Below are 119,376 nucleotides of genomic sequence, written 5' to 3' on the forward strand. Positions count from 1 at the left end.
AACTTACCCCAAACGTTAGAGATAAAAACAATACTTTACTTTTATTATTATTATTATTATTATTATTATTATTATTATTATTATTATTATTATATTTTTCTTTTCAAAATTTTTAAATAAAAATAAATAAATTAAATTTTCATAAATTATTTTATTTTATTACTAAACAAAATATAAAAATATTAAATTTTGTATCTCTATTTTTTATGTTTTATTATTAGTATCTTATTTTATCCTCAAAAACAATGTGGCCATATATAGGACTTTGTCTAAATGTCATCATAAATTTTTATTAAACAATATTTTATGTGCATAAAAAATTAATTACTAAATTAATCATTATATTTTTTGTATATTTATATATGAATTCATATATTTTACTAACAAAATAATGAACCATTATAATAACTACAATAGAATAATTAAATATATAATATAAAATAACTAAATTTAATTTATAACAATCTAATAAAACTTTTTAATAAGATGTCAAATATATATTTATTAGAAAAACAATTGATTATAGTTGATTTTTGATATACATATAATATGACTGAAAATTTTATTATATTTTCTTTATTTAAATTTCTTCATTTATAATATATTCTAAAATTGTATCCCATTAAAAATTAAGCAAATTCAAACCACTAATATATTGGATCAAATTGAATTCAAAATATAAGACAAGTAACTGCAGTTTAAAAATATATTATTTGGATAGATTGAATATTCATCAAAAAAAAAAAAAGAAAAAAAAAGAAAAAAAGAGAAGATAAGATATAGATTGAGCTGAATTGATTTTCTACTCAAAAGTTAAAACAACCAATTAAAAACACCCTTTACATTTCGTCTCCCTAAATCCTTTTTTATATATTTCGGGGGCCAAACAAGGCCTAAAGTCACGAAGACGACAGCGGCAACATATAGAAAATTTTGTCAACCCTGTTTACATACTTCCCAAATCTGATTAACGGCTCTGATTTCATTTCACCATTAATCTCTTCTTCTTCTTCCATCTTCTCCTCTTTCCCTATATTTCTGTGGGACCCTCTCTCTCCTACAGTACAGAGTCACCCTTTTCCATGTTCCTTCTCTCTCTACAATTCGATCTTCTCCTCAATCCCCTCTCTGGTCAATGCAGGTACTCTCTTTTTCCCTCCACATTCCCATTATCTCATCACTCAATTTTTCTTCCACTTTCGCTCAGTTTCGCAGGTAAGGGTGCTTAGTTGCCTTTCCTTGTTGAACCCTAGAATTGTTCTTTTTTTTTCTTGCTCTGGTTTTTATCCTTTCTGGTGACACTATTGAATTCGAAGATGAACCTCATTGTGTCTTTTGTTTGCTACTTCAAACTGTTATACCTTCATTCTTAATTGTGCCTTTAGTTTCTTTTTCTTTCCTTTCAGCAATGTGCGGTTTATCTAGTGATGCAATTCTGCTTCTACATTTATGCATTTACTTCTTTGTTTGAATGTGCTGAGAAATCACACTACTACACTAGCACTAGTTACTGATATTTTAATACAGTTCTGCACTGAATTAAGTAAATTCTGTTTCCGTTTCTCTTGGCTTATTCTTTTTATCACATGGTTGATGTTATATGTACTAACAATGTATTCGCGGAGCTCTTATCTTTTCACCCCAATTTGACTGCACCATTAAACCACTATGTTTTGTGGACTCCCAGCTTCTTGACAGTGATTTGGCGTATTCGCAATAGGATTAATTATATGGGTCATCCAAATTTCTGAATTTGCTGCTACCGCATATCTTTCAACTCTCATTTTCTGTCACTTTGTTGAGCTGCACATTTTTAACCTTCCATAATCTTGTATATTGATTATAGTTCGGTTATTGACTTACTGCAGGTAAATCCCAAGTATATTACTACTCATACTTGTTTATGGTTTGATGGGCTTGTCCTCGAGAGATCCCTTACTGAGAGCTAACATGGCGCAAGGGATAGTATATATGTCTTGGTTCAGTTAGCATTAACTTATTATGGCTGGAAATACTAGATTTGATTTAAGTGCTACTAGTCCAGAGGAACCAGTTTTCAAGGGGACCTTTCTGAATGGACAGAGAGGGATTCTGATGAATGGCAGTTTGGACAGGTCTGCAAGCTTTTGTGACGGTAATGAGGGGCAGGTATGTTCTACTGTGTCCCGGGGAAATTATACTTCTACAGGAGATCCAGCTCCAGTAGCTCAGTATTTAATGTTGGATCCGATAAACATGGGAGATCAAAAATATACTAGGTCTGGTGAGTTAAGGCGAGTCCTAGGGATAACTTTTGGTAGCACCCGTGAAGATTGTGCTTTTGGAACTGCTAATTTGAAGCATCCCCCTCCTGTGGCTACAGAGGAACTGAAGCGATTCAAAGCAAGTGTGCAAGAGGCTTCTGCGCGAGCTAGGTAGTTGAGGAACTTTGTGCAATACCATTGATATCATCTAATCCGTTAAATATATTTTTTAATTAACCAATTCGCAATAGAGAGGTTGCATTTGAAGCTTACATAATTGATGGTCTGTCATTTTTTATTGATTTTTCTGATTTGTTTGAATTTATTAATGACTGAATTGTCCAAAACAGTTTCAAAATTGATACATTTTATATATTAGTCTACTGTCAATTAGTAGTTCATTCTGAGGGTTGTGAAATTTGAGGTTCTTCTCAGATATAGATCAAAAAGGTTGGATGAATCCTTACATAAATTGAAGTGTTGGGAGGCTTTAAACATGAAGAAACAACTTAGGAATGAGATATTGACAAATGAAAGGCTAGGCGGTGGGCCACATTTCTTGAAGATGGGAAGTCAGACTCATAGGAATCCATCAGAGCATGTGAATCAAAGACTAGAGGACAGGCCTAAGAATGTCATTCTGAATAAGCGCATACGTACATCAGCTACTGAAATTCGGGTGTGTAGGCATCATTTTTGTTTGTGGTTGATTACATATAACAAATCTGTGTTTCTGCCAAACTACTGGCAGATGTACCACTACTTTATCCTACTACTTCTGTGAATATATTTTCTGTAAATATCTCGAGTAACTTGACTTGGAATATTTTGAATTGCTTCATTGAATTCCTTTACTTAATTGATGACACATGGATAACTAATTGGTTTTATCTCTTAGATACCAACTGTACTTTGTTCGCATACTGTCTTTATTATCAAAATTAGTTTCTCTAATAGGTTAATACCTATATAATTATATATCGTATCACAATTATTTTATTGTTTTGTACTCTATATTTTGTTCAAAAACACTAGGCTGAAGGACAAAGTACTAGCTGTATGAGGCAGCCTTTGGCTGTTGGAAAGGATAGAGACAATATGAAGGATAGTAGCAGAGGTTGTGACACTGTTGAAGAGAAGATGCGAAAATTACCTGCAGGTGGAGAAACATGGGACAAAAAAATGAAACGAAAACGTTCCATGGGCACTTTTTTCTCCAGATCCAATGATGGTGAGGGAGAACTTAAAAGGGTTATGCATCTAAAGCTAACTAATGAGTCTGGTATGCAGTCTTCTGATGCCCAAGGTTTGAGGTAAAACCAATTTATGAATTGTTTTGATCTACCATAATGTTGAGAAATGATGTTAATTTAAGAACTAAGAAAAGGCATTTTGCCAACAATTTATAACAAGGTCTTTGATTATACTGCTTTCTCCTAAAGTTTTCTTTGGTCCTATCTTATTTTCTTTCAATAACAAAACCTCCGTATTATTATGTTGAAGTTACAGGTGATCTTAAGCATGGGTATTATGAACCTATGATCTTAAAACTTGCATTTTTGTATGCCACAACACCATAGAATAATCTGCCTGCAACATTCTATTTCTCAGGTCAGGATATACTGTCGGTAATAGCAAGCTTGATGTAGCTTCCCTGTCTACTATTTCCATTGCATGTGCAACTGCCAAGAATGAGCAAGAAAAGGTCTCAAGGGATTCAATGGATGGATTAAATAATGAACGAGATGCACATAAAGGAAGCAAGTATGTTTTGATCATCAATGCTTTTTATGGAGTCTTCTTAACAAGCTTGTATTTCTCTGATATAAAATTCTATTGAGAGTTTATGACTAATATCTTTCTATTTCATCTTTTCTTATTAGGTTTAATGTTCGTGATAATAATTACACAGGTGGTACTTATGCATTGCCAAAAGGAAAGGCTTCAAGGGCTCCACGAACTGCTCCTTTGATGGCCGGAAACTCATCATCTGTATCTCATTCTTCTGAAATGCTTGAAACCTGGGAACAACCTTCAAGTACGAACAAGCCTCATTTAGTAACTATCAATCGTAAGCGTCCTTTGCCTGCTGGATCTTCTTCATCCCCTATGGCCCAATGGGTTGGGCAGAGACCTCAAAAGATTTCTCGCACTCGAAGAGCCAATGTGGTATCCCCTGTCTTGAATTGTGATGAAGTGCAGGTGTCATTGGAAGGCTGTTCCCCTGTGGATGTTGGTACTAGGATGACTTTTACTACAGTTTCCAAGGATGCTGTCAACATCATTAAAGAAGGTAGAGTGAAACACGAAAATGTTTCTTCCCCAACTAGATTATCTGAAAGTGAAGAATCAGTTGCTGGGGAAAATGGTGAATGTAAACTAAATGAGAAAGGTTTGGGAAGTAATGATGTTGATGAAAGAGCCATAAATAATTCATATAATTTAAGTTTCCCTGCGTTAGCAACGAAAAAGAAAAAAATGCCAGGCAAAGAGATTGGAGATGGTTTGCGTAGACAGGGCAGGAGTAACAGGGGTGCATCAGTGTCAAAGAATGGCATCTCACCAGTGAAAGAGAAGCTGGAGATCGCAACCTTGACAAAGCCAATTAGAAGTATGAAGCATTCTTCTGAAAAGAATGGAAGGTATTTTTCTTTCTCCTCTCTGTCTCCATCTTGCTTTTCCTGGTTATAAATTCTACCAAAATAAAACAATTGGTGGTTATACTCCCTCCTCCCACTCTTCTTGAAAACCTTTTTGTATTTGATTCAGTAAATCAGGGCGTCCTCCGTTGAAGAAATCATGTGATAGGAAAACTATTACTCGCAATGGGCTTCCATCAACTAGTGATTCCCCAGATATCGCAGGTATACAATCACCAATTGTTACATTCAACTCAGCGGCATTGTTTCCAACTGATGATAATATAAATTTTCTTATGGTTTTGGTAACAAGTGTCTGGGCACTTGTTAAGGATACTTCAATTGGAAATTTTTTAAGTTTTTTCTTTAATAAATGTACTATAGATGCGTTGATTTAGAGATTTTAACCTCCCAATAAAATTTTTCTATATTAAAAGCCTTAACAAGTGGCTTTAAAATTCAATTTCTTTTAGTTATCTTTTTATATCTATCTGTGCACACACTACAATTATGAAATACATAATATTGCTTTTTGTTTTCTGCCTTCATTTTCTTATAAACTGGCCCTGCTCCAACATATCCAATGTAAGCTTTCAATTCCCCTAATTTTTGCCGTTATTTCTTCCAGCAGAAATCCTAATCATATTAAATCATAACTTCCGCTATCCTGCATCACTCACGTTTTCTTTTATATTCATGATCTACTTGGGTTTAGGGTTTAATATTTCTGGAAATTTTTCTCAGTCTACAAAATTTAGGTGATTATTTGTGCCTCACATTTTTCTGTTTGAAATGTATGTTGTGTTTCGATACATGTCAAGTTAAACCAAGTATTGTAATACACATGAAGTTAATTTATGTACTGTATACATGCCAAGTCATGCAACGGAAGTACAAAACTGTCCCTTAATGAATGTGGACTAGAATTAAAAAAAATTGCAATTAAGCAATACATCATCCTTGCTAAATATTATAGTGCAGTAGAATACTAAACTGTCTGAAATTCCCAGGTGAGTCAGATGATGACCGAGAGGAACTTTTAGCTGCTGCAAATTTCGCAAGTAATGCCAGCTGTATGTAACTAGACTCGAATTGTATTGTGGTTTTTAGTAGTATACCTACCACATATATTGCTTTGGTGAGCCTTTCTATATATATATATATGTTGCTTTGGACCTTGGCAGATATTGGTTGTTCTAGTTCGTTTTGGAAGAAGCTTGAACCTTATTTTGGTCCTGTCAATTTGGAGGACATAGCTTACCTGAAGCACCTGGTGGGTACTCCAACTACATTTGTTTATATGAAATTTAAGTTCCCCTAATGGAAGTATTGCCTTTTCCTCCTTTTATGTTTCCTTTGCATTAGGTTAAGTCAACAGAGGAGGATCACAGATGTTTGTCTCAAATGCTCGGCCTTGGAACTGATGCCCTGGTAATATCTAAGTGGCTAAATCTTAGTTGTCAGCATTTTATATTTGATGCTTTGTATCTGATGTTGACATCTTACAAACAAACCTGATTTCCTTTATTTTTTTATGGTCTTTCAATGATTTCTGAGGTCTATTTCTATTTCAGTCAGGATATTTTTGCTTTTGGATGCTATCTGGCTTTAACTTTCTGTTATTAATAAGTTTGCCATTCTTCAGTATCACTAAGATGAACCAGTGGGTGCACTTAATTGCAATAATTTATCTTCATTTTTATGCGTAAGTGATAATTGAGATGTGCCATAACACATGGCTCATTGCATTTAAACCTTTTCCAGATCATGCTTATTGAAATCTCTCTCCCCTTCTCCCTTTTACATGCTGGCCAACTTATTGGTTCTAGTCTACATGTTTGTTAATGTGTAGCTTGACGAACTGTGGAGCCCAATTAAGTTTGTGCATAAAAAGGAATCAAGAATTAGAACTTTGATTATCAGTTTTCTGTTTTCATTGTTTTCTTTTCGTAGTAACATGTTCTTCATGTGAATTTCCAGGATGAACGTACACATACAGATAACATTCTCTCACAAGGTTCTCTCTCTGGAGAAAGAGAAAGAAGAGTCTTAAATCAAACTGATTCCATAAAGATGTCCTTGATGGCTGACATGCTTGATCAGCATGTTGATGCTAGTTTTTTAAGCAGACAAATGGTAACAGAAGGAAACAAAGTTCCCCCACTGTACCAGAGGGTACTGGCAGCTCTGATTATTGATGACCAAATTGAAGAAACTGTTGGAGATGGGAATATGTCTTTCTCTGAATATGAATTCAATTCTAACATGGTTTCTTGTAATGGGAATGCTAGCTTTACTAATGGCACAGCCCACGGTCATGAAGGTGACGTGTTTTTACAACAAATGCACCAGGGACCATTGCATCCAAGGACTGAAAAGCTCGACATGTTATCTGAAAATGGTATACCAGATATGCATAGGGTTTCTTGTTCATCATCTTTCAATTGTGATTATGAGCAATTGGGTGTGGAGGATAGAATCTTACTGGAGCTGCAGAGTGTTGGCCTTTATCCAGAACCAGTGGTAAGCTTCTCATTGGTAGAACTTATAAGGAAGCCAGTGGTCTTTGTAGTTTATTTATATGTGAGGTTCACTCTATGCTTTAGCTGCCATCTTCCATCTCTGTTTCTTATTTCTTCATTTCTCTTATATACATCATGTGACATGTAAATCATTCAATTTGTCATCTGAACAACTTAGGCTTTTAGCCTTGTAGAATGACTAGTCCATGACATTGTTTTATAGCATGTAGTCTGAAGTTCTACCTTTGCTTCACCCATTTTTCAAATTTTAAATAAATTCCAGCAGTGTGTAGGGTCTGCACCGCATGGTTCAAGCCCAAAATTCTGCACTTCATTTTATTTTTTAGCATGTTTGGCATATTTTTAATAGTAAAAAGAAAAGCACTAGAAAAAAAAATATTTTTTTTTTACTTTAAAAAAGATGTTTTTAACATAAGCAAAAAAGTACTTTTGTATTGTTGTACCCAAACATAATTGATAGATAAAAGATATTTTTACATGAGATATCCAAATATAAAATTACGTTTACTTTGTTAAAAAAGATATTTAAAAAAAAACACTTAAAGAAAGATATTTTCATAAAAGTTTATCCAAATAGGCCCTAAATAAATTAAAAGATAATTTTATATTGTTGTATCCAAACATAATTGATAGATAAAAAGATACTTTTTTAAATGAAATATCCAAACATCAAAATATCAAATTAATTTTATTTTTCTAAAAGGTCTTTTAATAAACAATCACTTCAGAAAAGTTTTTTTTAGAAGCTCACTCAAACAAGTCTATAATATGTAAATGTCTACACATGAGCAATATGCTTAGAGACACTACTGAGTATTGAATATGATTTCTGTAGCTTCACTTTTTTAAAACTTCTGTTGGTATCTGATCTTTCTGTTGTTGTCTGATAAAAGCCTGGTCTTGCTGATGGAGATTGCGAAGCTATTGATCAAGATATTCTTCAATTACAGAAGGAACTTCACCAACAGGTTTTAATACTTTTGTTTTATTTATTGATTATTTATTTTTGGATTTCTTTTCTTTTGTTTTACTTTTTATATGTATATATGCTGCATTATGTGAAAGTTATAACAGTTTTGACAGAAAATCTGGCTGAGGTATTTTTTTACACCTTGATTGTCCTTGCCCAATTATGCAGGTCACTGAAAAAGGAAAGGGCTTAATGAAACTCATTCCAGCAGTAGAAGAGGGCAGGGAAATGGAACAACGGTATGATTAGGTTTTAATACTTTTGAGTTTTGATTTGATAAACTCATGGAAATAATGTGTATGTTTAGTATCTACCTGGACCCTCACTAATCACTGAATGTTTTTTCCTCAACTGACAGAGCCCTTGAGGAAGTTGCTATGGAAAAACTTGTTGAGTTGGCTTATAAGAAGAAGCTGGTAATTTAACTTCCATTTATTTATTGATCTGTTCTACAGGTTATTTGAAACATGCTATTCATTTTCTTAACGTGTTTTTCTTTTTTTTTTAAATAATGCTATTTATTTTCTTATTTAAGTGATAAGTTTTAATGTGCTACTTACGTAGGATGATGATGTTAATTCCTCGCTGTTGGCTTGTTTTATTACAAAAATTTACTTGCAAGTTTTGTGCTTGACCTTGTCTTTCCCTTCCTTCTATGTCAGCTTAGAAAGAGATGAGTTAAAAGCATTGCCATTGCTCTAGATTCTTCTTTTAACTATTATGATGTGAATATGCAATAACAGTTTGTTTATGAAAGAGTTAACTGAATTGCACTATGAAATGACCCTCGGTATTGTTGATAGGCCACCCGTGGAAGTAGTGCCGCAAGAAATGGCCTTACTAAGGTTGCAAAGCCAGTTGCTTTGGCTTTCATGAAGAAGACACTTGCTAGATGCAGGAAATTTGTGGAAACTGGGAGGAGTTGCTTTCTGGAGCCTGTCTTTAAAGATGTGCTATTTGCTTCTCCTGCCCGTAATGGCAATGCTGGACCGGTCCTTGCTGTAAATCTACCACAAACTCTAAACTCTCAGCAAGATCATGCCTTTTCAGGTCTCCTCCATTTTAACCATGTTTTGTGTGTTTTGAGTCTTTGGCATTTGCCTTTAGTTTCATTTATATTATAAAAAGCACTTGTCTTTCTTGTTGCGTAACAAATTGGACCTTGGTGCTTGCAGGTTTGTTTCCTTGCAAGGAGCAGGATGTGTTGGGAAATCTAGACAATCCCTCTGACCAGGATTTTGCCAGAACTGGACCAATACTAAACAGAGGGAAGAAAAAGGAAGTGCTACTTGATGATGTTAGTGGCTGTGCTGCTTTGAGATCTGAGTCAACTCTTGGCAATTCTTTCATGGGTGGAGCAAAGGGAAAAAGGAGCGGAAGAGAGAGAGACAAAGGCACTTCTGCAAGAAACTCTGCCTCAAAAGGCGGCCGGGGTGAGCGTAAAACCAAAGCAAAGCCCAAACAGAAGTCAGCTCAACTATCTACTTCTGGAATTGGATCTCATAGCCAGTTGATGGAAAATAACAATACTGAGCATAAATTGGCTTCTGGCTCTAATGAACCAACTTCCAGTGGTAGCAACAAGAAAAGCAAAGTGGGTTCTGCATCTCATGTGTCCATTGACCCTGAGGAGCCTATGGATTTTGCAAACTTGCATGAATTAGACCCCATGGAACTAGGTGTAGATAGTGAACTTAATGAGCATCAAGACCTGGACTCGTGGTTGAACATTGATGAGGATGGTTTACAAGATGATGCAGTGGGCTTGGATATACCAATGGATGATTTGTCTGATTTGAATATGCTTCTATGACAAGATATTCTCTTGCACCAGTTGGCGCTTACAAAAGGGTGTTTTTTTGGGTGATAAGCTGCATATACAATTCACATGAATCAAGCATCTCATGATTCACTTTGCCCATTATTTTTGTATACTTATGATTATCAATACAATACCAAAGATAGAAACCCATAAAAAGGGTTAAAGGAAAAAGGAAATCGTAGTCCCCAATTGTTTATATGATTTAGAGCATTTCATAGGTTGTAATTAGTACTCATTCTTAACGAAATTTTGATCGTCTTCATTGGTCCGTATTTTTTCTCATGGTCTTGAAAATGTCCTCATTAAGACCTTAATTTCTGTAGCTTGAGTTCCTTGAAATTTAGTTCTTGTAAGTTTCTTTTTCCTTTTTTCCCCAACTAAGTCATTTAATCTTAAATATAACTCTTAGTACTAAACAATTTTTATATATATTTTTTCTTACACTTCTAAATAAAATATAATTCTTGTATTTTGCCCTTTTCTTTTTTTGGAACAAAAAAAACTCAACACACTAAAGTGGTTTAACAAAGTTAAACATGACACAAACAAAGAAATAAAAAAGCAAAACACAAGTGATATCAATCTATTGTCATTTTTGGTATTGCCATCAATAACCATTTCACTCTTTGTATCTATTGCTATTTCTGGTATTGCCATCAATAACCACTTCACTCTTTGTAGTTTAAAAATATCTTTTTTTTTAATGACCTCAATACTTGCCTCTTTATTGTTGAAAACTCTTTCGTTTTGTTTCCGCCAAATATTCTAAATCACTGTAAAGAGCATGATCAGCCACTTCTTTTGCTCATTTTTTCTACCAAACACTCCTGTCTAATTCTCAAACAACTCTTTGACGGTTTTCGGAACAGCTGCCAAGTAAACTCACAGGAAAATAAATGGTGAACAAATTTCATATCCTTCTTACGTAGAATACAGTTATTGTCACTTTGATGAAGTACTCGTAATCTACACAACCTCTCTTTAGTATTTACCCTTCTCACTAAAACAAATCATCCAAAAAGCTCAAGTCTCAAGGAACCAACCCTCTTCAAATTGTGAAGCTGTAGCTCGTAATATCTTCTGATAGAATTTCTGACGGTAATACCTACACAAACGAATTAATAGAAAAAATATTTTTTTTAATCAAAATTTTAAACAACACTATCCTCTTTATCCGTTGATATTTTAACGGGTCTTAACCTATCATAAAGTTGATAGACAAGTTCCAACTCTCATTGGTACAACTCTCTTCTCCAATAAAAATTTCATATCCACTCTAACTCATATCAGAATTTATAGTCCTTTATAATAGATCCTTATTGGTTTGAAACAGAAAAGAGTCTCAAAAAACTCACTTTTAAAGGACCACCTTATAATCAATTATTTTCTCAAAATTATGTTCTTCTTCTACCCCCTACTTTCATAGCTAATCTACTAATATTTTTTGCTTTTACTTGTTGTTCATTAAGATTCAGCTGACAAATGTCTTTCTATAGGCTACTCTTTAAAGATAGTATCTAATTTGATAATATTACATTATGATTTAAATTATTATAAGAGCATATTATCTTTTTTTCACAATGAAAAGTCCTCCTTTTTTAAAAACCGTTACCACCACCTAAATAGAAATACTATATTTTTAATTATGACATTCCTTACTCCTAATTCACCTAATTTTTTTAGTGCTTGTACCACTTTTCATTTTACTAAGAACATATCATATTGCCATCTTTTTTACTCCACAAAAATCTTTTTTGTAATGCAATCAACCTTTCTACAACTGTTTTTTGACATTTTACATTTTGTTCTTTTCTAATTTATCTCAACAATGAAACAAGTTATGGTTTTTTTTTTTTTAAGTTATATCTGAACAGGTTGAAAAGAAGAAAAATAATTGATTTTTGGTATTGTTATTATTTAAAGGAGATTTGATTTTAATTTTTATGCACCGAAAAGGTAATTTTACAGGATTATCTAATCAAATTTACGAATTTAGATGATTTCATAAATAATAAATTTAAAAAATTAATTATTTTTAGGTAGTTAGTTCCCCTTTCCAATAGTGCATGAAAATTGGGGAAATATGAATATATATTGTATTTTAAGAGGGACGGAGAGACCAACTTCAACAATGGAATGCTTTGTTTTCTCCGCTTTCCGCAACTCTAACCGCTACTCCCTTCCTCGCCTTTGATTCTCGAATTCGCATTTTCATCACACTATGATTCAGCACTCGGTTTTCAACCGTTCTTCAATCTCCTTCTCCGCCCCACTTCCCACCACATCCCGAAAACGCTGCGGTTTCCTCAACCCGATTCGATGCGACGCCACGGATTCATCGCTTTCTCCGTCGCCGGCGTCGATTCCCGCCCCGCCAAAGCTGATGGAATCGGAGCGCAAGAGCGGGTCCTACCCTGGTGGGTTGGGCCCTTACACTGGCAGAGACCCCAATGTTAAGAAGCCACTGTGGCTGCGGCAGAGAGCTCCCCAAGGCGAAAGGTTCCAAGAGATTAAGGAATCTTTGTCCCATTTGAAGCTCAACACTGTTTGCGAGGAAGCTCAGTGCCCCAACATTGGAGAGGTTCCATTTCCGACTTCATTTTTGTTTTAGGAAACATGAAAAGATGGTTTTTTTTTTTTTTTCTTGTCTTGATTTGACGTGATGATTTAAAGTATTGATTTTTTTTATTCTTATGGACAGTGTTGGAATGGAGGTGGGGATGGTATTGCAACTGCAACAATCATGGTTCTTGGGGACACTTGCACCCGTGGATGTAGATTCTGTGCTGTCAAGACTAGCAGAAACCCTGCACCTCCTGATCCTATGGAACCAGAAAATACTGCAAAGGCTGTTGCTAGTTGGGGGTGAGTATTTGATGTGTGCTATTTTTGTTGACAAGTGCAGTTTCTTATAGTGGTTTGTGCTTTAGATATTCTTTGGTAGTAATTTATTATAGCTTATTCCATGTTAATTTATTCCGAGTTACCCTTTTTTGCAGTGTTGATTATATTGTTCTAACAAGTGTCGACCGTGATGACCTACCTGATGGAGGAAGTGGGCATTTTGCTCAGACTGTTAAAGCTATGAAGGTACGAGGATATGTTGGATTGTTGTCTCATGATGCATTTTACAAAGCATACAATGCAAATTGCAAATACATGCAAGTTTGAGAGTTAACTTTGCGATTGCTTTTGCAGAATCTCAAACCTGAGATCATGGTTGAGTGTTTAACCTCTGATTTTCGGGGTGATCTGAAAGCTGTTGACACTCTGGTTCACTCTGGATTAGATGTCTTTGCTCACAACATTGAGACAGTCAAACGGCTTCAAAGAATTGTTAGAGATCCTAGGGCTGGGTATGTTGCATTTCTGGTCCAGCTGCCTTCTCACAATTTCAACTATTTGTTTCTTTTAAACTAAAATAAAAGGGTCAAAAAGAATATAAGATAACAGTATATGATGTCAAAATTTGGTTATGATGACCTATATTACATGGATTTGATTTCATTAAATAATTTGCTGCTTGTTTGTTTGCTACCCTTTGTTTCCACATAAAACCTACATTTGTGTACAACTATTATCCACTGTCTGTGTATATATTATATTACCATATACAGAATATGTAGCTGTTATAATGAGTAAGATTAGGCTAGATTTAACCCTTAAATCCTTGTAAATTAGTATAAGAACCTCTGAAAATCAGTTCAAATTCTGTTCTTGATACTTGTACATTTATCTATATGTTTGGTATTTAATTTCTTCCATTCTCTGGCATATCTGCTCACAATATAATTTGACTGAATAATTTATCGTCACTTGGTTATACATGAATAAACAATTACAGTCTGTTTCCGTTGGCGGATCTTTTCTCTGTTCTGAATCACCATCTGCTCAGTTTCTGTTTCATATATGTAGTGTGGTTGTAGGTATGAGCAAAGCTTGTCAGTTCTAAAGCATGCAAAACATAGCAAAGAGGGAATGATAACAAAAACCTCTATAATGCTGGGCCTTGGAGAAACTGATCATGAGGTGAAAGAAGTGATGGCTGATTTAAGGGCCATAGATGTTGATATTCTGACATTTGGTCAGTATTTGCAGGTTAGTCAATGTAAATGTTTTGGTGCTGCCCACATTTCCTTCTCATAGATTTAAATTGAATCTAAAAATTCCGCCCATGCTTACTGGTGGTGATGCTAATCCTTCACGCAATCCAATAAATTTTTGGGTTGCAAGGAGCATGCTTTCCGAAATCTATTAGAGTATTTTATGATTGGCTTGGCTGACAATGCACCTTAATGTTTAATTATTGCGATCTATTGTTGATTCAAAAGATGTCATTGTTGCAGCCGACTCCCTTGCACTTGACTGTCAAAGAGTATGTTACACCAGAGAAGTTCGCTTTCTGGAAAGAGTATGGGGAGTCTATCGGTTTTCGTTATGTAGCCAGTGGGCCACTGGTAAGCTCTTAGATGCATCAGAATTTCCTTGTACCCTTCTTTTGGTATGATTAACATGCATGTGCTAGGTCTCTCACAGCAATGAGAATCTTCCACTTTGAATGTAGCAGCATGTGTTGTGCTTCTAATGGTTTGTTATCGTCTTCATTAAACTGATCAGTGACATGTTTTGCAGGTTCGATCGTCGTACAGGGCTGGAGAGCTATTTGTCCAGACAATGGTACGCGAAAAAGCCAAGACTGCTGGTGACTCGTCGTCCTGAATTTTTTATCTTTGATTATGCATAGCATACAACACAAGATTATGAGTTTTTCACAAGTGCTGCTGCAAGAAAAATTGGTTACATGAGGAGACAAAATTTGATATGTTTGATGTCAGATACATTGTTATGTTGGCATTACATTATCTGTGTCAGTACTGTTTCTTGATTCAAATTCTTTATCAATCAATTTACGGCAGTTATGACTTATAAGACAGAATCTACACCAGAAGAAGAAAGAGGACAACAAACTCAGAAGCATCAGAACTCTAGAACTGTAATTGAGTTATTATAGGAAAGGCTGTATTTAGTTGACTTTTTCTTCATTATTTTCTTGATCTAATATACTTTTATAATTTTATAGGCTGCTTTTAAAAATTAAAATGCAGGCATTATCTTTCGACAATTCTGTGATGAAGAGGCTTTTATGTGGAGAGAACGAAGAGTGTATAATCGATTTTAAAAAATTAATAAAAATAAAATGACACATTTAACTATTTATTAAAGAGAATCTTTATCTCTTTATCATTTTTCTTTTTTGCCATAGAATGCACCTAAATAACTTTTTAATTTTTATTATAAATTGATGAAAGAAACGATGTGAATGATACTAAATTTAGGGGAAAGGATAATGTCACTTCTATTTTAAGAGAATGAATCTTTTCAATTTTTTTAAAATGAAGATGTAAAGTGTGATTTTTAACTTTTTAATATTTTTGTCTCACTTATAAAGAGATCATATTTTATTTTTTAAAATAAGAAAAAAAATTAACATCATCATGTGAGATGTGACATCAAAAATTAAGAGTGACATTATCATTTTTTTAAATTTAGATGCATATTTTAGTAATAATTTTATTGAGTCCTATTAGTTTTTGTCTGAAAGTTATATTAGTTACTATATTTTTGTGTAAAAATTACATGTATTGTTTATTTTATTTTTAATATATATTTTATATTTTAATATATCATCTATGTTGTTAGCTGATTTAGTAACTGGTTTTTGGTATACAGCTCAGACCTAGAGTGATTGATTTTCAATTACATGAAAAAAATGTAAAAATGAAAAAAAAATTAAGAGTGTGAAAAAATATTTTCTTTTTAATTATATAAAGAAAAATGTATTCCTTACAAACTTACTATTGCTCTGCACATGCAAGTCTATGAACGACAGAGTATGAGCCTCTGAGACAAACTTTAAGGAATGAGCTCTATGATATTTGGCCATGTGTGCTAGACACCAAAGTTGACCAACTACTTTATACCAAATAATCCTAAAAGCTATCTTTCTTTTTAAGTAAAAAATAAGTCACTTTATGCATCCAATTTGTATGGGTCTGCACGCAAGCTTTGGTGGACAACCCCTACAAAATTTTAAAGCTTTACTTTAACTGATGCATTTTAAACAAAATTTCGTTCAGTTTGGACCACTATTCCACCAAGGAGTTTTCTGTTGTTTGATCTAATAAATGGGGAGTGTTCACTTCTTTTAGATGGGTGTACTATTATAGTATTATTCTTTAAGCAATAATCTGGCCAGTTGAAACAACTCAGCTGGCTTAGTACGACCAAACACTTATGTTATGTGTAGACAAAAAAATCAGTTACCAAATCAGTCATTCGCAGAATACATGTTGAAATGAAATAACATACGTATTTATTCATAAATACATAGTAAATACATAGTTGTTGATTTGGTAGGTGATTTTTGACGTGCATGTATAATTTTTTATGACCAATTCGCTTACAAAACAAAGGAAAAAGCAATGAATGTAGCAAACAATGAGTTGTTGGATGCTGTCATTTTCTGTCCACTAAGCAATCCTCACTTTATGGTAAAGCAAAGGTTCTTAAAGTAGAAATTGACAACCAAACTATGAATTCCTATAAATATTGGAGTTGAATGATTGATGAAGCAAGTTGTGAAGCTAAGTTTAGCCATCAGTGAGTAGAAAATTTCAGACATAACATTCAATGTTTTCTTGATACCATCATCTAAACTTTGATACTAGTACTACAAGAGATAGTTAGATACTTAGATTCCAAGAAAATGTTGAAAGAAGTTTCAGTGCTGTTACTTCTTTTGGTATTCATTATTGCTGCTATGGCTTCTGATCCAGATCCAGTGATGGACTTCTGCATAGCCAAATCACCAGAAAACGTCTTCGAATGCAAGAACTCGTCCGCGGCAACCATAGAAGATTTCACCTTCTCTGGGATAAAGTTTCCAGGGAACTTCAAAAAAACTGGTTTTTCTTCTGTGGCTGTGAATTCAAATGTGTTTCCGGGTTTGAACACACTGGGGGTATCATTTGTGAGAGCAGATTTTGATGTTGGTGGTATCAATGTTCCTCACTACCATCCAAGAGCAACAGAGGTTGCTTTTGTGCTGGAGGGGAAGATTTATTCAGGATTTGTTGACACGAAGAACAAGGTTTTTGCCAAAGTTCTGGAGAAAGGGGAGGTAATGGTTTTTCCAAGAGGAATGCTGCATTTTCAGTTGAATGTTGGAGATGGCCCTGCTACTATTTTGGGAAGCTTTGATAGCCAGAATCCTGGTTTGATGAGAATTCCAAATGCAGTTTTTGGTTCTGATATAAAGGTGGAGCTTTTGGAGAAGGCTTTTGGATTGAATTCTAAGGAGCTTGCTAAGTTGAAGAAGAAGTTTTCTTCTTAGATATGTTCTTTCTGTTAATAAATAAATTTTTTTGAGGCCTGATAAATTGAATGATCAAGGTGTAATCACATCATTCACAGTGGAATTTTTTATGTATTGCAGAACATTACTGACCATTAGCTGAAATTTTTAATTTCCCATCAGTGAGAAGTTATTTGATTAATTTGTACTTTATTAATTTTGATAATTGATCCCAATATTTGAAGGGCCTACTTCATCTTTAAGATCCATCTTCATTTAGCATGATTTTATAGCTACCTTAATTTAGTATAATTGCTTTTGCTTTTTCATATTTTAAAGTCAACACATTAGTTAATGACTGGTGAGTTTGCAATCAAAGGAGTAGTTGGTTGAGTTATATTTTGTATGTCTGTTCCTTTACTTTTGCCGTTTACTGCGCTTTGCCTTTATGATTCAACAGCATCATTTCAAGGAGGCTGTCACTTCTCCAAAAGCTTCTTTGTTAAAATGCTCCTCTTGCCCCCCATTTGGTTGTTGCACTCATTTTGCTCTCCCATGAGCAACTAGCTGTCATGCTTTTGTTGGAGAACCAAACAAGCCATGATTATGTGTTTAACACATTCCAAGGGGAAGAGAAAGAGTGGATTACTCTTTGTGGTGCAAAATAAAATTAAACATTATTCTTTAAACACCAATCTTTTCTTAAGGTTGCTTGTTTAGTAAGAAAGAAATTAGATTATACATTAATGCCTTTTAATAATATAAAGGCGCGGCCGATGCTACGTTAACGCAGGATGCGGGGAAGAGTCGCACCCCAAAGGGTCCAGTGTAGGCAGACTAACATGATAATTTAATCAGTGATTGATTACACAACTTGAACCTGTGACCTTTTCGCGCTTCTAATAATATATGACATGACTTTCTTTCCCCATATTCATAAACTTTGGTTTATATCACAAAGGAAAAGTGATTTGGCAGCTTGAAGAAATCAAAATGACAGATCCAAGCACAGTGTTATAAATCAAATAACATTAAACTTAAACAAACACCTGAGCAACCATGTTCTTGTCAAATGATAACACCACACCTTGACTTTACATTTTCCACAGCTATACTGTTATAGTTAATAGCTAAAGCAATGCACTCAGCATTTCATTCCAAATGTCAGGCACCCCAGGGAGGCACCAATGGCTGCAATCAGAGGAAAGGCCGGTACCTGGTTTCTGCTTCATTTCTTCGCTAATTGCCTTTCTATACACCGAGGGATGTCCATCTCTTCGGAATGCAGTCATTGTTGTAATATCTTGCAGGTACACTGGAAATCTCATTCTTTTCAGCACTGCTTGTAGCACTACCACTGGTTCAGGAACATGTATGTGGCTAAAAGATTGTATAGGCTGCCTCTGATTGTAGCATTTCCATCCATTTTGCCTTCATATAAGGAAAGATCAAAGAATGAATTCCATTCTGAATTAGGAAGACATAATCAAGGTAAGTTGCAGCAGATAAAGATAGAAGGTACCTGTTATGTCTAGGTGACATGCTTCGAAAAAAGACTTGGGTTCTTTGGGGGTCCAAATTCAGATCCACCCACCTTGCCCATGTGCTAAGTCCTTTATGATAGGCAACCATAGGATTCATGTTTGTGATGATCCTATTTCCCTCCATGTAATAATCCCATCTGGTATTTAATTAATCAAGACTCAGAAAGTTAATTTACTGAGAAATTGAAACTTGGAGGAAAAGAAAATGATGCTGAATTTAAGTAGAAGACTAGAAGATGAGAAAAGGTTTCTTACGAGCTTGATTCGCCGGAGTGAGTCCACCAATGAGCTGAATCGAATACCAGAACATCGACTCCTTTCCAATACCTTGCATTGTCTTCAATCATATCCAAATGTAAAACTCTTTTATTTTGATTTCCCTTCTTTAGTTCTACCAGGAGTGGTGCCCAGAAGAACTCAATTGATGTCTCAAAATCCTGTAAGCAAAAAACAAAACTGAGGTCATTCAATTTTAGATGGAAAAAAGAGAATATTATTGACTATCATCTTACCATGGCATGGAAAGCCATTGAAGGACCATTATAGGTCACTTTTTTCCTACCAGTTGGGATAACTCCTTGAACTAAACAAACAAGAGATTCCCATTGGTTTCTCATTATGGAATCACCAACCAGCATTATTCTCTTTCTCCTCATTTTTCCAAGAAATCTCAGTGCATCAAACCTGTTAGGATTTACGATATGTCACATTAACAAGCAAAAGAATATAAGCAGGATTCATTTACAAACTAATATATGCTAAGTTTTCTACTTTGTAACTGAAATTTGAGCTTTAATAACCTATCTTTTGTACTAGCTACCAAACATGCATCACAATCTTGATCATGCAAGCATTTAACAGATCATTTGACAACATATAAAAACCTTGGGATGGAACAGCCAAATGGCTTCCACTTCCACTTCTCATAGTCAGAATCTGGCCTCCCATTCTTTTGACAAGTTACTGCTGTGCTGAGATAGGGACAGTTGGGATCATAGAGAGGGTAAGACTCATCAAAGACCCATTTTCCAACTGAAAAGTCACATTTCTTCCAAGAACTTTTTCGGGTTTGCACCAAGTTAACATCTTCAGATTCCATGGCAAGCCAGCTGAACTCATCCTCTGGGTTGATTAGTGACTGTGAGCAGTGCAAGATGCTGCAGAAGAAGAGAAAGGACCACAAGTGAGGCTTTGGTTTTGCCATGGAAGCACAAGGTGTGAGAGTATAGTATAGTGTGAAGGGTCCTCAAAGGAGGGAAGGACTTTGTAGTTTTAGAAGAGCCTCATTGTGTCGATGGAAAAGTGCTTTGTCAAGGCATGACTTGCGGTGGTGTGGACCATGGAAATTGTGTTACTTTTACTGTTTACTTATTGCCATAGCCATTGCCCTGCAACAATCAAGGATCACTACTTCTGTACTAGGTGGTTGTCATCATAATTTTTAGTCATTACTCATTGGATAAAAGAAATAAAAAGTTATGTTTTAAAATATTTCTTCAATAAATACTTAATCAACACCGATCAGTATTAGACCTGTAATTCTCTAATTGATCCTTAATATAGCATTTGCCTTATCCCTTTTTTAAAATTATAATAAAGAAAAAGAGATAATTCCGGGTAAACTTAACAAATATTGTGCTGCAGAAATGTTAAATTGAAATTTGAAAGTAAGCATCCGATGGATATAACAGAGAGAAGGCATATAAAATATTTACTTTTCTCAAAAATACACGTGCACTTATGACGTTTTAAATAAACTCAGAGATCATAATCAGTACTTCTAAATTCTAAGGTACTTGGGTATCATTTTCATCAAGGGTGCGTTTAAAAAAAGAAATAAAGGAAGAAAAGAGAGGGGGGGAGGAAGAAACTCTTAACCAAAATAACAAAAAAGCAGGGAAATTGTTCAACCAAAAAAGCTGATGGATTTAGTTTGCAAGCTAAATGAATTTATGGTGCCAATAGAGGAGAGAGACGAGCCTTATTTTTCTCTAAGAAAATAGCCTATCTATAATTTAAACAAGAATTACAGGTACATAAATAAACTGTAACTGCCAACTAGGAAAGAACAAATCATGCTGGAACGGCTACTGTCTGTCGTCAAAATATTTGAGGCTATTAAAGCCACAAAATGAAGCCTGATGAATAGTAGATCCACCTTGTGAAGAATACTTGCCATGAACTCACTTGGGAAGCCCATTCTCACTGTTGAGAAGAGCTTGACTTTCATCAGAAAGCAAAACGGGTCCCCTCCCAGGTCTGGTGCATATGAAGTAATTAACATCCCCCTTGAACTTTTGTGATGGAATATTATCTTTAATTTCTGGAGGTGGTGGCAAAGCTTCCACATCTTGTATTCCATTTATCCCAGCATCTTTTGTAATGGACTTGTCGCCAATAATGTAACTGGAATGAAGAGTTTTGTTGGGATCTCGAACTCAGGATCAACAAAAATGATAAAACTGTATCAACTTGTAAAACTAAGAAAGCACCTGTCGAGGTCACCCGAAGTTGGAGGGAAGTAGTATAACAGCCTCTGAAGTAAAAGGGCAGCAGTTTGTCTATTACGTGCAATTAGGACTGCATTTGGCCCAGCATCAAATGTATAAGCTACCTGCAAGTCAAAGCGGTCACCATAAATACAGACCTCCAGATTTGTAATGTATGTTTATTTCTGTAGGGCATGGTGCCATGTATATACAAATAAACCATAAAAGCCATGTATTTTTGCACATATTATGCATGCATGGTTTGTGCGTGACTTTGGTGCAGAGGCATAATGTCACTGCAAAAAGTTATCAGCCCATACAATTCTCTCTTTTCCTCCTTTTTATTAATGCAGTAGCGCTCTCTCATCAAATAAAAAATAACTATTCAAAGATCACTATTTTTTATCTGATAAATTCTGTCCAAAATGATTGGTATGGTTGGATCCAATTGAAAAGTGAAACAAAGTGCACAAAACTTGTCCTATGGAGGAGAAAATTCAACTATAACAAATTTGGATATGAACAATAAAGTAGTTCAAACCTGGGGAGATTCTTCTGAACGGTTCCACTTTTCAATGATGCTGATTATCCTGAAATGTAATAGCATAATCAATACTTAAGTGCGCCACACTAGTTTTCTGATAAAATAGACCTGGGTATCCAACAGTCAAAATTATCAGACCTATGTGAAGTATCATTCATGTAAAATATAGGGGGCCACGTATCCAGGCAAACAGCATGAAACTGGTTGCTATCAGTACAGGTCAGCCGTGAAAAGGAAGCAAAATCACGATTCCTAATGGCTTCCTCCATTTGCAGTATCCGCTTTGGCACTATTTCCTATTGAATATCAATTTGGGGCCCACAAAAATGTTATTTGTGCTTTCATAATCAATAACTAGTGTTTACATTTAAGCTTCAAAATTGGTAGAAAAACAGCAGAAACTAAATTCCGTTGTTAGCAAATAACGACGTGCTAGAAATTAATGTCTTAGTGTGGACAAAATATGTTTGGATAGTAGGTTTTTATCATTATTTTTTGAAGCAATAATATTACAATTGAAGCGGTGAAAAGAAGTACCTTTGCTCTATGTTGTAAAAGCAAACTTGTTTCAACACTCTCCCGCATTCCAGAGGTGCTACTAGTTTCCTTCTGACGTGAACTAACCTATAAATGAATAAGATGGAAAGTTGAGAAAAATATGACATGTGACAAACACATAGTATTAACTATTAAGATAAATAAAATGGCTCTGAGATGAGGAAATTCCTTCACAGATGTTACTTAATCACCAGCACATTCCACAACCTAAAGGATTAAAACCCCTCTGTATCCGAGTCTTAAAACCTTTGTTATAATAGACATAGGTGTCATGCCATGTTTGGCAGAACTGATGAACAGCAATCATGGGAAAGGTGGCTTTGGTGGTATTCTAGTGTTAAGCCATCTCTTCAAATTTCAACACATTGGGAAGCAAATCTCGGAAATTGTATCACAATATTACTAAATTTAGTGTTGTTATTATTATTACATCCTAGATTCATGTAGGTTAGTAAAATATCAAATATAAAATCTACAAACAATCAATATGATAACAATTGCAGCCAAATAATAGTATTGAGAATATTATGACTGTAGAAAGTAGAAGAAACTAGTAAATATATGGGGAACTAGTAAGTACAAATTTTGGGCAATATCAATAACAGAGAGTGGAAGTAGACACATACAACAGCAATAATAATAACAAGATCATCCCAGTGTTTTTCATCAGCAAGTTGAACTGCAAGACTATCACTTCCATCTTCCTCCTACATGTTTGAAAGGAGCAGAAATGACACATCAATTCTCAAGTAACAAGGCTGTGTGTAACATAAACGATAAAATGGACTCAAAACTTACTTTTCCCATTATCCACTTCACGAACCCCCCAAATAAGCTGCGACAAGCACTACCTGATCCTTGCCTGTATACAATAACAGTTTCCATGATTGCCAGGACAAATCAAAGTGCATGGTGTCCAAACCAAAACACAACACCTTGCATATTCAAAGTCATAAATAATAAAAGAATACCTTGCAATAGCTGATAGCTGACTTTCATCTTCTTTGACATTCATTAGCTTCCCAATGGAATAAACTAATAACAGAAAATGGAAGTTATGGAAAACCACTCACTTATATTAAAATGAAGGTTCATTAGGGTTTGTTAGAACTTAAAAACATGTGTATTACCAAGACATGCAAGACCCGCAGCTGACGAAGCCAGTCCAGCTGCAGTTGGGAAGTTGTTGTATGAAGCAATGTGTAAGTGCAATTTGCTCCAATCCTCTTTCGAGATCTTAATACCCTTTTTCTTATCCTCAACATCACAAGCACGCTTTCGGAGCTCCCTTAAACAGCTCTGGAACCTTCCACCAGAAAGAGCAATCTCCTACACTAACCAGCAAAATCAAATTCCACGAATCAAAATTTGAAAGAAAGAATGGCAACTATCAACACTCGCATCTTGGCACATCCAAAACACTCCTTTGTTGCCACTTCTTAATTTATAACCGTGTGTTTTTGTCCTCTCTTTTTCTTTCCAATTATTCTTTTTAAAGAAAACGATTAAATAAGACAGATGACACAATTCTTTGTAAACAAGGTTATCGCCAATTCTCTAAAGCCTATAGGACTCTGAAAGTGACAAGCAAAGCAGTGGAACTTGACCTCAAGGATCAAATAATTATACCAGTTCTTGGATATATAATAATTCATATGCCTCTACCTACATAACGACTTAAATTTTTAGAAGAAATGATTCATGACACGGTATCCGAGATCCTACATGACCAAAAGGTCTAGAGTCCATAATGTTAACTGTAAATCGCAGTATTACTTCTTCATCTACTACATTACAAATACATATTTATTCCTCCCATTTTAACCAAAAAAGCCATTTTTATTACATGAACATGCATGTGTTAATTCCCTATACCGCCATTACACATTTAAACAGAAAACAAAGGTGGAGTACAAACACGATGATAAAAACCAATCAAACATTAGAAACAAATTTTACCTTGCCATTGAGCCACATACGATCTTTCTGGAAGCTGGGGCTCACAGCAACAGTGGTGGTGGTGCAGAGGTGACTGGGATCAAGAGTGACGCTGATGCTATCATTGACCGGCAAGATTAGGGTTTCATCCCTCTTCCCCCAATACTTGATCACAGCAATGTTGGTTGGTGTCTGAGCAGTCACCATCAGCACCCAATTCTGCGATTCACCCGCCATTTCCAGCAGCTCCAATTCAACAATCACACGCACTCGCCCGCAGAAACAAATCTGAGTAAAATAAACAAATTGCCGGGAATTTCAAACGCCACAGAAAAAAACAGCGGGAAAATAGGGGGGAGATGGAGAGAAATAGACAGAGAAGAATGTGAGGGAAATGGGGCGTACCAGAAATTAGGTTGTAACGTGAAGTTGAAGAAAGAGATCTGATCTGAATGAACGTGATGCGATTGGAACGCCACCGAATTGAAAGGAAAGAGGAGGAGTTGGAGTTGTTTGTTGAAAGGAGTAGGAAGAAGACGCCTCTTATATAGTACAGTCACACACACCACAGAACAGAACGGGAAAGGGATCTAATTTCAGTGAAATAAGATTCAACAGTTATTATCGATTGTAAATTTGTAATAATCTTCTTTTCGGGTTCCAAATTAAGGTGGGTCCACTCTATTAATCAGTAATCACTGCCAAACCAAGAGTTGGTTGGTTACTTAAATTAGGCGTCCATTTCAGAGTTTAGAATCTTCGTTATTTTGTTCTTGAATACTACTCGCTACAACATACAACGACATTGTTTGTTTCATAATATTAAACTAACTATATTAATATTTGCATTTATATTTTCATGTGAATATCATTTTAGATATGTTGTAAAGAGTTTCATTTTGATATTGTCGGTGCAAAATATTTTATATAATCGTGTAATCACATTCGTTTTTTGAATGAAATTTATGTGGTCAATATGAAATGTAGTTATTATTTTTCTTAATGTAACATGACACAATTGAATATATATATATATATATATATATATAACTATTTTTTGCTGATAATATATATATAATGCATCAAAATTAAATACATGTTATAAATTCTATTCATTTTAATAAAAATTATGACGTGCATAAAAAAATTAATTATTAAATAAGTTATTATATATCTATGTATTAAATATATGTAATTAAATTTTTAATATATATTTTTTTTAATATATATTATATACTGATAATTAATTTTAATTATTAATTTTAAAATATATCTAATACAATTATTTTTAATATTTTTGAAGTTGTAATAACTAATAAGTACAAAGAAAAATCATTATGTATGGATAAGCTAATGAATTTATGCTTAGGAAGATAAGATGATAAGGTAGAAGTCAACATTAAATTTTATTATCTTGATTTTAAAATTAATTAAATACTTATATTTTTTATTTTTTATTTTTTGTTTTATAAACTTCAGAAGAACTTTAACTGCTTTCTAAAGTTCTTAGAGTTTATATTATGATGAAAATTTAGATACAATCAATTTTTATGTGAAGTTAATAGTTAAAAATTATTAAATATTTTGACTGATTTAATTAAATTATTATTGAAGGATTCTTATTTATCAACTTCGTATGAAGTTGAGTTTTCACCTTATATTAAACATTAAAACTAGAGTTTTAAATGTTTTTAAATCAAGTTTTCAATCAAGTCGTCGCACATTTCTTCTTCTTTGTACATATATGTTGTTGCTGCTTCTTTTTCCGCGTGCTTTTTTTTTCAATGTCATCGTTCTACTTTCAAAAGTCTTCTTCTTCTTTTTCTCTTTCTATTTTTCACCCTTTTTTTTTTCTTTCTCATCCTACTTTATTATTATTATTGTCATTATCGTCATCGTCTTCTTCCTTTTTTTCTCATATGTGTTTAACAAAGATATATATTAAACACAAAAATTTTAATATACAACATAAAAATTTATGTACACAACATAAAAAATTTGTGCTATATCAAATAAATTTTGTACTATGTGCAAAATTTTTTGTACGAGATAATGACCAAATCAGTACTCGAAATATTCAAACAATGATATTTTGGTACCTTACTATTGTTATTGACAAAATGGTTTTTAAAAGATTTTAAAATTTGACAAACGTATTCACGAGTTCACCGAAACACATCTCCGACAAGTACAGTGCTGACATGGCCACTACATTTTGATGACATGTCAAACTCCCCTCCCCCTCCCAACCCTACTTCTTCCTTTCTTCCTTTCCAACACACTTCTCCTTCTCCTTCCCCCTCCCCTTCTTGAATGCACTTTCCCCCCTCCCCAACCTTAATCCTTCCCTCTCCCTCCCTAACCCTAATCCCCCATCCCCAACACACTTCCCCCCTCCTCAATCCAAAATTTCTCTTTCTAAACCTTAATTTCCTTCCCTTGTCCTTTTGAATTCTAATTCCCTTTCTAACACACTGTCTCACACTTTCAACTCACTCTCTCCCAAAACAATAGTGGAGTTCAATCTTTTCAGTTTTACAGAGCTAGTGTCATCGACACCGCACTGTCGCCATCTCGTTGTCGGGTCTTCTGTGTCCGCCAGTGTCGTTTATCTCCTTCGTGGCATTGCGTTGTCTGTGCGCCTTCACCGCTGTTGCCTTCACTGCTTGTATCTGCTTGCTGCTAGCCCCCAATCACTGTCATGCCTCCTCTGTCTGGGTTCCATCTTGGCTCCATCGTGTTGTGCCCCCTCTGTGTCTGGTGTTCTTCTTCTATTCTTTCTTTGGTGGTGCTGTATTAAGTTTTATTTTATTTTGATTATTGTATATGAATTTGTTTGTTTTCTCTGAGTTTTATTGTTATTAATTTTTTTGAATGATAATTTAACCTAAAAACTTGGGACAATTCATGATTTGTGGGCAACTCTGTTGATGTTGAGGTTGTTGTTGCTGTGAATGATGGTGTTAAGGGAGGGAGAGGGGAGTGTGCGTTGGAAAAGGGGGAATGGTGGAGATTATTGCTGTTGTTGATATTAAGGCTATTGTTATTGCGAGTAGTGGGGTTGAGGGAGAGAGAGATAGTGTGCGTTGGAAAGGGAGAGTAGTGGAGGTTGTTGTTGCTGTTGATGTTAAAGTTGTTGTTGCTGTGAATGGTGGTGTTGAGGGAGAAAGGGGAAAGTGTGCGTTGGGGAGGGAGTTGGGATACGGCGGAAACTACGATGGGGGAGAAGTGTGCGTTGAGGATGAGAGCTTTGACAGGGGAGAGAGGGAAGGGGAGGGAGTGTGCGTTGGGAAGAGAACTTTGGAGGTGGTTTACCAAGTCACCAAAACACGGTGGTCACATCAGTATTGTGCTTATTGGAAATTTGCTCCGGCGAGATCGGGGGCATGCTTGTCAAATTTTAAAATTTTTTAAGGACCATTTTGTCAATAACAATAGTGAGATACCAAAACGTCAACGTTTGAATCTTTCGAGTACTGATTTAGTCATTACCTCTTTTTTGTACTGTATATACAAATTTATATCCTCTGTAACAAAATTTCTATAATAAAATTTAGGAAGTGTTAGGTAAATAATGACCATCTTGAACAACATGAACAACCACCAATCAAATAAAAACACACTATACTTTCAAATTAACCATCTAAATTTTAATATTAAAATAATCATTCATACACCTAGTAAAATAAACATCTAATATATCTATTATTCACATTATTTAATATTTTTATTATCTACTTATATTTTTTCTTAAAATTTTTGTGTTAAAAAATACAAAAATAAAAAATCAGGTGATAAAATATGCGTATTTTTTTAATATATATCAATTTAGTGGACTTAATTACTAAAAATATTTATATAATAACATCATCTTATATTAAATTATTAACTATTTTCATAAGGATCAAAATTGATATGTTTACATGTCAAATCGCACTGCTCTATTATTAGTTTATTATTCCATAAATAACATGACGTGAGTTTACGAGTTTTATTAGTGTTTACTCCATTATTGGCCGCTAATCACTTCTTTATTTACCTGCACATATAAATAATATTTTTCATTTATAAATTATATGGGTACACGAATAATGTAAATAACAGACTGTATTTTAGATTTATTAATCATTTAAAACAAAGATCATATATAATTAATTTATAATTTAATTTTTAAAATTATTTTTTTTAATTTATTGTTTAGGTTATAAACAAAAAAAAAACGTTATTCTCCTATATTTTTTCTATGTGTATTATGTTACAGTAAGTCAGTTATGAAGACGTTGCTCTAGCTTACAGATAACAAAAAAAAAATTCATTAGATTTTAGGCTACTAAATGTTGATCTTATTCTTACTAACTGATCCAACCTCTATTGTCGTTAAAGATGTCTAGTTACTAGGACTGAAAGTGAGTCGAGCTAGACCAAACTTAAGCTCGACTCATAATAATTGAGTTTGGCTCATGGCTCGACTCATTAGCAATCGAGTCTATTTCTTAAGCTCAAGTTTGGCTCACCGAAAGTTCACGAGCTGGTTCGAGCTCACGAGTTGGCTCAAATAATAGAAACATAAATACATAATCTATAATTCTATATCAATAAATTATAATTTATATATTTTAAAAAATATTTAAAAAGATCAATTTTACATATTGTTGTTTATCAATAAATTATAAATTTTTTATTTATGTCATACATTAAAATTATATGTAAAAAATAAATATAAAATTTTAAATAATTAAAATCATTAATATATATAATTATATAGTACTATTTCATATGTATATATATAATATTAAAAATATAGATTAAATGTATGTAGGTTATATATATATATATATATATATATATATATATAATCGAGTCAGCTCACGAGCTAATGAGCTGAGCTTATCCAAACTCAAGCTCGACTCATTTAATTTATGAGCTCAATTTCAAGCTCAAATTCGATTCACTAGCTTATGAGCTTAGCTTATTGAGCTATTAATAAGTTGATCTCGAACTAACTCATGAATTGACTTGACTCACTTCCAACTCTACTAGTTACTAATTATTTCAAAGAATTTTGTGGCAAGGTTAGGTAACATAGGACAAATTAAATTTTTCCCAAGCTGTTTATTCTTGCTCGTGCTGCACGAGGGTATAGTTGCACAAGTAGAGTTAATTAAATAATGAATGAAAGAAGATGGTGTTGCTCGTGCTAGGATGGGTTTGCGTATGTTAAACAATATTTGATTCAACCACAAAGAATTATTGTTTAATTGGGTAAATCACAAAAAAATCTTGGTGCTCATAAAAATATTTTTAAATTTATTATTAATAAAAATATCTTTAAATAATTTAAAACATGCTAAAAATATTTATTCATGATCAGATACCTGCTTTATTAACAAAAAAAAAAAAAACGTGACATGACTTACTTGTCAATGTTTAAATTCTATAGTCTCACTTATTAATTGTCACATAAAAAATTACGTATGTTAGGTTACTGTTTTCCGTTAATATAGAAGATCTCAATTCACAAATATAAATTTTATTATGTTTTTAAATATTAAAAAATTTTTTGTCGATAATAAAATTTAGAGGCATTTTTTAGTGGTTTAGCTCGTTTAATTATTAGTTTTCTCACTTTTTTGCAATGTATTCGGATATAAAATATAAATATCAACTAATAACTTATTTTTCTAATAAAAATGTTAAGTTACAGTAAAAATCAATTGCCAAATAAACCATTACGGACTTTTTTTTTACCAAAAATAGAAAAATCTAAACCCGGAACATCTTAAATAACTCATTGGCTTATATTTGTACACATTAATTTACAAAAGAAAAACAATCTTATTTAAACATTAAATATCTCGTGTGTGTGTGTATATATAGGGACACTTCACACTTGCGAGATCGCATGAAATTGAGCGAGCGAGCAAGCAAGCATGAGGAACAATAGAACATAGCGCACGCAAAATTGATCGATAATGTTAAAGAAACAATAATTAAAATTATTTTATTTAATTTATTACTTATAATTATATAATTATTACATTTAATATTATGTAATTAATCTAACAATAATCAGAACTGGACACGGATCGGATCGGATATAGCCTATAATTCTATCCAATCCACACTACATTCATCAGTTGGAATACAATATCCGCAGTTTTTCAGGTCAGATCCGATCCGCAAGCGGATATCAGATATATCTGCATAATTAAAAAAAAAAACTGTTTTAAGACCCTGTTTCATTGCTTTTACAAAAAAATGTCCAAAAAAATAATTTTTTACCTGTTTAACCCTATTTACTCCTAAATTATTATCATAAAAGTTCTATTGAATAACAAAAAAAAAATAATAACACAATATTTAAGTTTAATTATTCTAAGTTAAAGTACAACATAAAAAATTTAAAACAAGATATCATAAATTATGTTATTTATATGAGACGTGTGGATCTGGGGATCGGATCAGCGAATATCACTGACAAATTCGCAATCTGATCCTAGTATAGTGCAGATCGGATCTGATCTGATCCGATAGCTTTGCGGATTGGACAATATCCACAAAATTCGGATCGGATGCGGATAATTAGCGTCCGATCCATGTGCTGCCCTAACAGTAATTAATAAATACTAAATAAAATAATTTTAAACGGTTTAGACTGATTTTTTATGGTCTCTTAAGCGTTATTGAAACTAAATTATATAATATATTCAAACAATTTAGACTGGCAAAACAGTAGTGTTAATATCCTTATGCATTGTTCTAATCACAGTAGTAACTTGTTCAATTTGCTCTTCATTGGAGCATGCTGCAAGAAGCACCTTAGCTGTTCCTCCATCAGGGAAACAACCAGCATCAATCATCTCTTCAAATATCTCCAAACACTTCACATACAGCTTTTTCTTAGAGTAGGCTCCAATGCGTGATGTCCAAGTCACCACATCAGGTTTCAAACCTTTGCTATGCAGCTGCTGAAATATTCCCTCCATTCTCTCAATGAATCCAGCTTGTCCATACCTGTTTATCAAGATATTATATGTGCTGATATCAGCTACATATGATCCTTGTTCCATAACTGCCATAACTTCCTCCATCTTCGTGAATTGGCCTAACCGGCCGTACAAGTTCAACATGCTGTTGAGAACATAAGTGTCTAGTTTTAGGCCTGATTTACACATTTGGTTAAGAATGTCTTCACATTTGCTCACACTTCCTGTTCTTGAATAGGCAGATAAAAGTACCATGTGGGACTTCATTGTTGGTGTGATTCCCACTCTTTTCATATCTTCAAAAACAGCTTCAGCATCTGAATTGATGATAAGACAGAAAAAGAATAACGGAATCAACTTGAATCCGTAAAACAAAGCATTATGTTCCTTTTGCTTCCCTTAAACTAATGGAGAATGGGTTGAAGCAATGTTATTTTCAAACATATGATGCACATTTTTTGGTTAAATCCATTAGATTGTCCCAAAGATTATTTGAATAAGCAAAACAAAATGACAACTTAACATGGTAGGTATTTACCATTTTCAAAACCTGCTTTGCCATATGCATCTACCAAGATATTATAGGAGGCTCTATCTGGTTCACATCCCAAGTGCTGCATTAGTGAAAAAATCTCTGCAGCTCCATAAGGAAAACCTGCACGACTGCCGGCGACACAAAAATATCATGTTCTGTTCCCCTAGATCTAAAATTACAAATTCCACATGCGAAATTAATATATACCTTGAAAAACATATATAGTTCAGTTTTTTTCTTTATGAATCGAAACAAACGGTTTAAGGGTATAAAAAGTCATCAATAACAACCTGTAAGCTTCCATGAGGGCATTATAAGCATATACATCAGGTTCATGCCCAGCTTCTTGCATCTGTTCAAATACTTCTTCTGCTTTCTCACATAGCCCCTCTCTAGCAAATGCATTCACCAAGGCAGTGTATGTGCAAATGTTAGGTTTACACTTGTGGCTTTGCATCTCGTTGAACACTTCTAAGGCCATGCTGGATCTACCAGCCTTCATTAAATTAAAAGTTCAAACCAGTTAACAGAATTAAGTATTATTTGCAAATGACCAAAACTGTGAAGAATGCTCCATCAAGCAAAACAACATTCTTTAAGGCATTATCATCTGACAGAGCAGCTTTTGCCAAATAAAAAATCACTATGATGTCAAATTGAAGGAGATATAGTTTTAATTTAAAAAAAATTGAAATGATGTTTAATAAAGCTCACCTTTCCATATAAATTTATCAGCAAGGTATAGGTTTCAGTTGATGGATTGCATCCATCCCTCTTCATCCTTTGGAAAATCTCTTCTGCTTTATTAGGGTTTCCTCCTTTCATCAATCCATTTATATAAGCATTATATACAACAGCACCTGAGTATTCATTTCTGATAAAGGGTTAGCTACTTTAGAATATCAAATTTCCTGTGATATAAGTGGATCTATATGTAAGTTGTCCTAAAAAATGTGAATAAGCATGATGCATAAATGTACATATCACTTCTTATATCTCTCATCTCTTTCTAATGCTTGAACTCTGTAAGTAGATGCTCACCACATATTGCAGAGAAGATGGCATGAAAACCTTTTTCTCTGATCAGAATTGAAAATTGAAAAGTATCACTTTGAAAGTTTATAATAGGGAGTTCCAACCATGAGAGACATTTGTGTGGATGACATATTTTGGGCATTAAACTACTTCTATGTTTATCATTATCTCTAGTCCAAAATTTTTTTTATCATGTTTCTATTTCGGTATGGATGAACAAGTTAGGTCAGGAACATACTTGAAGGAAGGCTGTAATTTCGCATTTCGGCAAAGACAGCTTCAGCTTTTTCTAGCAGGCCAGACATGCAGTAGGCTTTAATAAGAAGGGCATAAGTGTCTTCTGTAGGAATGCATCTAGCCTCAAGAAGCTCTAGATATATGGATTCTGCTTCCTTGTGTTTAAACTTTTGTCCATAAGCATCAATGAGTAAATTATAGCATATAACATCTGGCTTGAAGGAGCTTCTAACCAATATCCATCTACATATCTGTAAAGATATTCTTTTTTTGTTATGACCAATAACATTAAGGAGAATGCTAGAGGGCCAACACATTCAGTGTAAAAAACAGGAGAGTTGGCTAGTGTTGATTCAAATGTAAGACAAAAACAAGGAAAAAGTGTCTCGTTGCTATATGATAAGAGTGGAATTCTCCATTATTTCCTCACCGAAATTATTGCATCCCATTGTTTCCTCATCCGAAGCTGAACAGATACACTAACAATATCATCCCATGTGTCAAGAGATGCAGGGAAAACATCAAGTGAACGCCAAATGCTATCAGAATCAACACCCTTTTGAACAAACTCCACAATCATCTGAGCAGTGGGGCTTAACACTGGGAATATCCCATCAACAAAACCAGAACCGTATTTCCAACCTTTTCCTCTCAAAGAACCACCTGCAGGTACACAGAAAAGTATTACTCACATTTCATCAAACACCTTTCATTCAATGCCAAAAAAAAAAGTAACATTTTCTACTTACATCTTTTCCTGGACACTTTCTTGTGATTGAAGTTCCTTAACTTGCCACTTTTGTCAATGTAAACGCTGTCCCTTTTGAACTTCTCAAGAGCCACACCACTTGCATCATTTGCTTTCCATTCAGATAATTCAGCTCTTGGTTCTATCAATGTGTGGTTCACTGAGCATAAAGAATTTAGCCTGCAAAGTACAGAACCAGATAATAAGTTTCAGTGCCACTTCAAAACAAAATTTTAAAATGAACATTCCCTACCTATAGCATAAGTGTTGAATGCAAGGGGCCATGTCATAACTACTTAGTAACATAGATGAGAAATAATGGAATATAAAACTGAAATGATGGATAATTTGATTTGAACTTGCATTAAGGCATGTAGTAGGAGAAGGTCCAAGTTTTTGGATAATGAAATTGGATTTTGTTTTTCTTGGAAAGGAACTTGTTTGGTTTTAGTTAAGGTGAGATAAATGAGTTTTGTAATTGCTTTTAATATATGGACAAATGAAATAAGGAGTAAATATCCATGAGAAAATAAATATCTTAGCATAGCAACATGTTAAGCAAAAATATTTCATAACTTGAAAAGAACCATTTCTTTGGGACCATATAATTTTAGGATGTCATATATTTTTATATTTGGAGTAAACCCCAAATGAATAAATGACTTTTGAAGTTAAATATAATAATTTATTTTTTTTCTAAAAAATAGTTAATATTTTTTTAGTATTAGTTAAATTTTTTACTAATGTGACGGTGAGACATAATTAATCATGAGTTTTCATACTATCATTAACCTTTTTAAAATATTCTTTGATATATATTAGTGAAAGCAGTGATTAATCCATTATTAAAAAAATTATATAAATAACAAAATAAATAGTTAATCATTGTCGTAAATATATTATTGGGTTAACTATAGATGTACCCTAGTTGAGTTAGTTAAGAACTAGATTTTAAGTTATAAATATTTCTTAAATTTTTTGTGTATAATGCAATAATTTTTAAAATTATCTCTTATTCTCTCTTATCTTTCTTCCTATTTTTTAAATTCTAATCTTTATTTTTATAACAGGGTCAATGGGTTGTTGACCAATTCGGGTTGGTTAGTCAACACTACCATTATTTGTGCTGGATTTACGTTACCCAACAATCAACATAGGTTTTGTTATAAAAGAAGGCATTAATAAAAGATGCAGGCTTTTTCGGCCCAATCTATTGAAACACTAAAATCATGGGCCTGGATTAGGACATATTGACCGGGCCTAATCTGTCACACATCTTCGTTTTTCCTTTATCGTCTCCTTCTTTCATAAAAGATGCAGGCCTTTTCGGCCCAATCTTTTGACTGGGCCTAATCTGTCTCACATCTTCGGTTTTCCTTTCTCATCTCCTTCATTATATTTCTTTTAATTATTTTTTAAAATTTTCACTTTTTAGTTTTTACAAGATGGGACACACAACACAGACCCCTTGAGCAAGCAAAGCAAAGCCAAGACAATAAGCAAAAGCCCACATCGCCGCTCTTCACTCCTCAGAGGCGCAAAGATCAAGACACAGTATAAGCTGAGGAAGTTGAAGCCATTTTTGGGTAAGTGGTAAGTAATTCCCTCTCTGATTCTCACAGTTTCCCAAACCCTAATTACTTCTTCTTCTCACTCTCGTTTCCCCTCTGTTATCATTCTAATCCTTTCGTTCCATCTTTCTCTGCAGTATTTTCATCGAATCAAATCGAAGATGTTCCTCACAAGGTAAACCTCTTTTCTTTTCCATAATGCATTTCAGGGATTTTCTTTTTTGCCTTACTTCTTGCTCGATTTTATGCTCGAATTTTGAATCTGCTGGGATTTTGTTTGGTTTAATTGTGTTGGGTGAATAGGACCGAGTATGACCGAGGAGTCAACACCTTTTCTCCTGAAGGCCGTTTGTTTCAGGTTGAATATGCAATTGAGGCCATCAAGGTATGCCCTTTTCCCTTGATCTCTTACTTCCCTCTCCCTTTTATCAACTAAGTCCCATATATTAGGGGGAAAATAGGGTTTAGTGCTCCAAAAGGTGTTGTTCTAAACTTTCATTTCTTCTGCTGAGGACTTATGTGCGTGTTTGTGAATGATGTTTCTTTTATTGGACTGCAGCTGGGTTCAACTGCTATTGGGTTGAAGACAAAACACGGTGTTGTCCTTGCAGTTGAAAAGCGTATCACTTCACCGCTACTGGTCTGGCCTTTCTCCATTTGTTTTGCTATTGAATTACATTTGTGGCAGAAATGTGCTGTTACTGACTAGTTCTCATTACACAATTTGATGATGTTAGGAAAGATACATGCACAATATTAAGTTTTGATACTTTGCATAAAGTGAATTTTGTTTTGGATGTACTGCTGCATTTTGTTAATGGTTGATTTGTTGTGTTCTTTTTAGTAATGTTATACAACTGATACCGTGAATGCACAGTCACGTATTGTATGTCATAAAAAAAATGCTGTAAAATTGATACTTTTTTTTACTCCTTTTTGTTTTGGTGAGAGAGATTATATTTCTTTTGTGGTGAAGGATTAGATCATTTGTTGTTAGGTTTTACATACAACAATAAACCACTAATTCTTTCACCTTGGTATTATGTAGCTTTAAGAAATTTGATTGTATTGCTGTAATCACTTCCCTTTTGCACTGTGATATATTTGGTTAATTGAAGTTTATCTTATGCTTCTTAAAATCTGTCTCAGGAACTAGCATCCTATGATTGATATATATTTTTTTTGTTGTTTACAGAATCATAGGTTCTCCTATGGTGAACCGATGACTGTAGAGTCTACCACCCAAGCACTTTGTGATTTGGCCTTGCGTTTTGGTGAAGGCGATGAAGAGTCCATGGTAAAGAACTTCGCTTTGATGTCTACCTTGTTATGGCTCATAGTTTTATATTTATGCACAACGTTTCATGAACTTGTCCTGCTAACTGAATTCATGTGTTTCTTACCAATTCCATTGCCTCTTATGTTGCATTTGATGAATGTTTATTGGAGATACCGAGATATATGGAGGGCTATTATTACTTCCAAGTGTGGGGGTGCACATGTATCGGAATCTTCCATCAATTGTTGAAATAGATACTGCTCCTGGGGTGGTCCTATAGTAAGAGACTATAGTAGTTTGAAAGATTTGGAACCCATGAAAATCTCACCATAAGTTGAATTGTTGAATTTTATAGAATATATATCATTTGCGTTCCTTAAGATTCATTTATGTTAGCAGTAAAATCATTAGTTACATTCATTTGCTCCCATCGTGCTGTTTACGCCTCATGACTTGTATTAGATTGCAACATGTCGTCACTGTTTCTGCACGTTGATTTATGACACATGCTATTTATTTTTCCGTTTGACAGTCTCGACCATTTGGAGTTTCTCTTCTTATTGCTGGACGTGATGAGAATGGACCTAGTTTGTAAGTATTTGTTCTTTCCTTCACTTGAGCAATGGACCTAGTTTATGTGTATGAATCTGAGACGTGTGATCTTTTCTGAATTGATGTTATTCCTTGTATGTTATGTTTTTCTTTTGTATGAGTGATTGAGGGAAAAAAGTCTGAACAATTAATGACCTGGTTAACCATGTTGAGTGTTGCCTTTACTACTTCTCCTGTCTTACCTTCAATTCGGCCATATCCTTGCTCCAAAAAAACTAACTTTGGGCAGTTATTATTTGAAAGTCATTTGGTGCCGGTGTACCTTTAATTACTATAAAAATCTGTATTCAAACAGATTATTGTTCAAGTCAGTTGTAAACAGATGTTGTGTACTTGTGTTCATGTTAAAGTAATGCAGCTAATTGTTAAAAACAGAAAATAATGCACAATATAGGTTTTATATTCTTCTAGGCTCAGGTCTCCGTATGATAATTGTTTTGTTCATTGCCGCTGATCCTGTTGGCTGTTGACACTACTCTTAGTAATAGTGAGATTTTCATTTTGCAGATATTACACTGACCCATCTGGCACATTTTGGCAATGCAATGCAAAAGCTATTGGATCAGGGTCAGAAGGAGCAGATAGTTCTCTGCAAGAACAATACAACAAGGTATCCATGTCCTTACAGTGAATTGTTCTGAACTTTTTATTCTGCTCCTAACAGTTCATAAAAATTGAAAAAGGAGCCGAAACATGGATAAATGGGATGTTGATAGAATGAAAATTGTACAAAGAATAAGTTATTGCCGTACATCATTCCTGCCCAAATTAGCATCTTCTTTAACAATTAAGTTTTTATCGCCCCTGACATCTGTTTGCCTTTGAAGGATTATCCTTTCGTCCTATCAAGATAGCATGAAAATTAGAAAAAATGATGTTAATATAAATATATTATGTTATACAGGACCTTACTCTTGAAGAAGCAGAGACTATTGCTTTATCCATTCTGAAGCAAGTTAATCTTTATACTCCGGCTGAGGTGGAAGCTGTGATAAGTCGCCTATGAATTCCTTTTGTGTGATTTGCTATCATTGCCATTTGTTCCCATACCTTGAACCCATCCATGCCTTACCTACAGTCTGTTTTAATAGCTTTGCGCTCAAACTTTTTCGATACTACACTTGTGGCCAAATTGTACTCTCTATCTGATTCTCAAGTGTCCAATTTGCTAAATTCAGTTTAGTTACTATATATTTATTGGACAATTTGGAAACGCCACATGAATATGCTCTCATGAGATTGTTTGCCGTGATATTGATGACTTTACTGAGCATTTCGGAATTATTTAAATTAACATCGGAACTTGTAAATTTTTGTTGGTTCGACTGTCACGGCTAATGAACGTTGATCACTCTTTTAAAAAAAATATTCATTGCAAATATAATGTAGATTTTCATTTTGTTGACGGTTCCGTGAATGTTCTTTTTTCCTATGTTAACTATTCTTCTCTTTTAAAAAAAAATACGGTAAACATATCTTAATTCCGGTTAATGCTTACCAGACACATGATAAAACTAGAACTAACTAGTAATTAAAATATTTCACCAAAAATTCAATAAATTAATGTTCTATTGTTTTGTTATTGTTTATTTTTAAATTGTAACATTAATAAAAAATTAAAATTTAGTCATAATTACATTGGTGTTTATTAATCTACTAGTGTTACTAATTTAATTGGACGTTAATTTGTTTTGTATAGCGGGGTTTTTCTTGGTTATAAAATATTAATAAGCATGTATAGGCCAGGGCTCACCATTGAAATGATAGTGTTAAAAAAAAGGGGAAAAACGAAAGGATACGAAATATATTTTTTTTAAAAACAAACGTTATGCCATATGATCGAATTGGTTAAGTTATTGGGTTACTAGTTCAATTGTGTTGAACCGATTGACCAAGTCTTATATAAATAAAAAAACATAATAATAAAAAATTTTAAATTAAAATTTAATATATATATTTTCACTACCATTTAAGAATATCTAGCTATTCCAAAATAATATGAAGCATGAACAATAAGTATTTTGTTAATTTTACTCTATTATAAATATTTTTATTTTGTTTTTATATTAAAATAACTATTATTTTTAAATTTCAATAATTTATTAATTAGTTTATATCTATTATATTATTATATACTACAAGTATTTATTAAAAAATAATATTAATAGATATTACATAATTATAAAAAGAAAAAATATATGAATTTATAATTATTGTTAAATAAAAATATAATTAATTTAAGAATGAATGAGTTTATAACTAAAATTAAAATCTATTAAATAGAACTATAGAAGTAAACTATTTGATGAAGGACATTTCTCTTATTGAGGACAGGAGTTCGAATTCTATCTCAAGCATTTTCAAAAAATTTTAAATTTTAAGCGGTTTTATCAGACTGATTTTTACCAAATTTGACTAATTTTTATCGGTTTATTCTGATTTTTTTTGTCTTGTATGGTCCATATATCAGATCAGACCGATATAAAGTCTGGTCCATTAGTTTTTTTATCGAACCAATTAATTCAGTTCGATTTTAATAAATATGTATGTAGTAACTTATAAGCCAATAAAAAATATTAAAAAGAATTTAGATTCATAAGAAATTAGACTCTAATACGTAGGGTTGGAGAATACTATAAAAACCAAAAAAAAAAAAGAAAATAATAGAGTTAAATTGCCTCATGCTCTGAAGAAAGACGCTTCTACTTAGTTTTCTTTTTTTCCTTTTTTTTACTTTGTCCCTGTTTGTTTTCGTTCTTTTGCCTTCTAAGTTTTTTTTTTGTTAAAGTTACCTAATCAAACAAATGAGTATGTATGGAATGTATACATAATTTTATTAGTAAATTACAATTGCTAGGAAAGTGCATATTAAAAGATCATAGATAGTACTCTACACAGTACATATATATATAAATATGATAATTTATTTATTTATTTATTAAATATCTAAATTTTACTAACGATGTTTTTGAGAACGTTTTAAAATTGACCTTATTTCAATCATTTCTACTTGAATACCTATATTTTAAAATAATCGATTATATGAGAATCAATTTATTTTGTTTAGAATTACCAAAAAATTATTTTTGAGTAATATAATTCCAAAAATAAGTATATAATAATTTGTTACATGATTTAATATTTGACAGTTATTAAAGTTAATTTAGTAAAATCATTACAATTCAAAAGTAATAAGTTTTTACTTATCAGAAATCTCAAAAAGTTATTTCCATTTCTAATTTTTTTTATCTCAAAATTATTAGTTTCTGTTTTCAAATTATCTTCTAGTAAAAGTTAAGAAGTCCTGTTTTTCATGTTTCCATGCATTAGTTTTCCACGTAGTACAGATATTGATCGATCCTTGCTTCCTTGCTGTATATATGTATCTCTCCTACATAACATTTTGACCAGAAATAACGAAAAAGGTATTTGACCAATTTCAATATACCTGACTGGGTACGTGATGAACAAGTTTGGATCGTAGTTAGTAAGAAGAGGACAGAGTAGAAACCATGAGAAAAGACAACTGTTATAAGAAAACGCCGCCGCTATACTGGGGAGTGCGTGTCCCTCTTTTGGAGGAGACCCTCTTCTATCTTCGTGTAGCAGGCTCGCACCTTCAACTCTATGACTTGTCACTACTACAATTCTAATGCACTACTCTCATCTCACCTGAGTCTTTGTCTATTTCTTTTTTATTATTAATAAATTTCAATTCATACACATAATTATTACATTTAATTATATATTTATATTTTTTTCCTTTATTATTATTGCTTTGGATAAAATACTATTTTGGTTTTCAATATTTTGGTCAAATTTTAATTTAATCCTTAACGTTTTAAATGTTTTATTTTTGTTATAAAAAAGTTTTAAACAGATTTAATGTGGTTCTATTAGTAAATTTGACACTAATAATTAATGAAATGGGTGACATAAACATTAATAATGTTGCGAGTTAATTATATCTTCTTTGATGTGTTAGAAAAATATAATTAATGCTTTTTTGTAATATTTTTTTTTGCAATTTTCTTTTTTTACAAAACTCTAAATTCTAACAATCAACCATTAACATTTCAAAATTAGAGAAAAAACTTTTATATCAGTGATAGTCAGTGAATCGATTTTATTTATATATTGAATCGAATGTTACTTGCTCATCAATATGCTAATTTTTTGTGTCAAATTTAATGGTGAGACAATATTAAATTCATTTAACACTTTTTTGAAATTGAAATATGATGTTTTGAAAATTTTTAGAACTGAAATAAAACGTTTAAAACATTAAAGATCAAATTAAGATTCACCTCAAACGTTGAAAACCAAAATAATACTTTACCCTAATTTTTTGTGTATATGATACAATAAATTAAAACCTTTACTGTTTGAGTTTAAATATATGTTTTTATATGATATAGAGCAGGTTATATGATTAAGAAACTAAGATTAGTTAATCCTATTTGACTGTTTTGGTATTCCATGGCTTGAATATTTTAGAGTTTTTGAGAGTAAACAATGTAGCAGTACAGTTACGGATGCAGGCTCTTATCTTTTTATATTACACACCCATAATTCTTTAAAGTATTTTCACTTGGTTTCTTGCACTTTGGAATTTTGTCTAGAAGAATGGCAACAGGATAGAAACCAACAAAGGGAAACGGTGATGGGGACTTCATAAATAGAAAAATCATTAATGGTTTGTTTGGGATTCTTTCTCATTCAACTTCAAAATGATTTTTAAAATGCATCTTGTTTTGATTTGAGATTGATAGCCAGCAGCACACTGCTATAACTTCACCAAATTCATATGGGTTTTGCAGTAAAAGTCTAGAAAAGGTGGCTAACTAGAACTTTTGTTGGCCTGTTTATATGGCTTTTCATAGGTTGACTGTTTTGGAAATCATTTTTTTCCCTTCAAAATAAAACAAAATGATATATGTGGTTTAATTCTTTTTCTCTTTCTTTTCTTTTCTTTTTATATTTTTTTTTGTTTTTAGATAAAAATAGAAATTAAGATAAACTTACATAGTTACATTAATAATTTCTAATTTAATTCTGTATGGGTTGAAAATTAGAGATCAGAAGAATTAGAATTCCATAATTAAAGTCAACTTAGTAATAGATATTATAAGATAAATTTACATTAATTCTTAATTTAATTTTGTATGGGTTGAAAATTAGAGAATAAAATTGATAATTAAAGTCAACTTAGTAATAAATATTTTTTTTTTAATTTTTCACTATATTTTTTAGTCTGATAAACCAAAAATTAATCTATTGAGATACTAAAATCTATTTAAGGATTCGTAATTACTTGTTAATTTGTTTGATAATAAGATTTCTTATTAATTCGTATATAAGGCTATGTTGTTGCTCCGTCATATCTTTCTATATATATTTTTTTTTCTTTTGGATCAATAATTTTTACAAGAGATTTATCCAGTACAAGTATTTAGTATTTACTATTACATCTGTATGGTTATAAGTTAATAAGTTTTTTAAAGTATGCTAAGTTCATTATTATTTTAAATCTGGTTCAAATTTTCTATTAAGTTAAATTCATTAAATAAAATAAGAGAATATGCCGCCACTGCATTAAATTAAATTCATTAAATCCATTAAAAATAAAGATAACAAAAATTAAATTCGTCAACTCATCATTTAATACTTGAAGTTCAATTTAGGAAATAAATATGGACTATACTTACTATTATTATTATTATTATAAAAACAAACATTTTACTCAAATTTATTTAAAAAATACATTTTAATTTTTAATATATTAAATATAAAAAAATAAAAAATTTATATTATCATACTATTAAAATGTGTCCTTACATATTAACGAAATTTCTTCAAATAAATTCAAATATTACTTTACAGTGGTTAACTTGAAGACGGAGAGCTACGTACTCTACTACTCTATGGTAGTTAAGAAGAGTTGCTTAAAGCTAAAGTCATAGTAATGAGACTGATCAATGCTTTATAATCCTTTGTGTACATGAGAAAGAATGTATGTTTTAGAAATAATTATATATTATATATAACCACGCATTGTTATTTCAAAAACTAAAAAATATATAAGTGTGCTCTGAATCTGAATTGACTCACAAAATTAGACTTTTATTAATTATAATTATCTCATCATATTAATTAACAAGGGACTCAAAAATCTTATTTGCGGTTAAGGTGTCATTATTTTCAAAGAATGACAGCTTCCCCTTGCAAGCATTGGTTCCCTCAATAAAATAAGGATTTAAAATTAGAGAAAGGACAACAAGGTGAAGTAGAAATGGAATAAAAACTGTCTTCACAAAACCAATTATATAAGAAAAAAACTGGGCTGAGAATAATATTAATAACTATCCCTGTCAGTAGACGACCTCATAATTCCCGAAAAGCACAAATTTCACTTTATTCTATTCCATGGTAATATCTTAGGCAAAGATCCAATTGACAGTGATTCCCAATTTTTAGTTTCTTAATTAATTTTTTTAATCTTACTCCACAGGATCGACGGCTTAGAATTCAGCTGTCTCTCTGCTTCAAGTGACAGTGAGTGAGGTTAGCAAGCACACCCTGATTCTCAAAAAATTCTGTGTGATTTGTTTATCTATAGTGGTTGGATTAGGTCTTTTCTTGGGTCTTCTGATTGTGATTTTGCCATAGTAAATTACCAAATTGCCCTCTCATGATTGTGACTCTCACCATAGCAAGAATTGCAAGGACCAACCATATCTAACCATCCATAGCCATAGCCATAGCCATAGATGCCATTGCATGCAACAACAACAACAACATAAGAGAAGAGAGAAGAAAGAAGCATCATAACCTTTTTATTTATTTTTTTTCCCTTTCCATGTCAGTGACCCAAAACGGTAACACACACAGTAGTACACTCTGCCTCTGCTGAATTTCAGACAAAAACAGTGTCATTCAGCCCCCCTTCCTCCAATCAACCATCAGGTGTTTTGTTTTCCCACCAAAAAAAATATACACAAACATATCCTTTCTTAATTTAATTTAATTTAATTTGCTTAGTTCAATTTACTTAATTAACCAACGCTTATTATTTTACGGTTATAGTAGTTTTATTACATAATTTAGTTTTGGATTTGAATTGTATGTGAGGTCCAGTGGGGCTGGATGATGAGTGAAACTTTGTCTGGGAGTGAGTAAGAAGATACGAAATAAGAGATAGAAAGAGAGAGAGAGAGGGGAAGAGAGAGGGGTGTAGCTGTTTCATGCTGCTTTCACATATCCCATGTCGTTATGCGGCTAAGGATTGGGTCCACCGACCCCTAGGCCTTACCTTCTCTCTCTACAATTAATTCCATTTTTTCATATTCGTAAGAAAAATTAATTTATGACAAGAGAGATGTGAGCAAAATCTGGAAAAGCTTTTCAAGAGCGAAAAAAGGCAGAGAATAATAAGGAGAGAGGGGAAAAAGAGAAGGCCAAAAAAAAAAAATTGCCGTGTGTGTATATGTGTTGGTGTATCTGCATGACACCAAATCAGTGAAGAAACTCTCACTAATAATATCAGTTTTCATCACTTCTCATTTAAAACATACACAAGCCCAACCTTGTGAGGAGAAAGAACACATATATATATATATCATCATCAAGTAATAGTGTTCATGGAGCAGCTGATTTGCTTTTTCTCCTCCTTCTTTTGCTGCTTCTGCCTCAGCTCAGATATTATTTCTCTGCTTTAGCTTCTTTTTTCTTTTCTCTAATTGCTGCGATTTACGTGAATTGAAGAGAGGAACCGAATTGCATGCGGGTTATCCAGAATTCTGATTCAGTTTTGGAAGTTTGAAGAAGTTGAAGAAGCAGAAGAGAGAAAGAGAAAGAGAGAGAGATATTCATATACATATAGATATAGTTGGAGAAGGTTAATTATTATAGCTAGGGAGGAGTTGCTTTCTTAAGAGATGGCGCAATCATCTTCATCAGCATCGCTGTTTGGATTTAGAGGAGAAGATCAGAACCAGATGAAGGAACAGCATTCCTTGCCTCCATCATCTTCAACCACCTCATCTGCACCACCACAGCAGAAGAAAAAACGAAATCAACCTGGAACCCCAAGCAAGTATCTTCAAAATTTTATCGCCAAAAAAAAAAAAGATCCAATCTCTAAAATCAAGCCTTCATGGCTTCATCATTTCATTTCCCAGCAACAACAACACAATTGTCTAGCTATATATATATAGATATGAATTATATTATTTAGTGATTTATTTTAGTGAACCCTAATTGTTAGAAAAAAATAGAATAATTGTAATGATTTGTTGTTTGGCATTTTTGGGGGGTAACGTACAGATCCAGATGCGGAGGTGATAGCACTATCTCCCAAGACCCTAATGGCAACAAACAGGTTTATATGTGAGGTATGCAACAAAGGGTTCCAAAGAGAGCAAAACCTACAGCTCCACAGAAGAGGACACAACCTGCCTTGGAAGCTTAAGCAGAAGACTACAAAAGAGCCTAAGAGGAAGGTTTATCTCTGCCCTGAGCCCACATGCGTCCACCATGACCCTTCTCGTGCTCTTGGTGACCTCACTGGCATCAAGAAGCACTACTCTCGCAAACATGGCGAGAAGAAGTGGAAGTGCGACAAGTGTTCCAAGAAGTACGCTGTTCAATCCGATTGGAAAGCTCATTCCAAGACCTGTGGCACTAGAGAATACAGATGTGATTGTGGAACTCTCTTCTCCAGGTAACAATTTTTTCAATTAGTAAACTAATTTGGATTTGGGGTTAGGGTTTGTTAGATTCTTTTAATTTTATTTTTTTTAGGAAAGGGGTTGAGATGCTTTCGTTGTGTATTGAGTTTGGTTTCCTTTGAATTTGATTGATTAAGATTCTGTCCTCTCTCTTGCTGCCTTTCTCTCTCGTATGCTTTCCTTTGTCATCTTCTTTCCTTTGAAATATTGGTACGATTATGGAGGAAACATCCCACCCCACGTGAATGGTCTATGGAAACTGCCATGGTCATACGGGTTTCAGTAAAAAATAAAAACACACACACATTTATATACACATACACACGGAGGAACAGCACCCCCTCCTTCCTCTCTCTCTCTCTCTCTCTCCACCTTTTTCATTCTACCTCGAAAACACCGCTTATTTTTTCTTTTTTTTTTCCTCCTTTTTTTTCTCTATTCACGTGTTGCTATGCCATGAAGAGATGATAGAGAGAGAGAGAGAGAGTAATGTAATGTAAGTGTGGGGTGTTGTGTTGTGTTGTTATACAAGCTTTGTTCTCTTCTGGGTTGGCTAGATGTGTTCAGAATTGCAGGTGCTCCTTTTCATGATAATGTTAGGACCTAATCAACTAATTTCACTCCCTTCCTCTCTGTTTTATTTCGATATAAATTCATATCCAGTTAAATTATTATTTAACCATTCTAAATTATTAATTTTATCCAAACGTAACTGTAATTAATTTTTTCATTGTTTTGTGTTACTGCTTTTTTTAATATAATAATATTCCAAGTTTAACTGCACCCGCCTAATAATAACGAGTTGAGACAATTTTGATCTCATCTTGTTGACAATTTTGATGGCTTTAGGAGGAGTCAAACCTCATTCCAGATTCAACACAAACTAGCTAATATAATAACCTCCGTTATCGATCGTTGTTTCTTTTGATTATTGATCCATTTTTTCCTAAACATTCAATATATTCTCCTGTTCCATTTATTGCACACACAGTTCTTAATATGGCAAAACCAATTGATTGATTAAGCTTCTAAGTAAGCTTTTGGAATAATTGCTTCACCTACCGGTCTCTATCTTAGTCATGTCTTTTTGGGAGTTTTAAGTTAGTTACCATCTTAATCACTTGTTGAGTTTTTCACACTATTACTTTGTCCAACTATATATATACTCCTTTCAACCCCGTTTCTTCATTTTTTTTTCTTTTTGGTTGAGATATACTTATATGTATAACTAAACCCGTTTCATAAAGACACGCAAATATTTGTCCTCGGGTTAATTAAGATATTTATTGTTTTATTCCCCAATGCTAATGTTTTTTACGGGATTTTGGAGTTAAGGTTATCACTGTCTTCTACATGGAAAAGCCAAAGTCCTATTTCTAGTAATTCATGAATACTTCACGGATCCGTGACAGCTTAAATTCCATTGTTTTTTTTCCCCCTTAGCGTTTCTGTAGTTAACTGTATCATTATTATGCATTTTCTTTTAAAGAAAAAAGAGGTTATTAAAAGTCTCCTGAGGAATAATTTTCATCTTGAATTATTTTATACTTCAGGAAAATAAACCAACGGAACCTGAAAGCTCTAAGAATGTTGCAACTGATCATTTTTATTAACTAGCTGATAAATGAAATAATTCTTAATATATAATATAGTTTGTTAATCAATTTTCATGATGATGAACTTCCAAAATTCTATATATCCCATAGCTGATATATATAATAATAATTATTTTATTTAAAAAATTGCATTTTGTCTTATTATTAAATATTCTGTCTAGCAAATTTACGCCTTAATGATTTTTAACTCAAATCAAATTTATACTCATTACCTAATCCAATTACAGCTCCTAATTATACTATCTCAAAACATTATTGTTTTGCCTTCAAATTTGTTTTTTGGGTCGCTATAAAGGTTTTGATTTCAATGTACATTATTTTACCTCTGAAACATGTACGGCTATATTTATATCATCATTATAATTAGGGTACAGTGTATGTAGTGTAGTGAAAACAAAAGCTAAAAATATTCTGCAATGATAGGTACATGATGTTGATGATAATGAATAGTAGTAAGTACAAATGAAAATTACTACTACTACCACTACATCATCATAGCTACCACTTATTACAACATTATCATTAAAAAATCTATGTGATATATGATGCAGGAGAGACAGTTTCATCACCCACAGAGCTTTCTGCGATGCATTGGCTCAAGAAAGTGCAAGGCAGCCACCGAACCTGAACAACGCCATTGGAACCCACCTTTATGGAAGCACCAACAACAACATGGCCCTAGGCTTATCTCAGGTGGGTATGGGTATGGGTGTTGGTGTTGGTGTTGGTGTTGGTGTTGGTGTAGGTGTGGGTGTGGGTCCACAACAGATACCAACCGCCATGCAAGAATCTAGCACTGATCTCTTGCGTCTTAGTGGTCGAACCGGTCAATTAGACCATCACATGCTTCCACCACCACCATCATCCTTTAGAACTTCACACCATCAACCATTCTTCATGAATGATCATCAAAACTTCCATGGCCACCAGGGACTCATGCAACTATCTGATCTTAACAACAATAACAACAACAGCATGGATAATAATTCTCCATCAGGAGGAGGAGGAGGAGCTAATAATAATAATAGTAGTAACAACAACAACAATAATAATAATAATAATAATAACAGTAACCTCTTCAACCTTCCATTCCTTTCAAGCAACAGCACTAACAGCAGCAACAACTCTTTCTCTGATCAGCATGGTAACAACAACAACAACAATGAAGGGAACAACAGTTTCTTCACCGGTGCAGGTGGAAGTGCTATAATGCACCAAACAACCTCATCAACTGCACCATCACTCTTCAGCAATTCCCTCGAAACAAACAACAACAACAACAGCGGTTCCATTTCTCACATGTCCGCAACTGCACTCCTTCAGAAAGCAGCACAGATGGGTGCAACTACAAGCAACAGCACCGCCTCACTCCTCAAGAGCTTCGGCGTCACTTCCACAACCAGCGCAGCTGCAAAACCACCTCATGATCATCATCATCACCTGAGGGCGGCAACAATGGTGAGCAATGCTGCTGCTGCAGCAAACTATGGAAGCATATTCGGGTCAGGGAGCGAGCAGGGTAACCTCCAGGATCTGATGAACTCGTTTGCCACTGTAGCTTCCGCTGGACACTCTTCTTCCATGTTCGAAAGCGGTGGAGTTTCTTCTGTAGGGCTTATGGCTGGGTTTGATCATGCATACGATCATAGCTCAAACAGTAGGGAGCATAAGCTGCATGGAGTGAGCATTGGTGGTGGCTCCGATGGGCTCACTAGGGACTTTCTCGGTGTTGGTCAAATGGTTAGAACCATGAGCAGTGGCGGCGGCGGCGGTGGAGGAGGAGTTTCTCGAAGAGAACAACAGCAACAACATTGCTTCACGTTGAGCTCGATGGAAGCTGAAAGGAATAGTAATGCTGCGCCGTCAGGGCAATCTTTCGGTAGTAGTGGCGGTGGAGGAGGGAATTTTCAGTGAGCAAAAAAGAAAAAACATGATCAGCTTCAGCGTAAAAGAAAGTACAAAGGTACGTCAACGTTAAGATTAAACTGTAATAATTATTAATTAATATTTACTATTATGACATGATTAAAAGGGGATTTCGTTGGTAATTGTGTGTAAAGTAAGTAGGGAAGGGGGTGGGGTAGGGCTTACTGTTTCATTGGTCCATGTTATTTACAAAGATGCTCTGCTTTTTGGGTTAAGTTAGTGAAAAAGAGAGAAAATAGTAAAATAAAAATGATGTTCAGAAAAGGGTGTGCTCTGACAAGTTGTCTTGCATGGGGTGGACAGCGACGTTGAGCAGTACTTTGTTTCTTCTCTTGTCTTCTGGTTTTTATTTTCTTTCATTTTTGGATATATTTTGGGTTGGCAGAGTCACGAGTAGTGCCTAACTGGTGGGGTGTGACTGTGACCCAACGACTATCTGCTCTTATCATCAACATGCTATTGCCACATCATACAACCTATATTATACATATCTATTATTATCTATATCTATTATTCTAATATTAATTATACCCTGCACCCTCCATATATCTTAAAACATAAAACAAATATATTTTGACAATTTTGTTAAGTACTTACAGGGAATGTTTGATGTTGGACCAATTCCATAAATTCAGTCGTCATTTTTAGTGTCATAGTAATTCTCATTTCTCAATGTGCGTGACAATAAATGCTAGCTTAATTATAATAATAATAATTATTATTATCAAATTACGAGCTTTATAGTCACCCAAAAAAAAAAAAAAATTACGAGCTTTATCCTACGTATGTATCTATACTGGTATCTGTTTTGTTTAACTTTATTTAGTTGATGCAATTTTTTGTTATGAGTGTTACACGTGTTTTAAAAATATTATAAAAAAATTATTAAAAGTTATAAAAAGATACGATTTTTTATATTTTAATATATTAAATATATCAAAGGTTTTAAACAAATTATTATCATATTTATTAAAATGTATTTCAAGACAAAAGATAGCTAAATTTGTTAATTACTTGTAAGAAATTATATTTTTACTAATGTTTCTTTTCTTTTAAGCTGAGCCAAAATTAGCTTTCGTTCCACAATAGTAATTTTCAATTTTTTCATTCATTGCAAGAGATATCCATGTCAATTAAATTAGATTAATCCCAACTAATAATGATATATTATAATAGGAAGAATTTGTTTAATAAGATGTTACAAATTGTCATAATATGGGATTCTATTTAATTGTTATGAAGTATGATCCCCCCCCCCCCCCCCTTTTCCCTCCTCCTCCTCTTCTCTTATGAAGTTATTCCTTTTAGTGTTTCACCTATCAAGATCAGTTTAATCCAATTATTCATGGTTCCGCTGTTTGCAGGGGGTTTCAACTTTCAACTTGATCCATTAAAATATGACTGCCTAGCTTCACCTAGTTCTCGCCTTTTGAGAGCAGTAACTTGGAATCATATGGGAGTTCCTGGACTTTACTAATGGCGCAAGCGAATTAGGCTTGCTCGACTTTGTTACATCTTTATTTTTATTTTTATTTTTATTTTTTCCCTTTTTCCCCCCCTCCAATTAGGATTATAAGCAAAACTAGTTTCAAGATTTTCGTGGTTTAATTTTATAGATTCTGTTATTGGACGACACATTAGTTATATTTACATATTTAAATTAGAGCACCAGTTATGACCTTGATCATATGCTTTTTAAGCATCAATGTGATTGGACAACTTAGATATTAATGGGTCCCTCACTCCCTTGATATCATATGCTTCCTTATTTCTTTGGTCGGAAATATACTGATTGCTGAATGATGTTATGGTAAAAGACATCATAAAGCTTTGCTCTTTTGAATGCCTTGGGCATGTTCTGGGCCATCTGTTGGGTCCGTTAAATTTAGACCTAACTAGCATTTTGAAAAGGATGGCTTCATCAGGTCCAAAAACAAATGAGAAAAGGATGGCTTCATTGTATAATATAGCATATTTTTTAATATCAACTTATCATGTTCGGTAGGATAGTTTGTGATAATCTTCTTTTGGGCTTTGTCCCAAAAAGTGTTCACCCAAAAAATGATGTGTTTTGATAAAATCACCAAAATCTTATTTAGATTAACTATAAAAGCTTTAAGTAATCTCTTAGTCTAATAAAATCTTAAATAGGTATGCAAGTAAATGGCGTGTTTATTTTGCATGTTTACTTACTAAGATTTGAATTTTTTGCTTAGATTCCATGTGACTAAAATTTATTAGACCTCTTAAAAGATTGATTGGTTCCTCAATATTATCATGAAAACGAGATTTTTGTGGCTCTAGAAGTAATATTTAAACTTCTCTTAATTACATGGAATTTAGGTGAGAAGTCTAAATTACAAATAGTTAATGTATTAAATCTGTTATGATATGGATGTCCATATCCATTCTATGTCTACTCAGCAAGCACTCTTGAAAAGTACATGCATTTAAGAATGTGCAGTGCATGCTTTCTAACCTTTGAAAATGTGAACCTTGAATTTGTATAAATAGAGGAATGATCTTAGCCTTTACATAGCAACATAAGCAAGTAATAAGAAACATATTCTCTCTTTATGTTACAATCAAATACTCTTCTCCTTATATTTCTACTACAATTCTTTCTCTTCTTTTATTTTATAAGTATTTTAAATTCTATTTTCTATTACTCTTTACATATAATATTAATAGCAATATTAATCATCTTTATTATATTGAGATAGTAAAAGTAAACAAATGCAATTCTATCTCTTTTTATTTTTAATACTTCTTTCTATCTTTGTATATATATACACAATACAACATATAATATTATTATATATATATAAATATTATTGAGCTAATTATTTTAATACTAGAGTCTTCTATTTATACATCTTTATTTTATATCTTTTATTTATTTTACAACACGTTATCAGCACGAGACTCTGATCAAACTTTTAGGAAGACTCAGGTAACAATTTTTCATTATGTCGAAACTCTCTCATCTTGAATTCAATGCTCTTGATATATCTGGAAACAATTATTTATCATGGATATTAGATGCTGAAATCCATCTTGATTCAATGGATCTTGGAGATACCATTAAGGCTGGAAATAATGCATCCCAGAAGGATAAAGCTAAAGCCATGATTTTTCTTCGTCGTCATCTTGACGAAGGATTGAAAAATGAATATCTCACATTAAAAGATCCTGCAGATCTTTGGAAAGACCTCGAAGAAAGGTATAATCATCAGAAAACGGCGATACTTCCTCAAGCTCGATATGAATGGACGCACTTGCGTCTACAAGATTTTAAATCTATAAATGAATATAATTCTGCAATGTTTCGAATCACCTCACGAATGAAATTATGTGGGAAAAAAATAACTGATCATGATATGTTAGAGAAAACTTTCTCAACCTTCCATGCCTCGAATGTGCTCCTGCAGCAGCAGTATCGAGAGAAAGGGTTTAAAAAAATATTATGAGTTAATTTCTTGCCTCCTTGTTGCTGAACGCAACAATGAGTTGTTATTGAAAAATCATGAAGCGCGTCCAACTGGCGCCGCCCCATTTCCTGAAGTAAATGCAGCAAATCATTACCCCAGAAGAGGTAAATGGCAATTGGCAAGCTTTTAATAACAAGAAAAATTATGGAAGGAAAAAGAATTATGTTCAAAAGAGAGGATCTCACCAGAAGTGGGATAAAGAAAGGAATATCGGGAAGAATAAATCAACAGAGGAGAAGTGTTTCTGTTGTGGTGGAAAGGGCCATTGGTCACGTACCTGTCATACCCCAAGGCACCTAGTCGATCTTTACCAGGCATCTTTGAAAAAGGACGACAAAGGAAAGGAAACAAATTTTGTTTCAAATGATGCTGAGAACTCCACCACTCATTATGATGTATCTGATTTCTTTGAGGATCCTGAAGGAAATATTGGTCATTTGATCAATGATGGAATAGTTTAATATGTGAGATTGTGAAATATCTATGTAAATAAATAATGTAAAGAACTTATTGTTAAGTTTTATTTTCTATGTATTTAAGTTTCAAATGTAATGTACATAAATAATGAAATATTAATGTTTATGAATTTTGAAATTATTAAATGTGTCAAATTTTAAAATAAAATTTTAGTATATGACGTTATTTTATGTACAGTGTTTCTTAGAAAAATAATTCTGATCAAGTATTCAATTTAACTGTGCATACTACTCATTTTATTATTATTTGTTTTTGAAGAGAATGGCAAGGATATGTAATGAAGATGTATGCCTTGCGGATAGTGCAAGTTCGCACACTATTCTCAAAAGTGATATATATTTTACCCATCTTGTGCCAAAAGAGGAATATGTTAATACTATTATTGGCTCAGGCAATGTGATAGAAGGCTCCGGAAGAGCTATAATTTTGTTTCCTGGAGGAACAAAATTTATAATAAATAATGCACTATTATCTACCAAGTCTCTGAGGAACTTGTTGAGTTTCAAAGATATTCGCCGAAATGGATATCATGTTGAGACGATGAATGAGGGAAATCATGAGTATTTATGTATCACAACTCATGATTCAAATAAGAAAGTTATATTAGAAAAATTACCCTCACTTTCATCTGGGTTGTATTATACCAAGATTAGTGCAATTTAATCACATGCTATTGTAAACCAGAAGTTTACTAACTCAAATGAGTTCATAACTTGGCACGACCGATTGGGTCATCCGGGAACAACCATGATGAGGAGAATTATTGAAAAATCTCATGGAAATTCACTAAAGAACCAGAAGATTCTTAAAACTAGTGAATTTTGTTGTGCTGCATGTTCTCAGGGAAAGTTAATTTTAAGGCCATCACCAGTAAAGATTGGATTTGAGTCTCCTGAATTCCTAGAAAGGATTCAAGGTGATATATGTGGACCTATTCATCCACCATGTGGATCTTTTAGATATTTTATGGTCCTAATAGATGCATCTTCGAGATGGTCACATGTGTGCTTATTATCTTCTCGCAATCTGGCGTTTGCGAGATTATTGGCTCAAATTATTTGATTAAAAGCACAATTTCCAGAAAATCCAATCAAAGCAATTCGTCTTGATAATGCTGGTGAATTTACTTCCCAAGCTTTTGATGCTTATTGTATGGCTAATGGAATAAGTGTTGAACATCCAGTAGCTTATGTTCACACACAAAATGGGTTAGCAGAATCACTTATTAAACGCCTCCAATTAATTGCTAGACCCTTGCTTATGAGAACAAATCTCCCGACTTCAGTTTGGGGGCATGCTATTTTACATGCCGCAGCACTTATTCGTTTGAGGCCAACAAGTTACCATCAGTTCTCTCCTATGCAGTTAGCTTTTGGCCAGCAGCCAAATATTTCTCATTTAAGAATATTTGGGTGTGCAATATATGTTCCCATTGCACCACCTAATCGCACTAAAATGGGACCCCAAAGAAAATTGGGGATATATGTTGGATATGATTCTCCCTCTATAGTGAGGTATCTTGAGATACAAACCGGAGATGTATTTAAAGTCCGGTTTGCGGATTGTCATTTTGATGAATCAAAATTTTCAACATTAGGGGGAGAGAATAACCTTCTTGAAAAGGAGCTTAACTGGAATGCATCATCATTGATGCATTTAGATCCTCGATCAGGGCAATGTGAACTGGAAGTTCAAAAGATTATACATTTGCAAAGAATAGCAAATGATTTGCCTGATGCATTTTCCGATACAAAGAGGATAACTAAATCTTATATACCAGCGAAAAATGCCCCAATTCGAATTGATGTCCCAGTAGGACAAGTAGCCACTGAAGCAAATTCACGCCAGAAGCGTGGCATGCCTGTCGGTTCTAAAGACAAAAATCCTCGAAAGAGAAAAGAGGTAAATACTATTCCTGTTGAAAAAGACATAGTAGAGACACCTGCAGTTGTCCAAAATTCTGATTTAACGCCAAAAGACGTTCAGGTACCTGAAAATTGTGAAAATGACGAGATCTCGATAAATTATGTCTTTACAAGAAAGAAATGGAACCAAAATAAGACAATTGTCAATGAAATATTTGCATATAATGTGGCATTAAATATCATGCATGAAAGTAAGGATCTCGAGCCAAGATCAGTTGAAGAATGTCGACAAAGAAATGATTGGCCAAAATGGGAAGCTGCCATGAAGGCTGAATTAGACTCACTTGCAAAACGTGAAGTCTTTGGACCTGTAGTCCGTACACCTGCAGATGTAAAACCTGTTGGATACAAATGGGTATTTGTAAGAAAACGAAATGAGAAAAATGAAGTTGTGCGCTATAAAGCCCGACTTGTGGCACAAGGTTTTTCACAAAGGCCCGGTATAGATTATGAAGAAACGTATTTCCCTGTAGTGGATGTGATAACATTGTGTTATTTGATCAGTTTATCTGCATATCATAAACTGCATATGCATTTAATGGATGTGGTAACAACCTATTTATACGGCTCATTAGATCGGGATATCTATATGAAAGTCCCTGAAGGACTAAAGATATCTAAACCATCTAAGGAATATTCGCAAGGGTTATACTCAGTCAAATTGCAAAGATCTTTATATGGTCTAAAGCAATCTGGACGAATGTGGTATAATCGTCTTACTGAGTATCTGGCCAAAAACGGTTTCAAGAATGATGACATCTGCCCATGTGTTTTCATAAAGAAAACTACATCTGGGTTCATTATAATTGCTGTGTACGTTGATGATTTAAATATCATTGGGACTCCTGAAGAGATTCCAACAATTATAAAAACTCTAAAAGAAGAGTTTGAGATGAAAGATCTTGGAAAGACTAAATTTTGTCTCGACCTGCAGATCGAGCATATAAAAGATGGGATCTTTGTTCATCAAACAACATACGCAGAAAAGATCTTGAAGAGATTTTATATGGATAAGTCACATCCATTAAGTACCCCAATGATCGTAAGATCTTTGGATGTGAAAAAGGATCAATTCCGTTCTAAAGAAGAAAATGAGGATATCCTTGGTCCTGAAGTACCATATCTTAGTGCCATTGGAGCACTAATGTATCTTGCTAATAATACGCGACCTGACATATCATTCGCGGTGAATTTACTAGCAAGGTATAGTTCCTCTCCAACCAGAAGACATTGGAGTGGAATCAAACAAATTTTTCGATATCTTCATGGAACGGTTGATATGGGATTGTTTTATCCATACGGATCCAAGTCACAACTAGTTGGCTATGCAGATGCCGGATACTTGTCTGATCCACATAAAGGGAGATCTCAAATATGGTGGTACAGCTATATCTTGGAGGTCCACGAAACAGACAATTGCTGCAACATCCTCTAATCATGCTGAAATACTGGCGATTCATGAAGCTAGTCGCGAGTGTTTTTGGCTGAGGAGTTTGATTCAATATATTATGTCATCATGTGGACTGATTGATCATAAGATAGCTCCAACTGTCCTGTTTGAAGATAATACAGCATGCATTGCTCAACTTAAAGGCGGATATATTAAAGGCGATAGAACAAAGCACATTTCTCCCAAATTCTTCTTCACTCATGATCTTCAAAATCAAGGGACAATTGATGTCCAACAGATCCGCTCAAGTGACAATCTGGCAGATTTATTTACAAAGTCACTCCCAAAATCCTCCTTTGAAAGATTGGTACATGAGATTGGGATGCGCCGATTTCGAGACATTAAATGATGTCGGCAAGAGGGGGAGACTGTACTCTTTTTTCCTTGGTCAGATTTTTTCCCATTGGGTTTTTCTTGACAAGGTTTTTAATGAGGCAGTCCCCATTACAAAAGATATTGTACTCTTTTTCCTTCACTAAGGTTTTTCCCATAGGGTTTTCCTTTAGTAAGGTTTTAACGAGGCAATAATCCTAAATGGACATCCAAGGGGGAGTGTTACGATATGGATGTCCATATCCATTCTATGTCTACTCAGCAAGCACTCTTGGAAAGTACATGCATTTAAGAATGTGCGGTGCATGCTTTCCAACCTTTGAAAATGTGAACCTTGAATTTGTATAAATAGAGGAATGATCTTAGGCTTTACATAGCAACATAAGCAAGTAATAAGAAACCTATTCCCTCTTTATGTTACAATCAAATACTCTTCTCCTTATATTTCTACTACAATTCTTTCTCTTCTTTTATTTTATAAGTATTTTAAATTCTATTTTCTATTACTCTTTACATATAATATTAATAGCAATATTAATCATCTTTATTATATTGAGATAGTAACAATAAACAAATGCAATTCTCTCTTTTTATTTTTAATATTTCTTTCTATCTTTGTATATATACACAATACAACATATAATATTATTATATATATATATATATATATATATATATATATATATATATTATTGAGCTAATTATTTTAATACTAGAGTCTTCTATTTATACATCTTTATTTTATATCTTTTATTTATTTTACAATAAAATCAATACGTTATTGACGAAAATTAGCTCAAAGGTTAATGTAAATTACGATTATAAATTTCAGAGTCTAATTTGAGTTCATTAAAATTGTAAGGATCAAATTAAATTCAACTTCAAATTTTGAAGGCCCAAATTGAATATTAAGTCGCAGTTATATTCATGGAGAAAATAGCAGAGATTTAAAAATCAAACCCGATATTAAATTGAGTTGGAGTGTAAGTCATTAGTTCAAAGTTTAATTTTGTTTTTGTTCGTGTAGTTCAAAGTTCGATCACTCGGTTTTTTTTTTTAGCTTACAGGAGCTAATCAAAGTTTATATAGCATATAAGGGCCTAAAAGGCTAAAGCAGTAAAACACTAAAACTAATGCCGGTGAGACATAACCTTTTCAACAGGAAATGATCTGAATCCTATATGTTCCATTTGCTTGTAGGAAGAAGAGACTACGAAAAATGCAATTCTCCGATGTGAATAGACAAGGCCGACTTGGTTTGGCTCACAACTACATAGTGATCTCTGGAGTAAAATAGGACAATTGATTTGGGCCTTATGAAAAAACGAGAGTAAGGAGGTAGCTCACACAGTGGCCCAGCTCAACGACTAAGGGTGTGTTTGGAAAAACCGTTGGAAGAAAAGAAGCCGTTTAAGTTTTTTGAAAGTTTCAACTTTTGGTTTGTCAAATTTTTTTTCTCATAAAAGTAAAAGTAATTTTGCTACCAAAACCACGTATACAAGAAGCAACTATTTGTAGCTTCTGCGTTTTCTTGACGGAACTTTTAGTTCGTAGATACTAACTATTTATTTACCTTTTATCAACTGTATCCTTTAGGTATGTTATTGAATTATTTATAAAATTCTTGTTATTTCTTTATATAAGCTCTATTTTTCTATTATTTATTTTTTTTATTTTTTTCAACTGTTTGTTTGATATTATACACTCTTATAATTGTGATTTTTGTGTATTATGTTTGTTATCTTTTTATAATATGATTTATTGATTTTATTAGGTAAAGTAAATTAAACAAAAAATTAACTGTAAATAATAATAATAGTAAAAAATTATAGCATATTAAAAAAAATACTAAAAATATACTATATAAAAAGATCATCAAGAACTTTCAGATTTGTTTCAATCAATACAAGGTAAATATTTAATTTTTTTATTATTTTTAGTACTCTCTTTTATAATTGTAATTCTCGTATACTATATTTTAGTGTAATTTTTTATAATATAAATTATGATTCCATTAAAAAAGATAAATTAAATAAAAAATTAATCATAGATAATAATAAAATTATAAACGTTGGATTCCAAATTAATATTAAGAATAAGATTATTGAAAAAATATATTTTGTCTATTTTTATATGTTGTTTTTATTTTAGTAAGTAAATATTAATTTTATTACAAAATTAAATAAGATCTATTTAAATATCTAAATTAAAATGATAGGATAATATAAAAATATTATTTAAGTTGATGTCCATTTTAGTAACTTTTTATCTAAAAGTGATTTTGAATGGTATAAGCCAAACAACATGTATTTTACTATAATTCATTTTGATACAAAAGTTACCAAACATAAATCACTTTAACACAAACTTACTTTTTATCAAAATCAAGTTTGCAAAATCAATTTTATGCAAACTCCCTTTTATAAACTATAATCCAAATACACACTAAGACACTCTTCTTTCAAATTGTGGCGGCGATACTAAGCAAAGAAGAATTGAGGAGAAAGGTGCGCCAAAGAAGCAACAACTACAACACCTCGGTAGGAACGGTTGGATTTTTTCTCTCCTTTGTGAGACCCAAGCCCAATATTTTGGGGATGTATTCTTGCACCCTAGTGTCATAACCCTAATTTAGATTTTGGGGGATCATTTGAGAGAAAGAGAGTAGCCACCAAAGAGAGAAAGAAGGGGAAAAATAGAATTTTCGTTTTGTCCAAAGCAATAAATTTCAAAGGGTAATTTTTCAGTTATTCACCGTTGAATCGACTTGAAATTTAAACTGCGTGTTCCTATAATCTTGTTCTTCATTCTGGTCGGTGAAGATGTTGATTGAAGATTTGTAGTGAGAGAAATTAGGTTTCCCGTTTTTACACAGAGCAGCAATCTTGGAACGGCAATTTCTCATTCTTTCACCATTGGATCAACGTGAAATTTGGACTATAGATTCTTCACATTTTGTTCTTCATTATGAACGGTGAAGATTTTAATTAAAGGTCTATAGAGGGAGAAATTGGCTTCGACAATAACTCTGTTTTTTGGGTATATTTCATCTTCTTGCTTCTTATTTGTGAGCTTTCATGCTTTCATGTTTTGGCTGGTTATATGCACGTTTTTGTACTTTGTTTGAGACTCTATTGTACCTCATTGATTATAGTAGAACTATTTCATTGGTTTGGACGACCTGTGGTTTTTACCTCTCACATTGAGGGGATTTTCCACGTTAAAATTTCGGTGTGTTTTTGTTATTACTTTACTTGCTATATTTGCTTGGTATAGTTGCTGCCATATTGTGTTGTGAGTGCTTCGATATTGTTCTTGTGTTAGATATTTGTGTCATTTCCGCTGCTAGGCTCTTTTATACTGGCATCAGAGCTTGTTCGTATTTTTTCGGGCTTGTGATTCTATGAACAATGGAAGCTAATAGTAATACTAGTAGGATGATCACTCTTAATGGTCCTAATTATGATTTGTGGAAGTAAAAAATGGAAGATTTACTTTATGTCAAGAATTTTCATCAACCAGTTTTTGGTACAGAGAAGTCTAATGATAATTCTGATGATGATTGGATTTGTTGCATAGACAAGTCTATGGATATATTAGGCGGTGGGTTGACGATAATGTGTTGAACTATATTATTGGAGAGACACATGCTCGGACCCTTTGGATTAAGCTTGAACAGTTGTATGCTCGGAAAACTGGGAATAACAAGATGTTTTTGATCAAGCAGTTGTTGGCTTTGAAATATACAGATGGGACATCAATGACAGATCACTTGAATAATTTTTAAGGAATTATGAATCAGTTATCTTCCATGGGTATCAAGTTTGATGAAGAGGTTCAAAGATTGTTACTTCTTGGCTCCTTACCAGACTCGGGGAAATTCTCAAAATGTCATTATCTAATTCTGCTCCTGATGGTGTAATCTCTATAGATCTTGCCAAGAGCAGTATTTTGAATGAAGAGATGAGAAGAAAGTCACAAGTTACATCGACTACACATTCAGATGTTCTTGTTTCTGAGTCTAGGGGGAGAAACAAAAGTCGAGGTTCTAAAAGCAGAGATCAAAGAAGAAGCAAGTCTCGAGGAAAGTATAAGAATATTGAGTGCCATCATTGTGGTCAAAAGGGACATGTGAAGAAATTTTGTTGGCAGCTAAAGAAGGAGAAAGCCAATGCAAGTAAAGACAAGAGCACAAATAAAGATGATGGTAGCAAGGAAGACAAGGTTAATGTAACTCATGATGATTTTCTTGTTATTGGGGAGTTTGAATCTGTTAACCTTGTTGATAATAGCATTAGTTGGGTGATTGATAGTGGTGCTTCTATTCATGTTACATCTAGGAGGAATTTGTTTACATCCTATACTCCTAGTGATTTTGGTGATGTGAAAATGGCTCATCAAGGTATTTCCAAATGTGCTGGTGTTGGACAAGTTTGCTTAGAAACCTCCAACGGTACCAAGTTGACTTTAAAGCGTGTGAAGCATGTTCCAGATATTCGGTTGAACTTACTTTCTGTTGGTAAGTTGTGTGATGAAGACTTGGATAGCTCATTTTCTCGTGATAGTTGGAAGCTCACCAAGGGTCCCATGGTTGTTGCTAGAGGTACTCGACACTCTACTCTTTATTTAACTCAAGCAAAGATTGTGAAAGATGTTGTTAATACTGCTGAGTTTGTTGATGAAACTGATTTATGGCATAAGAGATTCTGTCATATGAGTGAGAAGGGCATGAATATGTTATCCAAGATGAATCTTTTATTTGGTTTTAAGGTTGTTTTGCAAAAGTGCAACCATTGCTTTGCTGGAAAATAAAACAGGGTTTCTTTTAAGAGCCATCCACCTTCAAGGAAGTCGAAGATACTTGACTTGGTGCATTCTGATGTATGTGGGCCGATGAAGACAAGGACACTTGGAGGGTCTATCTATTTTGTAACCTTTATTGATGATCATTCTAGAAAATTATGGGTTTACACTTTGAAGACCAAAGATCAAGTTTTGAATGTGTTCAAGCAATTTCAAGCTTCTGTTGAAAGAGAAACTGGGAAGAAGTTGAAATGCATTCGTACTGACAATGGTGGTGAGTACTCAGGTCCATTTGATACTTATTGTAAAGAGCATGGTATAAGACATCAGAAGACTCCTCCGAAGACTCCTCAGTTGAATGGCTTGGTTAAAAGGATGAACAGAACATTGATTGAAAGAGTTAGGTGCTTATTGTCACAATCTGGATTGGCAAATTCCTTTTGGGGTGAAGCTTTGAGCACTACTGTTCATGTCTTGAACCAGACACCATGTGTTCCCTTACAATTTAAAGTGCTAGAGAAAATATGGTCAGGTAAAGATGTTTCTTAAGCTCATTTAAGAGTCTTTGGATGTAAAGCTTTTGTTCATATTCCCAAAGATGAGGGATCTAAGTTTGATGTAAAGATTAGGCAATGTATTTTTATTTGCTATGGCATGGATGAGTTTGGTTACAGGTTTTATGATCCTGTTAGCAAGAAGGTGATTCGGAGTAGAGACGTTGTCTTTGTTGAAGACCAAACATTGAAGGATGTTGATAATGCAAAGAAGCCAATGGTTCAGCCTAGTGATGATTTTTCTGATTTGGATATTACTCCCTCTTTGCATATGGTAGAAGATGGTAGAGTTGAAGCTCAAAATAATGAGCATGATACAAGTGCAGGTGAAGATGAAACAATTGATCCGATACTTGATGAAGTTGGTGATGATGATCAAGATGAAGAACCAACTTTAGAAATTCCTGTAAATGCACTTAGAAGGTCTACAAGAGAGAGAAAGCCTTCGTCAAGGTATTCTCTACATGAGTTTGTTTTGTTGACTGATGGGGGAGAACTTGAATGCTTTGGATAGGCTATTGAAGATGAAAGCAAAGCTCAATGGCTTGAAGCTATGCAAGAAGAAATGAAGTCCTTGCTTGAGAATGATACATTTGAGTTGGTGAAGCTACTGAAAGGTATGCGAGTTTTGAAGAACAAATGGGTATTCAGAATCAAGAATGAAGAACATAATTCTAAGCCTCGGTATAAGGCTAGATTGGTTGTTAGAGACTTTAACCAGAGAAAAGGTGTTAATTATGAGGAGATATTTTCTCCTGTTGTGAGGATGTCATCCATTCGTGCTGTACTTGGATTAGCAGCATCTCTTGAGTTGGAGATTGAGCAAATGGATGTGAAGACAACTTTTCTTCATGGTGATTTAGACAAGGAGATCTACATGAAGCAACCAGAGAGTTTTGTTGTTAAAGGAAAGGAAGATTTTGTGTGCAAGCTTAAAAAGAGTCTTTATGGGTTGAAGCAAGCTCTAAGACAGTTGTGCAAGAAGTTTGAATCTGTTATGGAGAAGCATGGTTACCATAAGACAAATTCAGATCATTGTGTATTTGTGCAAAAATTTTCTAATGATGATTTTATCATTCTTTTGTTTTATGTCGATGATATTTTGATTGTGGGCAAGAATGCTTTGAGAATTAAGGAGTTGAAGAAATAGTTGAGCAAGTTCTTTGCTATGAAGAACTTGGGACTTGCCAAATAGATTTTGGGCATGACTATTACTCGTTATAGAGATTGCAAGAAGTTTTATTTGTCACAGGAGAAGTACATAAAGAATGTGCTTCAAAGGTTTGGCATGAATGATGCCAAATGTGTTGCTAGTTCTTTTGCTCCTCATTTTAAGTTGAGCACCAAGCAGTGTCCAACCACTGATGAGGAGAAACAAGCAATGGATGAAATTTCTTATGCCTCAGCTGTTGGAAGCTTGATGTATGCTATGGTGTATACTAAACCAGACATTGCTCATGCGGTTGGTACTATGAGTCGTTTTCTCTCTAATCCAAGTAAAGAACATTGGAATGCTGTTAAATGGATTATGAGATATCTCAAAGGTACAACTAACTTGAGTTTGAGTTTTGGTGGTGAGAAACCTTTGCTAGTTGACTTTACTGATGCAAACATGGTAGGAGATATTGATTCTTGAAAATCTACTTCAGGTTATTTTGTCAAATTTGCAGGGGGACTATTTCATGGCAGTCAAGACTACAAAATTGTGTTGCACTTTCTACCACAGAGGCAGAGTTTACTGCAGCAAATAAAGCATGTAAAGAGTTGTTGTGGATAAAGAAGTTTCTTGCAGCACTTGGTTTCAAGCAAGACCGTTATGTGTTATTGTATGATAGCCAAAGTGTTATTCATCTTGCCAAGAATTCTATTTTTGATCCAAGATCTAAACATATTGATGTTAGGTATTACTGGATACGGAATATGTTAGATTCCAAGTTGTTGGAACTTGAGAAAATTCACACTGATGACAACGGTGCTGATATGTTGACAAAAACATTGTCAAGAGAAAAGTTTGAAACATGTTGTTTGATCGCCGGAATGGCGAGGGCCTCCACCTAGTCGAGATGGGGAAGATTTGTTGGATTTTTTATCTCCTTCGTGAGGCCCAAGCCCAACATTTTGGGGGTGTATTCGTGCACCCTAGTGTCACAACCCTAATTTAGATTTTGGGGGTCATTTGAGAGAAAGAGAGTAGCCACCAAAGAGAGAAAGAAGGGGAAAAACAAAATTCCCGTTTTTGCCCAAAGCAGTAAATTTCAAATGAAATTTTCTCAGTTGTTTACCATTGGATCAGCTTGAAATTTAAACTGCGTGTTCCTATCATCTTGTTCTTCATTCTGGTCGGTGAAAATGTTGATTGGGGATTTGCAATGAGAGAAATTGGCTTTGCAAGAGAGAAATTAAGTTTTCCGTTTTTACACAAAGCAATAATCTTGGAACGGCAGTTTCTCATTCTTTCACCGTTGGATCAACATAAAATTTGGACTGTAGATTCTTCACATTTTGTTCTTTATTCTGAATAGTGAAGATTTTAATTGAGATTTGCAGAGGGAGAAATTGGCTTCGATAGCAACTTTGTTTTTTGGATATATTTCATCTTCTTGCTTCTTATTTGTGAGCTTTTGTGCTTTGATGTTTTGGCTGGTTATATGCACGTTTTTGTGCTTTGTTTGAGACTCTCTTGTATTTCATTTGATTATAGTAGAGCTATTTCATTGGTATGAACGACTCGTGGTTTTTACCTCTCACATTGAAGAGGTTTTCCACGTTAAAATCTCGGTGTGTTCTTGTTATTGCTTTAGTTGCTATATTTGCTTGTTATAGTTGTTGCCATATTGTGTTATGAGTGCTTCTATATTGTTCTTGTGTTGGATATTTGTGTCGTTTCCACTGCTAGGCTCTTTCAAGAACTAGCCCGGCGGTATCTAAGCCACCGCTCCGGCTTGGAGATGGAGGCCTCTGAAGTCAGGGATGAGTATCACAACCTCAAGGACTTCCTTCCACTCATCTGAACTATATTGCCAACCTGCAGCGATGAGAAGAAGAATCAGCGCCGTCTCTTCCCTGTTCTGGCGAGCCGGAGTCCCACAACCACAGCACCGTGCAACCGTTGGAGAAGTGAGAACACAACCAATTTCAGCAACATCTTATATCGTGAAACCATTTCGACAAGATTAATTAAAACAGAATTTGACATTGACACCTTGGAACCCCAATGATGGTTCCTCCTCAACTAGACTAGACGCCCTGCATTGCACCAATGAAATGTATGCAAAATGTGATCCAGGTTTAATAAAAGTATACATGAGATGCTGAAACACGGCTGTAATCTGCCAAATTATTTATCAAACTTCCCAACACTGATTATATGTGGCTCATACTACTTCAACTCTGCGACATTTTGACTATGTACTTAGAATCTACTCTACAAGGTAAATGCTATCTTGTTCTTTTATACTTACAGAAGAGCTCCAATAATTGCTGCGAGACATCTGCAACAAGGTGAGATTAATCATCAGAAAATATAAAATACAAAACTATTTTTCGCAGCTGAAAAGTAGGCTGACAGCGATTCAAGAAGATACCTTCCAAAATAATAAAGATCGCTCAATTTTTAACTGCATAAGATTTATCCCAATCTTGATATTAAAAAAGGATGTGGGATGAGGTTACCTTGAAGAATGGATGGTGTTGTCTGGAACTCTTGCCAGATGTTCCGATCAGCAGCAAGATCCATGTTGAGAAACTTGGCAGCAAGATATGCAGCTCCAGCAGCAATATGTTCAGGTTTAAATTGAAGCCAAAGAGAACTCCGAAGCCTGCAATACATGTTTCGGCTTCAGAAGGTCATTTGAGACAAATAACTACCGCCAGCATTGGTCAACACAAATAATTTTTTTTCTTTTTTTTAAGGTGCTACACAGTTCTCAACACAATACCATATAAATTGCGAAAAACTTTCTAAAGCAATGGAGATCCAGAATTCAGAGTGCTAACAGACTCAACATTGATGAGTAATAACAAAGATTAATAAATTATTTTCTTTTTGTCAAATATATAAACATATGCTTAAAAGAAGCAGAGCCACCAGTGAACCACTCAGGCTGCCCCACTCATTAAAAATGTGTGGGGTGGCCTTTATCTTGCTTATTATTACAGAGTTTGAATTAAGTTCCTCTGAAAAAGAATTTGGATGTTTAGTTTGTTAAGCTCACAAACTGGTTCATAATAGATCAATTTCTTTGATACATTATTTATTTATTCGAATTTGATTTACATATATTGCTAAATAATAAGCATGTAAAAATGGAATCAAACCTTTAAAAAATACATCTCTTCTGCAAATAAATACATTTTTCCATAACAATCAAATCCAGAAAAATGGCAGCATGCATTTGATGTCCTAGAACCTAAAGATGATGACCTTGATATGGCTGAATTCTTTTCGACTACAGAACCAGCACTCTATTCAATAAGCAAATTTAGGAACTTCTAAAATTAAGAGATCAACCATTACCAGATGACCAGAAACATAAAGGGCACAAGCTTGTCTTACAAACACAGGAAAACCACTAAAGTAAAAGGAGTTAGGCATCTAGAACTGCAAGCTACACATGCTACCCAAGCATCTAGGCTTTGCCTTTGAGTCATCTACCCCTAAATATACGACACACATCCATAATTGATTTCAATTTGGGAGGTTCAACATCTACATTTCGAAATAACCTAGGTTTACACAAAGGATGAACAGACCAATTCCAAATCATGAACAATGCTCGTATATCACAATTGGATGCCTGGGAATGCTACACTAAAGAAACTTTTTCGAAAATGGAATTAAGAGTCTGACAATTTTAAATAGCCATATATTACTTTCTTCTTCCTGTAACGAAAAATACATTCCCATTACAAACTTAACCAGACCTAACCTTGGACAAAGAAACTACAAACGAATTACTTGAACAGATGAAAAATCAGTACAAATTTTGAAAAATAATATTCATGATTTAGAAGGTATTAAAGAATAAAACATGCACGCATGCACACACACACTCACATCTTACACTAAAGTCTAAACTGGGATAAAAGAAATAATTTCAAAATTTAAAACACTCGTGGAAGAGAAAGCTGTCGAAACTATTCCATTTGATTGACCAACAAATTCAATGTGGTTAGAGAATGGGGGAATTTAGGACAGCTTTCAGAAACCAAAGAAATTTCAATTATAAGATAGCATTAACAGCTTTCACTAACCAATTACTAGAACAAATGAACCAAAAAAAAGGGATAATAAACAAAAATTCAGTATCAGCATAGGAACTGAGCAGGAAAGACATCAACATCTTGTCAAATGAGGAATGACTAGCATTTTTTTTTCAGGATAAGAAATGACCCAGACCACATCTGAATTTTGAACTATTTGAAAATTTTTGTTGGTTTTTTCAAATAATTTCTAATTTGTATGACCATCCAACCCATTTTACTAAAAAAGCAATGTATGATCTCCCAATCCATTTGACCGGCTATGATCTTTCTTTTTCCCTTTCAACAAACAACTTAGTCCATGCTTCAATTTTGGACTGTTTGAAATTTTTTGTTGGTTTGTTCAGATCATTTCTATGATCTCCAACCATTAATTAACAAAGCAAAACCATTTCTAAGATCCTTCAACCCTTTTTAGCTGAGACTTCTTTTTTTCCAGGACAACAAATGACTCGGTCCATTTATGAATTTTGGACCGTGTGAATTTCGGAATGCCAGGCCAACTGCAGAAGCAATGCAGGTCCCTGACACTTATGAAGTTGGCCTGGAATTCGTTTGCAATTGCTTTTGTAAACAGGGTTTTGCCGCAGCCCGGAGGGCCAAAGAAAAGAACACCTTTGGAAGGCGACATGCCAAATTTCTCAAACTTCTCAGCATGTTCCACCGGGTATTGAACCATCTATAAACAGTAAAATAAATCTCTTATATTAATAAATTGTTGAAAACATACCTAATATACAACACATTTAAGATTCGGAATATGAAATCAAATTTTCGAATTTTTGCACCTCTTGAAGCTCCCTTTTAACATTTCTCTAGACCTCCAATATCATCATAGGAAACATTTGGAACTTCCATCATGGTTCATGTAAACAATTTCCAAATTAAAGGTCAACATAATAATAAAAGAACATTTTCATTCAATTTTGTAACTGAAATAATAACAGAACTCAATAAATACAAAGGATAAGACATTAATATGCTAAATGCATTGTATATATTTGCAAGAGTAGTGTCTTTCTTTTCCAAAGTTTATGCAATCAAAAAAGATTAATCATGCTTAGAATCATTCAGGTTGAGAATTCAGCAAGGGAACTCACTATTGCACACAACACAGATGGGTTTGAAGAAGTCAAAGCAGTTTGGAAGTGCTCATTGGTGACAACCATAGAATTCAAAATCTCAATATCACTCGATTCATCCTCCAAGTCAATCACATCCATCTTCTCTCTTATACAATGCAGAACAAAATCTCTTATTCAAGGTCTGCTCCTAGATAACGATGAGTGTCCCTTGCAACTCTTTCAAGATCAACCTGAAAAAACACAGAAAACAATTTAGAATTGTTAAGCATAACATTTACAATTTAGATTTAAAGTGAGGAACTTGAACTTGTAATCTTTCTTTTCACTTTTCCGGCACCAATCAACTACATATCAGAACAATAGATTACAAGTTCAAGTTCCTCACTTCAAATCATAACTGTAACATATATTATGCATGTCAATTTTTCTCTTTATTATCTTGATTTCTAAACTCCTATTATAAACACCACAACATTTCACAGCTAGATCAAAGAATTATTGCTATCAGAAGTCCATTTCCTATTTTAATGAATAAAGCTAGCACTAGAAACACATAACTAGACTTTATTATCACATTGAATTAATAATAACAGTAGTATTGAGAGAGATAAACTCACTGATCAGAAGAAGAGGATTGACCCTTTTGAGGAGCAAGTGAGGTTGGATCAGCCATGACCTTTATCAGAACTTATTCTTGGTCTTTCAATATCATACTCCAAGCTTACACGATGTTTAGCAGCTTAGCTCTATATGCAAAAGTTTGTGCTTTGTGTTAATTCATAATACACGTTAACTATCACGCGAAAGTGTGTGTGAAAAAATAGTCGAAAATAATTAAATAAATTAATATATTTGACTAAATTATTTAATGTAATACATGTTGAGATCTTAATTATCATTTTACATGAATAATCATCTCTTTTTATTAAATATTTTCATAAATAATTATTCATGTAAAATATCTTTATACAGATGATAACTTCAATTCTGTCAATGCTATTTCAATTTAACAACAATGGAGCAACCACTAAGCTCCCAGATCAACTGAAAAAATTGCATCACCTCTTACCTTATGCAACCAAAATTTTCTTATTGACAGCTTCATATATGCAATTTTGGAAGCTTAAAAGGCCAAAGAGCCCAAGTCTGGATTAAACTGACTGCAACCAGGTACCTTCCGCACCCTACTGTTCCTCATCTTCGTTCTTACAAGGGAAACATCTATCCATCGATTTGCTGCTGCATAGATGTTAGACAACAGCACATAGTTAGCAGCATTTTGAGGCTCAATCTCAAAAAGTTGATTAGCAGCAATCTCTCCTAACTCTGAATCACCATATGCTTTACATGCCGCAAGAAGTGCACCCCAGGCAGCAGCATGAGGCTCCACTGGCATTACTTTTATAAGCTCATAAGCATCCCGTAAATGCCCTGATCGACTTAGAAGGTCAACCATACATGCATAGTGATCAGGTGAAGGACTAATGCAGTACTTTTCCTTCATGGAGCGGAAGTAGTTCCAGCCCTCATCAACAAGTCCAGCATGACTACAAGCTGTTAGAATGATTTTGAAGGCCACCTCATCCGGAGTTAGCCCATCCTTCACCATCCTGTTAAAGAAATTCAGTGCATCTTCCTCGAATCCATGAATTGACAACCCTTGTATCATCGAACAATATGAGACTAGATCACGGTTAGGCGTTTCTTCAAATAATTTTAATGCCCTTTCCATGTTTCCACATTTAGCATTCATATCCAGAAGCGCTGCAATCACATGGTCCTGTTTCATATCAATAGAGCTCTTGTTTACATAAGAATCAACCCATCGAGCCAGTTCTAAATTACCCAACTGAGAAGAAGCTGACATCAAGCTAACCAATATGAATTCATCAGGTTTCACATTCATTGATTCCATCTCAAGAAATACTCTCAAGGCCCTGTTAGGTTGACCATTCTGTACATACCCTGATATCAAAGTAGACCATGCAACAATATCCTTTTCCGGAGCTTGGTCAAACAAGAACCTTGAGGTAGCCATGTCACCAGCCTTTGCATAGCCATCAATCATGATCGTGAAAGAAACAACACTCTTTTCCGGCATAGCATCAAGTACTACCCTAGCATTGCCCAAATCCCCCACCTTCACAAAACCCCATATCATCGCATTCCATGATGCCACATTCCTCTGCGGCATTTCATCAAACAGCCTCTTTGCCTCCACCATATCCCCAACCTTCACATAGCCAACCACCATAGCCGTCCATGAAACTGCATTCTTCTCAGACATTCCATCAAACACCTTGCGAGCGTCACCAATCTTTCCACATTTTCCATACATATCGACCAAACAGGTTCCAACAAACATATCACCTTCAACCCCACACCTCAACGCCGAGCCATGGAGCAATTTTCCTTCCCAGGATCTGCACATGCTTGAACAAGCCTTAATCACAGAAGAGTAAGTGTACCTATCCGGAAGGGACCCATGTGCCTTCATGCGAATAAAAGCAGAGAGGGTGTCGAAAAAGTAACTTCCTTTGGTGTGGGCTCCAATGAGGGAGTTCCAGAGGAAAGGGGAAGGGCCAAGGACGCAGTCGAAGACGGCGGTGTAATATGAAGCAGTGGCGGCAAAGGAGGCGGAAAGGGAAATGAAGCGGGAGATGATGAGGTGATCTTGCTCTAGGCCTCGTTGGATGATGGAGGCGTGGACTTGGTAGAGGTGATGAATGGTCTTGCAGGCCTTAAGAAGGGTGGTAATGGCGGCAGTTGAACGCGGCGGAGAAGAAGAGTGTTGAAATATTGAATTCATTGGAAGGAGCTGCTTTTTGCTCTCCCTGATTTCTCTCCTTAAGTCATCCGCTTTGGTACATTCTTGATAAATTTACACGCCAAAAAAGATTGAAAGGAGAATAAGAAAGTGGCAATGCACTTCAATACGTTCTGCGAGGAAGAACAAATAGAATGAGACTCCCTGCTGCAAAGATACATCAAAACTGGTCCGATTGCCGCTCCAACCAAATTCAGTTTGCGTCTAAACATCTTCATAAACCCAAAGAGTCTTGTTATTACTTATTAATTATATTAATATGATAGTGGGTTAGGAAATTATAGTGGTGTGTTTGTAACCGGTTCTCTTCTAGGTGCGGGTCGGGTTTTCAGCCCATGACACTACCAAAAAATAAAAGCATTAGTATCACCAAAAAGTATTAATTGTAAGCTTCGTAACGTATATCTATTATTTATTTTCTATTTACATATATAGGAAAAGTTAGGAGAAATTTAGGGACAAATTGCATATTTAAATAAAATAAAGCTCAAAATTATTCATTTGTAATATTTGTAAAATGGTTAATTTTGAAATCCATTTTATTTAAGTATATAATTTGTCACGATTCAAATTATATAATTTTTTATTTCTTTCTTTTTTAAGAGGTAGATAATTTTGTAATTTTAATTTACCTTAATCAAAATAAAACTCAACTATAGGAAGAAAAGGCCAAAATTTAATTTGAGAAAAAAATTAAGGAAAACATACAGACTTCAGTGGCCCTCCTTTCGCCACCAATACTCCTCGCGTGATTTTCGCTTTGGTATGATTTGAAGCGCTCAGCTCAACAAAGAAATGAGGCGCATTTCTACATGTCCACAAAGTACAGTACAGCACAGAAGAAACATAGAATAGCTTAGCTTATTAGCTCAGCTCAGCTTTACGGACTAAATGGACGGAAGCCCTATCTTCTCTACAATACTGTACTCGACCCTTCGCCTAATCCCTTAGTATAAATAAATGGAGCTTTCTGCATTCCCGACGTTCAGAGCAGTTACCAATCCTTCGATTTTCCCTTTCTCTTCGAAACAAGTTTGTTGCCGGTGCTCTTTTCTTCTTCGTCGCCGCGACTATGGCCTTCGCTGGAATCGAAATTCGAAACCGTTTGTTCGCATCAGGTTGTGCTTGGAGAATGCTTCGTCGTCGAACGGTTATGGCGGAACCGAGAGCGGAGAAGCTAAACCTGAGTTCATCGAAGTCATCGGCATTGGCAGTCGGAAGGACGCGGTTATCGATTTCTGCTTGAGATCGCAGTTTCAGTTGTCGTCGCTGCGGTTTTGGTAATCTTCTAGTCTCCGCTCAGAGATTTTATTCTTTCGTAATTTTCTCTTGTGACGATTACGGTGAATTCGAAATTTGAATACTGTTTTGGTTTACGAGAATACGTGTTGTTTTAATAGATTCTCATAACTGGAAAAATTAGCAAAATCATTGTGTTTTTTTTAGTTATTACTTTCGTCTAAGGTCGTAATGACTTTCTAGCATACAACGACAGCAATTCACAGTTAAAAGTTATCTGATAGTTTCGCTCGTATGCTTTTGCCAGAATTGAAAGAGATAACTGTTCTTCGTATGGTTATTTTCTCTTCATTAGCATAAACACGAGCAATCCTTTATTCTTAAGAGTAATACTCTCAGCAGTTAAGATCTGATCTAAAAGAAAAGTATGGACAAACGCTGTTAATGGTTTCCTACTTTCCCTGTGCTAGATTTTAACTAGAACATCACTTCAGAGTGTGCTAGAGATTATAGCTAGTTTTACATTATTAAATTATCTCCTACATTTGGAATAATAAAATAATTTCTTCTGGAATTGATTTTTAATTCCATTTTGAATTGCCTTAAGTTCTAAATGTTTTGCAGGAATATCATAATGAAAGAATCACACGAGGCTCAATTACAGCGTAGATCAAGGGAAGAAGGTTGTTCTGTTGACTTAATTTTACTGTGATACTTTTTGGATCAACTAGTTCTTATTTGTCTAGTTTAATAAAGAAAGTAGATGAATGGAAGAAGGTTTTCTTTTGACTTAATTTTACTGCGGTACTTTTTTTATCCAATACTTCTTAGTTTTTTAGTTTAATATAGAAAAATTATATTGGGAATTCTTTCATTTTTGGTGTTTCTGGAAATAAAATGTCCATTACAGTAACATCCTTCTTGATTTTTTCCTTCTCATATTATTCATTTACTATCAAAGTTGAAGCCTAAACTTCAAATTAGAAGACAGACCATACAATTAAATAATGTTTAGTTAAAAGAAAAAAAAATTGAAGGGGAGGGATGACATGAATGAATTACAGTTCAGATATTCATACATACCTCAGTGTTTTCTCCACTGTTAAAAGCCACTGAACTACATTTGTTTTGGTTACTTTTGCAGAATTTTCTCCAACAGTTGTCAAAGCTCCAGTATTTATGAAGACATGCTCAAAGACTGTTGTCCTTGTTTGTACATTCCTTTCCTTAAAACTCTTGTACCTTGCTTCAACAAAGTTACCAAAATATTTGAGTGAACTAGTTTGTCCCATTCAGATTATGTGAAGTGCACATAAGTCAACTGAGACGCTTGAATTCGTTATATGTCACTTTATAATAAATATGTTTATCTTAGTAAAAGGAAATTTTATGTAACTGTTTACTGCAATTTACACGATAAAGCTGATTTACATTGCTTGTGGTTGCACTCCTAGCACAGTTGCATAATTTATGGGATCATAAGACATTATTCCATCATGAATTTTGTGTAATCTAATGTTAAACCGCCCCCCCCCCCCCCTCTCTTCTCATTGTGCTTTCTTAGGTGGCTAGTGCAGGATATGGATTGGACCTTTCTGTTGCAGTTGATATTTTTGAAACTGTGAGGTCCAGAAATGGGTTAGCAGTTGCTATAGTTTTGAGGCCTTTTAGCTTTGAAGGGTTAAGACGACAGGATGAGGTACCTTATGTGCTTTGACTGCCTTTGAATAAATATATAGGTCCCCAATCATATTGTCCCTTTCAAACATTTTTTCATTTTCACCTACAATGTGATAAAATTTCCATTGGCTCTATAACTGATAAATTATGATAATGCCAGTGAATGTTATTAGACGTCATATAGTTTTTGTTCTATGATTGCAATAGAATTCTTGATGTGATTTATTTGAGTCAAACTCTCAGGTGAAGGATTTGATGGGGAAGCTTAAGGGGAGCGCGAATTTAATTATAGGTGAGGCTCCATTGATCAAATTGGAAGAATAAAACTATGACAAAAGAAAGACTAATGCATAAAGATTTTATTATAAAAATTTCTGGAAATACTTTTACCATTAAAAGAAATATGCAGCAACTGTTCATGCTACTGGTGTATGATATTTTCACATGATAATCCTGAGCAGGTGCTCATTTTTGTTGATTTTTCCCACAGAAATTGATATTGATGCACTGCTTCAAAAAGACTTGTTGACTCTAGATGAGGCCATGAAGACTGCAAATAATGCAGTTTTGTTGGCTATTAAGGCCATATATGTATTAAAATCTGTAAGTTTTTTTTTTTAGTATATTTTGGGTTGTTTGGTTATACAAAATAACTATAAGATAACACGTGAATAGCTTTGCAGGAGACGCATAGAAAACTTGTAGATAGATTGCAGGATGGTGTGACTGAAGCCAGCACTTCAGAAGTTAATAAAGTAAGTTTCTAACATTTTTCTCTGGTAATGTTTGACCTTTTGTCCCCATCAAAGTTACTTGACACCCTTGTTTTTATCTATATTTTGTGTTTCCAAATATTTTCTCCCCATTCCTTTGTATAACAAATGCTACTATTTACAGATATTGGCAAACTATAAAGAAGCAGGGATCGGATTTGGAGCTGCATATAACATCAAAACCTCAATATTGCAGTCTACATTAGAGTGTCCTTTCCTTGGTGTTCGTTTAAAGGTATCTCCAATTTTTTCATAGTCATCCATAATAGGTACAATGTTTTCATAGTTAATAACAATTTAAAAGTATTTAACTTGCATTGGTTCTTTCATTAAACACTGCTGTTTCTTTTCCAGAATGATTTTCCTGTCATCTGTTCAGCATAGCACGGTTTCCTTTAAATATTTATTTTAAACTTAGGAGTTCACAGTTCTAGTATTATTCTGATTTGTTCTTGTCTACCATCTTAACTTAATACAATCACTATTTTGTTCAGGATCCAACTAGTATTGTTATCTGCATTCTTGCTAGTTCAGTACCCATTAATCATAGCGATATAGCAGCCTTTCTGCGTACATTCCGTCAAACTACAGCATATACGGGGGACATATTAGTATCCACAATCTATGAGCCAAATGTTGAGCCCAACTTATGGATAACAACTGTCCTTGCACTTGGGTGAGTAACTTGACATGGATGCTTGATGGTGAAATCCTTTTTTCAGTGTTTTTATTGTTTCTCATTTCATCAACATGTTGAGTTTCCTGTTTTGTAATTGTAAATAGCAGTTCAAACGTGAAACAATCTGTCCAGAGTGTTGGTATACTATCCAGACTGGCCCTGCATTTTCCTCGTCTTTTTAGCTTTTGGGGGACGCATAATCAGCAACAAGTTCACACAGGAAAAGAGTGTGCAGTAACTCCTCAGAAAGTGATGGAGTCTTATGAAAGGGATGAGGAGCCAAATAAGAATGCTGCACATTTTGTAGATGGCAGTTTTAATAATCACAATGAACAGTTGGAGCCAAGAGTGAGCAGCAGCAGCTCCAAGTTGGCTACTTCAAGGTTTTCTCTCTATCTTAGGCTCCCCCAAATGAAAAGGAAAATTGTTTCTAATTTTTTAAACAAATTAATTTTGCTTTTCACCTTCTCGATGTTGGCTTCTGAACGGTATTAGGTTTTCTGAAAAAGAAGATATGTTCGACTCTATAGCCCAGAATTCTGTCCCTTATGACTCTATTATTGAAGGTGGTAATTTTGAGACACTGAAATTTTGACTACCTTGTGTCATTGCTGTTGAACCATTGTTGAATAATTTCTTTTTCTGTTGTTCTTTTGTTTAATTTCAAATTGAGTTGTATTAGATGACTATGCTTTTCAAAGGGAGCAACTTGAAAACTGGAATCTGGGTCCTGGATATGAAGTGGCAAGGGAGTGGGCCCAAGAACGGGTAGCTGATGCAACACATATGATAGATAATCTAAGCATATTCCACCTTCCTGTAGGTGTGAGGCCTTCAGAAGATTTGAAAGATTGTTTAAAAGTCTCATTCATGACAGAACAGAAGGAACCGGAATCTGTCAATGAAGTAAATGTATCAACAATAAATGAGGGCATCCCTTCTTGGAATGTAGTGACTGATGCAAGTTTGGAAGCAGTAAAGGGATTGGCATCTTCACTTTTGAAGGGAAAAGATGCTAATAAACCAAAGAAGCATGGAGTACTATCTGATCGAGCTGCTTCTATGCTGGTAATGATGATTAATGGCTGTGAAATTTGTTGATGACTCATTCATTTATGTATTCCTGAAAATAAATTTGATGAATGTTCTGTCATTAGTCAATATTTCATGAGTCAAGGTATAAATTCTGTAGTTGACAATTTAACAAGAGATATTTCTCTATAAAATTTGACATTCATCATGCAATTGTCATTCTCTACCCTCTGATGGCATTGTGTACTTTCTTGGAGGGTTCCTTTATATGATTATCATTGTTCAGGTTTATTTTGATTTGCCGATTTGTTTGAGGAGCCTATTTTATCCTTCTTCATTACAGTGGTCCTTCTAGTAAATTTTTGTTGCAAAAAATGTTGTTTGGGAATTAGCTCAAAATTTAACATGCCTTATTCTCCTTCTACTATTTAAAATTAGGCTTGAGTGGAGATTTGCTCACTACTTGCAGAAATATTAAAGCTTCATTTGACAGTATTTCTAATTTTACTTGAATATTAATTTCACATGGGTATCACCTGAATTTGGCTTTAGATTAAAAAGGAAGTTCAAATTTTCCTTGTATTATCTATAATGTGTAGGATCTAGATCCTTCAGTTCAAGCTCCTAGTTATTGTTTGACATAGAAGAGCATTCCGTACTTTGCACTTCAATATAACTTTGGAAAAGAAGTAAACCCCAAGACCTTGCTACCTATGGAATTGATTTAGTGCAAGGCAACTTCAAACCCCATAGAATACCAAATTCCAGAACAAAGGCTAAATTCTCCTTTTGAAAGTATAATTCTATTGGGTTTTAACTTTTAGCCATCTAATTATTTAAGATTTTCATTATTCTCTTACATGCTTTCTCAATTTATTCTAATCTCAAATAATAAGGAATTTAGGGTGACTATATTTTATACACAGGAGGCAGAACGGGACTTGTCAAAAAAGTGGAATCCTGTTGTGGAAATGCAATACAGGGGAGGAAGATACAAGGGACGATGCCAAGGAGGTCTTCCTGAAGGAAAGGTGATTTCTGAGTTTCTTCCAAATCATTTGTCTAGCTAGACTCTGGAATTTTAAGTTTTCTGTTTTTTTTTTTTTTCCCCTCACTGCATGCTGGGAGAACAACTATATTAAAATTTACATTCAGGGGCGTCTTATTCTTGGAGATGGAAGTATATATGATGGTTCATGGCGCCATGGTAAGAGATCAGGGCCAGGTACCTTCTATTTCAAAAACGGAGACATGTTTCAAGGAACATGGAGGGATGATGTCATGCACGGCAAGGTTCGTTAGATTTTGATGTATACTTTCCAATGATGATTTGTTGAAGCTAAAGATGACGAAAGTGATTAGCATGTTAGATAAGAGATTGTGTGAGTTTTAGCAATAGTTACAGCGTAATATAGAAAATGATTTGATCCAACTTATCATTGCTAGAACCAGTAGCAATCTATCATGTCGATCTTGTATGGCAATTTATCTTGATTTCAACTGCTATAAAGTGTATGGGGGAATCATAGTACTTGATTACAGACCAATCTTTGATGGTGTTTCGATGAAGTTGTGCTGGATGGTAATTGTTGTTTATTTATTATCCAGGGTTGGTTTTATTTTCACACTGGTGATCGGTGGTTTGCAAACTTTTGGAAGGGAAAGGCCAATGGTGAGGGGAGGTTCTACAGCAAGTCTGGTGATGCCTTCTTTGGGAATTTCAAAGATGGCTGGCGTCATGGCCAGTTTCTTTGCATCAATGCTAACGGAACTAGGTATAAGTATTTAGTCTTACTGGTTTTGTTGCTTGTATTTGTATATTCCTTCTTGATTATCACTTATCGGCATGTTGATCATCTTTCCTCAAAAAAAAAAAATGTCAAGGTTTAACAATTTATACTCAATACAACACCCCTTGGCGTGAAAAACAAGAATCTGAGTCTTGTGTTTTTAATTGAAACATATGTTGTGTTCAACTGTATTTTGGACAGGTATGCTGAGATTTGGGAACAAGGTGTTCTTTTAGACATCAAACAGTTATACAGATGACCAAGCGGCATAAATATGGTACCCTAAATTCTGTTTACTGTGACTCTCGTAATCTTGTCTCTCGGTCTTGCTTTTAGGTTTTGTTCTTGTTTTATTTTACTTAACCTATGTTGTATAGTAGGTGTTAGTTGTTGGCAATGTTATATGTTTTCTTTTCTCTTTATGCTACTATATGTAAAGGGGAAGGGGATGATCAGGAGAAATTTGGTGCACTGTTTTATTTTTTGTTTTAACAATTTTTTCATATATCCATAAAAAAAAATTTTTATTCTTAATATTTGAATTCCAAATTTTTGGTTAAAAAATAAAATATTTATCAGCTTAATTTATTTATTATTATTTTACATTAAATTTTAAAAGGACTGGAGCACTGGTTATTATTATTGCTAAAGGCAGTTTGCTTTTTAGAATTTATTTTTCTTATTCTTTATTTTAAATGTGTTATGTGTGTGTGTATGTGTGTGATTTCCTGCAATTCGTGCATGGAGGTGTACATCTGGCTTTTTATGCTTTGACAGATGCCGGGCTTCGGAATCCATGTTCGAGTAATGAATTAGATTGCGTTAGGTTTTCGACAACTACATAAAATTTAGAAAAATCTTGGTGACATGGACCAAAGTTAATCTAGCATTTATAAAAGTTAATTATGACTTTATTTCATTTGATATCTATGAACATTTACATATAGTTATTTTTATGCGAAGATATTTGAACATTGTTAGTTGATTTAATATATTTGACGAAATTGTTTAACTATTTTTAATTATCAACTTCACAAAAAATCATCTCTTTATAAATTTCCACCATCAACTAATTATCTATTTTAATGATGTTACATCAAAAAATTAATGTATTTAAACAGTACATTGGTTTTGCATTGTGTCAAATTATTAAAGTGAACAATTAATTAATACTAGGAGTATATATTTCTAAATAATACGTGATTTCTTATAATTTGAAAGAATTTAAATATTTTCCAAATGAGTCTCCAAAAGTTTGAAAAAAACATTTTATTCATCTTTAAGTGGATTGCTAAAGTATTAAAAATAGAAGATTTTTCAAGAATTTTGCTGAAGTAAAATGGTTAAGTTTTAATAATATTCGATCCACGAAAAACTTTAAAACCTATATTTCCATTATCTTTAGTGAATTTAGCACTAATTAGTTAATTTAATAGTATCTTGCACGAAGGTGAATAATTTCTTAGGAGAAACATTAGGAGTTAACACTTTTAGAGAAAAAAAATAGAGAATTTATCCGTATTAGTATATAAAAAATGTTAGTCGTGTAATACTTTTAATCTCGTAATTATATTCATTATAATATAGCCAGATATGTCTGATTTCATACTCGTATTGGCCATCAGTTCCTTGATTGATTTTCTTATGCGGCCCTTATCCACAGCTGCTCTGCGAGAAAGATTTATGTTATAGTGTTGTCAATGTTTATCGTGTAGTTCAAGAGTAATTATAACCATTCTTTTTAATTTTTGATGAATTACTTTTAATCCTTATAATAAAATGAAGAGTAATGTTACATGTATACCAAAATTAATTACCAATATAAAATGTACGTTGGAATACAAATATATATTGAAAATAAATTAAATTATACATGTATTTATATACAAATATATTGGCGGTTGATTTTAGTGTACAAGTAGCATTTTCGTATAATGAAATGGTTGTAATTGTTTTACAATATACGCGTTAAAAATGTTTTTGGAGTATGCAAGATATATGGTTATTTTGCATCATGTTGAATTGAAAACTCATAATGGCGAGTTTCGAAATTTATGATGGAAGTTTTATGAACGAAGTATATGAAATAATAAAATCATGTGCGTTAATCAATAGTATAAAATTAAAGGTTAGAAGATTATATATGTTTTAGTTCATCTTTAAATATATTTTACTAAATAGTGTGATATTTTTTGTTAATTAAACAAATTTTAGTTATTTATTTATTATATTTTAGATTCATAGTTTAGATAATCAGCTTTAGAATTTAGAGTGTTTTATTTTTTTATTTTTAATAATTTGTATAAATTTTTGAAATATTGCACGTTTGATTTTTAATAATAAATTGTTTTTTTCAATAGTTAATTTTTTGAAATATTGCACTCCTTATTGAAGTACATTAGAACTACCTATACGCATTAACTTTTTGACTTTTTAAGAATTTATAAGAATTGTTCTTTCTATTTTGGTTTTTATGAAAGTGAAAACAGTAAATTGAATTGTGGAGAATTGGAGATCTAAACAACAAACTTTGAACATTTTAGTGACAACAAATTTAAAATTTTCAGAAGTAAAACGAAAAGAAATCAAATATAGACCCAAAAATACTATTTAACGTAAAATTAAATAAATCTAATTAAATGTAGTTGAATTCTCATATTTCTTGCATATGCATAAGTTTACTATTATTTTATTATATTCCTAGAAGTCTAGAACTCAATTGGTGATAGAGTAGTAAGAGATGTAATGTATTGTTGCGTATAAAACGAAAAGAGTAAAGTGTCGTTATTGTCTCCAACATTTGGAGTAAGTTTTAAAGTTATCTCTAATATTTGAATCGTCCTATTTAAATTTCTAAAGTTTTAAAATTTACTCAATGTTGTCCTACCATTAGGAATCTGTTAACGGAATTGACGGTGAGATAAAATTGAGATGATTTTGAAACGTTAGGGACTTAAATAGGACGAATACGTTGGGGACAAAAACGATACATAGAAATAAATTTAAATTTTATTCTTCAATAATATCATTTTTTTACTGCACATAGTTATTCAATTATTTTTTAATCACATATAAGTAAATTACACTTAATCACATTAATTTTATTTTAAATAAATTTATTTTTTTATAATTTTATTCTTAAAAATTTTTACTCATCATAAAATATTTGTAAAATGACTAGTACATAAACTTGTAAGAAAAAAATGATAAATATACAATAAAGTAATATGATTCTAGTCATTTTACAAACATTTCATGATGAGTAAAAATATTTAAGAGTAAAATTATAAAAAAATAAATTTATTTAGAATCAAAATAATGTGATTAAGTGTAACTTACTAAAATGTGATTAAAAATAATTGAATAACTATGTACCATAAAAGATTGATATCAGTGAAGGATAAAATTAAAATTTATTTTTATGTATCATTTTCGTCTCAATGTTTTCGTCTTATTTAAGTCCCTAACGTTTTAAAATCGTCTCAATTTTGTCTTACCGTCAATTCTGTTAACAGATTTTTAATGGTAGAACAATATTAAGTCAATTTTAAACTTTAAGAACTTAAATAAGATGATTCAAACATTAGAGATAACTTTAAAACTTATCTCAAATGTTAGAGACAAAAACAATACTTTTCTCGAACGAAAATTAAGATGAATCTAGTTTACCTTTAATGCAATAATAAAGTTGTCTGACATTTGAATCATAAATGCCAAAACCTAATTGAAAGTCCCGCATATTAACTACTACTACGGGATTTATTGTACCAAAAGACCATGACGAATTGACAATGCAAACCTTAATAGGATTCTCACTTCTAATTATGGGAAAATACAATTCGAAAGGCATTTCAAAGAATATACTATCATTTTTATCTATAAATATTTAGAATATTGATAAAATGATCTCAAAAAATAAAAAAATAAAAATAACTTTGTATCCATCATTTATCCAAAAAAATAAAAATAATTTTGTAGCTGTAAAAGAAGAATTTCAATTGAAAATTTTATCCAAACCTTTAAAAATTATACAAATTTTCAAAATTATCCCTCTTATTCTTTTTTCAAAATTTAACAAAAAAGAAAACCCCACACCCCCCCCTACTAAATTCTTTTTATGTAATTTTAACATGGATAAAACAATTAAATCATTCAGGACTAAAAACATATTAATAAACCTTAAAAACTCCAAATCTTGAGGTTTTAGTGGATTTAATTTTAGGGTTTAACTAACACATGTTATTAATTAAGAAAAATTATATATAAAAACTACAAAATTTACATTTTTAATGTATATGTTATGTATTTATTAAAAAAATAAAAAAATTACTAATAATAATTTTGATATCTGAGTCTAGTTTTGAACTTTGTTGCTTCAATGAAGAAAACATATATAGTTATACATAAGGAATTCAATTAACTTTTATACATAATTCTTAGAAGAGTGTGATTAAATTTAATTTTATACTTATTGGTTTATTTCGAACAAAAGAACTTAAATCAAATATACTAATATACCACAATTGAATTTAATTAAGGATCGAAATTAAATTCAAATTTATCTCTTTTTTTTTTGGTCATTCCAAATAACCTGAATAAGGTTATTAAAGTAGCAAATAGTTTAACAAAAGCACTGGAATCATAGTATTTAACATTTTTTAAAATAGCTACAAAACAAAAGTTTACTAACGAATGCAGATAATATAATGAACATCTTTTTATGTCTATGTTAACATTTTTTTTTATTGACAAAACAAAAGTATTAAGCTCTTTATGATAGCTAATGCACTAACTCCTATCTTTTTCTAATGAAAAGTTTTATCGTTAAAACACCTTTGTGAAAACCTGCATGTTGCTCTTGGTGCAATTGTTAAGAAGATTAATATATAAAATTTTTGTAGAAAAAATAAAAGTTTGAAGTTTCAAATTAGATATATAAAAACAGAACCTTTATATTTTTTTCTAAAGACACTTATCACCAAAATTCTAACAAAAATTAGAACCTTTATCAAAATAAATAAATAGATCCTAAATAATGTAAACGAGAGCTAAAAGAAAGTTTAATTTCTAAACAGCCTTAAAGATGTACATGTTTCCTTGAGACTAAAATTAAGATTAAAGAATTGAGACTGAATATTATATTTGGTGATCAAAATTAAAATTAAAATTTTATTTTTAAATAATTTTTTTAAAAATATTTTTATTTAATTTTTTAAATTCTAAATCTACATTTTAATTTTTATATTTATCTTAAAATAAATATGATAATAAAACATAACTCAAATCTGTACATTTTACCACAAACAATAAAAAAAACTGTCTCTCAATATCTGTATCCCAATATGTCTCGATCTCAACCTCCTTTCCAACCCTGTCTAACAAAAACCTAGTCAGTCAGTCCCGATATCTTTTCTTCGAAACACATTTTTAGTTGGTTTCCTGATAAATATTATCCCTCCAGGAGCGCCAGGGTTTAAAGGCCAATTCAATTTGGCCTAAACGATTGACTGGATCATTAACAGCAAGATTAGTAAGTAGTAACTAGAGTTACAAAGCAAAGGAACGGAAGCAGGGGAAAAGGTTCAAGGCAGATGGGAGAAGAAAACGGAGGGAAGGGGGAAAACACGGGAATCTGTAACCGACATCATCTTCTCCAACTCTAATATGGCCCCCTAGACTAGACTTTCTCATTTCCAATTTCTCAAAATAAGTGTGATTTTTCCAAAAGTAAAAAAGACACTTGATTTAAAAAGAAGAAAGTAGTTTGAGAATTAGAGGTCGCTTGGGTTTCTCGGAGATAGGGGAAACTAGTTAAACACGTGCACAAGATTGCGTTAAGCACAGAAATTTCCCACCTGGAAACACGTCCAATCAATGAATTGAACAGCATGTTGCAACTTTCATATTGCCTATATGCTTTTAGTTGGAGTGATACTTCACTTAAAGAGTTCTAGCAAAACTGATTTTTCCTACTCATACCTATATCTAACCTTTAATCCTTGAGAACTCTGAACTTCCACCTGTACACGTGAGAAATGTAACGCATGCAATCGAACTGATGCACTTCAACCTTGAACATTCTTCTCTGGTGTACCATTGAGTTTGAAGATAGCTTCAATGCTGAGAAGAAATTTTACACCAGTAAGAGCACATTAAAGAAAGGAAAAGAGACAAAGACTAGTTCCAGAATAGTAAGCTGAAAACAAGGTAAGGTTATGAATAGAAAGGCTTGAGTATACGGCCAACCTGCATTTCTGAGGAGCCCTCCAGGAAACAACCGACAATCTCTTCAAACTTGGAGGCAAAGACAAATAATGTTTCCAATCCTGAAGCATAATTCTGAGATCGTAAAGCTTGTTTTCCATACCAATGCAACAATTTGCGTGCATTGTACAAACTTGATTTAGATCCCTACTTGGTTCACAAAGGCCACCAAAATTAGTTGTATCTAAGAATTTCATCTTTAGTCCGATATCAGAAATGAATGGGTGAACTTTGATGAAATTGAGGACATCTTGGTCATGGTATCCAGGATAGGTTGTCCGTGACGAGTACCAGAATTTGTAAAACTCTATTGACCTATTATTGGACCTTACAAAGTTGAACCCTCCATTGGGTCTGTTCTGTACATCATCGAAGGTACCTGTGAAATGATCACACGCTACCTGGAAGTCTGCATCAAGGTGAAACCTTGGGAAAGGGTCTCTAAACCACATGACATCAACGTCCTGTAAGAGGAACACAAGCATCTAATTTAGACACCTTAGAAATGTATATACATAGGTTTAGAAAACATCAAATACATACTGGATCTTTTCTGTCATGTCATGAATTGAGAAAAAATTAGAAGGCAGGAAGATATAACATACTAAAAACCATGAATGCACTTTGTTGCAGAAAACTATGTACTGATATACTTTCTTCTATCAGTTGGGTTCTAATTTGGTAAACTCAAAGGACTTTTGATAAAGTATAATATTATTGTTACATCTAATAATATTATTGATTCAATAAAGTTAGATGCAGGTATATAGTTTCAGAAAACATAAATATTTGTTGCATCTTTAACTGTGATGTCTGGAGCTGCAAAAAAATTAGAAGGTGGGAAAAGGGAAATTGCCATTCTAAAATTCTTCATATCATTAGTAACTGAGGAAGAGTACTGCTGCAAGATGATTTACATGGAAAAAATGAACTCCTAGTTTGTGCATAACCACCATTTTAAAATGTTATAATTCCCTATCAAACCAAATAGAGAAAATTGCAGCATACTTGTACCTAGCCTAAAAGATCAATACACCAATATGCATTTGTATTTCTGCAATCAATATATTATTTACTTGAAAAAATGCCAACCTAACTCATAAAAGGGTTCCAAATTCAACTAATAAATAACCATTCCAGATTACATCATTCATGTAACAAAGAAACCTCCCCATTGAGCATTAGTTGTTGTCTTTTGAAGAAAACCAACTGCAAAATTGATGAGCATCACAACTCCGGGAAAATTTTTACGTCTGTTAGGATTTAAGCCAAGCAATCTTGAGCGTGAAGATGTTAGTGATAGGATATAAAACTTACCGTGAACACAAAATTGTACCCCATTTCAAGAACAGAGCGGAGAAAATCGATCCTTCTCCACATCATCTTCAGGTATTTAGGAGTCATAAAGAATGCTTCTTCATGAAAGTCAGCTTCGGTATCAAGAGAAAAGCAATGGGAGTGTATAGCTTGACAGCGTGCAAACGCCTTTTGATCCAATGCAATGATAACCAAATGGTTTAAAAGCCTACGGGTACGGTCTCCTATTTTAAAGCTCTCAAGGAAAAGATCAACGAGTGAATTTGGAGCTGCCCATGCTTCATTTAACGTGGTCAAGATAACCGTTTTGTCCTTCATTGCCGCATCATTGAGGATCTTTCCAAGTGGATATTCATTCTTTGTCTGCAGAAGAATCAATTCAAAATTAATGAAGAACACGGTTACCGTTCCATGGAAAAGTTGGCATAAATAAACAACCATAAGTACTAATGAAACTAAATTAGTACTCCAATAGGAGATTCAGTTTAACATTTTCATGGTAGGACTCTCTTTGATCGCAATACAAAGGTATAAAAAAACGTAAAAACACCGACACTGCTAGCAGAGAGCAATGTATCCACATTTTTGCTACACCCACCGAAAATTCACCATTATCAACGAATCAACAAATTAAAGGCAACTAGAATTTAATATCATTAAACCACCAATCAACATATAATGTTTCTAGATTATGTTAATGGCGACAATTTTTCTTCAATTTTCCAGTATAAATAATATAAACATTGCATGAGGAATACGTGCAGAACTTACCAGCTCAAGGCAAACTTGGTGAACCAGAATATCAATTTACTTCCTTAGACTACTAAACATCCTGCTATTCAACATGCAAAGCTTCTTTCTTTCGTTTATTTTCTTTTCCTTTTTTTTTTTTCCGCTTTCAACATACAGATATTTCTATACAAGTACAGTATCTAATTCTCCAACATTGAACATTCCTAAAACATTTTTTCCCTAATACTTTCGCAAATATCCAATCGAACAAAATTATTTATCCGATTGCTGCTGTACTTCATTATTTCTGCTTTCAAAATTCCTCACTCAGATTGCTAAAGAACTTGCAAATATAACAAGTACTGATTCTTTAATAACACATTTAGTCGAAAACAATACAAGCTACTCAGGATAAATTTTCGCAAATCAACGCCGTCTCATTCTATATTTCAAGGTAAAATACAATTTAAAAAACACAATGTCCAGAATATTTGATGAAAATTCTCAAGTCAAGTACAGATAAAATTGAATTTAAATCAGTTCGAATTGAGGAAGCTCAATGCGCATAGGCATATCAACAAACACGAGCCAGCACAGCGAAACTACGCACTTCCAATTTTCAAATACGTCCACAGTAGAAATTAAAGTTCACATTGCTTTAAATAAGGCAAACAACGCAATAAAAGATTACAAACGCTGTAAATGCAAGAGAACATAGAAACCGTGAGTAACACAAGAGAGAACACGAAGCAGGAAACTTAAAGGAACTTACCGCCACGGGATCCGTGGACGCCGACGGAAAAATGCTCGGAAAACTAGACAGAGGATAAGAGGAGAAGAAATGGTAGGATTCGACATCTCTGATGAGAACCAAGCATGAGAGAGAAACAGTGGCGAAGAGGAGCGCAACGGCGAGTGCTCGCCGGAGGTGGAGGACTTTAGCCTCCGGCCACATTTCGGCGGCGGAATCACCGACAGCGAAGAGGCGCGTCGTTGCCGTTGGAAACAGTCTCCGGCGAGAATGAAGATGTCGTAGCTGACGTCATCATCGCGTTCGGTGGAGAGAGAGAGAGAGAGAGAGAGAGAGAGAGGAGTTAGAGTTCTAAGAGTGCATGGAAATGAAAACGAATGAAAATGGAAGAAGCTAAGCTAAAGATAGTAACAATAGTGACGAAAGAAGTGTGCAAGTTGAAAAATCGAGATTCGAGGCAAATCTGTTACGAACGCGGAACGCATACTCTCTCACGTTCCTGCTGTGTGATGTGACGTGAGTAGTGTGAGAAACTGAGGTGAGGTTTGATGCTCTCAATTTGTTACCATTTTTAACTGCCTGCCGACGTGGAATTTTCTCCCTTCTAAATAAAAATTGACTTAATCTAAACTTTGTGCTGCTTTGAATTCGATTGTGGAGACTAGAGAGCTTTCATTTCACCACCAAAATATAATAAGAATATAGAATATTTTTCCTGTTTACGTAATGTTTGTCCTTGCTCCTTTAATCCTTACTCGGTTGTGTTAGCTGATGAGTCAATCCAGGGGGCGATAAAAGAAGATGACGGCCGACGCAATGACGTAATACGGTAATACCCAATCTGAATAATGTTCGGTTTCAAAGGAGGTTTGGTCCTCCGCCAAAAAAGGTGGTTTCTGGAGGGGTTTATTTTTCATTTTTTGTTTTTGATATGGAAGTGGTAATGATATTTTTTTTAGGTGTTTGCTATGGTACGATGATAAATTCATTTGTATCGATATAATAAAAACGTGGACAAATAACAAAACGCCAAGTGGATTATATTATCTCCCTCAGCAGTTATTTTTTAAAAAATATATATATATCATATCAATCCTTTTACCAAAATAACCTTATAATTTAATAAAAATAAAAAATATATTTTTATTTAATTTTATAAAAAGGCTTACATATCTTTTTTTTAGATTGGACAAAAATTATCTATTTAAATTAATTAAAATTTTAAATTTAACTAACTTTAAATTTAAAATAACATCTAATTTACCCTAATTTCATATGTTCATTCATACAAAAAAAAAAAAACTCATCTAAAGAACAAAAAATATTCAGAAGAACCATTCTAGTGTTCTTCATCGTTCCTGGGTTTCTTACATCTCTTTCAAAGAACGTCTCTCTCTCAATTGTCAGACTGAAACTCTCTTTTCTTTCTAAATTGGTTTCGCTGTCGCCGACTCGCCGTCACAGGTGCGGGCAACCGGTTTTCCTTCTTGCTTCTGGGTCAGTGGATCAAGGATCTGAAAGCTGAGCTTGCTTTGCTCTGTGTTGCCAAGTTCATTGGTCTTTTCTCTGTTTGCTTTGATGGGTTACTTTCTTTCTGAATTGATTTTGGTGGTTCATGGATTCCGACCTATTTCTTGTTCTGTGAAAAGGGATTTTTGCTTTTGGGTTGGTTGAATGTGCGTGTGGTGTTTTGCTCTGTTTAATCTTTGTCTGAAGGTGAATCTTGGGTGCTGCTATTCTTCGATTACTTCTATGTACTCTTTTTCTCTTCATGTTATTTGGTGTAATACTTTGGATGACTCTTTGGGTTGTTTTGTTGTTTCTAAGGTTTTAGTTTTTATTGGAATTTACATGCCAATTAGAGTAATGACATATCAGATTTCAAAAACTAGCAATGACATATCAGAGTTCAAATGTACTGTGTTTTTGGTTAAAAAGTTATTTTAAAACTGAATTTTTAGTTTAAAATAGGGCTTGTTTGGTTGTAAGAGAAAACGGAGAAGTAGGGCACTTGCTCATACTCATCAGCATGATGATGGGTTTGAGGTTGTTGTTGTTGGTTAAAGCTGATGTAAGAATCCATTAATGCTAGAAGAGATGAAGAGCCTGTGTCATCATAGCAGCTTCCCATGCTATTAGGTTTGCCACCAACTTCTCTGTTCTTGTAGAACACCCTACACAACACCTAATCTTCCTGTATGGACAGAAAAAAGAGTTAATTAGATGCTATCATAGTTAATTTGAACCTATGACTATGCTTCAGAAAATGGCCGAGGTTTGTGAAGCTTCAATCATCATTCAATTGCTTCTTTTTCTGTTCTTTTTTGCTGCTTCATTGAACTTCAAAGTGTTTGGACTAGTTGATGGAGTACTCCCACTTGCTTGATAAAGCAGATGAGTGTGAGGATCCATACATGCGGCTTGTGTATGCATGTGAGTGTTTTCTCTCCTTTTAATATTTCTATACTAATTTTATTTTATTTAGAGATAGTGGAGGAATAGTTAAAGATTTAAGTGAATGAAATCAAGAACCTCTCTATGTAGCATTTTAACTAGTGTTGACATGTGAACAATCAACAATGTAAATCATTTGAGCTTAAACATTTTATTGATATGACTTATGCATGATTTTGATCTGTGATGTTGATTTTGATTATTGACTTTACATATGTCTGATGGGGATCCATATTACTTCAAAGGCTGACTTTATTAGGAGTCCAGAAGTTGGTGCTTTTTATTTATCTGGTTTCATTTTATAAACCAAATAGGGGCTTTATGTATTTCATGATAATTTTCGGTTTTTGCAGTGCTTCGGTATATTTGGTTTGAAAGGAATTCTAGGTTTTTGCAGATGATCTCAGAAAGGAAGGTAAGGCTGTTAGAGTTGGTTCGTTCGTTTCATGGGAACTTTTCAATGAGCAATCAGAAGCATACAAGGAGAGTGTTCTCCCTGCTGCTGTTTCAGATAGTGTTTAGCATTGAGCATGGATAAACATTTGGGTGGGAGAGAATCATTGAAAGCAATAGGCATTGATCGATTCGGAGCTAGCGCTCCAGCAGGAAAAATATACAAAGAGTTTGACATCACAAAGGAAGCTGTTATTGCTGCAGCAAAATCACTTATCTAAGATGTATTAGTTTGTTTATTTTTGTTTCTGCCTTGGTTTGAGTTGATGATTACATTTAGAGGGGAATTTGCATGAGGCATGTTTAAAGGGCATTCCTTCACTTGAATAAGGAATAGGTTAGGTTACAGTTGCTTGTGATTCTCATTTGAGTTTCTTAGATCAAAGCAGGAGATGGAAGTTTTATGAACTTGTAAGAACATTTTGAACAGTTGAGTTATGCATTTGCCACACGGTCAAAATCAATTATTCTCATTGAATAACATTCATGGTGGTTCATCTTGTTCTCTGATTTGGTATTTCAACGCATAATATCTACACCGCTCTATACTAAGTAAAGGAACATAACTTATAGAAATACCATCCTGTACTTGTAGGAAAAAAAAAGATACCACCCAGTTGGTTTTCAAAAGCATAACCAGCTTAACAAGAAAAAGATCTTTCCACCCCCAACATCAAAACAGCATAAACAACCTCCAAGATTTGGTAATCACTTAGAATTCCAAAAAGTTGGGGATTTTAGTTCATTTACCTAGTCAAAACCAGTTCACAGTTCCATGAAAATTAATCTCTTATTCCTCTTGTCTAGTACTTTTTAGCATATAATATCAGTATTTAAAACAAATTATGAAGACTATGAAAATTCTTTTGCAGTCTCAATTCATATGTACTGTTGTTTGGTGGTGTCTGGTGTGTAAAATATAAAATTGTGATTTTTGTTTACAGAAAGAAAAATGGAGTATTTTGCTTGCTGACTTTAATTCTAAAATTATGGCTTGAAAAATATTACAAGAATGTTACTTACTTACCTCTATGATCAACATTGACAATGAAAACAAATTAATGTATACATCAAACAAATCTGCATGATTCATAACGTATTATCAACTATATTCGATACGGTATCTTTACATCCATAACAGATGCCAGACCTTAAAATGGATTTTGTAGCAACTTCTTCGGTGTAGCCACTTGCAACAATCTTTTTTATTGCACTCTTAAAAATGGTGTCCAAATTGCTCAAGAGAAGTTCTTCCAATTACACTTCTGTGAGATTACTCCAATCAGCATCACTCAATTCATCCACCTCATGCTCCTCCTTGGGTTGGCTAATCCCAACTTCTGAAGAAACCACAAGACTAGACAATCCAAGTTCAAGTTTCAATGCATTAGAATGATCTTGATTAACACTGCACGGGTCAAAAACGGAGGATTCCTCATGACCTGTTGTTGTTTCGAATTTTTCGGCAGAGAATTCATAACTAAGGCAAAAATTAAGATTGACAAGGAAAATTCAGAGTAGTAAGTTACTAAGTTCACAATATATTATAACGCTTTGCATCAATTCATAGTTAGAAGTTAAAACGAACAAGAGGATTATAATGCATTGCATGTATTCAATAACAGAAAAAATTACTACCTGCAACCTGTGATGTGTAAGTGTAACTTCCTGAAACATTAAGATAGATAAAAAAACGTGAATAGATATGTATATTATTAATAGTAAATTAATAAAAAGGCACTTCTCAAAAACATTGATTGATCAATCTCAGAGTTAAACTCAGCATCCCCAGTTGAAAAAGGTCGGAAATTTGAAGTACCCAAATAAATTGAGTCGCGTAGCAATACTTGAGATTCAAGCAGTGATCAGAAAAATGACAAAAGAAATTGAAGAAAAAGTCTATGATTCAAGATCCTATACCATAAAAAAATGGAAAAAAAAAGTTATCTTACCATTATTTTTATTTGTTAACCTCCACCACGATCACACCTCACACCATCTCATTTAATTAAATTTCCAATTAAACTTAAAAAAAAGTTATCTTACCCAATCATATGTACCAATTAGAAAATGAACAGCGCCTTAAATCCAAGGTCGGGCAAGCAATTACATTAAAAACATGAACAACCAAGCCTTAATAATTATCCACTCGAGAGTAATTTGCCTCATTAATAACTATAATCATAAAACACTCTATAGTTGATGCACTGAAATAGAACTGAATCTATCATTACTTAATTAACTAAGCTTGATCACAAGGAAAAGAAATATTACAAATCAAATCCCATAATAATCCAAAGCAACCATATAATGCGGAGAGGAGAGGGACGGAAAACGACTAGCGACTGCTGGTGCGTGCTGCTATGCGTGAAGACCGACGGAGAGGAGGCGCCGCTACGAGAAAGGGGAGAGGGTGACGATAAAATGCGGCTGTCTGGCAGGGGGATTAGGGTGAGGTTACTCTTTAGATATATTTTTTTTTTTGGTATGAATGGAAAAGGAGAAATTAGATTAGGGTTCATGAGAAACAAAGTAATTTTGTAGTGTATATGAATAATGAATAATGAAATGTATTTTGGTTTTGATTTTTAAATTGATTCAAATATAAAATTATAAACTAAAGTTAATTGAATTTTGATTAAATTTAAAGGATTATGGTGATTTTTGTCCAATAAAAAAGAAAAAGATATTTAAGTCTTTTTATTAAAATTAAATAAAATTTATTTTTTATTTTTATTAAAATATAAGGGTGATTTAGTAAAAACATTGATATAATTTGTATTTAAAAAAAGAAAAATTAATTATTGATGTGGAAAACATAGTTCACATGTCTTGTTCTAATTTGTCCATATTTTTATTATATCGGTACGTATAAATTTATCGTCGTACCGTAGCAAACACCTTTTTTTTTAAATGTGAAATATTGAAGTGTTATTTTCAAATGTAGAATCATTTAATTAGAAAAGTAAAGATCTGACTGTCTGATTTGTTAGATGTATAGAAATCGAACTCTTTGATTTATGTATTTTTTATAATTTTAAAATATATTAAAAATTACAATGTTATGATATATTATTACTTTTACTTTTATAAAAAAAATATTTTTTTTAAATGATAGTTAAGTACTCTAATCAAGGTGATTTTTTTAATAAAAAAATATATATACTTTTTGTGTCATTTATTTTGACAGATTTAGATTAGTTTTTATTTTATTAATATTTTTAATTTTAAATTAAAAATAAAAATAAAAATAAATATATAATAACATTAGGGATGTCAAAAAAATTTGCATCCGTATGAATTACCCGCAACAGGAAGATTAAGAGAGACCCGTAAAATTTCTATAAAGATGGAAATCCATCTTTGTGAATAAATAGAAAAATTTTTGCAAAGAAAAATTTAGTTAAATGCTCTTTTATATATATAAATTGTGTAAGTAATTTTAATTCTTTCTACCAATAATAATAAATAATTGTTATATTGTTTTGTTAAAATATTATATTTTATTTTATTTTGATTTATTTGTTGAAGATTTTGTGTATATTGGTTATACTAAATTTGCATTTGAATGGTGCTTAATTTGATAGATTTAGTTAAATTATATTAGATTTTATTGTGATTGTATTAGATTTTTTTTAAAAAAATCAAGTTTAACATCTACGGATATTCAGTTACCAATAAACATTCGCTTTTTATGTGATGAAAAATAAATGAAAATATATGCTAAAAATATAATAGAGGCAACAAACATTTTACTATACGGGAATAGAGACGGAAGAAAAATTTCGGGTCAAAAGAAACTCATTTTCATTCTTATTGTACCAAAAATTTGGAATAAATGGTCGATGTAAAAAAGAATTCAATGATTAAAATCGAAGATCATATATGCATGAAACACACCATGGTTGAAGAACATAAGAGGTTAGACTTGATGGTCAAGTTATCTTATGTTAGCTGTGCATGTTCACTTAAAGTTCAAGATTACTTGGGGTCCAAATTTGTTTGAGGTCCAAAACTATTTGAAGTGCAAGTTTACTTGAAGTCTAAAGTTATGTCAATTAGTTTAGAATTTTTTTCTCTATAAATATGATTAGTAATTTCAATAAGCTAGGAGAGCTTTTATTCATTCACACACTCACTCACTCTAAAAATTTCTAGTCACACTAATGCCGGAAACAAGAGTTACGAGTCCATGTAAGTATTGGGAGACTCCATTTTTATTTCAGTCATTTTTATTTCTGTGTTTTTCTTTTCTGTTATTTAAATTCTGTCATTTTCATTCAAGCACTTGTCAATTTCTGCACATCTTAATATAAGTCTTGTAATTTTCATTTCTTTATTTTTTGCACTTGTTCTTTCTTACTTCTACCTTTTATAATTATTTTTGTTTTTATACTTTTATTGGGTATGATCTCTAAATCTTAAGAGCAACCCACAAAAAGGAGTCGTATCTGCTCCTCGAATTGAGATCTTGATACAAGCTTATAGGGGTGTAAATGTGTAATCGGTTCGATTTGGTTAGCGGTTTTGGACCAAAAACCAACCGAATCTACCTGTTTAGTTCTCTGATAACACCAACCATTCGGTTTGCTGTTTGTGACACAACCGAACTGAACCAATAGCGGTTTGGTTCGGTCGGTTTTTTTATTTTTTTTAAAACTAACAAACAGAATTTAAATGGGCATAAAATGAAGTTTAAAACAACCAATAAACTAAAATAACAAGAGTACATCACATCCAAATTTAATACCATTTCAATTTGTCCCAACAATTAAACATAAAAACAAAGACAATTAGAAATATCTAACAAACAAGAAAAATAAATACACTTTAAAACTAAATAAAATCCAAAATAGTCACCATGTTAATCTGAATCCACACCAGATTCATCATCATTTTCTCCGGTTGGTGCAATTTTTATAAAAATAAAACAGAAAAATCAATATAGATTATAAATTATAAACATAAGCTATGAAAGGAACTTTAAATTTCTATTTTGCATCCCTAATTCAAATTTCTCAAACTTCTCAATAAGTTTCTCAAAATCAGTGCTTATTGGAGAAGCACAAAGCTAATTTTGTGTGCAAATCAATGCCTCAACTGTCTTTGGAGTTAAAGAACTCTTATAGTTGTTAAGCACTCATCCACCAGTGCTAAAACCGATTCTGAAGCAACAGTCGAGACTGGCATTGCTAAGACATCTCTAGCTATTTGGGATAAGATAGGATACTTGTTGGAATTCACCTTCCACCAATTCAATATGTTAAAAGTTTTTTTATCACGAGACTTCTCTAAACCATCCATCAAATACAAATCCACCTTATTCTTGTTGATGATCTCATGAAAATGCACCTCCTTAAAAAAATCACCAGCCATGTCGCCATCAAGTACTCCCATATCTAATGCACCATCTGTTGTTGCTAAAGTATAAATTCTGCCTCCATTATTTGCATTCACATAGCACTCAAACATCTTGGAGAAGGTCTCTTTCACTTTTGCACCCAAAAAATCAGCATCTTCTTTATCATAAACCTTTTCAAAGCTAAAGTTCACAAACTTCAACTTGTATCTATGATCATGAACCACAGCAACAAAAATCATCATATTGATATTTTTTATGTTACTCCAGTACTTATCATACTTAAGCTTCATCCTCTCAGTCATACTCCCAAGTAATGGATCTCAACTACCACAAGAAATCTTGAACACTCACAAGATCTTACAAAACTCATGAAAATATTGAGAAAAAGTCACAGTAAACTACCAGACACACTCTTTATAACATCATGAAAATTTTTCAAGAATTCCATAAAGGGTTTTGCGTTGTCCCAATCAAGATTCTTTGTAATACCACCTTGCATTAGAACATATTCTATACCTCTCTCCCCCTAACCTCTTGAACGCCTTTTGAAACTTCAAACAACTTTCAAGTATAGTGTATGTAAAGTTCCATCTAGTGAGAACATCAAGTTGAACAGTACACTTGTTTTGTATCCTAGCTTCCTTAATAAAATTTTTGAACCTATTCATGCGACTAGGTGAAGCACGCACATAGGCATTTCTTATTTTGCTAATAGATTCATGCATCTCTTTTAATCCATCATTAACAACAAGATTAAGAATATGTGCACCAACAGCTAACATGCAAATATTCTCCTTTCAAAGGATGTAAATTTCAATCATCCATTATAGTTCTTAGATAAGATATTGTAGTATCATTAGAACTAGCATTATTAACCGTAATTATGAACACTCTATATATCTCCATCCCAAAAGCCATCTCTCAATTTTTCTACCAATTGTTTCTCCTTTATAGTTTTTAATAAGACAAAAATTGATAATCCTCTTTTGCAATTTCCAATCATAATCAATGTAATGATCAGTGAGACACATATAATTCAAATTTTGCACAGAAGTCCAACAATCAGTAGTTAAACAAACAGATTAATTTTATTGTTTGAACACAGTTTTTAACCTATTCTTCTCACTAATATAAAGATTCCAACAATCTTTAGCAACAGTAATCCTTTCAGGAAGTGGAAACCTAGGTTGCACAATACTCATATAGAATCTGAATCCCTCTCCTTCAACAAACTTGAACGGTAGCTCATCAACAATTATCATTCTAACAAGGGATTTTTTACACATTTCAGCATCAAAAGTAACTGCAATAAATACCTCATCCTTGTCTTTTTTTTTTTGTTGAAAGGTAAGGATTGTTTGACTAGGGTCACCTAGCCCCTAGAAAATTTTTTTACATTGGTTCAACAAATGATATCGCATATTAGTTGTACCATTTTTATAAGAGTCACATGCATATGATGCACCACACCAATTACATTTAGCCCTAGAATGTGATGGCTTGGACTTAGGATCCTTTGTAAAGTGTTTCCAAGTCCAAGACCTAGGTCGAGAAGGTTTTTTGTTACCTTTATTGGGATCATCCTTGTCATCCGCTTCATCAGTTTTCACAGTGCTTGGAGTTAGATTTGTAGGAGTTTCTCCCGGAGTTGCACTCACATTAGTTGAATCAATCTTTCTCTTCTTTGATCTAGGATGAGGTAGGGGTTTGGTAAGCACACCGCTGTCCGTTGAAGAAAGTACCATAGACTCAACATTTTCAGGCGTTGGTTCATTGGGCTATTCATTGCTTGTTGCCTGCATATAAACATAACAATCAACAGTTATATTCAAACTCATCCTATTGAATAATTAACAATTATATAAACATAATAATCAACAATTATATTCAACAATAAAATACAGCAATTTTATTGAACAATTATATTCAAACTCATCTTCCTAATTAAGCACAGACCAACAACAACAATCAGAGACAATAATTTTAGTCAAACTCGTCTTCCTAATTAAGCACAGACCAGTAACAACAATCAGGGACAATAATTTTAGTCAAACTCATCTTTCTAATTAAGCACAGACCAGTAACAATAATCAGAGACAAAAATTTTAGTCAAACTCATCTTCTTAATTAAGAACAGACCAGCAACAACAATCAGGGACAATAATTTTAGTCAAACTCATCTTTCTAATTAAGATAAGTTGATAACAAATTAAATTTTATAAACTATGACAATTGACAAGTTGATAACAAATTGATAAGTTGATAACAAATTAAATTGGTTAATTACTTTAAAGTTGATTTATTTTGAAAATGTAAGAGACACTTTCAATGTACAAACTATAAAGAGCGTTTGTCAATTTTTGTGAAATTAAAAAAATGGATTATTCTTTGCAAAATGGTTGAGCAATATACTGATTTGTGAATTTAACTAATATATATGCCTTTAATCAACTATAAAAATTTAAAAATCAAATTCTAACATCCGAAGAAGACATTGTTCAGTTGCTTTTTGCAGGAGACGGCTCGGCGACTGGAGTGCTGCTCGACGACTAAAGTGCTGCTCCGCTTAGGGTTTGTTGTGACGGCTTAGAGTTTGTTGCGACGGCGCGGACTTGATGACGGCACAGACTGCACGAGGGCGTGAACTGGACGGCGTTGCAGGCTAGACGATGGCACTCTCCAGCTCTTTGATACGCCTGCGACTCTGCGACGAGGATGAATGGACGACTTGCAACGACTTCAAACGACGATGGACGAATTCCTTGATGGTGAACGACGCTCTCTGGCTCTGTGGCTCTCTCAAGCTCTCATTCTCTCAAGCATGGCCGCGTGGAGGAGGAGGAATGGAAAATGGAAATGACCTGTGGGTGAGTGGATGTCTGGGTGAGGGTGATTGCGCGAGTGAAAGGGAAAGAGAGTTAGGGATTTCAGATTTAGGCTTTTATTACTAGGTTAAACTAAGAGTAAACTGGTAAAAGGAACCATTATGGAACATCTTCCTTGGTTCGGTTCGGTTCCTACCAAGTCAACCAAAAACCAAACCAAACCGATTGGTTTAATTCGACAAAAAACTGATTTTTTTTGTTTTTATACGGTTGTTGTAAATTTTGGTTCGGTTTTGCAGTTTTTTTGGTCCGGTTCGGTAACTTACACCCCTACAAGCTTGGTCGACACCTCCTATCGAGATCGAAAAAAGAAAAATTAGATGAAACAAATTGGCACGCCCAGTACGACCTTAAGTAAAATTGGCGGCCTAAAGTGGTTGTTTTGCATGCGTTTGTGAAATGGTAAATTTATACCTTATAGCGGTCCAAACACATCTATTTTTATGTCATCTCAGTTGTCCTCTTCAACAGAAGGGTCAGACTACGACTTTAAAGAAATAGTATTATATCCACAACCACAAGTCACTGAATCGACACAAGTGCCTATGACTTTTACTAGAAGTTCGACTATGCATATGAACAACATAAATGTGACTTCAGTGGCTTTTCCTAGTGTAGTCGAAGTAAATCCGACCACTTGACCTATGTATAGGTTACCTCAATATTCGCCATTTTTTTGCTAATCCACTTATTCTTGGGATATATACAAATGTTCGGTCGAACCAAATATTTGGAATAAATCCACAAAGTTTTGTACAAGGATACAACCCGTACTTATATCAATATATGATAGTCAATCCTACCTATTTAGGACCAATGATATCGGGACCCATGATATCACAACTATCTCAACAAGGCATTTTGTCAACATCGACGCAACCATATGTAGGGGCAACATCAACTCAAAATGATTTGTTGATTCAATCGTCAACATAAATTCAGGTACCTTGTTCGACCCCCTGTTACGCATTTGACACTTAAATAAATGCATAAAGGCCTATTAGTCTCAGAAAGGTCGAGTAAAATCAATGTAGATTCCTTAGCAATTTTTAGAGAGCAAATAGCAAAAAATCATCATGATTTGGTCAACATATTGATTCAGCAAATGACAAATGTCTTAAACATTTTAATTGAAATTAGTAATGCTAAGTTTGAACAAGTAGCGAGACAGATGAATGAATTGATTGGGATAGCGCAAGGTAATTATAAGGCACCAAATCCACTAGGAGGTCATCAACCTCACTTGGAAGGTCGTCAGTCACCTATGATAGTTAACAGGGGGCAAAACCCTAATGATGCTCGACAAAATCAGTTTGCCCAATGTGGCATTGCACAATGTGATGAGCAAAATATTACACAACCTGTTGAACATATGCTAAATAGGGTAAGTTTCAACGTAAAGTTGACATACCACCCATATTCTATATCTTCTTTTCCTGATCATGTGTTGTAAGTAGAACTTTTTAGAGAAGTCAAAACCCAAAATTACTCACTAAATTTCTAGGAGGAAGTGGTGAGTCGATTGTTGAGCATGTGGCTCGCTACACAGTCAAAATTGAAGTTCTAGCTAGTAATGAGTAACTTAAAATAAGACACTTTCCTTCTTCTTTAACTGCGAATGCTTTCACTTGGTTTCAAAGTTATAGCCCAAGTCAATCCATTCATGGCAACAGTTGGAGAAGAGTTTTCATAATCAATTTTTCATAGGAGAACGAAAAGTTACACTCTCTAATTTGTTTTCAATAAAAAAACCAATGCAAAGACAATGGAAGACTATTTTATTTGATTAAAAAATATGAGAAATAAGCTCTATAATTTGATCTCAGAGTTTGAAATATTCAAGATATTGATTAATGGGCTTGACTTCTAAATTAGAAGAAAGCTAGTTAACCAATAATTTATTGACCCTATTCAATTGGTAGAAGTGTTCGACAAATCGAAATGTTACAAAAAGAAAAAGAACAAGAAGATGAGAACTTTTTTGAAAAATAAATAGTAGCTTTTGTTGGTTGTGTAATGTATTCTGAGTTGAAGGTCGAAAATGACGTGCTTGCAATCGAAGCAAAAGACAAGTCACATTTTATCTGTCAATCTTTTAACTTTGTCGATAAAAAGGTATTTCCAAATAAGGAAATTATTAAAAGCATGTTAAGATTTCTAACAAGACACTATATATGAAGGTTGGCAAAAATCTTTTCGAGTTGACCTCAAACTTTATTGAATTTGAAGGGTTTGTTGTCAATACGATGGAGAAACAAGAAATGCAGTTTGACACCAACATGCTCAATGTAAGACCTATATATCCTAAGGCTGGTGAAGATTTGTTAGAATTTCTGACTCAACAAAGAAAATCGAAAACAAATATGACTATGTGCTTTAGACACATTGCAAAAGAGAAAAAGAAAAGTAGTAGTCAAATAGTCAAGATAAAAGATGAACTTGTAAATATTGATATAGAAGGCAGATATCAATTCGACTACTTTGGATTGAGTTAAGAGGTGATTTCGAAGTTTTTAATGCTTCTTCATCAAAATCGAAGCCATCTAAAATTTCAAAGGACATTTTGCTGTGCCAAAAATTTGACACAAATGGTTGAGGTCGAAAAGAAATCAACGGTTAAAGTCGAAAATCATATATGCATGAAGTACACCATGGTCGAAAAAAATAAGAATGGGTTAGACTTGATGGTCAAGTTACCATATGTTAGGTGCCCAAGTTTACTTGAAGTTCAAGATTACTTGGGGTCCAAGTTTGTTTGAGATCCAAGACTACTTGAAGTCTAAGATTGCTTGAGGTCTAAGACTACTTGAAGTGCAAGTTTACTTGAAGTCCAATATTATGAGTTAAGTCTCAAAGTAGTCTCTGAAGTTGCACTCGAGCCTCAAAGTAGTCCTTGAAGTTAATAATTACCCAATTTATCCTCGAAGTTGCACTTCGGGACTCATAGTAGTCTTTGAAGCATTTTCCATTCATCGGAACCTTGAAACGACGTCGTTTTGAACAAAAAAAAAGCAAAAGAAAAAAGAAGCGTAGAAAAATGTCATCATTTTATATTTAAAAAAAACAACAATACCCTTCTTCTTTTTCTTCAACACTTTGTTTTTCTTCTTCTTTAACTATGTTCTTCTTCTTCTTCAACAGATCACAAAAATAAAAATCAATAACATAGAATATCACCAAAAAAAATCAACATTAATAAAAAAAGATCAGTCAAATTAAATAACAAGCATCAATAAACCTAAACAACAACAAGCATAAAAAATTGCAACAATAAAAAAAACCAGTAATAATTACAGAATAGAAAACAACTAAAATTAACCATTGTTATTATATTAAAACAGAATCAGCAGCAACAATCACCCAGAACATTAAAAAATAATGATTGAATAACTAAAAAAATAAAAAAAAAAATCACCATGGCTAAGAGAGAGAACCGTGCCAGAGGAGAGAAGAGGGAGACCGAGCAGAGATAGAGGCTGACAAACGGCGCGGCAACAAGACAAAGGCTGGCGAGCGGTGCAACAATGATAGAGAAGGTTGAGGTTGTGTGCCTTTGCCTCTACTGTGTTTGAGTGTGAGAGATTAGGTTGGGGTGGGGATGAGTGGTGCAGTACTGAAACGGAGGCCGGCGAGAAATGACGGCAGCGAAGGTTGAGAAGAGCTCTTGTGCGTGTGAGAGTATGATTGGGGAGGGGAGGACATCAGATTAGAAAGGAGAAGAAAAAGGGGAAGGACCTCAAGTTGAAAAAACAGAGGAAGAAAAGAAAGGAGAAGGGCGTCAGGTTGGGAAAGCAAAAGTGGAAGGGGAAGGGTTGAGGGAGGGAAAGGGGACGGGTTGGAGATGGAGAAAGGGAAGGGGAAGGGGAAGGTTGGGGGAGGAAAAAGGGTTGGGATGGGGATGGGGATGGGGATGGGGAAGGAGAAGGGAACAGATCGGGAATGTGGGGGGAGGGGATGTGGGTCCTACGCTATGCTTCTTCTTTCTTTTTTAATTTTTTTTTTTCGAATTGGGGGTTTTACGCTACGTTTTTTCTTTTTCTTTTTTTCCTTTTTTTGTTCAAAATGATGTCGTTTCAAGATTTCGATGAACGAAAAATGCCTCAAGGACTACTATGAGTTCCGGAGTATAACTTCGAGGATAAATTTAGGTAATTATTAATTTCAGGGATTACTTTGAGACTCGAGTACAAATTTAGAGACTACTTTAAAACTTAACTCCTAATATTATATCAATTAGTCACACGCATTGATACACAGAAATAAGAATCACAAGTCCATGTAAGTATTAAAAGGCTCCTTTTTTTTCGGTCATTTTTAATTCTATGTTTTTTCTTCTGTTATTTAAATTCTATCATTTTTATTCCAGTACTTGTCAATTTCTGCACATTTTAATACAAATTTTACAAATCAGTTTATTTGCTTCTATTTTATTTATTATTCGATATGTCTGATATATACAAATGAAAAAAGTTTGGCATGATAAAAAAATAGCGGTTATAGAATTTATTTGTTATAATAATTTTAAATTTTCTAATTAAAAGTAAATAAATTTATATTAATTATATGTTAAACAATAAATAATCTGATTTGCTCTTAATATATAAAAAAATGTCAATGATATTATTGCTACTAGCAGTAGTGCCTATTCAACTGCTTTTCTATTATTTTTATAAAAATAATTTTATTTATTTTTTTAATATATTATTCGCTCTTTATTTTTTTATCATTTTAATATTGTCCTAACTTTATTTATCATTATTTTTTTAAATAAAATCACTAAAAGATTAAAAATATTTAAAATATTAAATTATAAAAGTACACGATAAACATATATCTATCCTATTGAAAGATAATAGTTCAAAAATTAATGGGTATAATTTTTTTATCAAAAAAGATAAATATAAAATAAAATACATGTTAATTATTTTTAAAAGATAAATTATACTTAAATGTCATAAATATTTATCTTTATTTTTATTTAAAGGTGTTAGGTTAACAAAATTTTTCGTGATTTTTTAAATTATCTAAATCTTTTAATATAAATGATTTAATATTGTCTGAACCAAAAAAAGTTAAGAAATAAAAATAATATTTTTTAAAAAAATAATTTTCATCAAAATTATAAATACATGACAAAAATCTAGAGTACATTAAAATAGTACCATAATAAAAAAAATTCAAATATTAAATTAATAGTGTAAATTTTTTAAATGAATAATTATTAATCATAATACGATGTATTATAGATATATGTAACATATTATATTAGAAATAATTGAAAGTTTACTAATTATGAATCAAATCTTTTAAGAAATGATAATTCATACCCACTAATGTTATTACCATTCTATCTATTATTTGAATTTGGATCAATTCTACTATTATTTTAAGTAGCTGGATGTTTAAAAAGTAAATATATTATTAGTATGAGATTAATGTATTTCTAAAATTTTACAAAAAATGAAGTAATTTATTATATAAATCATAGCTACTAAGAGTAAAAAAATATAATAGTAACAATCAAAACATAGATCTAAATAAAAAAATTATTATTTATAATTTATATTAATTAATTTAGATAGAGTACCTCAAGTAAAATACTGAAGGTTAATAATTCTGAGCATGTATCTATTTCTATTTGTGATATCTATAAAAAAAGATAAATTGCCAATGAGTTAGCCCAAATTGCTTCGAGATATAAAATAGGCCCTGAGACATTGAAAAAATGGGCAGAAATTCGCTAAATTTTAGTGTCTATAGATGAAAGAGAAGCTTTATACTTGGATGAATGGGGAGATAATGATTGAAGAAAACCTATTGCTGAGTATTTAAGGAATCCCAGCATTCGAGTTGATAGTAGGATAAAATTAAAAGCAATGAATTTTGTTTTAATGGCTGATGAATTATATAAGAAAGGGATCGATGGGAGCCTTTCGAGATGTTTAAGCCAAGATGATAAAGACATTGCTTTAGGAGAAGTCCATAAAGGTATATGTGGTTCTCATCAGGCTGGGATGAAAATGAAATGGGTTCTATATCGAAATCATGTGTATTGGCCCTCTATGATTAAAGACTGTATTGATTATGCAAAGGCTTGTCAAGAGTGTCAACGCCATGGAGTAGTGTAACAGATTCTAGCATCTGAATTGCATTCGATCATTAAATCTTGACCATTTCGATATTGGGCTTTAGACCTAATCAGATTGATACATCCCCCTTGTCAAAAAACCACAAATTTATTTTGGTGGCAATAGATTATTTCACAAAGTGGGTTGAAGCGGTTCCTCTGATAGAAGTTGGACAAAATGAAATAATAGATTTTATCAAAAAAACATATAATTCATCGATTTGGGATTCCTTAAACATTGAGTACTGACCAAGGAACTATGTTTATTGGTCAGCGAATAAAGAATTTTGCAGCTTCAAGAAACATTAATATGGTTACTTCAACACCTTATTATGCACAGGCCAATGGACAAGTTGAGGAGACAAATAAATTTTTTATCAATTTGATCAAAAAGCAGATCAAAAGCAAACCTCAAACTTGGCATGAGACTTTGAGGCTTTGAGCCAAGTACTTTGGGCTTATCGAAACTCTCCAAGAGGATCAACAGGTACTTCTCCTTATAAATTGGTATATGGTCATGATGTCGTTTTGCCATTAGAAATTAATGTTAATACTCTGAAAGTATTGAAGCAAGATGATTTGCCTGTTGACAATTATTGGAACGTAATGTTCGATGAGTTAAATGATTTAGACTCAGAGTGTATATTGGCACTTGAAAATATGATCTATAAAAAAAAGTGTTGCTCGAAGTTATAATCGTTGAGTAAGGGAGAAATGCTTCAGTATTGGGGAGTTGGTTTTGAAGGTTATTTTGCTAATGAAAAAAGTCAAGATTTCTTGGCAAATGGTCCATACTTGAGAAGGACCTTTTCAAATTATCAAATTATATTCCGGAAATGCGTATTAAATTAAAGATATCGAGTCTGGAAAAATAGTTAATTCAGTAATTAGGAAATACCTGAAGCAATATCATTGTTTGTCAAACCAGAGTTAAAGATATAAATGCATGGGTCTAAAAAAAAGACATTATTACAAGGACTGATACTCTAAGGTGGAGAAATGTAAGGCGCCATAAGCTTTGCTAAGTCTGAGCATAGTTTAATCCTTTCACTGTCCAGAGCCGAAAGGGTTTCGGTTTGCTCGTACTCCTCATACTGGGCCTTGTCAAGTTACTTCTCACATTCTTCTTACTTGGCCTCAATAGAACGGATTTCTTGCACAAGTTTTTGTTGTTTGTGTTGGACAGTAGCTAAAGGTATTGCAATATCAGCCTTCCTCTTTTGAATTTTAGCAAGTCTCTCATTAATTTGAGCCAATTCTGCTTCAAGTGCTTCTTCTTCTTTATCATAGTAAGCTTGAGCAGAAAAAGCTTGAGAGATTCTTAGGTCAAATTCTTTATGAGAAGCTTTAATTGGCTGAAGAGTTGTGGTATAGCCTTCTGATTTAGTCCGGATCTTAGCCACCTTTTCTTTGACCTCTTGTAACTTATCTTGGACAGTTACACATCTGTTGGCAACTTTTATGAATTGATTGACTATAGCAGATTATTGGGATGGAACCTGAAGTTCAAGAGATGTGCTTAAGACGTCAGACAGAAGTGGGTTCAGGACTGCATCGTTTGTCCATTCAGTGGGTGGATGCTCCAAGAGCCTGAGAAGGGTCAATAGTTGGTCTCGAGCATTCTTATCTAACTCGGAAGGGAGATTAGATATAGAAGGACCTGCAGGTGCATAAGTGGAAATAAGCACCTTGTCTTCTTGGATGACCTGGTTTAAGATGGTAACCAATTCAATTAGATCAACTTCTGCAGACTTGGAAATCATACTCAAGTTTTTAGGTTCCAAATTAAGAGGAGTTTGAAGTTCAGCATTTTTAGGTGAACTGAAAGATTTTTGTGGCGAAGGAATAGTCTATGGAATTCGAGAAGGTGAATCAGAATTGGATTCTAAAACTCGGGAAGGGGAGTCAGAGTCAGGAGCCGCTTGAGATCCACTAAGAGCTCTAGCCTGAACTGGTGAAGAAGTATGATCAATGGCTGCAGTTTGAGATGGTGAATGTTGCTCCTTTGATAAATCAACCACTTGTGTTTCAGTTAAAATTGGAGGAACCACCCGAATGGGTTCAGCAAGTGCAATGGTTTGAACTGATAAGTAAGATCTATGTTGTTCTGGCCATGGTTGTTTTTGTTGTGTGGGTTGATCAAGGGCCAGAGAGGAAGTAATTAATTGAGCAGTGGTGACAGGCTGAAATAAAATATACATCAGTTGGAATTTATTTCGATTGAATTAATATATTCAAAGATATTATAAAGTTACCGAAACAGGTATTCTTCTTCGAATCAATTGAGAGGATGGGTTAGATTCAATTTCATCATCTGTGTTCGAAGATGCAGCGAGAAGATTTTGGATAGTTGGTTCACTGTCTTCAGAGGAGCTCTCACTTGATGTTTGTAACTGTAACTAAAGGAAGAATCAAAATCAAGATAAGGTTAAGCAAATATGGTTTCAGAGAGTTTGTGGTAAAGAAAATATATATACCCTTCTAGAAGTCCTTGAGGAAGCCTGTCGACTTTTCTTTGGAAGTTGTCTTGGGGAGGCAGTAGCTTTGACTTTTCTTTTCAAAGGCTTTTTTGGAAAGGTTTCAGCAGCAAGAGCGATTTGAATGACAGAATTTTCGATTTCTTCGAAGATACGACTGTACTTAGAAAAGTAGGTAGTCCACTAATCGAAGCAAGATTTTGTAATGAATGAGCTACGCTCGTAAAAAAGGTGATTGTAGCCCATTTTGTGTTTTTGGTTTGAAGTAAGACAAATGTCGAGTTCTTCCTTCGAAGTCAAGCTAACATGGCAGAAAGGTTTGCTGTGCTTGGGGAATGGAGTTGGAATAGCCTGGGAGAAGCCCAGTTGTCTAGCTGCATAGTGAGAAACGTAAAGAGTGGCTTTAAAATGTTTCTTCTTGTATTATGGTAGCCTTGTTGGGATCAATTGTACAGCTAGTTTGCCCAACTCCTGTTGGCAATTTTATCCTCTTGGTAGTCATTGGGGAAAAGGAGACGCTCAAGCTAGGCAGGACCACAATTTTGATGCAAAAAGGGAGCGAAATTGCGGTCATCATTATTGAATTTTTACAAGAATGAAAAAGAGATAAAACGGCCCAAAATCGATCTTCGTCTGATTGAGCCTCTGGAAAGTGTGGCTTGAACGAAGTTAGCCAATTGAAAGCCCTCAATGTGTTGCTTGTCAAATGCACCACCTCCAGGCTTTATCTTGTATTTCTTGAAAACGGCGTTCAGCCAGAGTTGGAGAAGCTAGAGAGGACCTCCAGTGCTAATCAAAAAGTTCATTCGAAGACAATTAACAAACTGACCAAGTTCTTCAAATATATGCCCTAGGAGTAACTTCGCTAAGTTGAAGTTATTCCCTTCATGTAGAAGGGCAATAAGGGATAGAAAAGTTTCTGCATCTGAACACTTCAAGAGCAGAAAACTATGGCATTTAACCAATAAAATAAAAATGCCACATGTTCGTCGTCCGTTATAGGATCATTTTTTGCACCCATATGATGAGCAATGAATTCACTGTAAGAAGTCATAGAACCTATTTTGTATTGTTGATCGGAGCACATATCAAAAGTAAAATCAGGGAGGCTTATTGGAAGTCCTGTGATAGCATAGCAGCCACATCAAGGAGCGACATGCCAATCATCCCACAAGGAAGATGAAACTTGTTGGTGGTTCTGTTTCAAAAGTGAACCATGGCCCCAATCATCCAGGAATGCATTGAAGGAGAAAAATAAGAAAGTCGAAGAAGGTCTTGGATCCCAAGAGCCACCCAGGCAGCACTCTTCTCTAGTGCCAGACGCCTATGCCAAGCCATAAAATGAGTTCCTTGAGGAGTAATTTTGGGGTTGTTTCTGAAGGATTTTTGGGGATTGGTGTAGAAAGAAATTTCGAGGTCTTGACTAATTAGTAAATCTTCTCCTTGGGCACTTGGGAAGAGAGGAAGCCTTCTGTTTGCCCTTTCTAAATTGTTAATAGGGCCAACGAAATAGTGAGATTCATCACTTAAGGTGAAAGGGATAAGGATTCTGGGGTCGTCAATTTGAAGTTGAGGGTCTCCAATGATTTCATCATTAATTTGATTCAGGATGTGCAAAGACGGAGGAGTTAGTTGTTGGGTTGCTGGACCCTTACCCTTATCTTGAGCAGCGTGAGAAGATGAGGAAACCATTGATGAATAAGGAGGAGAGTGAGAGATAAAAATGCCAGTTGCAGAATGGAACCAAATGCAAGGTTTCAAGGACAGAAGATTCAAAAAGGGGAAAAGATAATGATGGAAAGTTTAAGTTAAATAAGGTTTGCTTCCTAACCGTTGTTACAGAGAATATTCAAAGAGAAAAGTTGTAACTTTGCGAGGAAAGCGAAGTGGTGGAGAGAGAAACTGAGAATTGTGGGAGACGTATCAAATTGGTCAAAATTGATGGAGAAAGTAAATGGCAATTATGACTAGTTAAGGTAATCAAAGATTGAATTAAGATTAAGTGTTTCGTCTTCTAATGAGTGACTTCGAGAAACAAACATGTTAATCCTATAGGGCAATTTTTTAGTCAAGATAATTACTTTCGAAACGTTAATGAGGTTTCGAAATGGAAGTAGAGATCATCAGAAGAGATGCATGCACAGGCATCAAGTGGGGAACTGTTGGCACGGATTCGATGGACATGATAAATCGAGCAGCTACTCGAATGAGGAAGATCGAAAGCTTTTTCGAGTTAAGGATTTTTCAGTAATGCTTTTGGGCAAAAGAGTGGGAACGGTTACCCAAAGTTTCGAACACAAGGGGGCATCATGTCATTAATGGTTGTTTATGGAAATGGGTTATAAATATTAGAAAGTTTTAGGAAATCAAGGTTGGAACTTTTCTTCAGAAATACACTCAAACACACTCATATCCCAACGAATTCCTAAATCTGCATTCGAGTTCGATTTCTGTAGGGTTCCTTCCATGTCTTTATCTTTTTAATTTTTGATTTTCATCAAACTTTACTTTTCCTGTTCAATTTATCTTTTCAAGCAATTTTAAATTTCATTGTAAAATTACATATTAGCACTTTTAATTTTCATGTCAAAAATCCATTTGATTCAATTGAAGGCATTTTTATTGCTTTATTTAAATTCATTACAAACCTTTTCGATTTCAGTAAGTTTATCTTCTATTATCTTATTTCATACTTTTTAAACCTTTTTAATGTTCGTCTAATTCGAAGTTTTTTGATGTGCTTATAGAAAAACTGATACCTGTAAAAGAGGAGTAGGTTTTGCTTTCAAATCATTAGAATCGAACCACCATTGATTTACTAAAAATCGACAAAATAGATACTATGTATTGCTGGCAATGCCAACAATTATGTTGTTTCATTGGAGCCATCTAAAAAATGGTTGGGAGTCGAAAAAACGGTATATGAGGCCTAAATTTTTCCGAATGTCTTCTCATTATATTTGTATCTATCCTGTTAGGAAAAATAAACTATTTTCATCATGAAAGTCAAGAAATTTTTTTTCACGTATATGATTATCATAAAACTATAATTTAATACTTGATATCAATATCTTATAACGTAGCAAAAGTGCAAAACACATAAATCAAAGTGGATTCAAAGCAATGGAACACTAGAGAAGTGGATTTAGACTTAAAAGGTTGAGAGAGACGACATGAGAAGAGTGACATGAGATTAAGAGTCTGTTTAAAAATTTTAGAAGTAATTTTTTTTTTATTTTTGACTTATGAAAAGTGGTAGTATTAATGTCTGGTATAATTTTTAAAACCAAATTATAACTTTCTAAGAAGTTATTTAAGAGGTTATAGAGAAGTTAAAAAAATGACTTTTCTTATAATATTTCTAGGCACAGGATTCGGTGGTCCAAGAACCTTTGGATCACTTAGTGGTCCAAGTAGAAAACATGTTTTTAGAGTTTTTTTATCAATTGCTACGTAGTCCTTGAACTAATTTTAATTACAAATCAACCTCATATATTTTATTTAATTATAAAAATAATTTTTTATTTTATAAATTATTATTTTATCAATTATCTATTATATTTATTAACAATCAAATACAAAAATAACAACTAATTATATCCTCCATTCATCCTAATAATTCCAATTGATTAAAAAATTAACCTCGTTACATTCGTCCATGGCTTCCAAATCGTGTTTCCTTGAAATTCAATCGATTGATTTTTCAAAACAATCGATTGAATGATAACTCAATCGATTGGTTTACACTATATCACAAAACAATCGATTGAAAGTTGTAAGGTAGAATGGTAAAAAGCTTATACCAATCGATTGTTTATACTTTCCAATCGAATGAATGCCTCAAAACAATCGATTGTTGTTGTTACTCAATCGATTGAATTCACGAAAACAACATGGATTTGCCAAATACAATCGATTGGAAAGTGATGACATTGAAGTTTTAGCCAAATTCAATCGATTGGTAATGTAATCCAATCGATTGGAAGGTGATGAAGTTGAATGTTTTGCCAATTTCAATCGATTGGTAATGGTACATAAAATTAATTTATAAATTGGTAATTTATAAAATTAATTTTGCCGATCAATAGTACATTTTGCTTTTATTCAAGTAAGGCAGAGTAAAAAATACAAAAAGTATATGATATTGATAAGGTAGCAGCATATCAAGTAATAAGTATGCTTAATTTATTTATTTGTGTTATGCACAAATTTAGTTTCGTTAAAATATTAGTAACCAGTGCTCTAATTTTTGTAAATATGTTTTGGGATAAGTGTTTGCAATTAGTTAAATGTTAGAATATATTGAGTAAATTCTTTTAATATATTTAGAGTTAATATAAAACTGAGGGTAAAAAACGCATTTAAGCCAAGGAGAGAAGTTTATTACGCATATAAGCCAAACAAGAATCTGATACAAGAATTCACCAAAGCACACTTTATTGTAATTCGAAACAATTTTATTCGAATTACATTCCTTAATAATTCGAATCAATACAGCTCCAATTATTCTCAACCATTGCATACAAGTAATTCGAATCAACTTAGAACGAATTATAAAAGCATAATTCGAATTGTATCAATTCAAATTAGTAGGAACACGTGAGTAGGAGGGAGTTCGAATCAAATTGATTCGAATTACTCACATTTCGAATCAAATGGTAATTCGAATTACACATTGTACAATAAGATACTAGAAAAAATACTATATAATATATAAAAAATATACTAAAAGAAGTATAAAACAAGATTATAGTAAATTAATTTTAGTATAAAATTATTAAATATAAATTAATTTTAACTCCTATTAGTACATTGAATTAAAAATAACATATAAAAATGTACTTGTATTTATTAAATTTTAATAACATATACAAATTTAATTACTTTTTAAATATTTTTTTTATAATAGGAGTACATTTTTATATACTTTAAATACTTTATATAAAAATGTACTTGTATTTATCATACAAAAATAAAGTGTTGTGCCAATATAATAACATTATAATATTTTAAATCAATTTTTTTCTAGGATTTTAGATTAAAAGCAGCACATGAAAAAGCATTATTGGTATTTTAAAGCTAACTTAATTAAAAAGATAGAACTGTATTTTTTAAGATTTTATGTACATAATTAGGCTAATTTTTTTTTAATATTGATCAAAGATGTGTGTTACACTATGTTATTTGGTTTTAGGTAAGTTTTATTCTACTATAATTTTTTTTTACTTTTCAGAAGACAAAAATCTAAAAAATTTTATAAATTAATTTAAAAGAAAATATCATTGACGTTTTATAAATTTTATGTACCATTACCAATCGATTGAAATTGGCAAAACATTCAACTTCATCACGTTCCAATCGATTGGATTACATTACCAATCGATTGAATTTGGCTAAAACTTCAATGTCATCACTTTCCAATCGATTGTATTTGGCAAATTCATGTTGTTTTCGTGAATTCAATCGATTGAGTAACAACAACAATCGATTGTTTTGAGGCATTCATTCAATTGGAAAGTATAAACAATCGATTGGTATAAGCTTTTTACCATTCTACCTTACAACTTTCAATCGATTGTTTTGTGATATAGTGTAAACCAATCGATTGAGTTATCATTCAGTCGATTGTTTTGAAAAACCAATCGATTGAATTTCAAGGAAACACGATTTGGAAGCCATGGACGAACGTAAGGAGATCAAAGTTAATTTTTTAATCAATTGCAATTATTAGGATGAATGGAGGATATAATTGGTTGTTATTTTTGTATTTGATTGTTAATAAATATAATAGATAATTGATAAAATAATAATTTATAAAATAAAAAACTATTTTTATAATTAAATAAAATATATGGGGTTGATTTATAATTAAAATTAGTTCAAGGACTACGTAGTAATTGATAAAAAAACTCTAAAAACATGTTTTCTACTTGGACCACTAAGTGATCCAAAGATTCTTGGACCACCGAATCCTGTGCCATATTTCTATTTTTTATCATATTTCTATAAAATAAGTATTTTTAGAGTTAAAAATCCAAACACAAAATAACTTATTTATAAGTTATTTTTAACAGAAATATTTATTGTTTAAGTTATTTTATCAAAAGAAGTTTAATTAAGTTGGTTACCTAAACTGGACCTAAGTCCTCGGAATAAGAAAAAAGAGATGCTGAAATGAAGATCTAAAAAAGAGAGAGGAGAAATGAAAAATGATTAAATTCAGAAATTCTAATTTACCTAAAATATCTTGTTTTTGAAAAAAAAAAAAAAAAGTTGAAGTGTTGACTTGTCGGACAGGCTCGCCAAAGTATGTGAGTTCAAAAGCATGAGTTTGATGATTTTTTTTTTAATTTTGGTGGCATATATCATATCGGCGAAATAAAAAAAAAAGTGATTAGTAGTTACATCCAAACTATAAACTCATTTTTAAAAGTATTTTATTAAGTAAAGAGCAATGTATTCATCGTTAATTAAATAAATTTAACTTTTTATTTATTTTAATCTATACCAATAGTTTAAATTGAGACTTTAAAATTTATTATTTAATATTTTTTTTCTTTTTTAATAACAAGTTAATTTTTAGAAAATGCTATATTTCATTTTTTTTATACAGAAGTGTTCTAAGTCGTGCTTGAAATAGACTTGGATAATGGAATTTGTGAATGATGAAGTTAAAGATGACTTTTTAATTTTCATATGGAGCCATTAATAGAATAGGCCACAAATATGAGGTGCATGTGTGCTTTACCAGGGTGTGGTGTCAGGCGTGAAGAATTCAGACGGTGCAATAGGGAGAAGCTCGATCGAAGGGTCCGATTTGCTGGGACAACACGGACAGTCCGAGTTGTGCCTTCACAGCCACGTGTCGCGCAGGCCAAGCTCCCAGAACGGTGCTCCTGAATCCAACATACCTCCTTGTTGCTCCCACTCCCTCAGAGATCACTTTCAAAGTGCCCCTAAACCGTCATAGCCATTCTATTCTCTCTTCTTCTTCTTCCTTCAGCTTGTTCTTTTAAGTGCATGAAAAAAAATTAAACAATGCCAAAGAAACACAAAACTAAAGATATTAATCGTCGTGAACTTTATATTGTAAATTATCTCTGCCATCCTGATTATATAAGTTTATTTTCTTAAATTTTTTCAAATTTTAGAATTATAATTATTTTTGTTAAAATTTTATTTTTTAGTATTGTAGTTAGAAATTGAAATTAGGTATATATATGATAGAAATATGATTATTGTTAAAAATTTAGGAATATATGTTTAAATAATAGTTAGAGATATATGTTTAGATGTTGTTAGTTAGAGAATATTTAAAAAAAAATTAATAGTTTAAAAATTATAATTAATTAATTAACTTTTATGATTAATTTTAAAAATTATAATTTTAGGAATTATGATAATTTTTTTCAACAATAAATAAACTAAATTGGTGCATAATTTTTTGTAATAATATTGGAAATTTTGATTAATAATTAGGTTTTGTAAAATATAATATATTTGTTTTTCAATATTAATTATGTTTGTGTTAGCTTTTTAATTGACATAAATATATATGTTATTGTAGTTGAGGATTTAATAATAAAGTTTAACATTATTAGTTAAATAAGTATTGAATTTATCTATTATTTATTATTAATAATAGTAGGTTAGAAACTGTAGTTAGTGATATAGGAATTATTATTACTGACCGGCAAATTATCTATGACTAAATAAATAAATAATTATGTAAGAAACAATTCAATGCTTACTTTAGAAAAAAGTATGGTAAAATAATTAATATGTATAATAATATCGTAATTTTTAAAAATTATGAAGCATTCGAAATAATTTGTAGGAGTATCGATTAAATTTGCAAGTTAAATTATTATTATTCGAGAGATTGGTAAATTAGATTTAGTAAAATTAGTTGTTTTAATTGGATTTTATCTGTGAGAGCTGTGTGGTTTTAATTAATATGTCTTATGTAGTTAATTGTCAAATAAATTGGATTTAGTAAGATTATTTGTGTTAATTGTATTTATTCATACATGGTAGTTACTAAATTGTATAATTAATAGGAAGTTTAGCATGCCATTATAATTAGTTACTCTAATTCGAAAATTATTAAATTTTAGTAGTAGATTAGTAATTATTAATGATTTGACTGATAGTCTGTTATGTTTTTGTAGAGTTCACGGATGTTAACATGTGACCACTCACTGCTTCCGGATCGGTACCATCCTAATGTGGAGGAACATTTACGGTTTACTAGTTTTTATAATACTTCTCAAATTGGAATAATTCAATGCCAGAAAGCACTAGTAAATGCACTAGTCGAAAAGTGGCACCCAGACACACACATCTTTCACATTCCGATTGGTGAGTGTGCAGTGACACTGGAGGATGTAGCCGTTATTCTTGGTCTCCCGACGAACAATCTTTCAGTGACAGGAATCACGTTGAGTAGTTTCGAAGCCTTAGAGGGTGAGTGTTTTCACCAGTTTGGAGTTGCACCGACAAAGTCCGACTGTAGAGGAAGCTGCATAAAATTGACGTGGCTTTGGGATTTAAAAAAATGTTTATAGTTGATTGACGAAAACAGTGTTCAGAGGTACATGAAGTGTCACATTATGTTGTTATTGGGTATGATCTTACTTGGAGACAAATCTGGGGCATCTATGCACTGGAAGTTTCTGCCTTTGCTCCGTGATTTTAGTAGTATCGGACAGTATAGTTGGGGATCGGCATGCCTAGCGCACCTGTGCAGGTCATTATGCAGAGCATCTCGTTTTGACTGTAAGAAAATCGATGGTCCACTAACACTTCTACTAGCTTGGGCTTGGATCTGCCTACCGTATCTTGCGCTGGTTCCTAGGGAATCCCGCAGTTTTCTGCTTGCAAACAGGTAACATTATCAACTTACTGAGTATGTTCATATTTATATTTCAATTGTGATAATGAAATAAATCATTTTAGGTGGCGTAACTGGGAGCGTGGCGACCGACGCTATAGATATCCTAGTCTCGCTCACTTTAGGAAGTCATTAGATGAGCTTCAGGAAGGCTAGGTGTGTTTTCATTAGAGAAGTATTCGTTTCCAATTTAGTGTTACTGTTATTTGGCTTGTAATTATCTATCTCTTTTATTGTGTGCAGTTTGTGTAGGTTGTTTATGGTGGTTATCGCATTGATCCAGACATAATCCCAGAAGACATCAACATGCACTCAGTTGTGTGGAGCGCTACGGTTCCATTGATATCATTTGAATGCATTGAGTGGCATGCAACCGATAGGTTTAGGCGACAATTTGGTTTTGTTCAGGGAGTTCCTCATCAGAAATGGAATCTAGATAAGGCACACGGAAAAACACTGATTGGTCCTAAGAATCTTGACTGCAACCAACAGACAACCTTTATACTTTTCGTACAAGTGAGTCCCATCCACCTGGATAACTGACTTATAATGTTTGAATGCTCTAATGCAGGGGTAATAACTCCAGAAGACTCGATCAATACCCGGATATCAGTTACCGAGTCATCGCCTTGATATGCAGGCATAGTCTCAAAATGGACGACTGCTGATGGCTCCTTATGACACATGGCCTCAAACCATATGGGCAAAGCTTCCACAGATTTTTGCTTAGCTAACCATACTTTCCGATAGCTGATGGTGTAATTGAACTTCGACTCCACTTCCGCAATAACTGATTTCACCTTTATCGAGGGGTCAGCCTCAATCAACGGCTTTATTGCTTCTGCAAGTGTGTTCGAATCCAGCTTCGAATGATCCTAAGAAATGGTGGCTCTATTACAAGTGTGACTACCGTTGTACCTCCTTATAACCCAACAGTACTTTTTGCTGATCATGCTAACCCTGATAAGCCAATCACACCCTGATCCATACTGTGTACACTTGGCATAAAACCTCAAAAGCTCCGACTGATACACCCGGTAGTCTACACCTCTTCGGATGGTATAATCTTTCATCACCATAATAACAACTTTCCTGGAACTGAATTCCATTCCGACTGTAAATTCACCATCTGCGACCATAGAAATTTCTACCACGACGACAACCATATGAAAAACATTTAATACAGAAATATTTAATAACTGAAAATAAAAATAAATCAATACTCACTACATCCACATTAATATAAATAAACTTTCCATCAGGTTATTATCTCACTTTTAACATAATAAAAACATAAATACATAAATAAATACAGACTAATGCATACTAATTAATATCTAACTAACTCAATAACTCACTAAATATATTATTATCTTAATTTTAACTACATAAAGACATAAACAATTGCCAATTGAGCATAGTTTCACATGTCACTTAGCTATTTGGTACATCGATCAATATAGATTATTACCAAAATTTTAATCCTTCGTATAAATATATGCTCCTCAAACAGATGTTCGTTTGGGAGTGCATTTGCGACGTCTGCCACATTCGGAGCCATCGCCCAGTCACCTTGATCTTCGTTTCCGTCTGGAGCAACAACTTCGTAATTGCTTTCAAACTCTTCCTCACTGTCACTATTGTAATCTTCCCGTTCAATATTTCGGTCGGCTTTAGATTGTTCGAATTCAATGTACAACTCGATGACTGATATCTGAGCGTGAGCTTCAATATACATTGAAAACATCTTTTGCATACTCGCTTCGTCGGTTATATATTTGGTTTGAAATTGAACGAATCCACCAAATACCGGTATGGGATATCTGTATAAAATACATGATATTTTTTTTGACATCTCAAAATCTATCTTCTCACAAATCACACATTTTAGCTCTTCAAATTAGATTGTGAATGGAATAATAATATCTAATGGATTATTGCAACTAAATTTTACTCCTTTATATGTTTGTAATAAAAATCCGACTAAAATAATATATTTAATGGAACTCTATCATCCATTTTTACACTCTCATACATATGAACCTTACTATCAGATTTTTTAAGTTCATATGATTATACGAATTAAGAGAAATGCAGGAGTTGGGGGAAGAAGAAGAACAAACAGAACAAGAACAAGAAGAAGGAGATCTGAGAAGTTGCATCCGTGTTTCACACACGCACATTATATATATATATATATATATATATATATATATATATATATATATATATGTTTAAATCGGACCCATCGATTAGTATTGATCGAATTAAATAAAATATCCAGCAAACAACTCGGACTATATATATGTTCCGGGGCTTACCTAGAACCGGACGGTGGTTGGA

General features: G+C 33.3%; 10 protein-coding genes, 1 long non-coding RNA gene and 1 pseudogene across 19 annotated transcripts; 7 read left to right on the forward strand and 5 right to left on the reverse strand.

Moving 5' to 3' along the window:
• Positions 1-940: 940 nt before the first annotated feature.
• LOC130951941 (uncharacterized) lies at positions 941-10,531 on the forward strand. Of its 3 annotated transcripts, none has more exons than XM_057880699.1 (16): positions 941-1,141; positions 1,869-2,414; positions 2,679-2,922; positions 3,279-3,556; positions 3,855-4,007; positions 4,127-4,885; positions 5,013-5,107; positions 5,893-5,955; positions 6,067-6,155; positions 6,248-6,313; positions 6,863-7,405; positions 8,319-8,393; positions 8,564-8,634; positions 8,754-8,811; positions 9,199-9,445; positions 9,571-10,531. In XM_057880699.1, the coding sequence occupies exons 2-16, from the start codon at positions 2,002-2,004 to the stop codon at positions 10,206-10,208; spliced, it is 3,792 nt and encodes a 1,263-aa protein (XP_057736682.1). In that variant the 5' UTR covers positions 941-1,141; positions 1,869-2,001; the 3' UTR covers positions 10,209-10,531. The 3 variants fall into 3 exon arrangements, with proteins under 3 accessions (XP_057736682.1, XP_057736685.1, XP_057736683.1); XM_057880702.1 differs by having other exon boundaries at positions 5,893-5,943; XM_057880700.1 differs by lacking the exon at positions 941-1,141 and adding an exon at positions 1,181-1,215.
• A 1,795-nt stretch (positions 10,532-12,326) lies between these two features.
• On the forward strand, positions 12,327-15,339 carry LOC130951945 (lipoyl synthase 1, chloroplastic). The gene is made up of 7 exons (XM_057880705.1): positions 12,327-12,798; positions 12,919-13,082; positions 13,217-13,307; positions 13,416-13,573; positions 14,144-14,315; positions 14,564-14,674; positions 14,850-15,339. The coding sequence occupies exons 1-7, from the start codon at positions 12,439-12,441 to the stop codon at positions 14,934-14,936; spliced, it is 1,143 nt and encodes a 380-aa protein (XP_057736688.1). The 5' UTR covers positions 12,327-12,438; the 3' UTR covers positions 14,937-15,339.
• Positions 15,340-16,711: 1,372 nt separating this feature from the next.
• LOC130951947 (germin-like protein subfamily 3 member 2) lies at positions 16,712-17,836 on the forward strand. Its single transcript, XM_057880707.1, has one exon. It carries the CDS (start codon positions 16,984-16,986, stop codon positions 17,608-17,610), a length of 627 nt encoding a protein of 208 aa, XP_057736690.1. The 5' UTR covers positions 16,712-16,983; the 3' UTR covers positions 17,611-17,836.
• A 749-nt stretch (positions 17,837-18,585) lies between these two features.
• LOC130951946 (protein trichome birefringence-like 36) lies at positions 18,586-20,515 on the reverse strand. Its single transcript, XM_057880706.1, has 5 exons — positions 20,000-20,515; positions 19,628-19,799; positions 19,371-19,552; positions 19,094-19,252; positions 18,586-19,002 (listed from the first exon to the last, which is right to left on the reverse strand). The coding sequence occupies exons 1-5, from the start codon at positions 20,317-20,319 to the stop codon at positions 18,702-18,704; spliced, it is 1,134 nt and encodes a 377-aa protein (XP_057736689.1). The 5' UTR covers positions 20,320-20,515; the 3' UTR covers positions 18,586-18,701.
• Positions 20,516-21,035: 520 nt separating this feature from the next.
• Positions 21,036-25,240, reverse strand: LOC130951944 (diphosphomevalonate decarboxylase MVD2, peroxisomal). Its single transcript, XM_057880704.1, has 11 exons — positions 25,050-25,240; positions 24,666-24,932; positions 23,837-24,035; positions 23,678-23,741; positions 23,505-23,568; positions 23,333-23,413; positions 22,686-22,772; positions 22,287-22,444; positions 22,146-22,194; positions 21,608-21,729; positions 21,036-21,521 (listed from the first exon to the last, which is right to left on the reverse strand). The coding sequence occupies exons 2-11, from the start codon at positions 24,879-24,881 to the stop codon at positions 21,299-21,301; spliced, it is 1,263 nt and encodes a 420-aa protein (XP_057736687.1). The 5' UTR covers positions 24,882-24,932; positions 25,050-25,240; the 3' UTR covers positions 21,036-21,298.
• Positions 25,241-31,124: 5,884 nt separating this feature from the next.
• On the reverse strand, positions 31,125-34,623 carry LOC130951943 (pentatricopeptide repeat-containing protein At2g35130). Its single transcript, XM_057880703.1, has 8 exons — positions 34,439-34,623; positions 34,187-34,365; positions 33,868-34,100; positions 33,439-33,688; positions 32,880-33,025; positions 32,456-32,661; positions 32,169-32,293; positions 31,125-31,947 (listed from the first exon to the last, which is right to left on the reverse strand). The coding sequence occupies exons 1-8, from the start codon at positions 34,489-34,491 to the stop codon at positions 31,361-31,363; spliced, it is 1,779 nt and encodes a 592-aa protein (XP_057736686.1). The 5' UTR covers positions 34,492-34,623; the 3' UTR covers positions 31,125-31,360.
• Positions 34,624-35,593: 970 nt separating this feature from the next.
• On the forward strand, positions 35,594-38,653 carry LOC130950280 (proteasome subunit alpha type-5-like; annotated as a pseudogene).
• A 6,209-nt stretch (positions 38,654-44,862) lies between these two features.
• Positions 44,863-51,607, forward strand: LOC130948624 (protein indeterminate-domain 4, chloroplastic-like). Its single transcript, XM_057877421.1, has 4 exons — positions 44,863-45,738; positions 45,973-46,369; positions 48,544-49,955; positions 51,283-51,607. The coding sequence occupies exons 1-3, from the start codon at positions 45,585-45,587 to the stop codon at positions 49,904-49,906; spliced, it is 1,914 nt and encodes a 637-aa protein (XP_057733404.1). The 5' UTR covers positions 44,863-45,584; the 3' UTR covers positions 49,907-49,955; positions 51,283-51,607.
• A 14,347-nt stretch (positions 51,608-65,954) lies between these two features.
• Positions 65,955-72,316, reverse strand: LOC130948257 (putative pentatricopeptide repeat-containing protein At5g37570). 4 transcript variants are annotated; one of them, XM_057876964.1, is made up of 7 exons: positions 70,368-72,316; positions 69,916-70,044; positions 69,314-69,528; positions 69,002-69,064; positions 68,829-68,892; positions 66,624-66,769; positions 65,955-66,442 (listed from the first exon to the last, which is right to left on the reverse strand). In XM_057876964.1, the coding sequence occupies exon 1, from the start codon at positions 72,105-72,107 to the stop codon at positions 70,422-70,424; it is 1,686 nt and encodes a 561-aa protein (XP_057732947.1). In that variant the 5' UTR covers positions 72,108-72,316; the 3' UTR covers positions 65,955-66,442; positions 66,624-66,769; positions 68,829-68,892; positions 69,002-69,064; positions 69,314-69,528; positions 69,916-70,044; positions 70,368-70,421. The 4 variants fall into 4 exon arrangements, with proteins under 4 accessions (XP_057732947.1, XP_057732948.1, XP_057732946.1 ...); XM_057876965.1 differs by lacking the exons at positions 68,829-68,892; positions 69,002-69,064 and having other exon boundaries at positions 70,368-70,537; positions 70,624-72,316; XM_057876963.1 differs by lacking the exon at positions 68,829-68,892 and having other exon boundaries at positions 68,944-69,064.
• A 533-nt stretch (positions 72,317-72,849) lies between these two features.
• LOC130951844 (protein ACCUMULATION AND REPLICATION OF CHLOROPLASTS 3, chloroplastic) lies at positions 72,850-79,852 on the forward strand. 3 transcript variants are annotated; one of them, XM_057880587.1, is made up of 16 exons: positions 72,858-73,405; positions 73,989-74,047; positions 74,509-74,573; positions 74,929-75,063; positions 75,288-75,336; positions 75,535-75,647; positions 75,728-75,799; positions 75,942-76,052; positions 76,312-76,493; positions 76,604-76,879; positions 76,992-77,062; positions 77,179-77,564; positions 78,455-78,559; positions 78,684-78,821; positions 79,137-79,303; positions 79,520-79,852. In XM_057880587.1, exons 1-16 carry the CDS (start codon positions 73,086-73,088, stop codon positions 79,575-79,577), a joined length of 2,307 nt encoding a protein of 768 aa, XP_057736570.1. In that variant the 5' UTR covers positions 72,858-73,085; the 3' UTR covers positions 79,578-79,852. The 3 variants fall into 3 exon arrangements, 2 of the variants coding, with proteins under 2 accessions (XP_057736570.1, XP_057736569.1); XM_057880586.1 differs by having other exon boundaries at positions 72,859-73,405; positions 76,601-76,879; XR_009074122.1 differs by lacking the exon at positions 79,520-79,852 and having other exon boundaries at positions 72,850-73,405; positions 76,601-76,879; positions 78,433-78,559; positions 79,137-79,236.
• Positions 79,853-84,646: 4,794 nt separating this feature from the next.
• Positions 84,647-89,123, reverse strand: LOC130951490 (uncharacterized protein At4g15970-like). 2 transcript variants are annotated; one of them, XM_057880146.1, is made up of 4 exons: positions 88,404-89,123; positions 86,900-87,262; positions 85,565-86,046; positions 84,647-85,438 (listed from the first exon to the last, which is right to left on the reverse strand). In XM_057880146.1, the coding sequence occupies exons 1-4, from the start codon at positions 88,584-88,586 to the stop codon at positions 85,384-85,386; spliced, it is 1,083 nt and encodes a 360-aa protein (XP_057736129.1). In that variant the 5' UTR covers positions 88,587-89,123; the 3' UTR covers positions 84,647-85,383. The 2 variants fall into 2 exon arrangements, with proteins under 2 accessions (XP_057736129.1, XP_057736128.1); XM_057880145.1 differs by having other exon boundaries at positions 85,408-86,046.
• A 538-nt stretch (positions 89,124-89,661) lies between these two features.
• On the forward strand, positions 89,662-91,789 carry LOC130947325 (uncharacterized). Its single transcript, XR_009072626.1, has 2 exons — positions 89,662-90,815; positions 91,190-91,789. It is a non-coding gene; the product is annotated as an uncharacterized LOC130947325 (long non-coding RNA).
• The last annotated feature ends 27,587 nt before the right edge of the window (positions 91,790-119,376 follow it).

Source organism: Arachis stenosperma, chromosome 9 (assembly GCF_014773155.1).
Source record: "Arachis stenosperma cultivar V10309 chromosome 9, arast.V10309.gnm1.PFL2, whole genome shotgun sequence".
In the NCBI taxonomy this organism is placed as follows: Eukaryota; Viridiplantae; Streptophyta; class Magnoliopsida; order Fabales; family Fabaceae; genus Arachis; species Arachis stenosperma.

Excerpts from the sequence above, each read along its gene's own strand:
- LOC130951941 (XM_057880699.1), top strand. The coding sequence starts at position 2,002 with ATGGCTGGAAATACTAGATTTGATTTAAGTGCTACTAGTCCAGAGGAA. Across the intron at positions 4,008-4,126 it reads GATGCACATAAAGGAAGCAA|GTTTAATGTTCGTGATAATA; the intron begins GTATGTTTTGAT and ends TTTTCTTATTAG. Across the intron at positions 8,394-8,563 it reads AGAAGGAACTTCACCAACAG|GTCACTGAAAAAGGAAAGGG; the intron begins GTTTTAATACTT and ends CCAATTATGCAG.
- LOC130951945 (XM_057880705.1), top strand. The coding sequence starts at position 12,439 with ATGATTCAGCACTCGGTTTTCAACCGTTCTTCAATCTCCTTCTCCGCC. Across the intron at positions 12,799-12,918 it reads AGTGCCCCAACATTGGAGAG|TGTTGGAATGGAGGTGGGGA; the intron begins GTTCCATTTCCG and ends TCTTATGGACAG. Across the intron at positions 14,316-14,563 it reads CATTTGGTCAGTATTTGCAG|CCGACTCCCTTGCACTTGAC; the intron begins GTTAGTCAATGT and ends TCATTGTTGCAG.
- LOC130951947 (XM_057880707.1), top strand. The coding sequence starts at position 16,984 with ATGTTGAAAGAAGTTTCAGTGCTGTTACTTCTTTTGGTATTCATTATT.
- LOC130951946 (XM_057880706.1), bottom strand. The coding sequence starts at position 20,319 with ATGGCAAAACCAAAGCCTCACTTGTGGTCCTTTCTCTTCTTCTGCAGC. Across the intron at positions 19,553-19,627 it reads CAATGGCTTTCCATGCCATG|GATTTTGAGACATCAATTGA; the intron begins GTAAGATGATAG and ends TTTTGCTTACAG. Across the intron at positions 19,003-19,093 it reads ATGTCACCTAGACATAACAG|GCAAAATGGATGGAAATGCT; the intron begins GTACCTTCTATC and ends CCTTATATGAAG.
- LOC130951944 (XM_057880704.1), bottom strand. The coding sequence starts at position 24,881 with ATGGCGGGTGAATCGCAGAATTGGGTGCTGATGGTGACTGCTCAGACA. Across the intron at positions 23,569-23,677 it reads CAGCTATCAGCTATTGCAAG|GCAAGGATCAGGTAGTGCTT; the intron begins GTATTCTTTTAT and ends TATTGTATACAG. Across the intron at positions 23,414-23,504 it reads TGAAGTGGATAATGGGAAAA|GAGGAAGATGGAAGTGATAG; the intron begins GTAAGTTTTGAG and ends TCAAACATGTAG.
- LOC130951943 (XM_057880703.1), bottom strand. The coding sequence starts at position 34,491 with ATGTTACTAAGTAGTTATGACATGGCCCCTTGCATTCAACACTTATGC. Across the intron at positions 34,101-34,186 it reads GAAAGTGTCCAGGAAAAGAT|GTGGTTCTTTGAGAGGAAAA; the intron begins GTAAGTAGAAAA and ends GTGTACCTGCAG. Across the intron at positions 33,026-33,438 it reads AAATTACAGCCTTCCTTCAA|GTGCTGTTGTATATAATGCT; the intron begins GTATGTTCCTGA and ends ATGAATACTCAG.
- LOC130948624 (XM_057877421.1), top strand. The coding sequence starts at position 45,585 with ATGGCGCAATCATCTTCATCAGCATCGCTGTTTGGATTTAGAGGAGAA. Across the intron at positions 45,739-45,972 it reads AAATCAACCTGGAACCCCAA|ATCCAGATGCGGAGGTGATA; the intron begins GCAAGTATCTTC and ends GGTAACGTACAG. Across the intron at positions 46,370-48,543 it reads TGTGGAACTCTCTTCTCCAG|GAGAGACAGTTTCATCACCC; the intron begins GTAACAATTTTT and ends TATATGATGCAG.
- LOC130948257 (XM_057876962.1), bottom strand. The coding sequence starts at position 72,107 with ATGAATTCAATATTTCAACACTCTTCTTCTCCGCCGCGTTCAACTGCC.
- LOC130951844 (XM_057880586.1), top strand. The coding sequence starts at position 73,086 with ATGGAGCTTTCTGCATTCCCGACGTTCAGAGCAGTTACCAATCCTTCG. Across the intron at positions 75,337-75,534 it reads GAGCGCGAATTTAATTATAG|AAATTGATATTGATGCACTG; the intron begins GTGAGGCTCCAT and ends TTTTTCCCACAG. Across the intron at positions 77,063-77,178 it reads TTATGACTCTATTATTGAAG|ATGACTATGCTTTTCAAAGG; the intron begins GTGGTAATTTTG and ends GAGTTGTATTAG.
- LOC130951490 (XM_057880145.1), bottom strand. The coding sequence starts at position 88,586 with ATGTGGCCGGAGGCTAAAGTCCTCCACCTCCGGCGAGCACTCGCCGTT. Across the intron at positions 87,263-88,403 it reads CGTCCACGGATCCCGTGGCG|ACAAAGAATGAATATCCACT; the intron begins GTAAGTTCCTTT and ends ATTCTTCTGCAG. Across the intron at positions 86,047-86,899 it reads GGTACAATTTTGTGTTCACG|GACGTTGATGTCATGTGGTT; the intron begins GTAAGTTTTATA and ends TTCCTCTTACAG.